The 120,445-nt window shown below is 44.9% G+C and overlaps 6 protein-coding genes across 17 annotated transcripts; 2 read left to right on the forward strand and 4 right to left on the reverse strand.

Moving 5' to 3' along the window:
- Positions 1 to 597: 597 nt before the first annotated feature.
- CDC26 (cell division cycle 26) lies at positions 598 to 9,164 on the reverse strand. The gene is given in 4 exon segments (NM_001133910.1): positions 598 to 1,030; positions 6,030 to 6,151; positions 6,934 to 7,043; positions 8,978 to 9,164. Coding segments are annotated over 2 exon segments (258 nt in total). The 5' UTR covers positions 6,111 to 6,151; positions 6,934 to 7,043; positions 8,978 to 9,164; the 3' UTR covers positions 598 to 853.
- A 67-nt stretch (positions 9,165 to 9,231) lies between these two features.
- On the forward strand, positions 9,232 to 26,380 carry PRPF4 (pre-mRNA splicing tri-snRNP complex factor PRPF4). 3 transcript variants are annotated; one of them, XM_024251783.3, is made up of 14 exons: positions 9,232 to 9,362; positions 10,135 to 10,315; positions 12,541 to 12,727; positions 16,188 to 16,275; positions 16,676 to 16,755; positions 16,933 to 17,026; positions 17,837 to 17,931; positions 19,749 to 19,807; positions 20,220 to 20,343; positions 21,688 to 21,777; positions 23,972 to 24,094; positions 24,206 to 24,313; positions 24,403 to 24,521; positions 24,990 to 26,375. In XM_024251783.3, the coding sequence occupies exons 1-14, from the start codon at positions 9,336 to 9,338 to the stop codon at positions 25,181 to 25,183; spliced, it is 1,569 nt and encodes a 522-aa protein (XP_024107551.1). In that variant the 5' UTR covers positions 9,232 to 9,335; the 3' UTR covers positions 25,184 to 26,375.
- A 4,276-nt stretch (positions 26,381 to 30,656) lies between these two features.
- Positions 30,657 to 37,006, reverse strand: RNF183 (ring finger protein 183). Of its 3 annotated transcripts, XM_024252514.3 has the most exons (3): positions 36,591 to 37,006; positions 33,127 to 33,330; positions 30,657 to 31,756 (listed from the first exon to the last, which is right to left on the reverse strand). In XM_024252514.3, exon 3 carries the CDS (start codon positions 31,717 to 31,719, stop codon positions 31,141 to 31,143), a length of 579 nt encoding a protein of 192 aa, XP_024108282.3. In that variant the 5' UTR covers positions 31,720 to 31,756; positions 33,127 to 33,330; positions 36,591 to 37,006; the 3' UTR covers positions 30,657 to 31,140. The 3 variants fall into 3 exon arrangements, with proteins under 3 accessions (XP_024108282.3, XP_024108283.3, XP_003777476.4); XM_024252515.3 differs by lacking the exon at positions 30,657 to 31,756 and having other exon boundaries at positions 32,025 to 33,327; XM_003777428.4 differs by lacking the exon at positions 30,657 to 31,756 and having other exon boundaries at positions 32,025 to 33,330.
- A 15,433-nt stretch (positions 37,007 to 52,439) lies between these two features.
- WDR31 (WD repeat domain 31) lies at positions 52,440 to 75,750 on the reverse strand. 6 transcript variants are annotated; one of them, XM_024252890.3, is made up of 11 exons: positions 75,553 to 75,750; positions 71,654 to 71,806; positions 67,582 to 67,725; positions 66,678 to 66,810; positions 64,572 to 64,646; positions 58,731 to 58,875; positions 58,532 to 58,632; positions 57,233 to 57,300; positions 56,079 to 56,220; positions 54,206 to 54,368; positions 52,440 to 52,647 (listed from the first exon to the last, which is right to left on the reverse strand). In XM_024252890.3, exons 3-11 carry the CDS (start codon positions 67,695 to 67,697, stop codon positions 52,487 to 52,489), a joined length of 1,104 nt encoding a protein of 367 aa, XP_024108658.1. In that variant the 5' UTR covers positions 67,698 to 67,725; positions 71,654 to 71,806; positions 75,553 to 75,750; the 3' UTR covers positions 52,440 to 52,486. The 6 variants fall into 6 exon arrangements, with proteins under 6 accessions (XP_024108658.1, XP_024108659.1, XP_054376452.1 ...); XM_024252891.3 differs by having other exon boundaries at positions 66,678 to 66,807; positions 75,553 to 75,704; XM_054520477.2 differs by lacking the exon at positions 64,572 to 64,646 and having other exon boundaries at positions 66,678 to 66,807; positions 75,553 to 75,703.
- A 9,155-nt stretch (positions 75,751 to 84,905) lies between these two features.
- BSPRY (B-box and SPRY domain containing) lies at positions 84,906 to 106,628 on the forward strand. Its single transcript, XM_002820119.5, has 6 exons — positions 84,906 to 85,139; positions 89,644 to 89,742; positions 95,898 to 96,128; positions 97,756 to 97,781; positions 103,611 to 103,735; positions 104,971 to 106,628. Exons 1-6 carry the CDS (start codon positions 84,945 to 84,947, stop codon positions 105,495 to 105,497), a joined length of 1,203 nt encoding a protein of 400 aa, XP_002820165.3. The 5' UTR covers positions 84,906 to 84,944; the 3' UTR covers positions 105,498 to 106,628.
- A 2,162-nt stretch (positions 106,629 to 108,790) lies between these two features.
- Positions 108,791 to 112,404, reverse strand: HDHD3 (haloacid dehalogenase like hydrolase domain containing 3). Of its 3 annotated transcripts, none has more exons than XM_002820121.6 (3): positions 112,084 to 112,404; positions 110,825 to 110,939; positions 108,791 to 109,898 (listed from the first exon to the last, which is right to left on the reverse strand). In XM_002820121.6, the coding sequence occupies exon 3, from the start codon at positions 109,721 to 109,723 to the stop codon at positions 108,968 to 108,970; it is 756 nt and encodes a 251-aa protein (XP_002820167.3). In that variant the 5' UTR covers positions 109,724 to 109,898; positions 110,825 to 110,939; positions 112,084 to 112,404; the 3' UTR covers positions 108,791 to 108,967. The 3 variants fall into 3 exon arrangements, with proteins under 3 accessions (XP_002820167.3, XP_024108654.3, XP_024108653.3); XM_024252886.3 differs by having other exon boundaries at positions 110,825 to 110,898; positions 112,084 to 112,378; XM_024252885.3 differs by having other exon boundaries at positions 110,825 to 112,378.
- Between the last annotated feature and the right edge of the window lie 8,041 nt (positions 112,405 to 120,445).

Consider the following 120,445-nt stretch of genomic DNA (forward strand, 5'->3'; position numbering starts at 1 on the left):
AGGCACAGTAATCCCAGCACTTTGAGAGGACTGTTTAATGCCAGGAGCTCCAGCCCAGCTTGGGCAACACAGATCCCTGTCTCTACATAAAACAATAAAAATTTAAAAAAAAAATTTTTTTTTAATGCCCAAAACAATAGGGCATGATTCAAAATTGTCCTCTGAGCTGCCTCTCTGGTTCTTTCTGGGAAAAACGCTTAGGCAAGTTGAGAAAGGAAGGAAAGTTGGAATAATGGCAAAACTGTTAGAAGCATTCCTCTTATTTCCCTCCATTGCCTGTCCTCCCAACATTATACCCAAACTAGTTACAAAGCCATTCTGTAAAGAGATCTGGTACCTACAATTTCTTCAGATTTACACAATATCACTAGAATTTAATTTCTACAAGGGCAGGGATCTTTGTTGAGTGGCACACGGTAGACACTCAATAAATACTTGTTGAATAGATGGGTTAAGTGAAAGTGGCAGGGATCAACTAGTGTCCTGTGCTTAGGGTCTTTTAATAAAGATGGAAAGAATGACGTTAATCTTGTAGCAATTATCTTTTAAAGTCTGGGGATTAACAGTACTGTTATACTTCATTAAGGATGCCTCACGTTTTTCCAAAAATATATTTATTTTTAAAAACAAAAAATCAGATCAGTTTTATAGAGTCAAATTTTCCAAAGACAAACCAGAGTTTGGATTCCAGCTTAGAGTGCAAGTGAAGCATCAGTAATCTCATGCAGAAGGATTTGTCTCTGCAGGAGGTACATTCTGCTTGACTGCAAGCACTCAATTCTCTAAATCTGGTTTGTACTTCTGCCATCATTTTATTCCATTCCAGCGCTCTGGCATGCAAGGTAATCCATCTCTAAAATTCAAGACTTCCAAATTGAGATGAACGATTATTGGGCTTGGGTTGGGGTTTATAACCAATCCGATCATTGATCATTTGTTCCCGGCTCTTGGGATCACTGCTGAGCCCAATGGCTCCTTCTCCATCACTGCCTCCTACAACTTCCACATCTTCCTTCTGTTTCTTACGGGTCTGAAAGTATAAAAGTTTTAGGATTAAGGCAACATTCTTTCAATTAGCAAATGTTTATTTAGAACACCTACCATGTACTAGGCATGGGCTAAAGGATAGAGTTAGGGTGTAAAGAACAATAAACTGAAATCCTAGGTTTGGAATACTTAGGGGCACAATGAGGATATGGTGTTAAAAGTTGTAACCCCTGATCACTTGAGGTCAGGAGTGTGAGACTAGCCTGGCAAACATGGTGAAACCCTATCTCTACTAAAAATACAAAAATTTGGTGGGGGCACGGTGGCTTACATCTGTAATCCCAGCCCTTTGGGAGGCCGAGGCGAGCGGATCACGAGGTCAGGAGATCGAGACCATCCTAGCCAACATGGTGAAACTCCATCTCTACTAAAAATACGAAAATTAGCTGGGCATGGTGGCGCATGCCTGTAATCCCAGCTACTCAGGAGGCTGAGGCAGGAGAATCGCTTGAACCAGGAAGTCGGAGGTTGCAGAGAGCCAAGATGGCGCCACTGCACTCCAGCCTGGCGACAGAGCGAGACTCTGTCTCAAAAAAAAAAAAAACAAAAGATGTAACCCCTACCCTCCAGGATGTCACAGTCTAATAGGGAAACAGGCAAACAGACGATTATAGGGTGATTAGGGCTATGACCTATGACAGAGAGAAGTCTACACTGCCAAAGAGACAAGAGGTAAGAAGTTGGGGTGTGGTGGTACAACAGGAAGCTACAACTGGAAAGATGTAAGAGCAGACAAGGGGGAGCAAAGGGCATTTCAACAAATTTATTATTCTAGAGAATAGACAGAAAAATAAATTAGTAAAGAAATAACCACCAAAAATCTATAGCCTGACTGATCCCATGAGATTAAAAGTAACTCAAGAAGGTTTTATGCTATCTTATCAAAAAGTCTGGGTTTTGTGGCTTCATTTTGTTTTCAGATAAAAGGTTTGGCTCTTAAGTCACATGTGACTGCAGAATCCACAAAGTATGTCTTAGTTTGATCATTTTCAAAAAGAGACACTTATCCCATAACTGCCACTACCTGACTGTAAGGATAACAGATGATAACTTTCTCTGAGAGTGAAATGATGTTTTATCCAAAGTTACTTAATAATAATAGAAGAATGGCTCAGCTACTCAAATCACTGGAATTACCACCATTCTTCACCACTTGCTACTGAACTGTGGGCATTTAAATGCCAAGCATCAGGCTGACCGCAGTGGCTCATGCCTGTAAATCCCAGTGCTTTGGGAGGCCAAGGCAGGAGGATTGCTTGAGCCCAGGAGTGTGACACTAGCCTGGGCAACACAGTGTCACTCCATCTGTCTCTACAAATTTTTTTTTTTTCTTTAGACTGAGTCTCTGTCTGTCGCCAGGCTGGAGTGCAGTGGCGCCATCTCGGCTCACTGCAACCTCCGCCTCCTGGGTTCAAGCAATTCTCCTGCCTCAGCCTCCCAAGTAGTTGGGAATACAGGCACATGCCAGCACACCCGGCTAATTTTTGTACTTTTAGTAGAGACAGGGTTTCAGCATGTTAGCTAGGATGGTCTCAATCTCTTGACCTCGTGATCCGCCTGCCTTGGCCTCCCAAGGTGCTGGGATTTACAGGCATGAGCCACCGCACCCAGCCCACAAAAAAATTTAAAAATTAGCCAGGCATGGTGGCGCATGCCTGTATTCCCAGTTATTCAGGGGACCTGATGTGGTAGGATCACCTGAGCCTAGCAGGTCAAGGCTGCAGTGAGCTGTGATCATGCCACTGTACTCCAGCCAGGGTGACAGAGCAAGACCCTCTCTCAAAAATAAAAATAAAAAAATAAAATAAATGCCAACACTCACAAAGTATTACAGGGAATAAAATAAGGTATTGCCTTTTATGTGGCAAATGACCTTCCTGATTACTAGTAAGTGATGTTAGAAAGTTCTACCTAAATACCTTTATGAAAACAAGTTCGAAAAGGCAAACGACTCTATCATTCTGAGAATATCCAAGTGGAATGAAATCACTTAAAAGGCTTCCCACTTTGAGCAACTGCTGTTTCAGAAGCTAGAGTCACAGTAGTATAATCAAACTCATGTTGGTAATAAATGAAACAGGCCAGTTTTCTACTGGTTTCACTTTAGTTTAGGGCATGACTGTCCCTGCTTCCTAAGTTACTCTAAAACAAGGCAAAACCCACTAGATAACTGCCTTTAGTGGAAAGACTAACTCAATTGTGAGCTGGCTGTAGAGTCAAAGTTCAGCATGCTAGCATTTTATGAGATTCATTACAACTGAAGTTTAAGCCATACTTTAAAGCTCATCCTTAATAATATATGAGTTTTTAGAAAGCAAAAATTACGATACTTAGAGAACACTAAAGTCTCTTGGGATGAAGCAGGGGGAAAGAAATCTAAGTTATTAGTCTTCATATGAAGCATATACAATACATAATAAAGCTGTTGGTGAATACATGCAAAATGTACTGTCCTCTGCCATACAGTACAAGTACCTGCTAGGACAGCAAATGAAAATAGACTTGCATTGAGCCCTCCTTTGGACCTGGTATTGCAGGGATCAGATGCAGAGAGAAATATACTAATCCCTGACTTCAAGGAGCTCATGGCCCAGTGAGGGAAAACAAAAGCAAACAGACAATTACAACAGAGAGTGACAGTGCCTATGAGAGAGGTTAGCACAGGAGGATAAGGTTGAGCCTAACCCAGCTGGGGGCTGGAAGGAGTAAGAGTTAGCCTGGCAAAGAAAAAGAAAGGGCTTTTCTGGCAAAGGGAACACTGTGTATAGGCATTGAGATTAAAGATAACCCAGCAGTGAAAGTGGAGAGATAAGCAAGGACCAGCTCACAAAGGACCTCATATGCCATGCTAGGGAATTTGGAATTTATTCTGTAGACCACTGAAGAATTTAAGTCTTATTAATGGACATCTAATACTGTGTAGCAAGGCCACACTTAAAAATACATATGGGGCCCCTACTATGAACTAGATGGTAGGAACTCAATGGTGAAGCAAACAGACATGATTTCTGCAATCAACATTCCTAATGTAAATGATTTTAAAATAAATTGTAAATTACAATAAATGCTATGAAAAAAATATGGTGCTTTGTGAGAGCCTACAGAGATGGAGGCAGCATGGATAGGAATGACACATGTAACTTGGATATGGTCAAAAGTGGCCTCTTAAGTTGAAGAGTTGACATTTAAACGAAGACTGGAAGAAAGGGAGCACTCCAGGCAGGGGGAAATAATATGTGGAAAGTCTATGGAAGTGATAAACAGTTTGGCATGTTCAAGGAAATGAAAGGGAGCCAGTGTGGCTAGGGTATAGAGGGCAAGGCAAAGAATGGCACAAAATCAATCTGGAGAGACACTAGAACATACAAAATCTTGTAGGCCATGGTGAAGAATTCAGATTTTGTTATAAGTGCAGGAAACTACTGAGGAGTTTTAAACAGGAATGACAGGATTTGAAAATTTTTGAAGATCATTCTTGATACTGGATGCAGAATGCACTGAAAGAGACAAAAATGGAAGTAGAAGACCAGTTAGGATGCTACTACAATTATACAGGGAAAGATGGTTACTTAGCGCAGGACTGTAACAGTGGAGATGAAAAGGTATGGGTGGATTCTAGACATATTCTGAAGGTAGAACCAAAGGGTTTACAGACAGATCAAATATAAAGCATAAGAGAAAGGGAGGACTCAGGAATGACTGCTAGGTTTCTGGCCTGAGGAACTGAATTGATACTGAAATGGGAAACACTGGGGAAGAATGGAAGGGATGACTGGTTCAAGGGAGAAATCAAGAGTTTTTCTCTTTTCTTTTTTTAACATGTTAAGTGTAGTAGGCTGAAAAATGGCCCCCAAAGCTAGCAGGTCCTAATCCTGGAACCTATAAATGCCTTATATGGGAAAAGGGCCTTTGCAGGTGTGACTAAATTAAGGATCTTGAGATGGGGGGATTATCCTGGGTTAGTCAGGTAGGCCCTAAACACAATCACACATATCATTATAAGAAGGAGGCAGAGGAAGTTTTCACAGACAGAAAAGAAGACAATATGACTCTGAAGGCAGAGACTGGGGTGATACAGTCATGAGTCAAGGAATGCTAGGAGCCACCAGAAGCTAGAAGAGCCAAGGAATGGATTCTTCCCTAGATCCTCCATAGGGAATGTGGCCCTCCTGACACCTTGATTTCAGCCCAGCAATACTAATTTTTGGCCTATAAAACTGTGAAAGAATAAATTTCTGTTGTCTTAAGCCACGAAGTTTGTGGTACTTTGTTACAGCAGCCACAGGAGGCATACATGAAGTTTGAGATGCCTGTAAAGCATCCAAACAGAGATTTCAAATAAGCTGTTGGTTTTAAGAGTCTGAAGTTCAGAAGTTAAAGTTATTGTGTATGTATGTGTGTGTATATACATATTTATGTATGACAGAGAGTCTCACTGTTGCCCAGTGTGGAGTACAGTGGAGCCATCATAGCACACTGTAACCTCAAACTCCTGGGCTCAAGCAATCCTCCTGCCTCCGCCTCCTGAGTAGCTCAGGCATGCGCCACCCTGCCCAACATAGAGACAAGGTCTCACTATGTTGCCCAGGCTGGTCTCAAACTCCTGGCCAGAAAATGCTGGCATTACAGATGTAAGCCACTGTGCCCACACAAGAATTATTATCTTAAATATCCCTTAAGCTTTGAAAGTTGTATTCATGGCTGGGCGCAGTGGCTCACACGTGTAATCTCAGCACTTTGGGAGGCTGAGGTGGATGGATCACTTGAGGTCAGGAGTTGAGACTAGCCTGGCCCCAACGTGGCAAAACCCCGTCTCTACTAAAAATAAAAAAATGAGCCGGGCGTGCTGGCATGAACCTGTGGTCCCAGCTATGCGGGAGGCTGAGGCAAAGGTTGCAGTGAGCCAAGATCATGCCACTGTACTCCAGCCTGTGTGACAGAGCGAGACTCCATCTCAAAAAAACACAAAGTTGTATTCATACCTCCAGGTCCTTTCGAATGTTCTCAAACTCTTCAATGTCATCAAGCTTTAGCTCTAGGCGTGTTGGTTTTCGTCTCAGCATACTGAAGTCAACACTAAGGGCCAAACCCAGTGAACTATTAGCTGTTAAAAATGAAAGAGAGGAGGAAAATCTGAAGGTGATAAAGTCTCAGATACAAAACATAAAATCAATTTGCAAGTATGTACACTAAAGTGAATGGAAATATTAAAAATGTATTTGAATTCACACATAGACTTCTAAAGTCTTTTTTTTTTTTTTTTAAGAAATAGGATCTTGCTCTTTGCCCAGGCTGGAGTGCAGTGGCATGACCTTAGCTCACTACAGCCTCAACTTCCTGGGCTCAAGCAATCTTACTGCCTCAGCCTCCAGAGTAGCTGGGACTACAGGCATACACCGCCATACCTGGCTAATTTTTGTGTTTTTTGTAGAAATGGGATCTCTCTCTGATGCCCAGGCTGGTCTCAAACTCTTGGGCTCAAGTGTTCCTCCCTCCTCATTTTCCCAAAGTGCTGGCATTATAGGCAAGAGCTACTGTACCCAGCCAACTTCTAAAGTCTTTAAGTATGTGATTATTACATTTTTGTTACATTATGGAGATCTACAGCTCTGTAAAATCAAAAACTCTTTCTGTAAGAATTTAAAATAGCAAACTGCCTATAAGAGAAATTCTAGGCAACCATCACTTTAATCTCATGTTCCAGTCACATTCAAAGAAATACTCTAGCTAAAAGAATAAACTATCACATCTTATCTTAGTATAGTTAGAGGAGAAAGTGGACAAACCAGTGAATTTAATCTACTCTACATGAGAATTGTCAGAGATTTGTGATCACTCCTGAATGCTAAAATCAGTTTGCTAAATCTCAGGAAAACTCCAACTCACCAATTCACAGGATTATCCTCAGCGTCCAAACAGATCTTAAATGTGTACGTCATTCATTAAACAAACACTTCTTGTGTTCCAGCTACAGAGTTAAAAGGTACAGTCATAATCTGTGGGGAAAACAAAGAGAAAACTGTGATATTGTGTAACGAGAACCCTGATGAGGATACTGGCACTGGCATCACACAGGCACCTAATCCAGTCTGGGCTGAGTGTGGGGTGGACAAGGATGTCAGGCAAGCCTTCCTGGAGAAAATGATGTCTTAGTTGACTTCTGAAGGGCAGGCAGAGAGAAGAGTGCACAAGGTGGCTCAAGTACAGCTTTGGTAACATAGCAAGACCCTGTGTCTACAAAAAAGTAAAAAAAATAGCTGGGCTGGTAGTGTGTACCTGTAGTCCTAGCTACTCAGGAGGCTGAGGTGGAAGGATCACTTTGAGCCCAGGAGTTTGAGGTTGCCACAGTGAGCCATGACCTCACCATGAGACCCCAACTCAAAAAAAAAAAAAAAAGAGGCTCAAGAGAGCATTCCACAGCCTGAAATCCCAAGGTAATACTATGTTAACAAAAACCATTTTGCTTTGTTTTGTTTTTGAGAAAACACAACCCCCCCAATTGAGTTTAATATCTGTTGATGGCATCATTTGTATATTCTCCACAGCATCCCCTAGAGTGTATCTATAAAAACAGTCAGTAAATGTTTGTTGAATAAAAGGTGAGATCATTCTTGAGCACCGTGCTGTTTTTCCATTCCCATTCTTTACATTCTTATTTTAACACAAAAACCCTGTGAAGCTGACAAAATGATTCCTATTTCACACATAAAGAAGTCATCGAAGCAAGCTGTTCAGTTTGGTTAATAATTTTAGCCTCCTATAAAAATTATAAAGGTCAACATGATAAGCATTAAGTGAAAATGATGGAAGTGAAAACTCCTTGAAAGTATGTACAGATACAAATTATTACACGTATCTAGGATGAAACTAAGGACTGTGAAGTATACAAAGGAAGAAATAGTTCCTTCTCCCATGAAGCTTAGGATACTACAGGTGATATTATCAACACAAAACACTGGCACATTACATTTCAAATTGCTTTGTACTAAATCAGGCATTATCTTCTACCAGATTCCAATGCAGACAAATGGTAGAGAAAGCCAAAGTTCCAAAGAGGGAAAGAGAGGGATAGGGATACCTAAAAGAGGGAAAAAAAATCTATACATTTTACCTTTTCTGCAAACTGCAAAAAACTGGCCACTAGGGAGCAGTATAGAGTAACAGTTAAAAGTGTTGGCTGTAGAGGTTAAAGGGCACAGGTTTTAATCCCACTACACCACTGATCTTGAACAATTCGTTTCATTTCTCACTAGACCTTAGTTCCCTCATCTGTATCCTACTCTGCTGTTGTAGGACGTGAATAACGTAATGCAGAGTAAGCTCTTGGAATGTTATTTGGCATTTAATACCTGTTCAATAAATAACATCTATTATTGCTGTAAATGTTCTAGGGGGTTGGATGAGGATCTGGCCAGCTAGGGATACGTCAATATTTTGAGGATCTCCCACCGCCCACGTGGGGATAAAAACCTTATCCTGTTCGTCTCTAATGCCCCAGCATCCAGCAGAGCAGAGAGACGTACAGAGTTACCTGACACCTTCCTATCCATCATCTTACTCTCAATCTGATACAAAGACCGGGCTGAAGACAAATCAACAAAATCAGGCCGAAGCTCCTCCGCCGGGTCTTTATTTGACTTTGGCACTAGCGGGCTCTTCTAGGTTAATCTCTCGCCGCAGCCCAAATCCACCGCCGAGCCACTAAGCTCAGAGGGGGACCCTGGGAAGACTTCCGGACCATGGAGAACAGTCCTCGTCCCCTAGCTCCAGGCCTGTACCTCGGATCCCAGGCAAGGGTTTCTATGGTAACATGGTCCTCGGCTCCAAGAAGACGTAAACACCCCCGTAGGCCCGGGGGGCACAGCGGACCCCGGAAGCCCTTGACTCGCTCCAGAGTTCAGCCCCGAGCCGCGCGAGTCGACTCACCTACCTCTTTTCAAGCCGGCCTAGCCCCTTCCCGGAACCTCGGCTCCCCCCACGAAACTACTGCTAAGCCAACTGGACTACACTTCCCAGACTGCTTGGAGCCTCTCTCCGCAGAACCTCGTGTTCCGCGAGCTTTTCTTGGAGGTTCTAGGAGGGATGCTCCTCAATGCCACGACGCCATTTCCTACTACGACTTCCATCATGCTCCGCGCCGCTCCGGGGGCGGTGACCCCTCTTGGCCCACGTCCTGTCTGTGACGCAGTTCCTGTCAGTGACGCACTTCCCCTCTGCTGGGCGCGCAGTGGACGGTCTGAAAGGGAGTGCTCGGATTTCGCTGGGGCCTCGCGGCTCCAGAGCCCAGCATGGCTTCCTCGCGAGCCTCCTCCACGGTACGGAGCCCGGGAACTCAGCTCACTCTGGCAGGGAGCGCTAAGGGGGAAGGGGATCTCTGCGGGAAGGGGCCGTTAAGGAGCGGGAGAAGGTGGTGGAGGGCTGAGGAGGAAGGCTGCGGGACTCAGTGGTGTCCTACACAGCGGACCACCGTTTTCCTGATCCCTAAGCGCTTTCGTGGACTGTAGCTTATTTGCATCTCTCCCACTACAGCCCCAAAGGGCAAGCATCTCTTTCGACTCATCCAGTAACGGTGCTCCGAAATAGGGAAGTGTCTTGGCCCAAGGTTTATGCCTTTGGCAGATCTCAGAATTTTAATGAGACCTACTAACTCCTATTACCTCACGTCTAGGAACGTTTGAAATGTATACACTTGTGATGTTGTAACTTGTTATCCTTAGCACCGCGTTGGTTATTTCATCTATCCTTAGTATTTCCCCAGTGATGAGCAGTAATCCTGGAAGCATAAAACACGAGATTGAACACTTCCAACGGAATGAAGTAAACATTCCAGAGCAAACCTTTCATAGGAAAATACCCGAGAGAACCTCACTAGTTTTATTAATCCCGTCAACCAAAGTGAGGGACTGAAACACCCTCCCCCAACCCTCACCTCCTCAAATCAATGAAGAACGTCTTAATTAGTGTCCAGTTTGTCCTTTCGATTACGGAGGAAATAGGACTGTGAAACTCAGGGTGAGCTTCATTCTCTGGTGAAGTCCGGTAAATTGCCAAGATTAAACCGTAGTTTAATCCAGATCTTTGATTTAGCAGGCAACCAAAACTAAAGCACCCGATGACTTAGTTGCTCCGGTCGTGAAGAAACCACATATCTATTATGGAAGTTTGGAAGAGAAGGAGAGGGAGCGTCTGGCCAAAGGAGAGTCTGGGATTTTGGGGAAAGAAGGACTTAAAGCAGGAATCGAAGCTGGAAATATTAATATAACCTCTGGTAAGATGCAAATTGTGAGCCCGTCTTTATTTACCTCTTTGTGTAATGAATACCTTTCTAAACTTAAATATCACCAGTTTTATAATGTCAAAAAATTTCCTTTTTTTTTTTTTTTTTAGACAGTCTCGCTCTGTCGCCAGGCTGGAGTGCAGTGGCGCGATCTTGGCTCACTGCAACCTCTGCCTCCCGGGTTCAAGCAGTTCTGCTTCAGCCTCCCGAGTAGCTGGGATTACAGGCGCACACCACCACGCCCGGCTAATTTTTGTATATTTAGTAGATACGGGGTTTCACCATGTTGGTCTGGCTGGTCTCAAAACTCCCGACCTTGTGATCCGCCCACCTCGTCCTCCTAAAGTGCTGGGATTACAGGCGTGAGCCACTGCGCCCGGCAGAATTTGAGTTCTTAAACTTGCAGCTATAAGGCTGTATTTTGCCTACCCCCTTATAATCATGCAGAGAGCCTTTTTCTTACAATCTGTTATATAGTTTTTCTTCTGTGAGTGAGCAGTCTTATCAAAAATTCAGTGTACATTTGGATTCAGATTGATTCCATTTGTCTTCTGGAGATCTAACATAGTTCTGGCATTGGTTTGCAGCTAGAGTGGTTCATGATATTCTCCCTTTTGAAGTTTTGCAATTATTTTTTACCCAAAGTGAAATCTTTTTTTTTTTTTTTTTTTTTTTTGTGACAGAGTCTCACTCTCTTGCCCAGGCTGGAATGCAGTGGCATAACCTTGGCTTACTGCAACTTCTGCCTTTTGTGTTCAAGTGATTCTCCTGCCTCAGCCTCCCGATTAGCTGAGATTACAGGTGCCCGCCACCACACCCAGCTAATTTTTGTATTTTTAGTAGAGACTGGGTTTCACCATGTTGCCCAGGCTGGTCTCCAACTCCTGACCTCAAATGATCCACCCACCTCGGCCTCACAAAGTGCTGGGATTACAGGCATGAGCCATTGCACCTGACTGAGCTATCTTTTTTTATTATAAAAGTAATAGTGACCAAGCCTGATGGCTCACACCTGTAATCCCAGCAGTTTGGGAGGCTGAGAAGCAGGAGTCTGGCTTGAGTCCAGGAATCCAAGACCAGCCTGGGCAAATAGTGACACCCCATCTCTACAAAAAGTAGAAAATTAGCCGGGCATGGTGACACGTGCCTGTATTCCCAGCTAATTGGGGTTCTGAGGTGGGAGTTCAAGGCTGCAGTGAGTCATGACTGTGCCGCTGCACTCCAGCCTGAACAACAGAGCAAGACCCTGTCTCAAAAAAAAAAAGTTATTTTTCTTTTAAAAGATCAAACAATGTATAAATGTGTGAAGTAGAAAATTCTGTATTTTTTAAATTAATTGATTGTATATCTTTCTGAGAATTTTAATACAGCTATAAAAATATGTAATTTTTTCCATAAATGAAAACATGATACGTAAATTGTTGTATAACCCCCATTTTTCATTTATATACCATTGAGGATATCTTTCCATATCAGTAATGAGAGGTCTACTATATTTTTTAAATAAAATTATGCATATTTGTCCTAAGAAATTCAGACAATACCAAAGGGCATAAAATGAAGACTGCTCTGCAGTAGGGACATCTGTCAGGTTTCTCATTGATTCTCCCACACATTTTCTAAACACATGCACTGTAGCCTAGTGACTTTTTAAACTTTTTATACTGTTTTTAAACATAATGTCACCACTGTACCTCATTTTTTATCACTTGTATTTTGGTGTGGGTTTCAAAACTATTACTAGATTATCCAGAAATCCTTATAGTTGTGGAACTCTCATTTTCATGGTAATTATTTACAGTTTACTTGTTAATGGTTTGTTAAGTATCTCTATACTGGGTCTCCTTTAGAGAATAAATAGCTCTGGCCATTGTTACAATAATGTTTCTGTTACATCTTCTGGATAGACAGCCTAGTTAACTCATTTGCAAAAGATGTTCTGTATTCTTACTTGCTGGTCTCAGCCAAAGTGTGTGTTTATATAGGCGTAAAGTTAATAAATGAAACAAGAGGTGGCTTGAACCATTTTCTTGCCTTTTGAAGCTGTGTCATTTAGGTTTATGTGTTTGGCATAATTTAATATACTGAAAAACAGTAAACTATAAAATGTGTAATAGACAGTTACTTTTCCCTCAGGGCATACACAGACTGCAATTACTAGAAATTATTTCTATTTGAAGAAGATCTGCTGATGTTGCCTGTTTTCTTTTTAATAGGAGAAGTGTTTGAAATTGAAGAGCATATCAGTGAGCGACAGGCAGAAGTATTGGCTGAGTTTGAGAGAAGGAAGCGAGCCCGGCAGATCAATGTTTCCACAGATGACTCAGAGGTCAAAGCTTGCCTTAGAGCCTTGGGGGAACCCATCACACTTTTTGGAGAGGGTCCTGCTGAAAGAAGAGAAAGGTTGCCTTTCTAAATATTTACTTTTTTTCTTTATTATAATCACAGGGTTCTACTCCAAATTTTGGTTGATCATTTAGTTGAACTTTAATAGAACATCTCAAATCATGTTAACAATATCTTACTGTGTTTATGTGAGTTAGCCCATAATCTGTCTTAGGCCAATTTTTACTCCACTATTAATTTTTCTTTTTTGTGTGTTTTTGTTTTTGTTTTGTTTTGTGTTTTGAGACGGAGTCTTGCTCTGTCACCCAGGCTTGAGTGCAATGTCGTGATCTCAGCTCACTGCAGCCTCCGCCTCCCGAGTTCAAGCGATTTTCCTGCCTCAGCCTCCCAAGTGGCTGGGATTACAGGCACCTGCCACCACAATTTTTTTTTTTTTTTTTGTATTTTTAGTTATTTTTCATATTTTTGTATTTTTAGTAGAGACAGGGTTTCACCATGTTGGCCAGGTTAGTCTTGAAGTTCTAACCTCAAATGATTTACCCACCTTGGCCTCCCAAAGTGCTAGGATTACAAGCGTGAGCCTTCATGCCTGGCCCGTTTTTCTTTATAGACTGGGAAGAAGGTGCTAATGTGCTCCCTTGCCTCCCCTCCCCAGTGCGAGTTTTGAATTGGATAAACATTTGTTGTTGGGCTTTGAAAATAGAGACATCAAATGCATTCCATATCAATGACATAAAAAAATGATAAATGTTTTTTGGATTTTATTGAAGAGGGGTACCATCCTCGGATAATGCCCTCTTGTTATTTGCAGGTTGCGAAGTCTTTTAGTTGTGGTCTAGTCACACACAATTATGAGGAGCCCCTCTGGTCTCTCTGTCCACTGTCTCATCTCCCCTTCATCATCCAGCTAGTTGGAAAGGTCTTTTCTATTACTCCCTTGAGGTCCTTACCCTTATTTACTCTTCAGCCTGCTGCAAACTGACCAACCCCTACCACATTAAAATTGCTCTTTATTAAGATCACCAATCCACCTTTACTAAGAATAGCCCTAGTATACTGCCAGCCACTCCCTCCTTGAAATACTCCCTCCTTGAACTACTCCCTTTCCTTCATTCTCCTAAGACCAAATCCTCTTGGTTTTCCTCTTCTCTCACTAGCTAATTCTTCTCACTTACCTTCTAAACCTCTTTTTCTCTGCCTGCCCTTTACAGGCTGCCTTTTCCTCTACTTGCCCTTGGTGATCAGCTCTACTCCCACGGCATCATTCACTGTGTGTTCTGATGATTCCCAAATCTTTCATTGCAGCTCAGGTATCCCACAGGTACTTCAAACTTGAGACATCTGAATTGAAATATTTCCCCACCTCTCTCCTGTACTCATACAATTCTTAGTTGAAAATCTGCCTAGCCTCCTTTATAATCCATTAGCAAAATCTAGTCTGTTCTACTTGCGAGATACAACTCCAGCTATCTTCTTTGCTCTATCTTTACTGCTTTCAAATCTGCACTGTTGTGATAGCCCCAAACATGTTGTGTTAATTGCTTGCTTAAAATCCTAGATTGTCTTCTCATACTTGGAGTAAAAAACTCTTACTGTGGTCTGTAAGGCCTTCAGCCTTACCCATATCACCCTTCCTCAATTTACTAGAATAGCCACATTGTTCCTTATGGAATATGCTAGTTCTTTTTATGTCTTTCCACATAATTGGTCTATTTTTATTCTTCTGTCTTGGCTTGTAGAGGCTTTCTTTCTTCATTTTTTTTTCTTTGAGACGGAGTCTCGCTCTGTCACCCAGGCTGGAGTGCAATGGTGCAATCTCGGCTTACTGCAACCTCCACTTCCCAGGTACAAGCCATTCTCCTGCCTCAGCCTCCCAAGTAGCTGGGACTACAGGCACGTGCCACCATGCCTGGCTTATTTTTGTGTTTTTAGTAGAGATGGGGTTTCAACACGTTGGCCAGGCTGGTCTCAAACTCCTCAAGTGGTCAGCCTGCCTGGGCCTCCCAAAGTGCTGGGATTACAGACGTGAGCCACCGCGCCCGGTCTTTCTTCTTCATTTTTTATTTACCTGGATCCCTGTCAGACTTCTTATTCTTTTGTTTCAGCATAGATGCCACCTATTCAAAGAAGCCTTTCGTAACACCTAACCCCTCCGTTCTCTGTCATAGTATGTACTTTTATTAGCCTTTTCAAAGGGTATACTTTTTTATTATTGTTTAGTTTGTTTTTTCCACCAGCAAAGTCTATCTTATTCATTATTATGTTCCTTAAAGGAATCCTTTGAGTCACTACTGCTACTATCTGAATTTCAGTCCACCGTTGTGACTCAGAGCATCACTACAACAGTACTGTCTGATTTCCCTCCCTTTTAATCCATTCTTTGTACTGTTTCAGGGATCTTTCTTACCTGTAAATTCTCCTGAGCGCGGCATTAGCAATTCTTTGTGACCTGGCTCCTCCTTGCATTTGCAGCCCTATTCTTCACCAGTCCTCTTCTATGTTCCACGCTCCAGCCATATTGAATTATTTGTGACTGCAAGCTCAACATGTTTTTCTTACCTCCAGGCCTTATTTGTTTAACCCTCTGCCTGACATTTTCTCATTCTTGACCCCCTTGACCTGATTAATTGAGGACTCAATTTACATATTACCTTTTTTTTAATGAAGCCTTCCCTGATCCTCTAAGCTTAGTTAGATGCCCGTTACAAAGTCCCCTCTAGCACTCTGTGCTTACTGCTATAGTGATAGGTAATATAATGAATTATAGTTTGCCAGTACTCTCTGTTGTTTCCCCAGGACTAAGCTACTTGAAATCAAGAACTGATTCTTAGTCATCACTGTATAGTTAGCACCTGAGTCAGTATCCAGTACATTGTGGCACTGAGTGAAAGTTGGCAGTCTTCACAGACCAAGTGGTAGCAGCGTAGGGGCTCATTGACTCTAAACTGTATAGAGTAATTGCTTATAGTTGAATTTTGGGAATTTCCAAATAGAGAAGACTGAGTGGGAGAAACCACACTGGGAGTTTAGCCATCCCTTTTTGACTCTTAAAGAAGGTTCCTGGAGGGCCGGGCATAGTGGCTCATGCCCGTAATCCCAGCATTTTGGGAGGCTGAGGCAGGAGGATCACTTGAGCCCATAAGTTCAAGACTTGCCTGGGCAACATAGCAAGCCCTTCTCTCTACAGAAAAATTTAAAAATTAGCCAGTTGTAGCAGCGTACCTGTAGTCCCAGCCACTCGGGAGGCTGGGGTGGGAGGATCGCTTGAGCCCAGGAGGTTGAGGCTGCAGTGACCCATGATCATGCCACTGCACTCCATCTTGGGCAACAAGACCTCATCTCTTAAAAAGAAAAAAAAAAGGTTGCTAGGTGATTTGAACAGTGAGAGAATAGTAAAGGCTTGCTCCCATCTTAGGGGAGCTTTAATAACAGTGTTTAAAACTGTGTTAAAGTGTACTTTAAAAACAGTCTTATCTCAACCAGGTTTAAATTCTGATCTTTTTTTTTTTTTTAACAGGTTAAGAAATATCCTCTCAGTCGTCGGTACTGATGCCTTGAAAAAGACCAAAAAGGATGATGAGAAGTCTAAGAAGTCCAAAGAAGAGGTAGAACATGTTTTTAACTTCACAGTATAAACATGAAGGAAATGAGGGGATAGGTCTCTCGTTTTCTGCTTTCAATGTTTTGCTTTGCTAAGATGTTGGAGGGAAATGTCTTTGAAGGCTCTACCATTCAAGAATAGTTGCTGGCAGTAGTTTTGGTTCCTTTGTAAGTATGAATGGAGCTAAGTGAGTTTTCCAGTCAGGAAAGAATCATAGCATTCCTGGCATAACCATCTAATTACATATCATAGAAAAAAAATACAGTAGAAAGTCCTGTGCCTGATTTCATCCTATTACCGAACGAATTCACCTTCCTTCTGGGCAGTTAAAATGGAGAAATGACAGTTATAAGAGGAGTAGAATGCTTCAGACTTGACCTTTCTGCTCTTAATTTGTCTTTCAGTATCAGCAAACCTGGTATCATGAAGGACCAAATAGCTTGAAGGTGGCAAGACTATGGATTGCTAATTATTCATTGCCCAGGTAAAGAGAGCCTCCAGTAGAAAAAAGAAGCATATTTTTTGTGTGTGTTTCCTCTCAGGAACTGAGTGCTTGATAATGACTGTGGTTGTTAAATGAAATTGAGGGGTAGAGTAGAGATACATGTGGGTCCTTGTTTACAACCCTGTTGCTCCTGATGATGGTGTTTCTGTGTCACAGGGCAATGAAACGCTTGGAAGAGGCCCGACTCCATAAGGAGATTCCTGAGACAACAAGGACCTCCCAGATGCAAGAGCTGCACAAGTCTCTCCGGGTAAGATGCTCCCAGCGATTGTCCCACATCTTAAAGGTTCTTCATGTTTATTTGATTTTTCTACTTTGGCCCACCTCTGGGAAGGTAGAGGCAACTAGAGTGATTCCTCCCTGCTTGAGTTGAGCTGCTGTTACATGGAAGGACCATCAGTTAACGTGGCAGGAGCTTACTGTGCTTTGTACTCAGCAGAGGCCTATGGTTCTATTCTTTATTTCTCCCCGTTAATATGTCAAAGTTTCTCTGGGGTTTTCTGTTTATATTTAGCTGACTCAGAAGTTGTGATACTAAGACTGTAGAAAACAGTTGAGCACAGTGGCTCAGTCCCGTAATCCCAGCATTTTGGGAGGCAGAGGCAGGCGGATCACTTGAGCCTCAGGAGTTTGAGACCAGCCTGGTCAACGTGGCGAAACCCTGTCTCTACTAAAAATACAAAAATTTGCCAGGTGTGGTGGCATGCGCCTGTAATCCCAGGTACTTGGGAGGCTGAGAAGGGAGGATTGCTTGAACCCGGGAGGCAGAGTTTGCAGTGAGCCAAGATCACGCCACTACACTCCACCCTGGGCAACACAGCAAGACTCTGTCTCAAAAAAAAAAAAAAAAAAGACTATAGAAAACAGCATGCTGGAGTTTCATATAACTTCATTTATCAATGTATGTGTCTTCTAACAGCAGCAACAAAACCATAGAAGAATCTTGGGATGGGTTAAAACTGAAAAGCTGCTTTATTGTTCTTTTTATGGTGGAAAAGCAAAGGAACTCTTAGATTAACCTATTAATGATCACCGTGTGTGTGTTTTTTTTCTTTTTAAGTCTTTGAATAATTTTTGCAGTCAGATTGGGGATGATCGGCCTATCTCCTACTGTCACTTTAGTCCCAATTCCAAGATGCTGGCCACAGCTTGTTGGTAAGTTCCATTTTACAATGACATTTTTTCCTAAATGGGGAACAGGCACAGGAAAAAAATTAGCATTTGTGTTAGACGTCTATTTCTACGTCCTCTTTCTCTGCTTCTCATGATCACACTAAACTACAGATGTCAGTCAGTGCTCTACCTGTTGTATAATACAATGTAGCCTTGCTTTAGCCGTTCTCACTTTTCACCAGTGACCCCAGAGATCCATTACACAAAGCACTCTGTCACATTCTTGACACTAGTGTTTTGGAACAGGTCCTATAGTGAGTTTATAGACCAACTAGTATCCATAACTCAGTCTGGCTTTTCTTTTCCAGTTATGTGACCTTGCTAAGATACTTAATTTCTGTAAGCTTCAGTGTCCTTATCTGTAAAGTGGGATGAGGTAGTGTTTGTAAAGCATTTTGCCTTGACAGTGCCCGGTATGTAGTAAGGACTCATTAAACGTTAATTATTGGTTTATCTTTGTTTTATTTTCTTATTCATATGTGGATATGCAGAAAACTCAGGATGTGGTAACTTTGTTGTTTTGTTTGAGTTTGGTTGTGTTTTTCTGTGTGACGTGGCTATCTAATGAGAAAGGAAACTTAGATTGAATACACAGGAGCTGCTTGACTAGGCCAACCTTGAGATGGGTTCAGGAGAAAGCCAAGGGTCTGCACAAATGAGTCCACCTCTCCAAGCCTCATTACCTTCATTATAAAGTTTGATCATTCCTGCCGTACCTGCTTCACAGGTCTGTTAGATCATCCGAGATAATAGATATAAAAGTAATTTGTTGAAAAATTTCCAAAATAAGAAGTCTCTAAAAAGTTTAAGGCCAGCCAGGCACATGGTGGCTCACACTTGTAATCGCAGCACTTTGGAAGGCCACAGCAGGAGGATCACTTGAGGCCAGGAGTTTGAGACCAGCCTGGGCAGCATAGTGAGACCCTGTCTCTACAAAATCTTTTTTTTTTTTTTTTTTTTTTTTTGAGACTGAGTGTCACACTTTCGCCCAGGCTGGAGTGTAGTGGCGCGATCTCGGCTCACTGCAAGCTCTGCCTCCTGGGTTCACGCCATTCTCCTGCCTCAGCCTCCCAAGTAGCTGGGACTACAGGCGCCCGCCACCACGCCCAGCTAATTTTTTGTATTTTTAGTAGAGACAGGGTTTCACCGTGTTAGCCAGGATGGGCTCGATCTCCTGACCTTGTGATCTGCCCACCTTGGCCTCCCAAAGTGCTGGGATTACAGGCGTGAGCCACAGCACCCGGCCCAAAAAATTTTTTAAAATTTACTTAATTTTTTAAAACGTTAGCCAGGTGTGGTGGCATGCGCCTGTTAGTCCCAGCTACTCAGGAGGCTGGGTGATAGAATTGCTTGAGCCTGGGAGGTTGAGGCTGCAGTGAACTGTGATCACCCTACTGCACTCCAGCCTAGGTGACAGAGTGACACTCTTTCTCAAAAAAAAATTTAAATACTTTGTAATCAGCAAAATACTATTCATATTTAAGGATGGTATCACTATTAATATTAGTATTGTTGGATAGTTTAATTTGCCCCACCTTCCCTCACAAGTGGATCCAAAAGTTAAGGAGAATGGCTACTGGTGTAGTGTTAATTATAGTCCAATAAAAGCCTCTGGTTGCGTGCGGGCTGGAGGTAGCTTTTTCTTCTATAACCCTTCCAACTAAAAGGCTTTTATTTTTCTGTCAGCCATTGTAAAGTTTATTGGGGGTGAGAAGAGATTGTCCTTTAGTAATATTACCAAGGTACCTTTTCCTTCCCAGACCAACCCTGGCTGAGATGCTTTCCTTTGTATTTGATAGGAGTGGGCTTTGTAAGCTCTGGTCTGTTCCTGATTGCAACCTTCTTCACACTCTTCGAGGTAAGTTAGAGTCTTATCCAAATCTCAGTCTTTTTCCCAGTGTGAACTCAGTTAAGCCTTAAACTCTACTTGACACTCAGACCCCATACACAGCATTAATCCTTGATTTGATTTGACTTAGTTTTCTCTGGCTGCAAGACTGGACTATCACAACTTCCTACACATCCACTTTTCTCTCATGTCCAGTCACACTCTGGCATTTTATAATCTCTAAACCAAAAACCACAATGGGTTTTTTTGTGTTTTGCTTTTTTAAAAATGTAATTCAAATATTAGCTTAAATTAAAATAGTTCATGTTTTAATAGTTGAATAGTCACTTGAATACTCTATATGTCCACATGTTCCCTAGTATATAACATGGGTTATAAAGAGGCAGGAACCTTTTAACTTGCATCTCTTACACTCCTTTAGGGCATAACACAAATGTAGGAGCAATTGTATTCCATCCCAAATCTACTGTCTCCTTGGACCAAAAAGATGTCAACCTGGCCTCTTGTGCGGCTGATGGCTCTGTGAAGCTTTGGAGTCTCGACAGGTGAATATCACTGTTCTGTGGCCCACACTGCCATCACTAAAGTAGATGTTTGATTGGTTGGTCCCCAGGACCTCAGTAAAAATCTGGCATTTAGGCCATGCGCAGTGGCTCACACCTTAAGGCTGAGGCAGGAGAATTGCTTAAACCCAGGAGGTGGAGGTTGTGGTGAGCTGAGATTGCACCACTGCACTCCCACTTGGGTGACAGAGCAAGACTCCGTCTTGAAAGAAAAAAAAAAAAATCTGGCATTTAACCCCCAAGATGGTTTAAGAGTCAAGGTAACTTAGTGTGAAAATGAAGTAAGTGGAAGATTTCATTCTTAGGCCTGTTCTTACTAAAGGAGTTATGTCCGTTTTTTCTTATCTGTTAACTTTGGATCTTGATTTTTGCCTATAGCCTAGTGACCACTATTTCCTAGCTCCATTTGTTCCAGAAAGATCCAGCCTACCTCCTACATGATAGATTAACAATGAACTTAAGATAATATTCTTGGCAGTTCATTGGTTCTTAGCAGACAGCCACAGAGGAGAGGAAAGTGAGGTTCTGTCTAGCAGTATTACCATGGAGACGTCTCCTCCCAATAGCATAAATACATTACCTAGAATGTATTTTCCAACTACAACAGTTTTTAGAAATGTGTTTATATGATTGTTTTCCAAAAAAAAACTTTGGAAGCATCCTGTTGGCCAAAAGGCATCTGAAATTAATTGTTTAGTTTTCTTTCTTTGGGAAAACACACGAAGGTTTTTACCTGAGAATTTTTATGAGAGCTAATTAGTGTCTTCACTCCTCACCAGACAGGGTCTCACTTATGAGCACAGCAAGTTTTAATTGGCTTTGGTAATACTTAGCAATATTTATTCCCCTCGGGCTTTGGCTTGTTCTGTGTATGCACATTGACAAAGTTCCCTTTTTAATTGTGCTCCTTAGAGTCCATGTTTATTTCCTTTTGCTGATGTTCAGATCTTTTGGTGGTTGCTGGGTAGCAGAATTTAATGGCCACCAAAAGGAGACTAAGCCTCATCTCTATTTAGGAGTTCCTTTTTCATTTGGATCTTGGAACAGGCCTAAATTTGAAAAAGGTTTATCTGTAATCCACTTGTACCAAAACTGTGTGATTTCTGTGTCCTTATATGTCTTCCAAAGCATGTTTTCTTTCTAGAATCCAGGTACCTCCTTTGGTGCAGAATGACTATTTTGCTTATTGGGCCAAAGTATTTTACAAGTGTAGTTACAATTTAGCCTCTCGTGTTGTACAGAATGAGTATATCTGCACAAAAGGTAAGCAGTTTTGTGAACATTTATATGTCTATAAAATTGTTTATATGTTTGGTTCCTTTCCAGTGATGAACCAGTGGCAGATATTGAAGGCCATACAGTGCGTGTGGCCCGGGTAATGTGGCATCCATCAGGACGTTTCCTGGGCACCACCTGGTGAGCCATCCTGTTATTGTTTTATCCATGTAGGCCTGTGGCATCTTCTTAACCCTTTATGGCTATCTGCCAGGTAAATTTTTAGAGCAGAGATCTTCAGGTAGGATTTTCTTGGGCTGCAGGGAATTGGAATCAGAGGAGAATGTTTAATATAGTGAGGGCTAAGTATATTTGCCTTTTTTTTTTTTTTGAGGTGGAGTCTCACTCTGTCACCCAGGCTGGAGTGCAGTGGCGCGATCTCGGCTCACTGCAGCCTCCGTCTCCCGGGTTCAAGTAATTCTCCTGCCTTGACCTCCTGAGTAGCTGGGACTACGGGCGCGTGCCACCATGCCCAGCTAATTTTTTTATTTTTAGTAGAGACAGGGTTTCACCATTTGGCCAGGCTGGTCTTAAACTCCTGACCTCAAGTGATCTTCCCGCCTCAGCCTCCCAAAGTGCTGGGATTATAGATATCAGGTAATGCGCCCAGCCATATTTGCCTTTAAATTACAATTAATCTGAAATTTCAGAGTTACAAATTACCAGAAAACAAGGATTTTCACTCTTGTCCAATGCTACAGGTATATAAGTTTCCCTTCCTGGTTCTGTAAGTTCAGGGAGGCTAGAATCTGTTAGAGAACTTTTCCATTAAGTTATAATTTACATACAATGGAATGGATTTATTTTAGGTGTACAGTGCTGTCAGTCTTTACAAATGCATACCATTCCTGTGACCCACAGCCCTGTCAATATAGAGAACAGTCCATCACCCCAGAAAGGCCCCTCATGCCCTTTTCCAGCCAACTCCCCCTTCTAAAGCAACTACTGATCTGACTTCTGTCACCATAAATTAATTATGTCTATTCATACTGTGAATTCATTTGTGGCAGGCTTCTTTCACTCAGCATAACATTGTTAAGAGTCATTCATGTTGTTGCATGTATCAGTAATTTCTTTTTATTGCTGGGGGTTATTCATTTTTATGACTGTGCCATAGTTTATCCATTCTCCTGTTGATGGACACTTGGGCTGTTTCCAGGTCTGGTCCAGTCAGAATGAAGCTGCTATAAATATTCTTGTACCAGGCTTTTTGTGGACATGAGTACAATTGCTGGGTCACAGGGTAGAGGTATTAGATGTATATTTAACTTTTTTAAACTCCTCACCAGTTTTCCAAAATGGTTACACCATTTTACATTCCTGGAGTTCTGGTTACTTCACATCCCTGTTAACATTTGGTGTTGTCAGTCTTACAATTTTGCCCAGTCTAGCAGGTGTGTAGTGATCTCCCATGATTTTCATCCTTATTACCCTGATTGCTATTGCTCTTGAGTGCTCTGTCATATGCTTTGCCTGGTTTTTTTAATTGAGTTTGTCTCTTTTGTCTTTATTTCCATGTGCATAGTCAGTTATACCACCTTGTATTGAAGAGACTTTCCTTTCTCTGTTGGAATTGTTTCAGTACCCTTGTTGAAAAACATCTGATCATATATGTGTGGTTATTTCTGTACTTCCTATTCTCTTCCATTGATCTATTTGTGTATGAGTGATTTTTGTATCCCCAGCGTCCAATTTAGGGCCTAGTAAATGTATAAATGCTTGATGAATGAAAGAATATAACAGTGGAGGAAGAAAGAAGGCAACAGTCTTTGCTGGGCCATTCTTGGGGAATCCTGTTATTAAAATAGCCACTAGGTTGGGCATGGTGGCTCACACCTATAATCCCAGCACTTTGGGAGGCCAAGGTGGGTGGGTCACCTGAGCTCAGGAGTTCGAGACCAGCCTGGCCAACATAGTGAAACCCCATCTCTACAAAAAATACAAAAATTAGCCAGGCATGGTGGTGCACAGTTGTAGTCCCAGCTACTCAGAAGGCTGAGGCAGGAGAATGGCTTGAACCCGGGAGGTGGAGGTTGCAGTGAGCCAAGATTGCGCCACTGTGCTCCAGCCTGGGCAACAGAGTGAGACTCTGTCTCAAAAAAAAAAAAAAGCCCTAGAGGTTTACAGCAATTCCATGGTTTTCAGCTAGCACCTAAGGCAGATAAGCTTAGTTGTTGAGTCATTGTTTATGTCAGAAAGGAGCTTCCTGTTAATATGGTTATATGAATAGTTTCAGAAGCATTAATAACTTAAGTTATAATGACTTATAATACCTTATGTGTTGTAGAAACTGAATAAATACCAGCTGGGTGATGTTAGTGTGATTTGGTTTTAGCTATGACCGTTCATGGCGCTTATGGGATTTGGAGGCTCAAGAGGAGATCCTGCATCAGGAAGGCCACAGCATGGGTGTGTATGACATTGCCTTCCATCAAGATGGCTCTTTGGCTGGCACTGGGTAAGACTTCTCCCATGTAGCCAGGGGCAGTTCAGTACTCTCACCTCTTATGTATACCTGCTTCAACAGAGAACTGGATTCAAAGTGTTCATTTATAACTTATTTTATCAGGGGACTGGATGCATTTGGTCGAGTTTGGGACCTACGCACAGGACGTTGTATCATGTTCTTAGAAGGCCACCTGAAAGAAATCTATGGAATAAATTTCTCCCCCAATGGGTAAAATAAACACACTGAATGAGGGGCGAAAAAGGTTCTGGGTCAGCAAGTACTCTATTTCTAACTTCAGTACTGCATCCAATCCACAGCTATCACATTGCAACCGGCAGTGGTGACAACACCTGCAAAGTGTGGGACCTTCGACAGCGGCGTTGCGTCTACACCATCCCTGCTCATCAGAACTTAGTGACTGGCGTCAAGTTTGAGCGTAAGCTTTCCTCCTATTTTAGGTCTAAATGACACAGACAAACAGTATTGTGTTCCCGTGGAATGCAGGCCAGGCTTTAGCTTAACTGAGAAGTAAAACAGGAGAGAATTTGACCTACTGGTAAAGGAGCAAATTATAATTTCCTTCCCCCTGCCATACCCTTAGATCTGTGGGAAAGCATGCTTCTCGTTGCAGGAAGTAAAGCAGACTTTCATGAGTGCTTTGCTTCATTCTTTCCTCCATGGATGCTCTGAGCACTGAATCCTTAATATTATTCTGAATAGATTCTCGGTCAGGGAATGAGCCAAAAGACCTTACTGTTATTTGTTCCCTTAAGTCTGTAGAAACAAGTTTTTTTAAAAATAGTATGTTTTTTAAAAATAGTATGTTTTTGCAGACTTTTGTGCTTTTGTCTTCTCTTTTGAATACTTGAATTCCTCAAGCAGTTCCCCTTCTCTTCTCCTGTAGCTATCCATGGGAACTTCTTGCTTACTGGTGCCTATGATAACACAGCCAAGATCTGGACGCACCCAGGCTGGTCCCCGCTGAAGACTCTGGCTGGCCACGAAGGCAAAGTGATGGGCCTAGATATTTCTTCCGATGGGCAGCTCATAGCCACTTGCTCATATGACAGGACCTTCAAGCTGTGGATGGCTGAATAGATGACAATGGAAAAAGGACTTGAACCTCAAGCTCTCTCTTAGGAGCTGTTTTCCTCAAAAGAGAAGAATTGAAGTGTTTAGTTCTATCATGTTTTCTGCCAATTACCATGCATAGACCCTCAGTAGAATTGGATTTCCATGTCAGCCCCCACTCCAGGAAGGTAGCCCAATCCCTAGGTGATGGGGAACCCCTCTCATGGTTGAAAATTTATTACCTTTTTACGCCCTGCCACAAACTGTGTAGACATTGTTTTTATTAATCTTTTGTTTGGCTGGGCGTGGTGGCTCACGCCTGTAATCCTAGCACTTTGGGAGGCCGAGGTGCGTAGATCGCTTGAGCTCAGGAGTTCAAGACTAGCCTGGGCAACATGGCAAATGCTGTCTCTACAAAAAATACTAAAATTAGCCGGTCGTGGTGGCTTGTGCCTGTGATTCCGGCTACTTGGGAGGCTGAGGTGGGAGGGATTGCTTAAGCCTGGGAGGCGGAGGTTGCAGTGAGCCGAGATTGCGCCATTGCGCTCTAGCCTGTGTGACAGAGCAAGACCCTGTCTCAAAAAAAAAAATTTGTTCGAATGCCTTATAGCCTTCCTCACAGCACCCACAATTGTGACTGACTCTGCATTTTTAATTCTTGAAACTTGGCTTTCCATAACATGGTACATGCTTCAGGACTACATGTGACCCAGAGAGCAAGGTGGCTGAACTATAGTCTGGAAGTCCTCAGGTAAAGAGGCACATCTCACCACTCATTGGTTAAACCATGCATCATAGCGAGCACTTTTCCTTTCCCTGGAGAATGGGATGTGAAGCAGTAGACCGCAGCCACGCCGATGGTTATACAGTGAAGAAGACTTCACCTCTTCCTATTGAGTTTGCTTGGAATGCTGACAGCATCAGGCAACTCTGAACTGAACATTTGCTTTGTCAGAAAGTATCTTTTATTTTACTTTGAAGTTTGGCAACCTTCATGTTACCCCAAAGCAAAACCATTGTGTCAGGAGTCAAACAAATGTTTAGAAAGCAAACATGATGTCTCTATTGTACAACCTCCTTTCTGTTGGCTATTTAAAGGATGTACTTCGTGTATTAAAGGGTACTTTATGTTGAAGTAACTGGAAAAAAACCCTAATGGGTATTCCTAAACCTTTTCTTTATTCCACATTTGCTACAGTAAAATCCTGTTACAAAACTACCCTATAAAGAATTATTTTCTATAGTTAAGCATTTTCTGAATCCTAGCCATTGGTCCATAGAGGTCTCCTTTTTTTGGTTTGGGATATAATGGATGATCTCAAATATGGATCACTCTGATTTATGTCTCCTTAGCACCTTGTTAACAATTTTTTTAAAAATAGAAGGCTGTTTGCATTTTGGGCCAGACTGCCAGTAAGCCAGGCCTGGACTCAATTACAGTTCTTACTTGTCTGTCATGCACCTCTTTTCAGCTCAACTATACAACCTCTGAACTCTCAAATTACACAGTAAATTCAAAAAATATATACGAATTTGGAAGAAGAAAAGGTTGTCTACAGAGGAGAGTTATTAAAGAAAGGCTTCTTGGCCCGGCACGGTGGCTCAGACGTGTAATCGCTTGAACCTGGGAGGCGGAGGTTGCAGTGAGCCAAGATCACGCCGTTGTACTACAGCCTGGGCAACAGAGCAAGACTCCATCTCAAAAAAAAAAAAAAATTTGCTGTTGCAGAGAGGTTGACAATGGCTTTGGTCAGCTCTATTCTGTGGACTCTGAATGTGTGATATATAGCCAAACAACTGGTTTGTTGTGTTTCATTTTGAGACAGGGTCTCGCTTTGTCACCCAGACTGGAGTGCAGTAGTGCAAACACAGCTCACCACAGCCTTGACTTCCTGTGCTCAAATGATTCTCCTGCCTCATCCCCTCATCCTCCTGTGTAACTGGGATCACAGGAGGATGCCACCATGCCTGGCTAATTTTTTTGATTTTTTTGTAGAGACACGATTTCGCTTTGTTGCCCAAGCTGGTCTCAAACTTCTGGGCTCGTGATCCTTCTGCCTTGGCCTCCCAAAATGCTGGGATTACAGGCGTGAGCCACTGCGCCTGACCTAAACATACTGTTTTTAATCTGATTTCAATTATAACCAAATAGTTGCATTTCCTATGTAGTTGTTCAGCTTCCGAATTCTCAGGACTACCCTCTGTTGCTCACTTCACTATTCAAGTATTAATGAATTCTATTTCATAGATTGCGATGAAGAGAAAATTTTTTCTTCTTTGTAGTACGTGTAAAATAATGAACACTGGTGAATTAGCATGCAATTGGATATAATGTGCTAACAAAGATTTTTTGTTTCTCAGGTTTAAATTTTACTATTAGTTCCCTTCGACTTGTTTTTATTTGTTTTTTGGTTGTTCCAAGAGGTAGCAGTTGGGTGAAAACATTTCATCTAAGCCTTTGACAGAACAAATACCTTGTGGGCTATTTCTTCACAGGAATTAAAACATCATTGTAAGAAAGTGGTTAAGAAGCACAAAGCCAGGCGTGGCATTTGTGGAAATGGCAAGATAAACATAGCCACCGTTTCACAGAACACTTAGTCCCTACCTAGATGGTGTACCAGGCACATTCAGATACCTTGTTTAATCCCCACAATCTTTTGAGTTTATTATTCCCTTTTTACGGACAAAACAGGCTCCAAGAAGCACTTGCTGAAGTTTACCCAGCTAGCAAGTGATGGAGCCTGAATTTGAACTGTCATCTGACCATTGGTGACCTTATGAAGGTTTCACAGGTTCCCCACACTGGCCAGACAAAAGGACCGGTACAGCCAGCGTGGCCTGTTTCCTGTACGAAGTCTGAGCTTTTTAAGGACTCTGCACTTTGTATAATGCCCCCCACCTTTTTTTTTTTTTTTTTTTAAGAGATGGGATCTCGGCTGGGCACAGTGGCTCACGCCTGTAATCCCAGCACTTTGGTCAGGAGTTTGAGACCAGCCTGGCCAACATGGTGAAAACCCGTCTCTACTAAAAATACCAAAAATTAGGTGTAGTGGCAGGCACGTGTAATCCCAGCTACTCAGGTGGCTGAGACAGGAGAAGCGCTTGAACCCGGGAGGCGGAGGTTGCACTTAGCCGGGCTTGTGCCATTGCACTCCAGCCTGGGCGATAAGAGCGAAACTCCATCTCAAAAAAAAAAGATGAGATGAACTCCTAGGTTCAAACGATCGTCCTGCTTCAGCCTTCTGAGTAGCTGAGATACAGGCATGGGCCACTGTGCCCAGCTTGTATACTGCCCTTTTGACAAGTCACTTCCATCTCTGAGCACATGCGCATGTTAAAGTAACTCCCCCACATCCTGAACGGATGAGGAGCCTATTGTTATCAACAAGATAGCTATTTGCATTTGTGGTTAGATGATCTTTCATCCTGTGGAACTGTGGCAACATAAGCATTGCAGCAGGTGTTAGTATCCCAGACCTCTGAGCCCTAAATGTCAGCAGCACAATTCACCCCCTCCACTGACTACAAAAGATGCTCCCATCCATTTCCAGATACATTCGAAGAGGATGGGACTGCCCCAAGGCTAGAGCTACCGAATATGAAAACAGGAGACACCATAATGTTGAGGCAGCCCTCCATCTCCATCAGCGGGTTCAAGGATTCAACCAACCATAGGTCGAAAATACACTACTGACCATATACAGACTTTTTTTTTCTTGTTATTATCCCCTACACAATACAGTATAGCAACTTCACATAGCATTTATATTGTATTAGGTATTGTAAGTAATCAACAGATGAATTAAAGTATACAGGAGGATGTGTGTAGGTTATATGCAAACACTACATCATTTTGAATCAGGGACTTGAGCATCCTTGGATTCAGGTGTCTTCAGGAGGTCCTGACCATTTCCCCCTGAATATCAAGGGATGACTGTATATCCTCATCTATCAGAAAAACCCTCAAACTTACATCTTGTCTTATTTGGGTGGTGTATCAACCACTCCAAGGATCTAAGTTCTTTTTTGACTGAAAAGACTACCACCTACTAGCTGGGTGGCCTTGAACAAGGTGGAACCTCAGTTCCATCTGTAAACTGGGGATTAAGCTTGCTGAGGTTAGTAGGCCCTAGTGCAGAGGCCAGTGTTCCTTCCTGGGCTTTCCTCAGTTCCTCCTGTCCTGAGCTGCCCTCACCTGTCTGCTTAGCTCAGAGGACATGGTGAGATTATTGCCTAACTTACCTGCCACAAGTTTAAGGAGCAACGCTGCGTAAAGAAATGAAGTCAATGGGGAATGGTGGAGTCCCAGCTTTAGTGTAATTATCTTTGATGGCACAAATGGAGAGATAGTTGGCTAGTCCCCTACAGGAATATGTAGGCAGTTTTGCAACTTTGTAATGGAGACTTTTTCTTCATATTGGAGCTTAAACCGTTTGGTTTTTCTAAATGTGAAAGATACGTATTGGATATTTTGGAGTATTTTGTACATTAAAACACCTGGGGGGAATCTAACATTTGGAGCAAATCAACCAACTCAAATTCTGGCCTCTGAACGCTATTCTACATATCAAAAAAAAACCCCAAAACCTCAAAATGTTATCCTTACATATTTGTGATGGTATCTTTTGTGTGTGATGGTATCCTTTTTTTTTTTTTTTTTTCCTGAGACAGAGTTTCACTCTGCTGCCCAGGCTGGAGTGCAGTGGCACAGTCTTGGCTCACTGCAACCTCTGTTCCCTGGGTTCAAGCAATTCTTCTGCCTCAGCCTCCTCAGTAGCTGGGATTACAGGCACGCGTCACCACACCCAGCTAATCTTTGCTGGGGGTTACAGGCGTGAGCCACCGCACCCAGGCTGTGATGGTATCTTAACCACTTTAAAATTGTTTCAGAGCCTTGAGCCACCAGGCAAGGTTAAAACTGGGGAAACAGAAATCAGGGTTTTAGACACTGCAAGGTTGCAACTTATCAAGCAACAGCCTGAGCCCCCAAATTCTGTCTGATTGGTTCCTGGATTCTATCATGTAAAGTGAAAGCTAGGGTTCCCCCGCTGCCTCGTATGGCCTGGGATGGGAGCTAAACCGTTGCCTGTGCCCAGCGTTTCCATCTTCTTGAAGCCGGAATTATGGAGCTTGAGGGAGGGGAATCAGAACTCTACCCCGTGTCCATTCTAATCAGGGCCTCTGTATCTGCCGGGAGGAAGAAAGACCTATTCCTCCAAATCCCAGACTTCCCCTAGTCCACTGATCCAACATCGTTCACCTTTAGATTTCACCTAACACTCCATGAAGTACACGCTGGCAAGAGGTGGTCTCATAAAAGCAGCAGCCGAATGAGCACACCCCTTCCTGCTAGTAAGGGCCGTCTGCCACCCCTGGATAATCCTACTCTTCCCTTCCCTCAGTTCTGGCACTCAGCACCAGCCCAGTAAATGATCGTGGAATGAATAAGTGAATGAATTAATGAATGCAGAACACTTTTACTGCAACCGGTGGCAAGACATCCAAAGAGAAACAAACACACATTTACCCACAAAATTGAAGCTCACCTCCCAATTTTTTTTTTTTTTTTTTTTTTTTTTAGCAACCCATAGTAAAAGAGCAACTCAAAAAATATGCACTGATTTTGAAGCAGCTCCAGTGAGAAATGCAACTTGCTATTTGGGCTAGTCAGGTTCCTGGATACCATTGTGCAGCCCTTTGGCACAACTTGCTGTGGAGCTCTGTGGTCAGAACTGCTTCTCTGCCCTTCCATGACACCACAGGCACACCCGGAGGTCGCTCCACATCTCCCAGTCCTTCAAGCTTTTCGTTTTTTTGTTTTTTTTTTTTTAATTGTTCCCAGAAGCAAACACATGTCCTAAACAATCCCTGGATTGTAAAATAAACAACACTACAAAGGAAGACAATACCAAATGAGGCTCCGTAGTCACCATATCCAGCAGCAACCGAAAAAGGTTTGGTTTCTTGTCTGGGAACAGCACTCACCCCACACCCCAAAGGAACTGCTTGGTCCAAAAGATGGAGAATATGAGCAACAGAGTGACACTGAGGATGACGGCCATCAGGTAGGCAAAGATGCGGAACTGAGGGTTGCGGAAACACTCCCTCAGAGAGTAGTGGCTGGGGATGCGGATGGGCGTAGGCACGGTGGCAGAGGCCGTGTCTAGGGGCGGCCCAGTCTGGCCCCCAGGCTGGGGGCCAAGGTCCAGTGTGTAGACTCGAGGCTGGCGCAGGAAGTAGCGGCTCTTGGGCTGGTCCTTGAGGCACAGCTGACGGCCTTCCAGGGTGACATGGTGGGGCTCCAGGCGGAGCAGGGTGAGCATGGCAGTGTCCGTGGGCAAGTCAGTCACAGGCTGCCCTGAGGCCAGCACGGTGGGCTGGCGACAGAGCGGGCACAGCAGGCAGCGCCGGGCTGGAGTCACCAGGCTGAGGTGCGCCAGGCATTCCACACAGAAGGAGTGGCAGCAATCCAGCATTTTGGGGGTATGGAACGTGTTGTTGAAGGGGTTCCAGCAGACGGGGCACTCGGCCTCAAGCTCCCAGCCCTGCTGCTCAGCCATCCTCAGCCACACAAGGGGAGGCCTCGCAGGAGAAGTCCTGGCAGAAGGGGGAAAGGAGCAAAGGAACAGTCATGAAGCCCCATCCCTGTGCTTGGCCTGGGGCAAAGTGTTCTGTGGATGTTGAAAGGTGTAATTACCACGTTTTACTTAGGTTCAAAAGCGTTTTGTTCTTTTTTTTTTTTTTTGGATTTCTTTATTATTATTATTATTATTATTATTATACTTTAAGTTCACCAGTTCCTAAGCCATCGAGTTGAGTCAAATGCTCCTGCAGCCTCCCCTCTGTCAAGGTGAAGGCCTGGGCCACCCCTACCAAGAGCCGCCAAGTGAGCCGGCATTGGAGCAGACGGCGCCCAGGGCTTTGGAGCTGGACGCAAATGCTCCCTATGGTCAGTGTCTGTGCCCTTGGCTGCCCTGAATCCGGGGAGCTGGGGGTAAGCCGCAGTCTGCGGGTTTTGCTACAGGACAAATGTTTCCTTCCCTGCTACCTCAAATCTCTGACTAGCGCAGAGATGGGTTTTGTGAATTCCCTGGTCTGTCCCTCCTATGGGGACAAATGCCAGCCCTCTTTCCCTCCTCCCCTTGAGCAAGAGGGCCAACCCTCCACATCCTACTCACCCAGTCCTTGGCCTGGCAAGGGGGCCCCTGGAAAGGCCTTTCTCCTTACCTGGAAGCCTTGCAGAAGCTCCCCTGCCCCAGTCCCCAGATCAGCCCTTCCAGAGCCTCTTCCCCATCCTCTGCCTACTCTAGCTCCTCCTCCCTCCCTTTGTCCTGGGAAACCTTCAGGGCACGCACCTGGGCTTCTGTGGGCTCCAGGGTGGTCAGGCAGACTACTCTGGAGGGCCTAAGGCTCCAGTCGCTCCCTCCCCTGAATCGGCGAAGCTTTGGGAGACTGCCTTCTTGCCACCAACCCAGGGGCCTGTCTCCATGGCAGCATGCACGCAGCACCTGGGGCTGCCAGGTGGCCCAGTCTGCAGCCTCTTGAGCACACCTGCTTGGAGCCGAGGCCAGAGAGCTTCCTAGGGGGTGGGGTGGGGAGGAAGGTGGGGGACCTGAGTTCCCCCCAGGGCATGGCAACTAATTGAACCTGGAAGCCAAGCACCTGTGAGACTGTGGGCAGTCCCTTCAAGATCTGGAGTCCCTGGTCTGGAAAGGTAGGGTGGCAATTTCCTCTTTCTAGATGTGAAGAGGGTAACTGAGTCTTCTGGGCTTCCTCTCTCTGGGGCCCTCATTTCTCTTCGAAAGTAGCTGGAACCTCCTCCTTGCGCAAAGTGGCTGCCTGCTCAGCACTTCAGTTGCTGTGAAAGTCACCTACTTTGAAGCTTAAAAGCTCCAACTATCAGATTCAGTCCAGTCACCCGCTGATCTTTTAATGTGCCTAAGTAACTGCAAGGAGCGTGTACAAACCTCGCTGCCTTCTGCTTTGTTCTTAGCACACAGCCAGTCAGCCTTCCGAGATCTTAGAGCTGGCCATCCCACCAACCTTAGGGAGTTAAAGTGGGGAGCTGGAGGGAGGCGCACTCCAGCCCGGCTTCTCCGTTTCAACCAGAAATACTTGGCTTTTCTCTGTTTCTCATATGGGTCATTTGAATAATTTGAAGAGTTGATCTGCTGGGGAAAAGAAAAAGTTTAAAAACCAATTCTCCCTCTGAACTACTCACTTTGCAGATGAGAGACAAGAAGTGACTCACCCAAAGTTACCCAGCTAGTTAATGGTGACATGGGACCCATGTCTTCAGACTCATGGTTTTCGTAAAGACAGAAGGCTGCATCCATGCCGTCCACCTACTCAGTGCGTGTTACTAGCTAGATAATAAGTGTTTGCATGTGATCAGGAATCCTTCACGGCCAGAAGACTCATGTTAGAAATCCAGGAACTGTGCAAGAGGGGATCTGGGGGAAGAGAGTCTCCCTAGAGCCCTTGATATGACATCATCTACCCCGACTGAGCCGATGTCTAAAGCAAAACCTGCTTATACTCTCTGACCTGTCGCTTCCTGGTTTTCTTCTAGACCTCTGGCACTGCTCCAGACAGGGAAGGAGGAAATGAAGATATGCGGAGGGAGATGGAGCCCTAAGTGAAACCAGGGTAGTTTAGCAGGGCTCTGCACCAGTGCTTTATTCTGCAGTCCATTCATCCAGTCAGTCATTATTGAGTGCTTACTCTAGCCCAGGTGCTGTGCAAGGTATCATGGTGAATAAAATAGACATTATCTTTGACCTCATGATATTTAGAGTGTAGTGAGGCAAAGAGACATTTAATGAGTAATGGGCAATAAATAAATACACAGTTTTAATGGTTGTTAATAAAGGGCAAAAAGGAAAATGGGCTTCGGGTGCTTGGTGGCTGCTCCCGATGAGACCACCGGAGAAGGTTTCTGCAAAGAGGTGACAGAAGAGCTGAGACCAAAGTATATAAGAATCCAGCCACGCACAGTGGAGGAAGAGCGTTGCAGGCCCAGGGAACAGCATGTGTGGCCCCGAGGTGAGAAAAGGTCTTCCAATTTGAGAAAGTGAAAGGAGCCCAGGGTGATCAAGGTGTGGTGGCTGGAGTAGGCAAGGTGGGGAGGGATAGGACGCGTGACCTGTGAGCTCAGGAGCTCATCTGGATTTTATTCCAGGGGTGAGCGGTAGGGTAAGGTACCTGATCCTATTTTCATTTTTAAAACACCATTCTAGCTGCAGAGCAGAGGACAGGCTGAGAGGGACAAGATCGGGAAGGGAACACCCATTCGGGCTGCAGCAGTGTGGCTCAGGCGTGCGATGGTGGTGCAGGTTAGGCAGTGGCAGAGAAGATAAAAGGGGATGAGATAAGTGATATCTTTGGGGACAGAATCAAAGCCACTTCCCAAGAAGCAGTGGAGTTCTAGGGATCCAGTTGTAGTTTCTGTCAAGGTTCATGATGCCAGATCCATGGCTATTTAGGGCTGTGATTCCAGTTGAATTGCTTGACCTCTCTGTGCCTCTATTTCTCCTTGTGAAAAGGAAGCCAAAACTAGTAAAGCTTTTAGTTAGAGCCCAGCACCCAGTAAAGACCACAAAGTGACGCACCACCTAACAATGGGAATATGTTCTGAGAAACGCATCGTTGTGTGAACAGCACAGAGAGTATAGATGGTAGAGCCTGCTACAGGCCTAGGCTATGCGGTCTAGCCTGTTGCTCCTAGGCTACAAACCCATACAGCTTATTATGTTCTGAATACTGTAGGCAATTGTAACACAATGATAATTATGTGTGTATTTCAACATAAACTTAGAAAAGGCAAGGTAAATATATGGTATTATAATCTTGTGTGGCCACCATCACATATGTAATCCACTGTTGACCAAAACATTGTTATGGATATATGAGGCCGTTGAAATTATTAATGCAAATGGATTTGAGAGAAAGGAAGGGTCAAGGTTGACTTCAAAGCCATGACAAAGTCCTCTGCATCAAGCTTTGAGAAGCCCCTAAATCCCAGAGTGTGTTAGAAGCAGACCTTTAATATTTATCAGAAGCCTTAAACTGTATGTAACCTTGACTCATCATTTCCCCCACTGGGAATCGATTCCACGGAAACCATCAAGGACTTCTGCAAAGATGTGAGTACAGAGATGCCCATGCAGGCGCTGGTTTAACAGTGACGTATGGAGAACTACGTCATCATCCAGTAATAGAACATTGATTAAGTAGATTCTGCTCCATCCATAGGAAGAGATATTATGCAGCCTTTAATATGATGTGGTAAAACTATTAATATGGATATATGCCTAGGATATAATGTCATTAAGCAAAAAAGAACCAGCAACAAAACCATATTACCATATAATCCAATTTTCAAAAGTGTGTGCGCAATGGAAAAAATGTCTGGAAAGATAAACAACCAGATATTAGCAGTGGTTATCTCTGGGGGAAAGATTATAAGTTTTTTTTTTTTAATTCTCTTACCTGAAAATTCTAACTTTACTCCAGTAAGTTTGTATTACTACACATCAAGGTCTCCTGTTTCCCCCCAAATCAGACCTACATTCTCTGAAGTTCTATGGCCAGAGCTGTAAAAGGCTGTCCAAGAGGAGGAAGGATCATTATTGCCTGGATCTTTATCTGTGCTGCTCTCCCAGGGATCCACTGCTGTTTCAAGATCAGCTGGGGAGAGACTCTGGCCATGTATCACCTCCACCCCAAGCCAGGACATCTCAGCTACAGTAAATCCTAAACACCGCCCCAAAGTCATCTCCTTGGTCTATGAACAAGTCATCGCCAAATATCAATTGTCTCCAGCATCAGTCCATCGTTTTCAACCAAGAACTGGCATTTCCACAGCACTTCACAGTTTACAGAGGGCCCTGGCCCTTGCTAAGATCTAAGTGTGGTGATCCATCTAGATAGGTTACTTGCCTTTTAGGATTTTTTGTTGTTGTTTGCAGAAAGCCATTTGATACTCTAAAACCACCCTGTGAGAGAGGCTGAATGGGGAGTAGAAAGGTGCCGGCTTTGGAACCAGATTTGGAAGCATTTGTCATGGACAAATGGCTTAACCTCTCTGAACTTCATTTTCCTCTGTAAAAAAGGCTAATCATCCCACTCCTACAGGGTTGCTCTGGGGAAGGAATAGTCTATAAGGTGCCCAGTAGAATACAGAAGGCGCTCAATACAGAGTTAGCATGATTATTTTTAGACCCATTTTCTAGATGGGGAAGCCAAGGCTCAGAAGGGTGAGGCGACTTGCCTAAGTCTTCCCAGCTAAAGAGTGGCTGAGTTTGAAAGATGAACCCAGTAGCCTGCCCTCCCAGGCCAGAGTTCACCTGCCGCGCGCTGCACGGCTGCTGCCTCTCTGGACTCTGGGGCCCAGTGACCCGTCCCTCCGCGACCCTCTCTGTCTCCTTACCTGCTCCCTCGGAGCCGCCTCCTCCGCCTCCCTTCCGTGCAGCCTTGCACGCATGTGCTTTGTTTTCTGACTTCCCAGGCCCGATTTCCAGGCAGCGTGGGTGGGTCTTATTTGCATAGGTCTTAGCAGCGCTTGGCCAGCTCTTGCTGTTCCAGGTTTTCTTCTTCCTTCTGGTGACTTTAGACTTCCTGTACACTCGGGAAGCTTTGGTTGTTTTGTCTTTCTCCTGTGAGTCACTCTGGGTTTTTCTCTCAGGGGGTCAAGTGCACTCATCCTTGCAGTCCTCTGTTCTGGGTCCGGTTGATCTCCTACCATCCCCTCGGATTCCACTGTCCTCTGCGCGCTGACCCGCCTCGACTCCTGGCTTCTGCCGAGATGGATCCTTCCCTATGCTGAGCCCCTGCAACCAAAATACAAACAGCTCTTGCAAAATACTAACAAAAGCGGCCACTAATACAGCAGAAAAATAGTCGGGAGACGGTTGAGCATCTGCCTGAAGAGCCAGGGTTCTCAAGCAAGGCACACTTCTAGGTCAGAGTTCAGTCCTCACTGAGAATCCAAACTCCGTTTAACTAGCGATGGAGACTTGAGCAAATTAGTTAACTTCTGCCAGCCTCAGTTTCCTCACCTGAAAATGGCCATAATAACCTACCTACTTGATCTATAGATTAAACGAGGTAATACGTGTCGAGATCGCATAATAGCACAGTGCCTGGCACACAGTAACTCGGTAAATGTTAACCAGAACTATTATTGTTATACGACCGGTCTGTTCACGTGGCCCATCTTTTGTTCCCGCTCAAATTCTTTTTGTACCTATGGTCCTCTTTTCTTTCTTTTTTTATTCAGATGTAGTCTTGCTCTGTCGCCCAGGCTAGAGTGCAGTGGGGCGATATTGGCTCACTGTAACCCCCACCTCTCTGGTTCCAGCAATTCTCCTGCCTCAGCCTCCCGAGTAGCTGGGACTACGGGTGCGCGCTACCATGCCCGGCTAATTTTTACATTCTTAGTAGAGACAGGATTTCGCCTTTTTGGGCAGGCTGGTCTCAAACTCCTGACCTCAGGTGATCCACCCGCCTTGACCTCCCAAAGTGCTGAGATTACAGGCATGAGCCACCGTGCCTGGCCCCTTATTTCTTTACTGACATTTTCAGCCATACTTGAGAAATAAACAAGTAAATAAATGTATCTGCTTGGTGATGTAATCAAATGCCCTAGTCCCCTCATTTTGTGTTTTTTTACATTAATTTTTATGTATTGATTTATTTTGAGACAGTCTCACTCCATCATCCAGGCTGGGGTGCAGTGGCACGATCACAGCTCACTGCAGCCTCAACCTCCTGGGGTCAAGCAGTCTTCCCACCTCCGCCTCCTGAGTACCTAGGACTACAGGTGCATGCCGCCGTGGCTGGCTAATTTTTGTATTTCTTGTAGAGATGGGGTTTCTCCATGTTGCTTAGGCTGGTCTCAAACTCCTGGGCTCCAGCAATCCACCTGCCAAAAGTGCTAGGATTACACTTGAGCCACCGCGCCCACATTTGATTTTTAAATAGATAATATATTTACATGGTTGAGCATGTGAATGGTTTGATTTCACAGTGAAAACTTTCTCTTCGCAGCCACCTAGTTTGTTGTGTATCACCTAGTTTGTTGTGTATCTTTCCAAAGATGTTTTATGCATAGACAAACAGCATGTCCATGGCAAAACATCTATGTATTCCTTTACCTCCTTTTTACACAAATGTGCATATTATATACACTGTTCTGCATTTTTCTTTTTTCATTTGATGATGTATTTGAGATATCATTCTGTATTAGTACATAAAGACCTTCTTCGGTTTTTGGCCCAGCGCGGTGACTCACACCTGTAATCCCAGCACTTTGGGAGGCCAAGGCGGGTAGATCACTTGAGGTCAGGAGTTCAAGACCAGCCTGGCCAACATGGTGAAACCCCGTCTCTACTAAAAATGTAAAGATTAGCTGGCATCATGGTGCACACCTGTAGTCCCAGCTACTCAGGAGGCTGAGGCAGGAGAATCGCTTGAACCTGGGAGGCGGAGGTTGCAGTGAGCTGAGATCGTACCACTGCACTCCAGCCTGGGCGACAGAGCAAGACTCTGTCTCAAAAAAAAAAAAAGAAGACCTTCTTCGGTTTTTTAATGGTTGTATCAGATTTCATTGAATGGCTGTACCATAAATCACTTCACCAATCCCCTATTGATCTAATCCCCTCATTATAAATATATAAATATTTAATGAAAGAATAATGCAAAAATGCTGATTTTAAGTTAGCGTAGAATTGTGTGAAAATAAAACTGTGGACTTTGGGAAGTTTTAGATCTCTAAAGAAAATATCTAAGTAATTCTCCTCTTTCTGAGCTGGAGACAAGAGGTATACGATCGCTGATGGCCTCAAAGTTCCTCTCAGCTCTGGAATTCCCTGCTTTTCGGTGTCACTACTGGTTAACTGAGGTTACTGGGGATTCGAGACACTGATTTAGTCCAAAGAATCTGATTTGTATTTGAGAGTTTGGTAGTCATGCTTTCTGGCTTGGCAACATAAGAAAACATAAAGAAGTTCATCTACTTTGACCTAATCATGTAATTCCCCAGAAGTATCAAAAAGATATATTTTGGTTGAGTGAGGATATTCATTTGCAGTTTTATTTTAATCACAAATGATTGAAAACACTCCAAAACCCCATCAATTAAGTGAAAAACTACATAATCATTTAAAATGATGATATAGAAAGATTTTCATTGACTTGTAAAAATGGTCACAGTATACTGTAAATGGAGGGGGAAAGCAGCTTAAAAATGGTGCATGTTGGCCGGGTGCAGCGGCTTATGCCTGTAATCCCAGCACTTTGGGAGGCCGAGGCAGGCGGATCACAAGGTCAGGAATTTGAGACCAGCCTGGCCAATGTGTTGAAACCCCATCTCTACTAAAAAATACAAAAAAAAAATTAGCTGGGCATGGTGGCAGGTGCCTGTAATCCCAGCTACTTGGGAGGCTAAGGAGGCAGGAGAATCGCTTGAACCTGGGAGGCAGAGGTTGCGGTGAGCCGAGATTGCACCACTGCATTCCAGCCCGGGCAACAGAGAGAGACTCCGTCTCAAAAAACAAACAAACAAACAAACCAAAAACAAAACAAAACAACAAAAAAAATGGTGCATGTTGGCTGGGCACATGCCTATAATCTCAGCACTTTGGGAGGCGAGGTTGGAGGATTGCTTGAGCCCAGGAGTTCAAGACTAGCGACCCCATTGCTACAAAAAATAAAAAAATTAAAAATTAGCTGGGCGTGGTGGCACATGCCTATTGTCTCAGATACTCAGGAGGCTGAAGTGGGAGGACCACTTGAGCCCAGAAAGTCAAGGCTGCATTGAGCCCAGATTGCACCACTGCACTCTAGCCTGGGCAACAGAGCAAAGACCCTGTGAAAGATAGAAAAGAAAAAAAGAAAGAAAAGAAAAGAAGAAAAGAGAGGGAGAAGGAAGGAAGGAAAGAAGGAAGGAAGGAAGGGAGGGAGGAAGAAAGGAAGGGAGGGAAGGAGGAAGGAAGGAAGGGAGGGAGGCAGGGGAAGGAAAAGAAAAGGAAAGAAAGAGAGAATGTAGCATAAGCCAGATTTTGTAAAGCATAATTTATGTATAAAGACTGCAAGGCCATGAGGCAAAATGTCACAATTTTATCCCTGGGTGATGGCCGCTCATGTTTTCACTCTTTTTGCTTATATTTTCTAAGTTCTCAAACATGTATTACTTTTGTAGTAAGAAAGTTCACTTAGAAAGTAAGTTAAGTCTGAGTTTTCTGCAACCAGGGTATCCAGAACTTAAAAAGATAAGCAGGTAGGGCAGGTAAGAAGTCAGTCATGACATTGTAAGCATTGAAATAAAAATAAAATAAGTCATAGCCAGGCGTGGCCTGTAATCCCAGCACTTTGGGAGGCCGAGGCAGGCAGATCACTTGAGGTCAGGAGTTCGAGACCAGCCTGGCCAACATGGTGAAACCCCATCTCTACTAAAAATACAGAAATTAGCCAGGCATGGTGGTGGGTGCCTGTAATCCCAACTACTCTGTAGGCTGAGGCAGGATAATCACTTGAACCCAGGAGGCGGAGGTTGCAGTGGGCTGAGATCACGCCATTGCACTCCAGCCTGGGCGACAAGAGCGAAACTCTGTCTCAAAAAAATAAAATAAAATTTAAAAAGTCATGGCTGTGCAGAAGCTCTTTAGTTTAATTAGATCCCATTTGTCAATTTTGGCTTTTGTTGCCATTGCTTTTGGTGTTTTAGACATGAAGTCCTTGCCCATGCCTATGTCCTGAATGGTAATGCCTAGGTTTTCTTCTAGGGTTTTTATGGTTTTAGGTCTAATGTTTAAGTCTTTAATCCATCTTGAATTGATTTTTGTATAAGGTGTAAGGAAGGGATCCAGTTTCAACTTTCTACATATGGCTAGCCAGTTTTCCCAGCACCATTTATTAAATAGGGAATCCTTTCCCCATTGCTTGTTTTTCTCAGGTTTGTCAAAGATCAGATAGTTGTAGATATGCAGCGTTATTTCTGAGGGCTCTGTTCTGTTCCATTGATCTATATCTCTGTTTTGGTACCAGTACCATGCTGTTTTGGTTACTGTAGCCTTGTAGTATAGTTTGAAGTCAGGTAGCGTGATGCCTCCAGCTTTGTTCTTTTGGCTTAGGATTGACTTGGCGATGCGGGCTCTTTTTTGGTTCCATATGAACTTTAAAGTAGTTTTTTCCAATTCTGTGAAGAAAGTCATTGGTAGCTTGATGGGGATGGCATTGAATCTGTAAATTACCTTGGGCAGTATGGCCATTTTCACGATATTGATTCTTCCTACCCATGAGCATGGAATGTTCTTCCATTTCTTTGTATCCTCTTTTATTTCCTTGAGCAGTGGTTTGTAGTTCTCTTTGAAGAGGTCCTTCACGTCCCTTGTAAGTTGGATTCCTAGGTATTTTATTCTCTTTGAAGCAATTGTGAATGGGAGTTCACTCATGATTTGGCTCTCTGTTTGTCTGTTGTTAGTGTATAAGAATGCTTGTGATTTTTGTACATTGATTTTGTATCCTGAGACTTTGCTGAAGTTGCTTATCAGCTTAAGGAGATTTTGGGCTGAGACGATGGGGTTTTCTAGATATACAATCATGTCATCTGCAAACAGGGACAATTTGACTTCCTCTTTTTCTAATTGAATGCCCATTATTTCCTTCTCCTGCTTAATTGCCCTGGCCAGAACTTCCAACACTATATTGAATAGGAGTGGTGAGAGAGGGCATCCCTGTCTTGTGCCAGTTTTGAAAGGGAATGCTTCCAGTTTTTGCCCATTCAGTATGATATTGGCTGTGGGTCTGTCATAGATAGCTCTTATTATTTTGAGATACGTCTCATCAATACCTAATTTATTGAGAGTTTTTAGCATGAAGGGTTGTTGAATTTTGTCAAAGGCCTTTTCTGCATCTAAAGAGCTTCTGCACAGCAAAAGAAACTACCATCAGAGTGAACAGGCAACCTACAAAATGGGAGAAAATTTTCGCAACCTACTCATCTGACAAAGGGCTAATATCCAGAATCTACAATGAACTCAAACAAATTTACAAGAAAAAAACAAACAACCCCATCAAAAAGTGGGCGAAGGACATGAACAGACACTTCTCAAAAGAAGACATTTATGCAGCCAAAAAACACATGAAAAAATGCTCACCATCACTGGCCATCAGAGAAATGCAAATCAAAACCACAGTGAGATACCATCTCACACCAGTTAGAATGGCAATCATTAAAAAGTCAGGAAACAACAGGTGCTGGAGAGGATGTGGAGAAATAGGAACACTTTTACACTGTTGGTGGGACTGTAAACTAGTTCAACCATTGTGGAAGTCAGTGTGGTGATTCCTCAGGGATCTAGAACTAGAAATACCGTTTGACCCAGCCATCCCATTACTAGGTATATACCCAAAGGACTATAAATCATGCTGCTATAAAGACACATGCACACGTATGTTTATTGCGGCATTATTCACAATAGCAAAGACTTGGAACCAACCCAAATGTCCAACAGTGATAGACTGGATTAAGAAAATGTAGCACATATACACCATGGAATACTATGCAGCCATAAAAAATGATGAGTTCATGTTCTTTGTAGGGACATGGATGAAATTGGAAATCATCATTCTCAGTAAACTATCGCAAGAACAAAAAACCAAACACCGCATATTCTCACTCATAGGTGGGAATTGAAAAATGAGAACACATGGACACAGGAAGGGGAACATCACACTCTGGGGACTGTTGTGGGGTGGGGGGAGGGGGGAGGGATAGCACTGGGAGATACACCTAATGCTAGATGACGAGTTAGTGGATGCAGCGCACCAGCATGGCACATGTATACATATGTAACTAACCTGCAAATTGCGCACATGTACCCTAAAACCTAAAGTACAATTAAAAAAAAAAAAAAAAGTCATGGCCTTTTTCCAGGTCACTAATTGTCTAGTGAGTCAATGCATTATCATAATGTCTGTGGGTGGTCAGGCTAAGGAGTGTTTTGCCAACAGTGAAAAATTTTTCCAGGGAGATACCCGGGAGAGATAGTGAGGTATCTCAGGAACTTGAGAGTTAAACTAATTTATAAAGTTCATGCTTGTGGGGGCAAGATCAGCCATCTGGAAAAGCACCTCACCTAAGCAGTAACTTAGACCCGGGTGAGTGAAGAGTCATGAGACTTGGTGGAGCCCAGCCAAGGTCTGGAGCAGAGGCGTAGGGTGGTTTTAACTCATTTGGGAAGGAAGAGGTGGCAGAGGGCAGAAGGTTGGAGAAAAGGTGATGAGTGCAGCAGGTTTAGAATCCGGCATGGTCAGTGTTTAGCAGGCCCCAGTCAAGGGCAGAGGGCAACTCTCCCTAGGGGGCCACCATGACATCATCACTCAGAGCCTTTCCTGAGGCTTGTCTAGCATTTAGGACAGTTCCAGCAGCATACGCATCACTTAGAGATTGTTAGAAACGCAAAATCTGGCCGGGCATGGTGGCTAACGCCTGTAATCCTGGCTCTTTGGGAAGCCGAGGCAGGCAGATCCCTTGGGGTCAGGAGTTCCAGACCAGCCTGGGCAACATGGCGAAACCCCGTCTGCACTAAAAATACAAAAATTAGCTGGGTGTGGTAATGGACACCTGTAATCCCAGCTACTCGGGAGGCTGAAGCAGGAGACTAGCTTGAACCTGGGAGGTGGAGATTGCAGTGAGCCAAAATTGTGCCATTGCACTCCAGCCTGGGCAACAGAGCAAGACTACGTCTCAAGAAAAAAAAAAAAGAAAGAAAGAAGAAATGCAAAATCTCAGACCCACTCCAGACCTACGGAGGCAGAATTTGGATTTTTACAAGATCCCTGGGAGATTCAGAGACACATTACAAATGAAGAGTACTGATTTAGGAGACATACCTCCAATATATACTCCTTGATGCCTTCTGATTATATTCAGCTTCAGATTCATAAAGGCTCCCAAGGACCTGACACCCTAGGCAGAGCAACGTGAATCCCAGCCTGGGGATGGGCACCCCCGGCCTCTGCTGTGTGCAGCATCTGAATTTGCTTTCCAAGTCACAACCCCTTATTCAAAACCTTTGGTTCCAAGTGTATTTCAGAATTCAGAATTTTTCATATTTTAGGAAGGTAAGATGATGCATTTGCCAACTCTCCCAATTCTCCCAGTGGGATCTGGGGCAGTACCCTATATTCAAACACTAATATCCTGCAGCTTATTATGAATATTGACACCAAAAAGAATAAACATCACAAGATCAGGGAAGTTTTGGCACCAAATTTAATGAAAAACCTTAGTTTTCAGGCTGGGCGCGGTGGCTCACACCTGTAATCCCAGCACTTTGGGAGGCTGAGGCAGGTGGATAACAGGGTCGGGAGTGCGAGACCAGCCTGGCCAACATGATGAAACCCTGTCTCTACTAAAAATACAAAAATTAGCCAGGCGTGGTGGCACGTGCCTGTAATCCCAGCTACTCAGGGGGCTGAGGCAGGAGAGTTGCTTGAATCTGGGAGGTGGAGGTTGCAGTGAGCCGAGATTGTGCTACTGCACTCCAGCCTAGGCAACAGGGTGAGTCTCTGTTGCAAAAAAAAAAAAGACAGCAAATAAACTCACCTAAAACTTTAGACACAGAGATAATTGCCCACACATTTGGATTAAAGCTTTTCTCTCTCTTTATATTTTAAATATATATTTTATATATTTTAAAATAATAGATATAATTATTTTATATAATTTCATATAAAATGTCACACTGTATGTAGTTTTCTAGCCTCTGTTTTTCACTTTTCATCTTTTTATATAATCAAAGAGTCTTCTACAGCCTTTTCTTCAAAATCAAGGTAGTTTTATTGTATTTTGGTTGTAAAAGTGATAATAGGAAAAAACAAACATATATTTGCTTATATGTGCATAAAGTCTCTAAAAGGATACACTAGTTGCTGGTCATACCGTTTACCTCTGGAGGGAGCCAGATGGAAGGCAGACAGGGACGAGAGAAGGAATTTTAATTGTATAATCTTTTAGACTCTTGATTATTACTTTGTGAATGTATTCTCTATTTCAAAAATAAAATTAAAAAAAAACTGATACATCCTCACTGCAAAAGAAATCAAGCAATATAGAAAGGAACAAAGAAGAAAAAATTCATCTTTAAACTCAATACCCAGATACAACACTTAATATTTTTGCCATATTTCTTCCAAGTCTTTATCTATGAATGTACAGACATGTGTATGGAGATATTTTTACCAAAACAGGATGATGCTGTACGATGGTTTTTGTTACCTGTGTTTTTCATGTAGGGTGAATCACAGACAGCTTCCATGCGGCCTCATTTTAAACATCTGCATTGTTATTGCATGCAGTTAGCCAGTTACCAAAAAATTAATCCAGGTGAACTGAGTCCAGCATGTGAACACGCAGTGCCAGGTAACACCAACCCCCTGATCCAAAGCTGAGATTTTCTTTTCTTTTCTTTTCTTTCTTTCTTTCTTTTTTTTTTTTTTTTTGAGACAGAGTCTTGCTCTGTGGCCCAGGCTGGAGTGCAGTGGTGCAATCTCGGCTCACTGCAACCTCAGCCTGCCAGGTTCAAGCAATTCTCCTGCCTCAGCCTCCTGAGTAGCTGGGATTACAGGCATGCACCACCATGCCTGGCTAATTTTTGTATTTTTAGTAGAGACGGGGCCTCACCATGTTGGCCAGGCTGGTCTCAAATTCCTGACCTCAAGTGATCCTCCCACCTTGGCCTCCCAAAGTGCTGGGATTACAGGCGTGAGCCACTGTGCCCGGCCCAAAGCTGGGATTTTCAGTTTGCTGTCTGTAGGATCTCAAATAGGCAGGATGTTATGTTCCAGAACCTGGAGAGATAACATCTGGAAATGGGCTAGATGTTCCTTCTGTCCATGGTGTTTAAACCCATGTCGCTTATTCCATAGGTGCAAACACCTCTACCTGCCCCCTTCCCCTCAGCCTTTATGCCCACTACCACCAGGATGACGCCAGAGAGGGCCTTGGTGGCCAGAGCCAGTCTGCATGTCAAAGACCCAAGCTCCCATCTGGACTCTGCCACACACTGAGTGACCCTGGGCAAGTCACTTTTTCTTCTCTGTAGAACAGAGGTAATAATCTCCATGCTGCCTTTCTCAGAGTGTTGTTTTGTTAGAAGAATCAGATGAGGTTATGACTGTGAAAGTAGTATGTAAAATACAGGGCACTGTACACATAGAAGGTTTTATTGTTACAGTCTGGCCTCTTCCCTGGAGCTGTCAGGGAGAAGGTAGATGCCAAAACCAGCTGGCCCAGCTTCCTTCTGTGATTGGCTCATGGAGCAAACATTCCCCTTGTGCACTTTTCAACATCTACACACTCATCTTTAAAATGGAGGGTTGTAAAGGTCAAGGGCACAAAGCGTTGACAAGGGCGTGGAACAACTGACACTCTACTAATGCTTCTGCACAGCTGGTGGGAAGTAAATTGGTACAACCTCTTTGGAAAATTGACAGTATATACTAAAACTGATCATGTGAATTCCCCTATGTACGGCCCAGCAAGTCCTCTGCTATTTATGTAATAAACACAGGTATTGTGGATGTTCACCAGAAGACATGTTATTAAGATGTTCATAGCAGAACTATTTGTAAGAGTCCCAAACTAGAAACTACCCCCAAATGTCCATCAGTAATTAAATGGATAAATTACAATATTTTCATGCAATGGAATAGGATACAGCAATGAGTGAATGGTATTCAACTACATGCAGCAATATGGAACAGTCTTACAAATGTGTTGAGCAAGAGAAGCCTGACCAAAAATAAGAGTGCATACTTGTTTCACTAATCTATACTTGTTTCGCTGCATAACAAGTATAGATCCCAAAACTTAATGTCTTAAAACAACAGATAGATTACTTCTCATGAGAAGATGGGATAGCTGTGCAATTTCTCTTCTGATTTCATCTTAGTTGAGTCATAAGGCTGCACTCAGCTGCAGATTTGGCTGGGTGGGAAGGTCTGAGGTACCCTCACGTGACCTCATTCTGGCGATGCTCAGTTCTTTCCCAGGTGGCCTAGACCACCTTCCTTACACGGCAGTCTGGGGTCAGCATTTCAAGAGAGTGAAAGTAGAAGCTGCAAAGTTTTAAAACTAAGGGTTGTAACTGTCAAGAGTTGTAAGGGCCCAGCCTCAGGAGCTGCATCATGTCCGTTCCTCTGCATTCTATTGGTCACCCCATAAGTCAAAAGGCCAGCCCAGATTCAAGGGTGTGAAAATAGACCCTACCTCTCCATGAGTAGAAGTCACATTGCAAAGGGTCACGCATACAGGAACAGAAGAAATCTGCGGTCCATCTACCACAATACACTGTGATTCCATTTATAGAAAGTAGAAAAGCAGGTAAAATCCACTGAAGCTGTTATAAATTCTTTGACGAATGGGCCTGGAGAGGAGTATGAGAGACCATCTGGGTTCCTGATGTGTTCTGCTTCTTCATCTAGGTACTGATGACCAGAATGTCCAGTTTATGAAATTCAGCAAGCTATTAAGACATCTGAAACTTTTTACGTGATTACTATACTTGAATTGAAAGTCTAAAAGTTATATAGTGGTTTTAAAAGAATGCAGTTCATTTCCCTTTCCAGTTACAGTTCCATCCATCAGGCTGGTGGAGCTGCTCATCTCCTCAATGTTCCTCAGGACCCCCGCTTCCTTCTTTCTTGCCATGCCATCATCTTGTCCTCATCGAAAGTTGAAGCTGTTGCCGGCAGTCTGCATTCCAGCTAGTGGAGAGGATGCAGAGGGGTAGCCCTGGACAAGCACATTCCTTGCAAGCTAATAAGGTGGAAGTTACACACATTACTTCCACTCACGATCCACTGGCAAGCACTGATTCTCACGGCCTGCCTAGCTGGGAACGTAGTCTTAGCTGGGCAGCCTTTGCCAAGGATATGTGCCAATTTCAGGGAAACAACTAGCAGTCTACTGCATTTTTTTTTTTAACGGAGTCTTGCTCTGTCGCCCAGGCTGGAGTGCAGTGGTGCGATCTTGGCTCACTGCAGCCTCTGTCTCCTAGGTTCAAGGGATTCTCCTGCCTCAGCTTCCCCAGTAGCTGGGGACCACAGGCACGCACCACCACATCCGGCTAATTTTTGTATTTTTAGCAGAGATGGAATTTCACCATGTTGGTCTGGCTGGTCTCAAATTCCTGGCCTCAAGTGATCTGCCCTCTTCGGCCTCCCAAAGTGCTGGAATTACAGGCATGAGCCACCGCACCTGCCACAGTCTACTACATTACTACTAATAAAGCTGCTCTTTAATAATTATGTTTTCAGAAGGCCATTTGGAAATACTTTTTATCTCACTGTTGGATTATAAAAACACCAAGTGACCCAAGTTCTACACTTTTCTGTGCCAAAATGAAGAACATTAATAATAAGCATCCATTTCCCCTTAAGTATATATATTTAAATCATAAATATGTAAGTAAATGTATACATTTATTTAAATTTTAAATATGCAATTGGCCAGGTTCCAAGGGCTTATCCACCTTCCTGGAAAAAAAGTCAATTGTCTTTGGAAAATTCTTTGATATGATTTTAGAGGGCAGCCTCTAAAATGAAGTGTTCAATGAGTGTTTAAGGAATGAATGAATTTTAGTAACCTGTATCTTAGGTGCTGAGAGTATCTGATTAGGGCGTATCAGACTAAAAAAAGTCCTCTACGAACACTAGAATTTACTAATCTATTTTCTACTTAAAATGCATAGATAATTTGACATCAAGCACACGTACAGTTTATGGAAACAATTTTATTGGTAACAGAACCCTACTACCTCATCAGAGCCCCACTATTTTCTCACGTGTACTTTCCTTCTCCTGGCAGCCTGTCCCCCTTCCCTGGGACCCCCTCCCAACTCATTCCCGTGAACTTTCTGACTTGCTGCCTCTCTCCCTTCTGGGAAAAAGTGTCAGCTGCTGCACTAATAATCCAGCACATGATAGGGCTGTCCCTGAGACAGCTGTCTACTGCCCCTAGGCACTTGGGCAGGGGATCTCCTTGGAGCCAGAAAGTTAATAACTGGTCTTGAAGATACAAACCATGTCATGGTCTATGACTTTGTGATACGATGCAAAGGAAAGTGTTTGGGCTTTGAGTCAGGCACACCGACCCAGATTCATACCTTAGCTCTTCTTAATATGTGTGTAATTTTGGGCAAAGTGCTGCCTGTTTCTAGCCCTCAGCTTCCTCATCTGTGAAATGGAAATTACAATACAGGGAACATTGAGAATAACAAATGAGAATAAATGTATTTAGCCCTCTGTAGATGCTCAGTGACCGAGCTTCCTCTCCCACTATCTCTTTGTCTTTCCAGAGCTGAAAGACCCATAACAAGGAATCAAAGGAGAGTGAAACGATGACTAAAGGGTTAGAGGGTAAGATCTAAGAATGGATGAAGGAGGCCGGGCACGGTGGCTCACGCCTGTAATCCCAGCACTTTGGGAGGCTGAGGCGGGCGGATCACGAGATGAGGAGATTGAGACCATCCTGGCTAACACGGTGAAACCCCGTCCCTACTGAAAATACAAAAAAATTAGCCGGGCGTGATGGCGGGCGCCTGTAGTCCCAGCTACTCGGGAGGCTGAGGCAGGAGAATGGCGTGAACCCGGGAGGCGGAGCTTGCAGTGAGCCGAGATTGCGTCACTGCACTCCAGCCTGGGAGACAGAGCGAGACTCCGTCTCAAAAAAAAAAAAAAGGATGAAGGAATGGTAAACGTTTATTTTATTTTATTTTATTTTATTTTATTTTATTTTATTATTTTATTTTATTTTGAGACAGAGTCTCTCTCTGTTGCCTAGGCTGGAGTGCAATGGCACAATCTCAGCTCACTGCAACCTCTGCCTCCCGGGTTGAAGCGATTCTCCTGCCTTAGCCTCCTGAGTAGCTGGGACTACAGGCACGCACCACCACACCCAGCTAATTTTTGTATTTTTAGTAGAGACGGAGTTTCACCATGTTGGCCAGGATGGTCTCGATCTCTTGACCTTGTGATCTGCCCGCCTAGGCCTCACAAAGTGCTGGGATTACAGGAATGAGCCAACGCGTCCGGCAGAATGGTAAATGTTTAATACAGAAAAGGTTAACATATAGTCTGGACAGAGAGGACAATAAATAATTATGGCTACCATTTGTCACCACCTTTCCTGGCATTTATTTATTTATTTATTTATTGAGATGGAGTTTCGCTCTTGTTGCCCAGGCTGGAGTGCAATGGCACGATCTCGGCTCACTGCAACCTCCGCCTCCTGGGTTCAAGCAATTCTCCCGCCTCAGGCTCCCAGGTAACTGGGATTACAGGCATGCACCACCATGCCTTGCTAATTTTTGTATTTTTAGTAGAGACAGGGTTTCTCCACGTTGGTCAGGCTGGTCTCGAACTCCTGACCTCAGGTGATCCTCCTGCCTCGGCCTCCCAAAGTGCTGGGATTACAGGTTTAAGCCACTGCGCCTGGCCTTTCCTGGCATTTAAAATAGCTATGTCCAGTCTTCAGAACAGCCCTGTGGCGAGGTATGATCATGAAACTCATGTTATAAAGTGAAGAGGAAACAAATTTTATAACTTGCCCAAGATCATCCAGCTAAATGGAGAAGTAGAGATTCAAAGTCAGGTCTGACTCTTTGTAATAACTTAAGAACAGACTCTCAGCTGGATGCGGTAGCTCATACCTGTAATCTCAACACTTAAGGAGGCTGAGGCAGATGGATCACTTGAGCCGAGGAGTTTCAGACCATGCAAACACACAAAAAATTAGCCAGGTATGGTGGTGCGTGCCTGCAGTCCCAGCTACTCAGGAGGCTAAGGAGGGAGGATTGATTGAGCCCTGGTGATTGAGGCTGCAGTTAGCCATGATCACACCAAGAGAGGGAACAAGGAAGGTGGCTGTCAGCCATGGTATCAGAGACAAGCAGAGGCCAGAGAAGACAAATGAAAAATCTTTCTTTGGCTGGGACTTGTCAGAAAGGGAATCTCCAGTGTTGGTGATGGCATCACCAACAGCCTCACGTGCCTTATGTGTGGGCGTCTCTGAAGGCAAAAAGAACTCCATTTTCCCTGGAGGAAAATGGACCTGTGAGCACGAGGCTGAGGTCTGACTCCTGGGGGCCACACAGGCAGGCCTGAGCACCTTGCCCTTCCTCACTGAAGGGGGCTTAATGTCTGGGGCACAGTTGACTCCATCCCTCTCTTTTTTCCCGTTTTTTTTTTTTTTTCATGACAAGGTCTCATTCTGTCACACAGACTGGAGTGCAGTGGCACAATCTCAGCTCACTGCAAACTCTGCCTCCCAGGTTCAAGTGATTCTCCCACCTCAGCCTCCCAAGTAGCTGGGACTATAGGCATGCATGTACAGGCTGGTCTTGAACTCCTGACCTAAAGTGATCCGCCTGCCTCGTTTTTCCTGTATGTTCTAATGTTATTTCAGGGATCCCCTTTGCCTCACTCTGGCCATTCCAAAACATATATATGTTTCATTTATATAAATCCAAATAAAAATATTAAAATTGCAAGTGAGATATTTTTGGCCTTAATCTTTGAATTATCAATGTTTTCTTATCTGTAGAGCAGGTGTGCTAACTCCTATAATTCTGGGCAATGCCCATGTGGTTCTTGGCTGCTTCAAGCCATCTCAGGTCTGATTTTCACACAAGCTCATCAGCATTGGGCTAGAAGGGTACCGCCCTCCCACTCTGCTGCCACTTCGAATAGAAGTCCAAGCTTTCGCTTTCTTGCCCTGACTTTGATTCTTCACACTGCTGAGGAGCAGTGATTGAAGCTTAATTTCATTGTCTACAGTCTGTCTCTTCTATGGGGCTGCACTATTCTTTCCCATCTCAATTATTTCTGATGTAACCAAAACACTCTCTCTCCCCACTGCCTTTTTTCTTTTGTAAAGACTTGGAAAGGGTCAGTTCCAGAGGCTCGAGCCCTGTGTTCTGACTTTCACAGACAGAGGTCTGCCACTCTTACATTTACAGGTCATCATTCTGAGCAATAAACTTTTTTTGAAGAGTAGTCCTAAAAGCTCACTAAAAAGTTGCATTTGTATTTAACTTAAATAGAGAACCTTATGTGTAGTCCATGTTTCTGGACTCTATATCTGATTTTGAATCACTGGACTTAAATTATTGGACTTACAACACTGATACATCTTGTAAATGAACCTAAGCAAAGAATACCAGCCCTACATCCCACTCCCCGCAAGATAACTGGGAAAGACACAAAGCCACACTGAGGAGGAGCCATGGTTTGATATTGTCCAGTGAGTGTCTCTTGGCCTCAGAATGCTGCCACTTCCTGCAGTTCCAGCCCTTGGCTGTGGTCCATTCTGAGTAAGTGAATTCCTCTGTTAAAACTTGCACACAATAAGGAGATGGCGTCACCAACAGCCAGAGAAGTCAAGGGTCCTGATCCATCCAGAGACAAGGTGAAAAGGCAGGCTGCGGGGGAAAGGGGGACCAGCAGATTAGGCCAAGAGTGTAGCATCATGAAATGTGATGTCTTCATGAGAAATGCGAGGAAATAAAGCATTTGCTGTACATATCTAACCCATATGAGAGAGACCCCACTTCTTCAGAGGAAAGCATACCAGGGAGGTCAGAACTTGGGCCAACTCCATGACTTCAATGGTAGAGAATGGCACACGGGCCAAACAGGATGCATACCATCACCAAGAAGTATAGGGGTCTCACCGGCTAAAGACATGTTACAAAGGTGCCCTCAGTCATCTGCCCAGAGAATAAAGCAGGGCCCAGGCAGGGAAAAACACACGAGGATACTGATCTTTAGCTGCTGGCTTCCTGGGGTCTTGATGCCTTGGAGATGAAGGATAATGGGAGAGCCTGAAAGGCAGTCTTTGGGGGTTTCAGCTGACCCATCTCCCTCCATCTGCATCTTAGAGGCCACTCTTCTAAAAACTACAGGCGCATACCTGGTGGGCAGGGAATCTGTGCCACTTGGTCAGGTCAACACTTTCAGACCTCATTCTTCCTGGTCAGGTTTATGATCATTAAGTCTAAAACATCTCCTCTTTTTCCTCAAGCAACAGTTACACCTGGGTGGCTGGAGAAGCCACTCCAGGTAACAGTACAACAGGCTGTCCTTACTATGGAAGTTTGGCTTGTGGCCACAGCTATTTGCAGAGTGCCCACAAGACATGGTCCTGCCTCTATTCTCTGAGGGAACTACCCTGTCTCCCTTGAGAGGAGCTGAGTTCTAGAAGACTGTTGTAGGAGAGATTTGGTTTAAAGTTCTTTAAGTCAATGCTATTTCTGTCTGTGACAGAACCCTGTGTCCAGGACAGAATAGATGGAGGCAGTGGGGTGCTGGTAAACCAGCTTTCTGGAAGAAAAAACACCACCACCACCAATTCATAGCACTTGTCAATTTTCATCGTGTAAATACCTCCACCATGATCAGATTTCAGGCTACCAGAGGTTTAAAAACCAGTTCACAAAAAATCCTGAATATTTAACAATCGGCCAGAAGGGGCTGGCTCCAGCGGATCCAGGACTCTGGGGAGCTGGGTTGCATAAGACATCTTTTTTCTCTGATGCTTTGAAATGTTATGAGCTTACTGTGTTCTTAAACTTCAGCTACAGAATCAAAACAGGGCAGAGACTTTCTGAAACTATCCTTACTCCCCCTTACCCTCACCAAGAGCTGAGGCTTTCATTTTAGTCCTTTAAAGAAGACTTCAAAAGTCGCAATTCTTGTTCTCTTTTCCAGATATTTTGAGTGTCACAAGTTAGAATCTAATGAAGAACTTCAGGTAGAAAGAATGTAAAAGCCAAATCTATGTGAGTTCTCAGGAATGAGTCTATACAACATGGTACCAGGGGATACATGGGGATAGCATCTTGACATCACCTCTTAACCATGGGACTGGACAGTGGCAGAAGATGGGTGGCTTTGTAATGCTGAGCAATGGAAAGAAGGAGTTTTAAAGAAGGTTTTAGGACTTCATGTATCTTTTGAGGAGAACAGCAGGCTGCTTACCTCCAGTATCTTGGTTCCAAATCTTCACCTTGCAATCATGTGATGAGGTAGCAATTAAAGGCATCAAGGCCAATGCTCTTGGTAGAAAGACGCAGGATGCGACAGTCTGGAAATGCCCCTTATACTCACATATTCTGTTTCGAGTCTGTCTTAGGTCCCACAACTGCAAAGTAATGACATGGACCAGCTCATACTCACTTGTCTAGCTTTATCCATGAATATCCATCTCCCCCTACTCCCGTGATGCACCTATTCCCTCCACTTACCTGCTCACGTAGCTAGCCCTTATCTTCATCCATCCACAGACCCAACAACCCATCCATCCACAGACCCAATGACCCATCCATCCAGTGATTATTTCAAGCCTCAATTATGTCTCAAACAACCCTGGTTAAGAATGTGTCATATGAGTTTTTGCCTTTTTAATGGTTAGGGAAGTAAAAGCTCCCAGTCCTACAGCATGATGGTGTTCCATCATGGGGAACCCATGGGGAGCCCCAAAAAACAGTATGGGGTTGTTTGCTTTCGTGGCAACTCAAAAGCTGCCTTATTTCAACCTCTTGGCATCTGTGGGTCCTGTGGGGACCCCGTGGTTAGAAGTACCCCATAGGTATAAGTACATCTAGGTGCAGACATTCTGATTTAATGCCTAGATGCTGAACCTTGATGTGTGAAGACTAGTGTCTACAAGAGGGAAGTGCCAGTCAGTGCTGCCAGTCCTACTCTCATTGATACAGATCAGATCACAGCTGGAGAATAATGTTCAGGGAGGAGAGCAAATTGAATTATGTCCAAAAAGATAATGAAGTTATTGAACAGCATGTTACCCAGGGAATAGCTGTAGGAGCTGGAAATGTTTCACTTAGAAAACAGATGCTATATTCAAAGGCTGCAACACCCCAATCTACCATTTACTAGGGATGTGGTCTTGTGCAAGAGATGTCAACTTGCCATGTCTCTATTTCCTTGTCTGTGAAATGGAAATTATAGTAGTACCTAACTCATGGGGTTGTTTTTAAGGATTAAATGAGATATTACATGTAATGTGCTCATCCCAGTGCCCAGCACACAAGAAATGTTCAATAAAATAGGAGGCATAATTGTTCTGTTTGAATACTAGAGAACCCTTTTAATGGATATTCTACAATTATGAATCTAAGGTGCTTTGGAGGAGCCTAGGCAATCTATTCCAAAATTAACTGCAAGGAAGGTATATGAGTAAGGGATGGAGTAGGCCCTGGACCAACACTAGAGCTCCAAATTTCCTAAAAAGCTTGAGCTTCTTTTACTGTGGCCATGCCTATAATGGGAATAAATCTGGTTCTTCAAACAGTCCCTCCCCTCTCTAAGCTCTCCTGGGAGTAGAGACATCAGCAGGCTGGTTCTGTGTTTAGCTCCTCCCCATCTTGACTCTCATCCCATTCTTCTTTCCTACTACCAATTCAGAGAGCCCTAAGTTGATGAATGTGTCTTTTCTTTATTTTTTTGAGATGGGGTCTCCCTTGTTGCCCAGGCTGGCCTCGAACTCCTAGGCTCAGTTGATCCTCCCACCTCAGCCTCTGAATAGCTTGGACTACAGGCACATGCCACCATGCCCAGCTAACTTTTTATTTTTTTATAGAGACAGGGTCTTGCTCTGTTGCCCAAGCTAGTCTCAAACTCCTGGGCTCAAGTAATCCTCCCGCCTCGGCCTCCCCTATGAATGTTTCTTAAATGAAGCAACTGGAATGCAAAGGATCACTCACAGTATGCTTTTGAAAGAGGCCTGAGCCATTAGCAAAGCCTGCCTGTGTAGCGCAGCTACAGGCATGAGGCCAGAGTAAGTGATCTGTTCATCAGCAACCAGATACCTGGACCTCACACAGTCTCCTACCGTGGCTTCACAGCCTTCTCCTCCAAAGCCATTGCTGCAGGAGACACACTTGTGTCCATCCACACTGACTTCACAGTAGGTCTGAATGTGCTGCTTTGCAGGAAACATATGAGCTAACTGCAGCCCCCGACTGTCCCATAATCTGAAAGAGATTAGGGCAGGAAATTAGCTTGTAGTAAATGTGGCTGAAATACACCCGTATTGTCCCACTACCATAAAAGTCTTGGCTCTTTGCTGCGTAGGCCAGTCAGATTGGAATGGCATGATTTACCAAAAAACAGCAGCATGAACCAGATCAATCTCTGAGACTCTAAAGCTGGCAGGAAGTAACCAAATTGAATGACATCTGAGTTCTTTCTATTTTGAGATCAGTTAATAGAAATTGAGACCAAGCATCTTAATTGTACAAGTTAACTTGTTAATTTGGTCCTTTGAGACACTGCTTTCTGTGGACAAAAGGATATTTCTGTGCCTGTGACTTAAATTTTTAAAAAGATACTTATTATGATATGGGAGATCAGTCATCATTCAGAATTAGTTACAAAAGATTTACATACAGATCATGGCCAGCCTTGGCTATGGGGTCCACTGGGGAGTGTTTTGTTTTGCTTCTTATTTCATTTTTACCTCTTTACCCCATTCCTACCATTTTCTAAGGAGAATCTCTTCTGAGATCCAAAGTTTCTAGTTATTCTCTCTGGTCTAAGAACTACTGGCTTTACTGACTCCCCTGATGCTGATTCCGACCCTGCTTCCCCAGGGAGGGCTTCAGCTGAAGGCTGGGTGACTGAGAACACCAGCAGCCATGCAGGGGTAGCAAGGAGAGCCAGGCAGCCGGACAGGGTGGGACAAGCAAGTGACTGATTCTGAGGTTAATCTGAACACGTTCACACAGCAGGAGCTGGCTGAATCAGATGCTTTGAAACTATCCAAAACAGGGGTTTTTACTTGGCCTGATCTCATGGCACACAACCTCTACCTTAATGATCCATGGGGCCAGAGCAGAGAGGCCCCAGCAGCAGTGAAGGGCAGAGGAACAGAAGGCTCTGGGAAGGGCAGAGCAATGTGGAGAATCAGAGCGGGAATGGAGCCATGGACGCATGGGAGCCACAGACCTCACAAGAAACACTTTCACAGCTGCTCAGTAAGCCCACCTGAGGGTTTTATCTTCAGAGGTCTGTAGTATGTATGGTTCTCTGGGGACCCAGCACAGGTGAGTGACCTAGAAAAAGAAAATGTTCACAACTTCTCCACACCAAGTCATTCCTCTGCTGTAATTCCTGTCAAATGTGCTAACTAGCATCACTGTGCCTCTTCTCAAGGATTCTGAACTAGCAAATTCATTTACAGGCATCTTAGGTTTTGCAGATACCTATCAGCCATGCTCTACCTGCATCTCCTGGGTTATCAGCAGCAAGGTAACAGCTGGGCCAGTTGTGAGCACCAAAATACATGCAGGCACCCTTAGAGTGCCTGAAACCCCAGCTGTGTGGCAGATAGAACAGCCCCTGTTGTAAGGTGGGTTCACTGAAACTCTAGCCCCAACACCTCATGGGGATCAGGAAGAGCATTCATGTTTCTCTTTATCCCTGCAGGCCCCTGCTGGACAGGCATAAAACAGTTTCCAAAATAACCTGAAATAACAGGATTTTCTTTTCTTCCAGTAACCTCCACCAATATAGAGGGCATGGGGCAAGCACATCTGACCACTGGCAGTCATCTTCAAAATTAGAAAAGATGACTGGGACTGAAATTTGACAACCACTAAAAGAACATCTACTATGGGTCAGGCACAATGACAGGTATTTCACATCTAGTATCTGAATTCATCCTCTGAAGAACCCTAGCAGGTGATAAAATTCTCCCCATTTTATAAATGAAGACACAGACACTCTAAGAGCTTAAGTAACTTCCTTGAGATAACATAACTGGTAAGTAATAGATCCATGATTTTAACCTGAATATGACTGACTCCAAAGGCTCTGCAGTTTATACCAGTCTGCTACTAGAAAACAACTGGTCCTTCAAAAGCAATGCAAATTCTACATCAAGCAAAAGGTAATGCTTATTTCTCCACATGATGTTACACATATGAACATACAATAAGCATAAGCTGTGAGGTCCTGGAAGACAGGAACTATGTTCTTGGTCACTAACCCTGTTCCTAGCACAGTGTCTGGCCCACAGAAGAAATGGAATAATGAAAGAAATAATGAAGACACCATTTTAAATTCCAATATAAGTGAGTAAAATCATTGTCTGGAGCAGAAGACTCAAGGGACCATCTAATCTAATAACCCCGAGAGGCCAGGGTCTCACAGCAGGTTAGGGGACAGCAATTGGGACCCAGGCTCTAATTTCTGCTCATGGGCCTCCTGATTTCTCTCCCGAGCCTCTCCTTCACCCCATGCTCCTTTCTGCTGCCCTGTTCTGTACCAAGTTTGAGTTCATACCACGTTCCTGGAGACAGATGCTCTTTCCACACTCTGTCCTGTCACCACATCCCACAGAAGCAGGGTGTTGTCCCGAGAGCCAGTGCACAGCTGTGATGAGTCTTTGGAAACAATGGTGAGAAGACAGCCTGTGAGTGGGGACCTGAACAGGGCTTTTCAGAAGTACAAAGGCATTGGGAAGAGGTCCGCTTTGTTTTACCTGGACTCACAGCCAATCCGGTGACCACCATGGCATGGCCACACAATTGCTGCCTTGGTTGTGAGGAACCGTGCAAGTCCCACATCATGACCATCCTGTCACGAGAGGAGCTGAAGAACTGGCTGGATTTGGGAATGCAGGCTACCTGCTCAGGGAAAAAACAACAACACTGAGATAGCTCTGGTGTGCTAGTTGGACTAGACTTTAAATTGGGGGAAAGATGAGTCTGCGTAACTCCCTCCCCTCACACACTTTTTTTTTTTTTTTTTTTTTTTTTGAGATGGAGTCTCACTTTGTCACCCAGGCTGGAGTGCAGTGGCGTGATCTTGGCTCACTGCAACCTCCACCTCCCGGGTTCAAGCGATTCTCCTGCTTCAGCCTCCCGGGTGGCTGGGATTACAGGCGCCAGCCACCATGCCCAGCTAATTTTTGTATTTTTAGTAGAGACAGGGTTTCACCACGTTGGCCAGGCTGGTCTCCAACTCGTGACCTCAGGTGAGCCACCTACCTCGGCCTCCCAAAGTACTGGGATTACAGGCGTGAGCCACCGTGCCCGGCCCCCACACACACTTCTCAGAAGAGTAATACCTAAGCTTGAAATCTATGAATGCACAGCATGGGCCAGTCTGAATTTCCACCTTTTTCAATGTTGTGCTACCTTTTCCTTTATGTAGCAGATTTCCTCCTGTCCTTCAGGGTAAGGTTAAAAATCTCACCTCCTCAGATCATGTCACCTTGGTGAGGATGTTCCCCCTCTTGGGCTTCCTATAGAACTTCCTCCTGTGGGATTCCTTTTGCACTTGATCATCACCACACCCCAAAAATGGATGCTGTACTGTTATGACAGGTGATTCTGTTATACTTACGAAGAATTTGAAGTGAATCTCTGTTCCATTTTATGCTTTTTACCTTGAATACAACTTTGCTTGATATTATTATCATCCCAACTCCTGCTCTGCTTGTTTACATTTGCCTGATATATCTTTGCTGACCTGTTCTTCCTGTTCTGATCTCTTCCATCGTGTTTCTTTTTTTTGTAATTGTGGTAAATATACATAAAACTTACCATTTTAACCATTTTTAAGTGTACAACTCAGTGGCAACAAGTACATTCATTGTTGTGTAACCATCACCACTATCATCTCTAGAACTTTTTCATCATCTCAAACTGAAACTCTGCAACCTTTAAACAATTACTCTCCATTTTCCTCTCCCCGCAGCCGCTGGCACCCACCATTATTCTACTTTCTGTCTCTATGGACTTGACTATTCTAGGTACCTCATATAAGTGGAATCATACCATATTTGTCCTTTTGTGTCCGGCTCTTACTTAGCATAATGTTGTCAGGGTTCAGCCATGTTGTAACATGTATCAGAATTTCATTCCTTTTTTTTTTTATTTGAGACAGGGTCTTGCTCTGTCACCCAGACTGCAGTGCAGTGACCTGGTCTCGGTTCACTGCAACCTTCCCTTCCCGGGCTCAAGCAATCCACTTGCCTCAGCCTCCTGAATAGCTGGGACTGTAAGTGTGTGCCACCATACCTGACTAATTTTTGTATTTTCTGTAGAGACAGGGTTTTGCCATGTTGCTCAGGCTGGCCTCAAACTCCCGGGCTCAAGTGATCTACCTGCCTGGGCCTCCCACAATGCTGGGTTTACAAGCATGAGCCACTGTGCCTAGCCTATTTCATTCCTTTTTAAGGCTGAAAAATAGCCCACTGTATGTATATTACCACATTTTGTTTATCTATGAATCTGTCAAAGGACATTTAGGTTGTTTCCAGCTTTTGGCTATTATAAACAATGCTGCTATATACATGTGTATGTGTGTGTGTGTGTGTGTGTACAAATATCTGTTCTATATTTACTGTTTTACTTTCAATCTTAAAGCTGTTTTGCATTAGATATGTCTTATTTTTTATTTATTTATTGAGACACAGTCTCACTCTGTCGCCCAGGCTGGAGTGCAATGGTGTGATCTCTGCTCACTGCAATCTCTGCCTCCCAGGTTCAAGTGATTCTCCTGTCTCAGCCTCCTGCGTAGCTGGGATTATAGGTGTGTGCCACCATGCCTGGCTAATTCTTTTTTTTTTTTTTAATTTTTAGTAGACATGGAGCTTTGCCATGTTGGCCAGGCTGGTCTTGAACTCCTGACCTCAAGTGATCCACCCTCCTTGGCCTCCTAAAGTGCTGGGATTACAGGCGTGAGCCATCGTGCCCAGCCTAGATATGTCTCTTTTAAACAATATATAGGTGGCTTTAGTTTTTAACTCAGTAAGAGTACTGCCTTTCAATAAGTGAATTTATCCCAATTACATTTACTGCTATCATATATATGTTTGATCTTGTTTCTTCCATCTTTTCTGTTGGTTTTTGAAAAACACTTTGTCATATTTTCATTGTCTTCTTTTTCTATAAAATTGTATATTTGTTTTTAGAGTTATTTTTCCCTTTCTTTATATTTTTAATTTAAATAATATGGAACTTAAGTTCTTCTCATGATACCTCTGTATATGTATTAATATCCTTAAACTCATATTCTCAATGTATTAATTTCAGAAAGAAAACAGAATCTCCTGTAAGGAAAAAATTTTTTTTCTTTAATTAGCACAATTATATTACTTCTGGCTTGTTCCCACTTTTGTAGGTACTCTCTTGGATTTTTATCTAGTCTATTATCATATTATTAATATTTTGTATTTTATACATATAAATTTTTAAAAGAGTTAAAACAATTACATTTCTTCTCATAGCCCTGGTTTTGACAATTCTTTAGACATAATTCTGTGTTTAATTGGATTGAAGGCTCATACAGTGAATTCAGTTTGGAACTTCTTTAATATTCATTGGCTTTATTATTCATCATTCATTCACTTTTTTTTTTTTTTTTTTTTTTGAGAGGGAGTTTCCCTCTTATTGCCCAGGCTGGAGTGCAATGGTGTAATCTTGGCTCACCACAACCTCTGCCTCCTGGGTTCAAGTGATTCTCCTGCCTCAGCCTCTCGAGTAGCTGGGATTACAGGCATGCGCCACCACACCTGGCTAATTTTGTATTTTTAGTAGAGACGGGGTTTCTCCATGTTGGTCAGGCTGGTCTTGAACTCCCGACCTCAGGTGATCCGCCCGCCTTGGCCTCCCAAAATGCTGGGATTACAGGCATGAGCCACCGCACCCGGCCCATTCACATTCTTTAATAATATACCTTCAACTATATTATTGAGGAATGCTTTGCATATGGCAAGATTTTACAAATTTAAGAATGTCTTTCCATTGCCTTTACATATGAACAACACTCTCCGCACATACAGATTCTTTTTCTTTCTTCCTTTCCTTTCTCTTTCTTTCTTTCTTCCTTTCTTCTTTTTCTTTTTCTCTTTCTCTCTTCTCTCTCTCTCTCTCTTTCTCTCTCTCTCTCTTCCCTCCCTCCCTCTTTCTTTCTTTCTGACTGGGTCTCGCTATGTCACCCAGGCTGGGGTGCAATGGCACAACTATAGCTCACTGCAGCCTCCATCTCCCTGGCTTAAACGATCCTCTTGCCTTAGCCTCCCAAGTAGCTTAGACTAGAGGCATGCACCACTATGACCACCGAATGGATTTGTATTTTTATTTGTAGTAGAGACAGGTCTTGCTATGTTGCCCAGGCTGGTCTTGGAACTCCTGAACTCAAGCAATCCTCCTACCTCAGCTTCCCAAAGTGTTGAAATTTTAGGAATGAGCTACCCTGCCTGGCCAATTTTTACTTTTTAATAATATTTTTCCTCAAATCTTTTCTCTCCCAGATATTTCTTCTATTGTCTTACTTTTTTTTGAGACAAAGATCTTGCTCTGTCACCAAGGCTGGAGTGCAGTGAAATCATCACAGCTCACTATGGCTTCAACCTCATGGACTCAAGTGATCCTCCCACATCAGCTTCCTGAGTAGCTGGGACTATAGGCGCGCACAACTACATCCAACTAATTTTTTAATTTTTTTGTGGAGATGGGGTCTCATTATGTTGCCCAGGCTGGTCTCAAATTCTTGGGCTCAAGCAATCCTCCTGCCTTGCCTTGCCAAAGTGCCAGCATTACAGGCATGAACCACTGCACCTGGCTTGTCTTATTTTTTCAATTTCTTGTTTCATAGAGTACATGTTCTCTTAATTTATAGAGAGTAAAAAGCATTAATCAAATTTTATCTTTGCTTCTTCAGTAGTTCTTCCTTGAAAGTGTATTTTCATCTAACATTAGCTTGTTATATGTGTATTTAAAAAAAATCTAGGCATATAGGCCTCACTTTGGATCCTTTCTGCTTATTAATCTTTTCATCTTTGAATGAGGGTAAGTCCAATTTTTGGCAGTAAATCCAGTAAGGCTTGATACATGCTCAAGTGTTACATGCACACACACATGCATGTGCACACACACACAAGTGCCACACATACACACACTCACACACAGTCAATTCTCTCTCACTTTCTTTCCTTTTAGTCCAAGGTCCACTATAACTTGACTTGTCATGCTGAATATTGATGGTTGATTATGTCTTGATTTGTCATCCTGAATATTGATGGCTGATTATGTCTTGTCTAAATAGCTGAGACTACAGGTGTGCAACTCCATGCCTGGCTAATTTTTTTTATTTTTGGTCAAGATGGGGTCTTGCTATGTCCCAGGCTGGTTTTAAACTCCCAGCCTTGGGCGAATCACTTGAGGCCAGGAGTTGGAGACCAGCCTGGCCAACATAGCAAAACCCCATCTCTACTAAAAATATAAAAATTAGCCGGGTGTGGTGGCACAAGTCTGTAATCCCAGTTACTTGGGCGGCCAAGACAGAAGAATAGCTTGAACCCGCGAGATGGAGGTTGCAGTGAGCTTTGATCAAACGACGGGGAGAGTGAGACTCTATCTCAAAAAACAAAACAAAAAATTCCTGGCCTCAAATGATCCTCCTGCCTCAGCCTCCCAAAGCACTGGGATTACAGGTATGAGCCACCATGCCTGGCCAGTCCTTCGGCATTTTAGGGTGACCAGAAGCAGGAGAAGCAAGCTGGCAGCAGCCTCAATTTTGTTACATTGTCTTGTTTTACTGGTAAACAATCTATATCTTCAGTCCTCATCTTTCTAAATAAAGGGCTGTTGGTAGGACCATTCAGAACCAGCCAGCTCTTTTAGTGAAATCTGCACTCTGCCAAATATCTGGGGATAAGTGCATTAGAGCATGGTGTTCTCTATCAGTCTAGTTCAGAACACAACGTATCTGGCAAGCAAATATCATATTCTGTGCTATGGGATTGTGGCTGATGCCTAGTTTTGTTATAAATGAAGTGTGTATCTTAATTTTTGGTTCATTTAGATGGATTTCAGAGCAGGGAATTATATAAATTGGCATTCTCTATCATTTTTGCTGGAAGCTCAGTCTGGTCTGTAATGCTATCTAACAAATTAATTTTTATTTCATTGTTATTGAATGTTCATTAAATGTCCCCAACTAGACTAGAAGGTTGCTGAGCACAGGGATTTTGTCATTTTCCTAGCTATGGTAAGCACAGGGTAAGCCTAAGCCTTCAGTACTGTACCTGTTGAGTCAGGATAGGTCAGGGAGAGTTGTTATCAGCTGTGTTCTGTTTACTACCTGTGCTATTAAGGGCTTAATGACAAAAGAAAAATTGTGTTCGATATGCCTGTAACAACAACTAAGTGAATGGTTTGCTCTGTTTCTCCTGAAGTAGGACTTCACAGCATCAAACATACCTTTGCATTTTTCCTTAAGACCAAAGATTCAATCACTCTTAATATCTAGAACTATTAGCTATCCTTTATTCAGTTCCAGATTGCCTTCATAATAATCATTTGAAAATTACCTTGGTGATCTCATGTTCATGTCCTTTGAACCTTTTCACTACATTTCCAGTTTTCCAATTATAGGCCACAACTGTCTGAAGAGAGTGAAGATTGTAGTTTCATTACTCAATTCTTGTTAAAGTGACACTAGCCTCTACTGCATTCTCACCTTACTTTCTCCCTCCTCACTCACTCCCTCTCTGTTCAGGAACTTGCTCAAAGCATTAGGGGTTCCCTGTTGTGGCCGTCCCTCCTCATGTGCCCCTCCTTTATGAGTTTCTTTTCTTTCCTCCTGGTTGTTCTCTGTCTCTCCCTCCGACATTGGACCACTGCTCTAAACTTACTGATGGGTTTGGGCTAACATTTCCCAAGGAGAACTGATTCCACTGGAGGTTCTGGCTGTAGATGGTGAAGGAGAATTCCACATAGGGTTAGATTTGTTTTCCCTACTGTACTGTATTTTTTTGCTGTGGTGTTTTTTTTTTTTTTTTAATTTACCATTTCAAGCTGGGCGCGATGGCTCATGCCTGTAATCCCAGCACTTTGGGAGGCCGAGGTGGGCAGATCACCTGAGGTCGGGAGTTCGAGACCAGACTGACCAACATGGAGAAATCCCATCTCTACTAAAAATACAAAATAAGCCAGGTGTGGTGGCACGTGCCTGTAATCCCAGTTACTAAGGAGGCTGAGGCAGGACAATTGCTTGAACCTGGGAGGTGGAGACTGCAGTGAGCCACCCTGCCTGGCCTAGATTTTAAGACAAAATACTGCCAATTAAACTATGATACTTCGATGCATCCTGATTTCAGAAGTGTTAAAATGTGAAAAGTGAAAACAGGGCCAGGCACAGTGGCTCATGCCTGTAATCCCAGCACTTTGGGAGGCCGAGGGGGGGGGCGGATCACCTGAGGTCAGGAGTTCGAGACCAGCCTGACCAACATGGAGAAACCCCATCTCTACTAAAAAAAGAAATACAAAATTAGCCGAGTGTAGTGGCACATGCCTGTAATCCCAGCTACTTGGGAAGCTGAGGCTGGAGAATCGCTTGAACCCAGGAGGCGGAGGTTGCGGTGGGCCGAGATGGCGCCATTGCACTCCGGCCTGGGCAACATGAGCAAAACTCTGTCTCAAATAATAATAATATAATAAAAATAAAATAAAATGTGAAAACATGCATCTTAGAACCAGTGGAATACAGTATGCAAATGGAATTTGAAGATTCTAAAAGGCTATGGAAAATGAGAGACATTATTATTTTTTGAGACAGAGTCTCGCTCTGTCACCCAGGCTGGAGGACAGTGGCCCGATCTCGGCTTACTGCAACCTCCACCTCCCAGGTTCAAGCAATTCTTGAGCCTCAGCCTCCCAAGTAGCTGGGATTACAGGCAAGCGCCACCATGCCCAGCTAATTTTTGTATTTTTAGTAGAGACAGGGTTTCGCCATGTTGTCCAGACTGGTCTTTAGCGCCTGTCCTCAAGTGATCTGCCTGCCCTGGCCTCCCAAAGTGCTGGGATTACAGGTGTGAGCCACCACACCTGGCCCATTATTAGTATTATTCACTACAAAAAGAATTAGCAGTTGTGCTACCAGTGTCCCAGCTGTGAGGGCTATGATAGATCCAAATATGAAGGAGAGAAATGTGAGAATGGGAGGAAGGAGGACAAAAACACAGGGAGGAATCATGATGCATACCAGTGTAGACAGCATAAAAGAAGAGATTAGACAGTTCCTTTTGCTGACAATTAACTCCTGTGTCTCCCTGTAGGTGTAACATGGGATTGGTGGGAAGTATAATCTTTGCCATTTATAGAGAGCATGTGGGTGGTCAGGCATAGTGTTAAGGATCTCACCTACGTTCTTTGATTTAATCTTTAATAACCACCTGTGAGGTGGCATTATTATTCCCACTTAACAGATAAGACTGAAGCTCAAAAAAATTTAAAGACTTTTCCAAACGAATGGGAAGTGGCCAAGCAGGGATTTAAATCCAGTCTTTCTAACTCTAAAGCTCATATTTTTACACTCATCAACCCTGCTCCAGAAATGCAAATCCTAGACTTCCTTTCAAAATATCTTTCTTTCCCTGCAATAAAGTTCATTTCCCGGGAAACACTGCAAACCCCACCTTATCTTTCCCTCCAGAGACACAAAGGTCTGAGTTCAAAGCAGCCACGACAGAGACGGTATCCATGTGAGCTGGGCTATACTCTTGAAAAGCTTTAGTTTGAATTCTCTCTTCTATAATTTCATCAGGCCTGCTAAAAAGAGTATAGAAAATGAGAGACCCAGTGGCATGGGAGTGGATGGGGGTGGGGTGGGGTGGGGTAGGGAGAAGAATGTGGGTTAAGAAGGCAATTCAGTCCAGACTAAGGAGAAATATTTAAAAAGGAGGAGAGAAGGGAGACCCATTTACATTGTCAGCAATGGTATTATTTACTCTGAAAATGTGCAGAATGACTGAAGGATTGGAATCTGATAAAGGGGGATCCTGAAGCCAAGAAGCCAGGAGTCTTTCTTTGCTCACACTAGCAATTAATCCTAAAGATTTAGGGCCCCTCTGTGTATGGGTGCAGACACTAGCTAATAAACTGACTGTTTCTTTCTTTTGAGACAGAGTCTCACTCTGTTGCCCAGGCTGGAGTGCAGTGCTGCAAATGGCTCACTGCAGCCTTGACTTCCTGGGCTCAAGCAATCCTCCCACCTCAGCCTCCCAAGTAGCTGGGACTACAGGTTCATGCCATTATGCCCAGCTAATTTTTGTATTTTTTGTAGAGATGGGGTTTCGCCATGTTGCCAAGGCTGGTCTCAAACTACTGAGCTCAAGCAATCTGTCCACCTTGGGCTCCCAAAGCGCTGGGATTACAGGTGTGAGACAGCACACCCAGCCCTGACTGTTTCTTATCCAAAAGAAAACACACTAAACTATTCAGGGAAGGCCATCAACATTCGCGCTGGGCCTTCTCTTTCTTTAGTGGAGAGTTTTAATGGGGTATGATAAAACCTGGGCTCCCAGGGGAGGATTGCAGTACCTGTATTTATAAGTGCTGTGTTTGAGTTTGCTTTGCAGTTTCCCCATCACGACACGAAACCTACACGAAACCTTCTGTGGAGGAGCTTGTTTCAGTTGGCACCTGAGTAGCAGCATCCCCTGTGACTGCTGGAAGTTGTGTTCCCTGTTTAATGAAAAGAAGAATACATATTGTTAATTTTGTTAGGCACAATAGTATGATGTTGAAAATAAATCCTTTTTTAGACTAATTAATTGTATGCTTTTGCTTTTCCTCCTCACCCTGCTTCACCCTTACGGCCCTGAGGTTGCAGATACACAAAAACAAAACTGATTTTAAAAAAGACTAAGAAGTCCTGTAATAAGTAAAACACAGAATTGCCATATGGTCCAGCCATTCTAATCCTGGGTTTAAGGCCAAAAACACAGAAACAGATGTTCAAACAAAAATTTGTGCACAAATGTTCACAGCAGCACTGTTCACAGCGGCCAAAAAGTGAAAACAACTCAAATATTCGTCAACACATGAGTGGAGAAACATCATGTGGTCAATCCACACAATGAAATATTACTCGGCCATTAAAAGGAATGAAGTACTCATACATACTACATGGGTGAATCTTGAGAACATCATGCTAAGCAAAAGAAGCCAGACATGAAAGGCTACATAGTTCATATTCTACATATGTGAAATATCCATAGTTGGCAAATCTATAGAGACAAAAAGCAGATTAGTAGTTGCCAAGAGCTGGAATAAGGAAGAGACTGGGGAGTGACTACTTACTAGATACAGATAGAATGTAATACAGAATATCTTAATAGGCTAGATATAGTTTGGATATGTGTCCCCTCCAAATCTCATGTTGAAATTTGATCCCCAGTGTTGGAGGTAGGGCTTAGTTGGAGGTGTTTCGGTCATGTGGCCAGATCCCTCATGAATACTTGGTGACATCTCCCTGGTAATTAGTGAGTTCTCACTCTATTAGTTCCCACAAGAACGAATTGTTTTTAAAAAGCCTGGCACCTCCCTCCTCACCTGGTTCCTTCCTCTCTTGCCAAGGGATGCCTGCTCTCCTTTGCCTACTGCCACGGTGGAAGCTTCCTGGGCCCTCACCAGAAAGAGAAGCCTGCGTCACGCTTTTTATACAGCCTGCAGAACCGTGAGCCAAATAAACTGCTTTTCTTTATAAACTACTTAGTCTCAGTTATTTTTTTATAGCAACACAAACAAACTAAGAGACAGAGTTTCCTTTTGGAGTGATGAAAATGTTCTAGAACTAGATAGTGATGATGGTTGCACAACAATGTCTCTGTATACTAAATGTTACTAATCATAAATTTTATGTTATGTGCACTCTGCCACAATAAAATAAATACTAAGAAGATATAATCAAAAATAAAAAAATAATTTACACTACTGAAGCTTCTTGAAAAAGAAAAGCCTCAGTTATTCTAAAAGGTTATAACCTTCCTTGGTTGTTGGATTTTTTTTAAATAATTTCACTATGGCACCTCTCAGTGTGCCAGAATCATGAAATAGATGTTCTGAGATGCTAGAAATAATGGCACTAAATGAGACAATGTAGGTAATGACCTAGACTAGCAGTTCTTAAAGTGTGATCCATGGAACATGGGGGATTCCTGAGAGCCTTTCAGGGAGTTTGGGAGGACTTCCCTTTTCCACCCACATCTCTCAGTGAGGCCCTTCCCTCCCTCCCTCCCTCCCTTCCTTCCGCTCCTTTTCTCTCCTCCTTCTTCCTTCTTCCTTCTCCTCCTTCTCCTTCCTTCTCCTTGTCCTTCTTCTTTCTTCCATTTTCCTTCTCCTTCCCCTTTCTTTTTTTTTTTTGAGACAGGGTCTTACTCTATCACCCAGGCTGGAGTGCAGTGGTGTGATCTCACTGTACCCTCAACCTCCCAGGCTTAGGTGATCCTCCCACCTCAGCCTCCCAGGGAGCTGGGACTACAGGCTTGCACCATCATGCTCAGCTAATTTTTTTGTGTTTTTTGTAGAGACGGGGTTTCACCAACTCCTGGGCTCAAGCAATCCACGTGCCTTGGCCTCCCAAAGTGGGGCCTTCTTTTCTTTTAATATCTCAACATAAACAATAGATTATAATAGACTGAATGCAGAAGCAGATATCAGAGTCCAATTGTCTCCTTTTTAAGGCAAACATTAGAAATTTGCAAAAACATAAAGCGATACCATTTCTTCTAACCAAATATTTTGGTTTTGGAAAGTATATTTATTTTTCATAAAATGATGTTTTATGTTAATATGCAATAGGTTTATTGCTATTTCAAAATTAATAAGTAAATGTCTTTAAAATTTCTGTTTTTTAAAATTAATTAATTAATTTACTTATGTATTTTATTTATTTTTTTGAGACGGAGTTTCACTCTTGTCACCCAGGCTGGAGTGCAATGGCGTGATCTCAGCCCACTGCAACCTCTGCCTCCTGGGTTCAAGCGATTCTCCTGTCTCAGCCTCCCGAGTAGCTGGGCATGCGCCACTACATCATGCTTTTTTTTTTTGTATTTTTAGTAGAGACAGGGTTTCACCATTTTTTGGCAAGGCTAGTCTCAAACTCCTGACCTCAGGTGATCCACCCACCTCAGCTTCCCAAAGTGCTGGGATTACAGGCGTAAGCCACCGCCCCTGGCCTCATTTATTTATTTTTAAATTTAACAAACCCTGCATGTGGCATTCAATCTCAGTTTTAATGTCAAATGATGGTAGCAGAGCAGGATTCGAATCCAATCTATAACCTACATAAGCAAAACCTCTTTGGGGGTTCTTAATTTTTAAGAGTGAAAAGAAGTTCTGAGACCAAAAAGTTTGAGAGCCAGTGACTTAGAATTTAAACAATGTTAATATTGGATTATATATTAGAATTAAAGAATAATGAAACATTTTCCAGATTTACTTGTATCATCCCCCTCAACTAACAAGGCTAGAACTGAAAAGAAAGAGAATGAATTATGCATTCAAAGGTGCTCCTCTACTCATTCAGGAAACACCTCCTAAGCACCTTATTTGTGTAGGTCCTATACCAGTTGCTGCTGAAACTGAAAAAAAGAGAAACCTGAAGATGTGACCAGCATGAACATTTGCTGGGACCAAAGGAACCTAACGAAAGACCAGTCTCAACTACTCCAGGTCATGTGTCCCCTGCAACTGGCTGTGATATCAGATAGCTGAGGGAAGTATGGGGGGCAGTGGGAGCACCCAGTCCCCATTTCTTCTGAGGTTCTGCCTAAAAGTTCTAGTAAATGAGTTTCTTATGGGTATGACCAACCTAATTCTAGGAAGAACTGTCTACAGGAAGAACTGTTTACAGAAGAGAACAGCAGCTAAAACGCACCAACTTAATATTCTCATTCATAACATTAGCATTAAAAAAATAGAGCTTTCCAGAAGAATTTCAGCCTACATTTTGAGAAGCTGCTAGATAGAACTGACCTCCCGACGAGAATAGGTAACCAATACAGAAAAGCACAACGCAATGGAAACAATGTGAGTGGCATCAAGAGGCCGAGGATCTACCCCAGCCCTGCCTCATCCCATTACATGTCCTTGAGTAGCTCCATTCCTCACTCTGGCCTCAGCCTCCCCAGCTAGAAAATTAGGACACTATACGAAATGATTTTTAGTAGACTATGTGTATAATGAGAGAAGGTCTCTCATTATTCATCTTTGTACCCCGAGTGGCTTACACAGTACTGTACAACAAAAATACTTGTGAAGTGGCGAATCTAAGGTCCCTTCCACTTCAGATATTCCAGGATTTTCTATAAGAGGCCACAAGATGTAACGAGAGGCAAAATTCAAGATAGTTTTCAAAAAGTTTGGGATGTGGTATTGTTTATAGATAGAGGGTGCAGGGCTTCTTATCTTTCAGCCTAACCTATTTTTCAACATTGTCATCAAATTAATGACAGATGCCATCCATAGATCTAGGTCACTGGAAATTGCAGGTGCTATAAATGGATTAGCTCTGCTCAAAACTGATTGGTATAGTCAGAGAGCCATACTTCCCAAGTAAAGCATATTCATGGGACATTCTAAGGAAAAGGTAACTTTTAGAATTACTTACCCCCAAACCAATAGGATCTTCTTGGTGAGCTGCCCTATTCAATAATTTGTAATGTGTATCCTTTGGAAAATAGTTCAGGCAGCCACTTCTTAATCTCTGTAATTAGTGGGAAGCCACTGAAGTTAATCTCTTCTCTGTCTAAGCATGTTTGCACTGAAAAGAGATTTACAAGGTAAATAAAGACCTTGTTTATTAAAGAGATGGTTAGGTGTAGTTTTCCCTCACAAAGAAATAAATATTTTACAAAATTCCAAGATTATCTCTCTCACTTTTCCACAATTCAGGAAAGTATACTATAGTGTTAATTATATATCTATTTTTAAATATGCAAAATATATTTAAATACATTGTTAAACATTTTGATTTTGCTCATAACATAGTACTTCTATTCATCAAAAATCTTGAGTTGACTGCTTATTTCAGAGTTTACTGCTTTTGTGAAAAAGGCAATTTCTCCTGTTTTAAAGAATTCTCCTAGAATTTGAGATGAAAGAGCTTTTCAAAATCACTGTATATAAACCATTTATTTATTTCAAGATCTGCAGAGTAAGGGTAGAAATATTATTTGCTCAAAATTATAACTGACCATTTATTTAAAGATCTGCAGAATAAGGATAGAAATATTATTTGCTCAAAGTTATAACTAAGTAAATCTCTTGACTTCTAGTCCAGAATTTCCATTATAAATGTCTACAAAGAATGAACAGTTTTATTGCATTTTAATAACTCAATTTTAAGAATTCAATTAAATTCTAAATATTGATTGACAGTGCAGCTTATTCTGAGAATTAAGGGCAGCACAGAATAGTCAGAACAACATTTGATTAAATGCATTAGTGTCCGCATTAGATAGGACTAGTTGTGAATTATAGCTCAACTGTGGCCTTGGGTTAAGTTGCTGAACCTCTCTAAGTCTCACTTTCCTATGTGTAAAATAGGATAACAACTCTATCATTGATTTCTGCGAAGATTAAAAATAGCACTTAAAATGTACCAGGAACTGCTCTATGTTTTATATTTATTAACTCATTTTATCTATTCCACAAGCCTCTGAGATACTGTTACTACAGGTTGAGCATCTAATCCAAAAATCCAAAATCCAAAATGCTCCAAAATCTAAAACTTTTTGAGCACTGACATGACATTCGAAAGAAATATTCATTGGAGCATTTTGGATTTTTTTTTTCTTTTTTTTAGACAGAATCTTACTATATTGCCCAGACTGGAGTGCAGTGGCACAACCTGGGCTCACTGCAACCTCCACCTCCCAGGTTCAAGCAATTCTCCTGCCTCAGCCTCCTGAGCAGCTGCGATTACAGGTGTGTGCCACCATGCCCGGCTAAGTTTTGTATTTTTAGTAGAGATGGGGTTTCACCATGTTGGCCAGGCTGGTCTCGAACTCCTAACTTCAAGTGATTCACCCACCTAGGCTTCCCAAAGTGTTGAGATTACAGGCATGAGCCACCGTGCCTGGCCACACTGGAGCATTTTGGATTTCAGGTTTTCCATTAGGGATGTTCAACCCTTAAGTATATAATGCAAATATTCTAAAATCTGAAATTTGAAACACTTCTGGTCCTAAACATTTCAGATAAGGGATACTCAACCTGTATGGCCATTTTGTAGATGTGAAAAGTGAGGCACAGAGATATCAAATAGCTTGCTCAAGTTTATACTGCAAATAAGTGGCAGAGCTGAAACTTGAATTCAGGCAGTCCAACTCCAGAGGCCCTGTTCTTGACCAGCATATTATACTGTATCTCTACAAAAGCTGGTGCATATAAAACTTTTGGTTCAATCTGGCAAGTTGTTAACAATAAATTATGGTTACTAGCATGATTGCAAGATTAACAGTGATCATACTGGAAGCAGCATTTTCACCCTTATTAATACTGTTCATAATGCACAAATATACACAGAGAACACATACAAATGGATATATGAATCTAGAGGATATTAAAGCTGAAGGAAATTATGGGCTCTGATCAGAGTGACTGGACCCAATAAAGCTAAGAATTCATTATATTACATTGCAAGGCAATTAAAAAGTCTCAAGAATAAAGTATATAAATTTGGGTTATGTCTACGTTGTTGTAATTTATCATGAGTAGACTAAGAAATAAAAGTACTACTAAGTTATCTTCCACTATTTTTATTAGGAACATGTAATATACTTGAGAGGAGGTATAATTTCTGGTTCATTTTTGTATCTATGATTTGACCTTAGCCTAGGAGAATGAACGCAAGGCAAATAAATACCTGTTGAATGAATGAATGGAATACTAAGATGAAGAGTCTGCTTGGTGGTACCTATTTTTTTTTTTTTTCTGAGATGGAGTTTCTCTCTTTTTGCCCAGGCTGGAGTGCAATGGCGCGATCTCAGCTCACCACAACCTCCACCTCCCAGGTTCAAGTGATTCTCCAGCCTCAGCTTCCTGAGTAGCTGGGATTACAGGCGCCTGCCACCATGCCCAGCTAATTTTGTTTTTAGTAGTGACGGGGTTTCTCCATATTAGTCAGGCTGGTCTCGAACTCCCGACCTCAGGTGATCCGCCCGCCTTGGCCTCCCAAAATGCTGGGATTACAGGCGTGAGCCACCGTGCTCGGTCCAGTGGTACACTTTTTAAGGACCCAACAACATAAGCTCCCTTTTAACCTGCCCAACAACATATCCTTTAGAGAGCAGTCACCCTGTTTCATCCCAGACTCCAGACCCAGAAAGGCTGGAGAGGACATGAGAAAATCTATAGATTCAATTATGGCTCTGGATGTCCCCATTGGTTCCAGTTGGAACCAAGCCTCAGTCTGAATCCCAGCACTTCTTTCTATTTCAATATGCTTTCCAAAGGCCTTGGGATATCCAGTAGTCACTCTAAACCACCCTAAACAGAAAGCAGAGAATTCTAACTCTCCAGTGCAATATTCCTTGATATACACCAGCACCTGTCCAACTGTTCTATTCCATGAAGAAACTGGGACTCAGAGGGCTGTAACTTGCTGAAGGTTACAGGGGCAGAGCTCGGTGGACTGGACCTTATTTCCCTGGTCCCCTGTTAATGCAAATGCTGATATCTTATCTCCCTCCGTCTCCCCAAATCTCCCTCTGCACACTTCTGTCTTACACTCTGAGAGACCAAAGCATCTTTAGTCGCCAAAACAATGCTCAAAGAAAGAAAAGTATGAGCAGAAACACCTGGAAGCTGGTCTGGTTCAACCCTCTAATGGTACAGATAGGGGAAACTGAGGCCCAGGGAATAAGAGGGTCTTGCCTAGAGTCACACAAGGAGCCAGTTCTAGGCCACCACTCTCAAGGTTGCCTCAAATTTTGGGGACGACTTGTGTGCAGTTTTTCCTTTCTTCAGATCGCAAATGCTCCTCTCCCTGCCCATTATATGAACAACTAAAGCTTATTTTGTTTTTGTTTTTAAGAGACAGAGTCTCGAGTCTCGCTCTGTCACCCAGGCTGGAGTGCAGTGGCGCGATCTCGGCTCACTGCAACCTCCGCCGCCCGGGTTCTAGCAGTTCTCCTGCTTCAGCTTCCCAAGTAGCTGGGACTACAGGCGCACGCCACCACTCCCGGCTAATTTTTTGTATTTTAGTAGAGACAGGGTTTCACCGTATCGCCCAGGCTGGTCTCGAACTCCTGACCTCGGGCAATCCACCCGCCTCGGCCTCCCACAGTGCTAGGATTCCAGGTGTGAGCCACCTCGCGCGGCCTAAAGCTTATTTTTTATGTGTATGTGGAAAGCGGAGAGAGGAGTCCCCGAAGATGGGAACCTAGCGCCACCCAGCCCAAGGTTGGCCCTCATAACCGCTCTCCGCTTCGACCAAAGGGCGAGGGTTGCCTGCACCTAGTCTGCCGCTACGCCCCTTTCTCCCACCTCAGGCTCAGTACCCACCGGTAGGCTGCGGGGCTGGAGCTGGGGCCGGTGGGAACGCGGAGCCTGGGGCTGTGAGCAGACTCCGAGCCCTCCCGCGCCTCCGCCCCTAGCAGCAGGCGCACGTTGCTAGGGCGGAAGTGCGGGAGAAAAGCCTCCGGGCACCCTCGCAGGCCGCCGAACTGCAGTTCCGCTCGTCTAAAGCTGGGACGCAACTGAGTGCCCGGCGCTACTCTCTTCGTGTAACAATGCACCGATGAGGTCCAGAGAAGAAGACGCTTGTGCCCGGGACCCCGCTGCCAGAAGAATCTAGACAATCCAAGGAAAACGGGTACCTTTGTAATAGCTATGGAGAAAGCACTTAATAAAGGTCATCTTTTAAATTATTAGTCGCTCAGATATACATGTTGCCGTATTTCTTTGGAGTTTCCCTGATTTCGACTAGAAATTCCTCCTTTGGACACTCCCCCAGCTCCCCACTCCTCTATTCTTTTATTTTTTTCATTGAACCATTACAGCCTAGTACCATAGCAAGAAGAGACCCCTCAGTACCTTCCTGAGATCCAAATGGGAAGACAGTTGTGGAAACTAACAGTTTTTACAGCTGCGGTCGCATTGCTTCCAGACTAGAGTCTATTCATCTCCGTATTCCTGGTGCACAGTATGGGGCTTGGTATATAGTAGGGGCTTGTTGAATGTTTGTTGAATGAATGAATGAATGGCTGGGATCCTAGCCAACATTTATTTATTTATTTATTTTTAAGACGGAGTCTTGCTCTGTCGTCCAGGCTGAAGTGCAGTCGTGCGATCTCGGCTCACTGCAACCTCTGCCTCCCAGGTTCAAGCGATTCTCCTGCCTCAGCCTCCCAAGTAGCTGGGACTACAAGTGTGCGCCTCCATGCCCGGCTAATTCTTGTATTTTCAGTAGAGATGGGGTTTCATCATGTTGGCCAGGCTGGTCTCGAACTCCTGACCTCAGGTGCTCCACCCGCCACGGCCTCCCAAAGTGCTGGGATTACAGGCATGAGCCTCCACGCCCGGCCCTAACATTTATTTTGAACCATAGTAGGTTTCTCTGCAGTGTTGATCTGGCAAAACAGCCTTCAATGAAGATTTGTGGAGTTTCTGAAAACTGGGTGCCTTTGAGGGGGTGGGAATAGTGAGAGAAGTTTGCCTCCACATACTGCCTATTGGGTCTGTTTTCCAATCCAGGGAAGGGATCCCCTCCATGGCATCCCTGATGAGGTATCTGTAGCCCTAGTTGATGCTCGCTCTGTAATGATGGACTCATTACTTTCTAAGTTAGTGACCTATTGTTGGGAGATTTCTATCTGGCAGGAGAAAGTATCTACCCGTATGCCACTTGAAACTCTGATCTTCGTTCAGAGCCGATGGCTCTCCTTACAGACTTAATCTCTTTTCCCCACAACAGCCTGGCAAGCCACAACCAGGATAGACTTAACTGCTTTGTCCTGGGACACTGGGCTAGGCTCAGTGCAGCTACAGAGTTGGGTTACTAGATCTCTGCACCCAATATGTTCCTGCTCTGGGGATGTTTTTCCCTCTGAGAGAGAGGCTTTAGGCTTAAGGCAGGAAAGACTCCCAAACTGGTACCTGTAGCCAGGCCTCTCCCTGAGCCGGACCTGTATATCCACCTGCCACCCGCCCATCTGCAACTGGCAGTTTAAAAGACACCTCATTCTTGACATGACTCATACTGGAAACATCATCTTCCCCTCAAACCTGTTCCCCCTCTTTTCCCTCTAAGTGCTGGGCACTACCATTCACCAGTCACCCAAGCCAAGGATCTAGGAGTCATTTGTAACTTTACCCTCGCTTCCTCGTTCAAGAACAATCCCCGAGACTTCTCAGTTCTGCCTGCCAAACATTATAAAAATAAAAATCTGTTCACTTCTCTCTACCTACCACCTGGATTCAGGCCAACATCAGGGTGTGATAAATTAAAAATGACCACAACTTCTTTGTAGCTCTTCCCATCAAGGCTGGCTTTGTAACTTGTTTTGACCAATAGAATGCAGCAGGGGTGACATTGTGGGACTTCTGAGTTTAAGCTTCAAAAGGCCATGCAGTTTCTGCTCCCATCCTCTTGGAACATTGCCAGCATGGGAAGAGGACCAGGCTAGTCTGTTTGAGAGACATGGCCCATTCAGTAGCTAGCACCAAATGCCAGCCATCTGAGTGACTGTTGCCCAGGCTGGAGTGCAGTGGTGCGATCTCGGCTCACTGCAACCTCCGCCTCCTTGGTTCAAGTGATTCTCCTGCCTCAGCCTCCTAAGTAGCTGGGATTACAGGTGTGCACCCCTACGCCCGGCTGATTCTTGTATTTTTAGTAGAGACGAAGTTTCACCATGTTGGTCAGGCTGGTCTCGAACTCCTGACCTCATGATCCACCCGCCTCAGCCTCCCAAAGTGCTGGGATTACAGGTGTGAGCCACTGCGCCCGCCTCAGTGTTATAATCTTATGGGACCACCAGGTACATGCAGTCCATCATTGATCAAAATGTTATTATGCAGCATACGACTTTATCCTCAGCTTAGAGGCCATCTCCCTCTCTGCCCCCCAAGTCTTCCCTAACCATTTCTCCCCTTCTCCAGACTGGGTTAACTATTCTTCTTCTGTGTTTCAAAAGCCCCCACACTTTCCACCACATAGTATAACTTTTCATTTACTTCTCTCTGTCACTCAACTGCAAGCAACAGAGGCAGTGACTGAGTCTCATTTACACTTGTATTGTTGGTGTCTAACCCAGGGTCTGGCACAGCACTGCAAAAGAACTTTCTACAATTATGGAAATGTTCTATACCTGCATTGTCTAATACGTTAGCCACTAGCCCTACTAGCTATGGAGCACTTGAAATGTAGCTAGTGCAAGTGAAGAACTGAATTTTAAATGTTATTTATTTTAATTAATTTAAATTTAAATAGCCACATGGGGCTAGTGGCTATGGTATTGAACAGTGTAGGGCTAGCACATAGTAGATGGCCATGGAATATTTTTGAACAAAGATTAAAAGGGAAAGACAGTCATGACAGACAGTTAGGACATGATAGAATGCTATGGGTATAAGCAACATAATTTCATGTCGACCTCTCCTGGCTCCTCACTTCACATCCCCTCAACTTTACACTACCAGTGCTTTGTCTTAGTCCATTTTGTGCTGCTATAACAGAATACTACAGACTGGGTAATTTATTATGAACAGAAATGTATTTGGCTCATGGTTCTGGAGACTGGGAAGTCCAAGATCAAGAGGCTGCATCTGGTGAGGGCCTTCTTGCTGCATTATGACATGGTGGAAGACATCACATGGTGAGACTGCAGGAGTAGTGAGGGAAGGGGACAAACCTATCCTTCTATCAGGAACCCACTCCCACAATAACATCATTAATCCGTGCATGAGATCAGAGCCCTCATGATCTAATCACCTCTTAAAGATCCCACTTCTCAACACTGTTACAAGTAGAATTCAGTTTCCAGCACATGAACTTTGGGGGACATGTTCAAACCACAGCAGCCTGTGGCTCTGCCTTATTTCAATATAATCCTAGTTTTTGGATCTTTATGGCCTGAGTTGATTGTTCTCTCCTGGACTTGCCCAGATTGGTAACATCTGTCCTGTGAAGTGGGCTGGTCTGAAGAGCCCTCTGGAGAAGAGAGCTGTTCTCATCTAGTTTAGTCTGGCCTGAGCAGAGAGGACTCTGTCATTGGGAGACTTGGACTTCATCATAGAGGACCCATGTGATCTGAATTTTTCTGCATGGCAGGCTGCCAAATCCCTCTTAAAAGTGACGGTTAAAGCTGGCTGTACTGTGAAAACACCCCAGGAGGAAAAGAAGCCACAGTGTTGGTAGTCTTATTGCTATTCCTGGAAACCATGCAAACCCCAGTCAGATGACTTCCAGCCCTGGCACCAGAGATACTGGATCAGTGTCTGAGAAGGAAGGAGGAATGGACACAGTCCCAGGCAGAAGGGGGCTGGGCTGGGCCAGGCCAGGGCCCCACCAGGCAGGCAGAAAAGGCTGGCCCTGACACCGAGGAGCAGGCCTGAGGGAAAGTAAAGGCTAGGGAAGAACAGTCCTTTCCAAAAGACTTTCCAAAATGTTCATTAAAATAAAAAAGTTTAGGCCTGGTGGCTCACACCTGTAATCTCAACAATTTGGGAGGTTAAGGTGGGAGGATCACTTGAGGCCAGGAATTTGAGACCGGTCTGGGCAACATAGCAAGACTCAGGTCTCTACAGAAGTTTTTTTGGTTTTACTTTTATTTTTTATTTTTTCTGAGATGGAGTCTCGCTCTATCGCCCAGGCTGGAGTGCAGTAGTGCAATCTCGGCTCACTGCAAGCTCCGCCTCCTGGGTTGACGCCATTCTCCTGCCTCAGCCTCCTGAGCAGCTGGGACTACAGGCACCTGCCACCACACCCAGCTAATTTCTTTCTTTTTTTGTATTTTTAGTAGAGACGGAGTTTCACTGTGTTAGCCGGGGTGGTCTCGATCTCCTGACCTTGCAATCCACCCGCCTCAACCTCCCAAAGTGCTGGGATTACAGGTGTGAGCCACCACACCTGGCCCAGAAGTTATTTTTTTTTTAAGTTTTTTAAAAAAGATCCAAACTAAATGCTGTAAATGAGCAAGTGAAAGGGCAGGTTAGAGAGCGGGTTGTACACATAATCCCAATTTTGTAAAATAAATGTGTTCCAGCTTGTATCATATAGTGGGAGCTAATGAATGCTTTAACCTATGTGTGAGGACCTGTAAGTATATTTGTAGCAGTTTTTCACACATTGTAAATCGTGTGAGGTTCTTTGAAGATTGGGGAGCAGAGTTCATGGTACAGAAAGACATCTTGCATTTACTAGTCCTCTGTCTGGAAATCTCCTCCCCAGATGTTTTCACGCCTTGTTTTTTCCAGTGCCACTTACCTGAGAGGACTTCTACGCCATCCTTTCTACACCAGCACCTCTATCATGCTCTTTTTCTTGTAATACTTGAATCTTTTTCATAGCCCTTATCATTACTGACATTATATTACATATCCATTTGTTGCATTTTATTTGTTCATGAAAGTAGACTTTGTTCTTCTTGACTGTTGTATCCCCAGTGTCTAAGGCCTGGCACACAGGCAGGGGCTCAATAAATCTGTTGAATGACTAAAATGTAACAATGGTGTCCATTCTTCTCTTCCCAGCTCAGAGTGCCTGAAGTTCAAGTACAGCCCTGCCCATGCCCATGAAGCCTCCAGAGGTTCCCTAAGAGCTCTAAGCAGATTTCAAATTTTTTTGACCTCATAAGGAAGTACATTCATTCTCCACGGTGCATATATACGTACATATAGGCCAAAGACAAAATTACAACAAATGTAGTTAAGTGATCTTATTGGCTTTTATTAGCACTTCTAGAATCAGGCAACACCTAATTCTATAAAACAGAATGTTCCAATGAGCTGAACAGAGGACATGGGCTTTATAGGTAGAAGATAGCTGGAAAAAAAAAAAAAAAAAAACAGAAATAAGGAAAAAAAAGAGGATTGCTCATTTCAAAGTTAGTTTCCTTTTAGGGTTAAAACAGAGAGGGCTTCCTTATCATGCCAGCTAATTCTGTACTGTTTGGGGATTTTAATATGCTCTCTCTTTCTCTTTTTCTCTCCCAATTTCTTGGAAGTTCAGATAAACTACTCAGTTTTGGTTTGGTGAAGTGGCAATTTAGCATGAGTAACTCCATTTTGTTTTGGTTTGGTATGGTGGGGCCTAGTGTGGAAGCCCAGTCCAAAACAATGACCTTCCATTCATTTTGTTTAACTATATATATGTAATTGAAACAACAAAAACCTTACTAAGAGCATGTTTTCTGTTTTGTTCTTTATTCTTTTCTTTTTTTTTTTTTTGGAGACAGAGCCTCACTCTGTCACCCACCACCCAGGCTGGAGTGCAGTGGTATAATCTTGGCTCACTGCAACCTCTGCCTTCCGGGTTCAAATGATTCTTCTGCCTCAGCCTCCCAAGTAGCTGGGACTACAGGCACGTGCCATCACGCCTGGCTAGTTTTTGTATTTTTAGTAGAGACGGAGTTTCGCCATGTTGGCCAAGCTGGTCTCAAAGTCCTGACCTCAGGTGATCCACCCTCCTCAGCCTCCCAAAATGCTGAGATTACAGGTGTGAGCCATTGTGCCCAGGCTTTTCTTTCTTTTTGTAAAAGATGCTGATCTCCACCCCTTGAATTTATTGATATGCCAACTAATAAAGGGTTGCCACTGCCTTAGGGCAGTGTTTCTAGAAACAGTCAAGGGGCTCCTTTGCATCCTAGTCAAGGAGTGACTGCCACAAATGCAGCTTCTTGGTTTTATCCCAGACTTAATGGATGAAAATCTTACCGGAAAGTCTGCGTGTTTTACAACTCCTCCTCTTTCCCCTCCTGACCATCCCCTGTCCTCCAACGATTCCAAAGCCTGATAAAGCTTAAGAGCTATAACCGGGGAGTATATGAGTATCCCAGATGTGTCCTGCAGGGCTTGATGAACAGATAGGGAAAGGGCGATTCTCCAGTTCCAGTCCAACTTGGCTCATAAGTGGTGAAACAGAGGAACCCGACTTGATAAAAGTAAATCTACTCCTACCTTAGCCCTTTGCATTTGCTGATGCCACTACCTGAAAGTAACTCTGGTGATTTAGGGGCTGTTTTCCAGATCCTGGACCTGGTAGGGCCAATGACTGCTCTAGGGCCACACCCAGTGAAGGCCCCCCTCCCCCGCCCCAACTTTCCCTAAGGATTTTAACCCTTGTTCCTCCCCTGCCCTCCACAATCTCTTTTCTTTCTTTTCTTTTTTTTTTTTTTTGAAACAGAGTCTTGCTCTGTTGTCCAGGCTGGAGTGCAGTGGTGCGATCTCAGCTCACTGCAACCTCCACCTCCTGGGTTCAAGCGATTCTCATGCCTCAGCCTCCCCAGTAGCTAGGATTACAGGTGTGCACCACCACGCCCGGCTAATTTTTGTGCTTTTAGTAGAGACGGGGTTTCACCATGTTGGCCAGACTGGTCTCGAACTCCTCAAGTGATCCGCCTGCCTCAGCCTTCCAAAGTGCTGGGATTATAGGCATGAGCCACTGCTCCTGGCCACACAACTTCTTTTCTTTTTAGCCTTCACACAAAAAGCACCTCCTGTTTTCTTTGTTTTCACCATACGGTTTAATAATTCCCCATCCCCAGTCCTTAGAAGGAACAAATTCTAACCACAATCTCTAATTACTGTGGCCTATTTCCCTCCCCACCCCCAGAGGAGTGTAGATGCTGTTATGAGGACATCACCCTCCCACTGGGATGCACTGGAAACTTCTTTCGATGCCAGGAAAGCAGCACCCCTGTCACTAAAGAACGTCACACAATTTACATTCTGAAACTTGCTACAACTATATTTACAGATCCTCACACATATAATAAAAACTTTTATTATTCCCTACTGTATATCAGACACCCAAAGTAAACACTTTGTAGACAAGATCTCATTTTATCCTTGAAGTAGCCCTCTAAGGTAGATAGTATTATTATCGCCTCTGTTGTAGAGATAAGAAAACAGACACAGAAGCTGTGAGTAACCTGACCAAGATCCCATAGCTGTAAGCTGCATAGCTGGGATGAAACCAATGACTATATTTCACTCAGTGTTCTCTCTAGTCATATGGTGTAATATTGTCTATCTGGGGTGACAATGTGTCCCCACTGGATGATGACACCACTGTGTACCGCTCTGGGTAGCTCTGGGGCTGTTAGCTGCCCTTACCCCTCAGTTGCTAAAGCACTAGTGGCTGAGAAGGAAAGGGTTCTATCTCCTTTGTGTAGCCATTGCTTAGAGAAGCTTCAGAGTAGAGGTGCTAGAGCCCCTGTGAGCTATGGGATGTAATGTTTCTCTTTCAGTTTAGCTCCCGCCTGTGTTCAGTTCTGATGCACTCAGAGTACTCCCTGACACCTGAAGGCCTGGGCCCTTCCCCTTTTGAGAGAGTGCCCAGCTTTCTGCCAAGACTCCTAAGAAAGAATTTGGGGTTGGTGGCCGGGCGCGGTGGCTCACACCTGTAATCCTAGCACTTTGGGAGGCTGAAGGGGGAGGATGGCTTGAGCCCAGGAGTTTGAGATCAGCCTGGGCAACATGGCAAAACCCTGTCTCTACGAAAAATACAAAACTTAGCTGGGCACAGTGGCACGTGCCTGTAGTCCCAGCTACTCAGGAGGCTGAGGTGGGAGGATCACTTGAGCTGGGGAGGTCGAGGCTGCAGTGAGCTATGATTACACCACTGCACTCTAGCCAGGGTGACACAGTGAGACCCCCATCTCAAAAAAATAAAAAATAATAAATAAAAAAAAAAAGAAGAAGAATTTAGAGTTGGAGAGCAGCGTTCTCCTTGTATGCCCAGACAGACTAGACTGGATCCCCAGCAGAGGGCTCAATCTGGGCTCAGACTAATATATAAGATCCTGGGGGTGGGGAAAGCCCTAAACAGCTCAGGTACATGTTAGCAGTTTTTCTTTCTGGGGTGGGGGTGGGTGGATTTTTCTTCCACATGCTTATTTGCATATTTTGTTTTCTTCAAAATAAAAAGGCATTACTTTTTTTCAATGCTAGTTTAAAAAGAAAACTCAAATATTCAAATTCAAAAAGTTTGGATGTAAATACTTTGGGAAAATCAGCCTAATACAGATGTTTCTCACTGGGCCTCAATGTTCAATTTAAAAAATTATTAATTATAGTAACCTTAAGTCACACTGCCTAGGTTCCAATCTCATGGCTACCAATTAGTAACTGTGACCCTTGGCAAGCCACTTAACTTCCATAAAAATGGGATCCTAATAGTACTTTCCTCGCACTATTAGTAGACACTTGGCGATTGCAGCTGCTATGTTCCAGATATTGTTTTACGTATTTAGCGTATTTACTCCTCAGCCGTCTGGGAGGCAGGTACTCTCACCCCATTTTACAGCTGGAGTTCCCACCCAGTGAGCCGCCAAACGGGATTTGAGCCAGGCAGTTTGTCAGCAGAGCCTTGCTTGAAGCTAGGCATCTAAAGCTGCCTCTCAAAAAATGCAGTGGTCGGGATTACATAACAGAACGCTTGCAAAGCTCTCAGCGAAAGCCTGGCACTTAATAAGTGCTCAATAAAGTTTTCTACGGTCACAGTAATATTTGGAGTTTTATGTTTGTTGTAGAACAAATACGCATACAATCGCGATTTCATTCAACAAGGAATTTAAAGAGACCTGCTGCCCCCGGCGGGATGGGAGCGCGGGTTGGGTGGGAGGAGGCGCAGCGGCGGGGCGCGCTGGCGCACCGGGAGGGCCGGGGGCGGGGTCAGCCAGGCCCCGCCCGCCGCCACCTGCGACAGGTGGAGCGCACGGGGCGGGCGCACGGCCATGTCCGCCGAGGGCGCGGAGCCGGGGCCGGGGTCCGGGCCCGGGCCAGGACCACTCTGCCCCGAACACGGCCAGGCTCTGAGCTGGTTCTGCGGCTCCGAGCGACGGCCCGTGTGCGCCGCCTGCGCGGGGCTGGGCGGTCGCTGCCGGGGGCACCGCATCCGCCGGGCGGAGGAGCGCGCCGAGGAGCTGCGGGTGAGCTGGTGTGGGCGCCGGAAGGCGAGGGCTCCGGAGACCCCGGGCGCGCCTGGCGGGACCCGGCAGGGACTGGGGAGCTTGGGGCTGGGCGGACTCGACAGCCGGCCCCGGAGCCCAGGCTCCTCGGTGGCTTTGGCTGTAGGACTAGGCGATTAAGGGTGTCGCCTTTGAAGTCAGGCTGGCCTGAGTTCGAATCTACTCCCTGTGAGTCACGTAACTCTCTGAGCCTCAGTGTCTTCATCTGTAGTTTGGGGACAACAACAATAATAATAGCGCGTATTTATTAGAGTTGTGAGATATAAATAAGACAGTGGGTAAAATGCTTAGCGATAAGGGGACCCAGGCTCCCCAGGCCCCTTCCATTGCTCTGTTGAGGAAGCTGGGGCTGGCATGAAAGGCTCACTTGCTCCAGTTCTCAGCGCAGGGTGTGCCCCAGCTCCCGTCCCTGTGGAAACTGACAGTGATAAAATCCAGCGCGACATTATCCCTTAACCGCTGGACTCAAAGCCCCCTCCTCCTTTCGCCTCTTCCCCCTTCTCCTAACCCCTTCTGGCTTCTGGTGCGGTGATCTCTTTTTCGCTTTCAGGATTGGCCTTGACTGTACTTCAAGCTGGTTTAAGGGCTTCAGCTGGATAAACGGTGGGGGTAGGGAGAATATCAGGAGATTCCCCTTCACCCAGGCTTTCTCGCCACCTCCACTTCCAGCTCGGCTCCAGGATGGCCACCTCCTTGTCATCACCATTCTCCTGAGCTGCTGAGATTGGGAGAGTCGAAGTCACCTTGGGCTTCTCTGTGGCCCCTGGGGATTTCCTTGCAATTTGATTAAACAGCTTGTTTCTCCCAACCCGACTCTGCAGTTCACCCCTGCTGTGAAGCCTGAGGGCTCTGGCTGGGGACTTCACCTACTCAGAGTGACCTGTAATAAACACATCTTATATAGGGTGCTGAGCTCGGGAGGGGTTCAGTTTTTCAGCAACACCCAAAAGCTCCTGGTTCGTCCTACCTGTTACCTCTGTCAACAATAATGATGACAAAAATAAACCTGGATAACGCGGTGTAACCAACTTGCATAACGGACAAAAACTTTGCAAACTCCAAAGTACTTAAATGTCTGTCATCTCATTCTGTTTTGACCACACCTTTGAAGGGGTCCTACCTACATTTTACAGATGAGGCACCAGAGGTCCAGAACAAGGCAGTAACTCCTCCAAGCTTCCTAATGTTCAGGGGTGGGACCCAAGGAGTCATTGACTAGGCAAGAGGAAACTGCTGCTTTGCTTCGGCGGTTGGAGGGAGGAAGTGATGCTAATGGGAGTGAGAATGTCATGGAAACCTTAAAAGTAGCTATCAGGACTGGATTTGAGTGGTGGAAAGAGTGAAGCCTCGGGCAGGTGGCAGGCCTGGGGCTAGTTTCGGTACTACCCCAGGGAGCCTTCTTTGAACCCTTCTGAGGCCCTATGCATATTTATCTACTTTGCCTGAAGGGAGGTGGGTCTTACCCTCTCTTCCTCCAAATTAGAGTAGATTTCTGTCTTTTGCACATTCCTTCCTCTATCCATCCAGTCAGCAAATAAATCTCACCCTAGGGCAAGATTGTTACCAAAACCAGCACCAGTTCTACTGCTCTTCTACCTCTGGATTCCTGCCCTGTGGTTTTTCAGAAGCCTTCTCAGTGCTCTTAGTCCATGGTGCATGGTGATCACAGCTTCCTCCTAGTCAACTCAATTCTGTAACTTTGTATTTGGACCTGTGAAATGTAAGACTAATTTCTACTTCTGGGTGGAAAGATTTACAAGGGCTTCCTGGAAGAGGTAGCTAAGTTGCCTTTTGGCAGATGGAACTGAGGCAGAACTCTTAGGGGAAACAGTGGAGGGACTGCTGCTTGGACAGGCCCTAGGTATCACCTGGAGAAACGGAGAGCAAAAGCAGGGCCCTGGCCCATACCTTCTTGGGGAAGTCACTTCTCTTTGGGCCTCAGCTTTTCCGTTTCTTTCTCTTTCCTTTTTTTTTAAATTTATTTATTTATTTATATTTATTTATTTATTTATTTATTTATTTATTTATTTTTGAGACAGTCTCACTCTGTCGCCCAGGATGGAGTGTGGAGTGCAGTGGTGCTATTTCAGCTCACTGCAACCTCTGCTTCCTAGATTCAAGAGATTCTCCCACCTCAGCCTCCCGAGTAGCTGGGACTACAGGCGCATGCCACTACGCCTGGCTAATTTTTGTATTTTTTGGTAGAGATGGGGTTTCACTATGTTGGCCAAGCTGGTCTTGAACTCCTGATCTCAGGTGATCCGCCCACCTCAGCCTCCCAAAGTGTTGGGATTACAGGTGTGAGCCACCATGCCCGGCCAGCTTTGCCATTTCTAAAACTCCCCTGAGATCATGGATGATGCTCATAGCTTTGAGAGCCATGAACTGCTGAACCTCTTGTGGTCAAGGCAGTGGGTGTTCATTCATTCAACAAATATTTATTCAGGGCCTTCTATGTTCAGAAACTCTCTTTGAGGTACTAGGACATAGAGAAGTCAGACTTATGGTGCTTCTGTTTCAGTGGTGGGGGAGACAGATACCCAAAAATGTAGACAAACACATAATATATAGTCAGAGAATTATAAGTGCAAGGGAGAAAAATAAAGCAAAGTAAGAGATTGGGTGAGGAGGGAGATGGTCAGGGAAGACCTCTCTGAAGAGATGACATCTGAATGCAGTTGGGGAGTGAGACACACACACACACACACACACACACACGCACAGTGAGAGAGACTGGTGGAAACAGAACTACAGGTGCAAAGGCACTGAGGTCAGGACAAGTTTGGTACATTTAAGGAACAGAAAGAAGGCCAGTGTGGAGAGAGGTAGAAAGTGATGTTGGGGAAATAAGCTGAGTCACATCAGGTAGGGCTAGGTTGGCTAAGCTAAGAAGCCTGATGTCACAGTGAGTGTACTGAAAGCCATTGGAGGGTTTTGAGTAGGGGCATGACCTGGTCTGATTTCCTTACAAAAGGTGGCTCTGGCTAGCTGGGCGGTTGGGGGTGCAGGGTGCCCAGTTAAGAGGTTCTAACAGTGGTTCCTGTGAGAGATCATGGCAACCTGGATAGAATAACTGGAGTAGAGGTGACCAGAGGAGAGAGAGAGACTTTGGAGATGGGGTTGATAGGACTCACTAATGGAATTGATGTGGGGTTGGAGACAAACTCCTGGGTTTTTGGTCTGGGTAACAGGTGAATGATTGATGGTGCTGCTTAATGAATGGGGATAACTTGGGGGAGAGCAGTTCTGGACAGAACAGAAGGTATGGACAGTCAGGCAGCTGGGTATGACGGAGGACCAAGAGTGTGTGCGCCAGAAAGTGATTATAACGGGCTGAGCATGGTGGCTCACGCCTGTAACATCCCAGCACTTTTCGGGGCTGAGGCAGGAGGACTGCTTGAGCCCAGGGGTTGGAGACCAATCTAGGCAACATGGCAAAAGTCCATCTCTACAAAAAAATGCAAAAATTAGCCAGGTGTGGTGGCACGTGCCTGTCGTTCTAGCTACTCAGGAAGGACATGGGAGGATCACTTGAGCCCGGAATGTCAAGGCTGCAGTGAGTCTTGATCATGCCACTGCACTCAGCCTGGGCGACAAGCAAGACTCTGTCTCAAAATAAATACATAAATAAATTTAAAAAGAAACAAACGGCTGGGTGCGATGGCTCACACCTGTAATCCCAGCACTTTGAGAGGTCAAGGCGGGCAGATCACCTGAGGTCCGGAGTTCGAAACCAGCCTGGCCAACATGGTGAAACCCTGTCTCTACTAAAAATACAAAAATTAGCTGGGCGTGGTGACACACACCTGTAATCCCAGCTTCTTGGGACGCTGAAGCAGGAGAATCGCTTGAACCTGGGAGGTGGAAGTTGCAGCGAGCCGAGGTCACGCCACTGCACTCCAGCCTGGGCAACCGAGTGAGACTCTGCTTCAAAAAATAAATAAATAAAAAAAAATAAAAATAAACACAAGACAAAATGGACTTTAAAGCAAACATACTACTAAAGATAAAGTCACTTAGAGAGTGTGCAGTTCACCAGCAACATATAATGATTCTAATCTTAAATGTTTCTAAATAATATAGCCTGAGAATATTGATAAAGCAAAAATTTGTTTTAAAGTTATTATAATGATAGGCTGGGGTTCTGGGATAAAGACGGAAGTGAGGTCACAGAAGGGGATGATGGACAGTGAAAGGTGGTCCCACTATGTTGGTGGCCTCAACTGAGCTGTTGCTGGAATAGGTATCCTAGAATTAGGGAGTGAGAAGGATAGGGCATAGTGGGGAGAGAGTGGATCCTTGAAATGGAGATTTAGGAGGTGGTGCAGTTTTTGATAACGATGAGATCTGGGCTATGACCATGGAAGTGGGTGGCTGATGTGTGGTAACAGGAGAAAATCACTGGGATGGAGTGAATGGCTCAGGTACATGGACCAAGATGCCACAAGCGTTGTTTGTGTTGCAGAACAAGATTGTGGACCAGTGTGAGAGGCTGCAGTTACAGAGTGCTGCCATCACCAAGTATGTGGCGGACGTCCTGCCGGGGAAGAATCAAAGAGCAGTGGTAATTCCTCTTCTTTCCTCTCTACTCGGCCCCCTCCCAGGATAAGGCCTTAGACTTAGGGACTTGGGCAAGTCTAGGGTCCCTTACCAACCTCACAGACTCATTTTGCTACTAGCAAAGCTTCCCATCCCTCAGAGACTCAATTTTACCACCTGGGCAGGGTGGGCTTGTTCCTGTACCATACTTGGTGCAAAGACTCTGCTAGCAAATGACTTTCTTGGGTGTCTTGGCATAGGGGATCAAGAAGGGTTGTATTCTTCTACCATCTGGTCATTTTCTGCCCAGCTCCAGAATTATAAAATAACCTAGGACTTTTACATTGAATATTCTCTGTGACAATCTTATGAAATAGATAGCAGTAACATCCCCATTTACAAATAGAAAAATGGGTCCTTATAGAGGTTAAAGAGGTTAACTGACCTGCCCAAGGCCCCCATAGCCTCCTGGCAGTCAGTTCTATGACCTGGATCTTCTGTCTTCTAGGCTAGTGCTCCTTCTGCTACATCCCACTGCTGATTGTTTTTTTTTTTTTTTTTTTTTTCTGTTTGAGATGGGGCCTCACTCTGTTGCCCAGGCTGGAGTGCAGTGGCGCGATCTTGGCCCACAGTAACCTCTGGCTCCCTGGTTCAAGCGATTCTCCTGCCTCGGCCTCCCAAAGTGCTGGGATTACAGGTGCCTGCCACCATGACTGGCTAATTTTGTAAATTTTTAGTAGAGATGGGGTTTTACCATATTGACCAGCCTGGTCTCGAACTCCTGGGCTCAAGCCATCCTCCCTTCTTGGCCTTCCAAAGTGCTAGGATTACAGGTGTGAGCCGCCATGCCTGGCCTCCACCGCAGATTTTTTATTCAGTGGACTCATTACCACTGCTGTGTCATCACTTTCAAGTATGCCTATCAGGGGCAGAGCCTATGAATTTCTTTCTGCATATCTCCTCCCTCCTTTCCCTATAGTACACGGAGCAGACTTGGTACCACATTAGTCAGAGTTCTTTTCATTGCATGGAACAGAACCCAGTTGAACAAGTATAAGCAAAATGGGGCGTTTCCTGACAGGACACTAGGGGTCCTCTTAGGACCTAAAAGGGGCTAGACCAGGAACCAGAAAGCTGCTAGGAGTCCAGGCAGCTACTTGGTGCCCATCTATGCTTCACTTTGCATGATGCTCTCCGTCTCCCTCCCCTGCCGTCTTCCCCTCTTCTTCTTTATCCTTTTTATTTTCTTGTCTTACTGCAGTGGTTATGACCTTAGTACTGTGTTAAATAGAAGCTAGTGTGGCAAATCCTGGCTTTTGTTGTTTTTTTTTTTGAGACGGAGTTTCACTCTTGTTGCTCGGACTGGAGTACAATGGCACAGTCTTTGCTCACTGAAACCTCCGTCTCCTGGGTTCGAGCGATTCTCCTGCTTCAGCCTCCCATGTAGCTGGGATTACAAGCACCCACCACCACACCCAGCTAAGTTTTTATATTTTTAGTAGAGATGGAGTTTCACCATGTTGGCCAGGCGGGTCTTGAACTCCTGACCTCAGGTGATTTGCCCGCCTCGGCCTCCCAAAGTGCTGGGATTACAGGCGTGAGCCACTGTGCCTGGCCTGACAAATCCTGACTTTAAGAAGAAAGCTACCGATATTTCACCAGTTATTTATTTAACAAATCTTTATTGAGCACCTACCATGTGCCAGATACTGTTGTTCAATGGGTTAGGCATTCCCCAGTGAACAAAACAGAAATTCCTATTTTCATGAAGCCTACATTCTTGTCACAGAAGAGGGACAGTAACAAACAAAATATATGTTATGTCCGAAGGTGATATGTGCTATGGGGAAATATAAAACAGAAAGGGGAATAGGACGGGTTGCAATTACATGTGCTGTGACCAGGAATGACTTCATTAAGAAGGCTGAGGCCGGGCACAGTGGCTCACGCCTGTAATCCCAGCACTTTAGGAGGCCGAGGCGGGCGGATCACGAGGTCAGGAGTTCGAGACCATCCTGGCTAACGCGGTGAAACCCCATCTCTACTAAAAATACAAAAAATTAGTAGGGCATGGTGGCGGGCGCCTGTATTCTCAGCTACTCAGGAGGCTGAGGCAGAAGAATCACTTGAACCCGGGAGGCGGAGGTTGCAGTGAGCTGAGACTGCACACCGCACTGCAGCCTGGGCAACAGTGTGAGACTCTGTCTCAAAAAAAAAAAAAGGAAAGAAACACTTTGGCTGCGATGTTTAGAAGTGATTATAGGCAGTAAAGGTTAAAACAGGGAGACCAGTTAGGAAGCCATTGTAATAATCCAGGTGGGAAACAAGTGTGGTCTGGACCCAAGCAATGGTGGCAAAGCTAGTGAGAAGTGGCTGGATTCTGCATGTATTTTGAAGAGGCAACAGGATTTGCTGATGGACTAGATGTAGGCTATGAAAGAAAGAGGGGAGGTGTCAGGATAACGCTTAAGTTTTTTTATTTGAGCAACTGGCAGGATGGAGCAGCCATGAACTGGGGTGGGGAAGGACTGCATGTAGAGTGATGGTTGGCGGAGGCAGGGAGGGGAGTGGGGGAGAGCAGGCATGCTAAGTTGTTGTGGGCATGTTACGTTTGAGATACCTATTTGACATCCAAGTGTAGGTGCTGAGTGGGTAGCTGCATATATGAGTTGGGAGAGGGCTGGGTTGGAGATATAAATTTGGGATTTATCAGTGTATAAATAGTATTGAAAGCCGTGGGAGAAGATGACATCACTAATTGAAAGAGTGTAGACACGAAAGAGCAGCGGTCCAAAGACTGAGCCCTAGGGCACTTCGCCTCCTATTGAGAAGACAGAAGGAACCAGTGAAGGGGACCAAGAAATCAGCTAATGAAACGGAAGTAAACTAAGAGAGCAGAGTGTCCCAGCATGGGTTCCAAGGAGGTGGGAGAGATCACTGCTCTCAAATGGTGTATATTTATTTAACTATCTTATCACAGGCATAGATTCACGTGATTACTACCACAATTAAAATACAGAACAGTTCCATCACTAGGACTCCTTGTGCTACCCTTTTATAGCCACATGTACCCTTTCCTATCCCCTTGTATTATTAATACAAAATTTCTGAATTTGGATTGCTAATCTCAGTAAAGCATTCTTTATTTTTGTTTTAGGATTTTTGCTTATATGCTCAGGAGTGAGATTAGTCTATGAATTTCATTTCTTGTACAGTCCTCATCAGATTTGGTATCAAGGTTATGTGAGCCTTATTCAATGGATTGGGAAACAGAACTCTTTTTTCTTAAGGGTTTACTTAAGATAAAGTTGTTCTTAGTTTTGATGAAAGTTGTCACAGGTTTGACTATTAGTCTTTAGAACCAGCTTCTAGTATTTTTGATCTGCTCTTTTGTATCTTTGTCTTAATTTCATTATTATTTCTTTCTTTTTTTTTAAGACAAAGTCTCACTCCGTTTCCCAGACTGAAATGCAGTGGCGCAATCATAGCTCACTGCAGCCTTGAACTCCTGGGCTCAAGTGATCCTGCTGCCTTGGCCTCCCAAAGTGCTTGGATTACCAGCATGACCCGGTACTGTGCCTGGCCTGTAGAGTTCTATATATATATCTCTTAAGCTTATTCATTGGGCTGAGCATGGTGGCTCATGCCTGTAATCCCAGCGCTTTGGGAGGCCAAGGCAGGAGGATCACTTGAACCCAGGAGTTCGAGACTGTTTTGGGCAACATAGCAAGATCCTATCTCTACAAAAAATTAAAAAATTAGCCAGACATGATGGCATGGGCCTATAGTCCCAGCTACTTGGGAGGGTGAGATGAGAGGATCACTTAAGCCTGGGAGTTTGAGGCTGCAGTGAGCTATGATTGCACCACTGCATTCTAGCCTGGGTGACAGGGCGAGACCCTGTCCCAAAAAAACAAAAAATAAAAACCTTTTTTTTTTCTTTTTTTGGGACAGAGTCTCGCCCTGTCACCCAGGCTGGAGTGCAGTGGTGCAATCTCAGCTCACTGCAGCCTCCACCTCCCAGGTGCAAGCAATTCTCCTGCGTCAGCCTCCTGAGTAACTGGGATTACAGGCTCCCACCACCAGGCCCAGCTAATTTTTGTATTTTGGTAGAGGCAGGGTTTCACCATATTGGCCAGGCTGGTCTCAAACTTCTGACCTCGGGTGATCCACCTGCCTCGGCCTCCCAAAGTGCTGGGATTACAGGTATGAGCCACTGTGTCCAGCCACAACTACACTTTTAAAAGGATGCTTGGGCTATTTTTCCAGCATTTCTCTACTTTATTCTGAGAGGGTTTTTGGTTTGTCTACTCTCTGTCATGTGTTTGGAAAGGGAAGTTTTTTCTTTTCTTTGCTCTCCTTTTCTGGGAATGGCTCAACAAACTTGTTGAGATTGACTAGAGTCTTTTAGGCAGGAATCAGAATCTGATTCATCTTGGATGAGGATCTGTTTCGATCCAGGATCACACAGTACAACCATGGTTTCAGGGGCTCACCCTGTGGGTAAGGCATTAAGGTGAGATAAACAGGAGAATAATAGTGGGCTGGATGCAGTTGCTTATGACTGTAATCCCAGCACTTTGGAAGGCTGAGGCAGGAGGATCGCTTGAGTCCAGGAGTTCAAAGCTGCAATGAGCTATGATTGTGCCACTGCATTTCAGCCTGGGCATCAGAGCAAGACTCTGTCTCTTAAAGAAAAGAAAAGAAAAAAAAAAGATGAAGAAGAGCAATAGTGAATGAATGTTATTGAACACATAAGGTAGCAGGCTTTGTTCTACTTACTTTATATTAACACATTTAACCCTCACCATAGCCTTATGAGGTAGGTACTATTATTATTCTCATTTTACAGATTAGAAAATAGAGGCATAGGGAAGATAAGGAATATGTTCCAAGTTCCACAGCTAATGAGCGGAGCAGTTAAGATTTACATCTAGACACTATCTCTAAAGCCTAATTTCCTGACCACTATGTTATGTTGCCTCAAGAGCACACTATAAACTTGGAGTCTTACCTTCTGGGTTCACTTGCCATTCACTTAGCCACTCTCTCCTCCCTGTAAGGCAAACTGTGGGTCTCGGTGTTTTCTGTAAAATAGGAATGACTGCCCTGTGCACTGTACAAAGCAGGTCTTCAGGGACAGGGCATAGGGAAAGCTGCTGGCTATCCCTGACTTTCTGACATGATGGAGGTAGTTCTAGTCCCACTTGTCTGGCAAGAGTACAAGTGCGGCTGCTTTACGCAACAGGTGCCTTTGGGGAGGATTGGTTGCCAGGTGGCATCTGGTGTAGGGGAATGGGATTGGCCTGAGAGTCAAGAGAATTGGGTTCCAGTCTCAGCTTTGCTACTGAATTGCAATGTGAGCACTACTAAGAGATCTTTTACTAAGTCAGAAAAAATTTCCTGAGTGGGCACAGTGGCTCATGCCTATAATCCCAGCACTTTGTGGGGCTGAGTTGGGCATATTCATTGAGCCTAGGAGTTTGAGACCAGCTTGGGCAACATGGTGAAACTCCATCTCTATTTAAAAAAAAAAAAAATTAAAGAAAAAATTTCCTATTCAGTCAATATTTGAGTACCTACTGCATGCCAGGCATGCAGTAAGAATTACTGTGCTAAGAATTACAAGAAGACACCTGTTAACTTAATTGTCTGAGAATTGATTTCAGGCCTCTTCTGTGGCAGATAGAAATTCTACCACATAACCAGTTGAGATGGACAGCGTTAGGAAGTCATCAGTTTTTTCCCTCAAACATGGTGAAATATCAACTGTACGACTGCTGGTATGGATCCTGCTGATGGGGATACTTTTTATGCCCTCTGCTCTGCAATTCTGTGATTCTCTGACCTTGATCCTTTGACCTTGTATTCCCAACTGTGATTAAGCAGAGTATTCTAGTTGGGCTCTAAGTCCTGCCCAGGTCTTCCATTATGTGATCATGGCCCCCTGAGATATGGCCTACATGTCTGTATCTCAAATTTATTTACCCTAAACCATATTTGGGAAGTCTTAGGGCAGAGATGTCAAAGTAAAAGGCTTACATGCTATTATTTCCATTACTAAGCCCGTGGCAGACATTGCTAATCAATCTCAACACTCCTTTCCACTGAGCCTAAACCCTCTTAATCCTGACGGGGCTTTGCACAGACCACTCGACTCCTCATTTTATCCCTCATCAGAGCATGGCCAGTGCAGCGAGGGAACTGGTTATCCAGCGGTTGAGTCTGGTGAGGAGTCTTTGCGAGAGCGAGGAGCAGCGGTTACTGGAACAGGTGCATGGCGAAGAGGAGCGGGCCCACCAGAGCATCCTGACACAGCGGGTGCACTGGGCCGAGGCGCTGCAGAAGCTTGACACCATCCGCACCGGCCTGGTGGGCATGCTTACCCACCTGGATGACCTCCAGCTGATTGTAAGTCAGGCAAGGGTGAGGGCATGACCAGTTGGCCAGGATCCCTAAAAGTCTGAAAATATCGAGAATGTTTGTTGGTATAAGGAGGGTGGAAATGAGAATTTGGAGCAGGAATGAGTGACAAAGATTCTTTGCTTGGCCAAACTTTAGTCAGGCTTCTGAGCCTTCTCCCAGGCCCATCTGTGCACTTCATTATAAAATCCAGTTTTTGCAAAAGCACCCTGCTAAGTCAATGTAGCCAGAAACCCTCATCCTTGATATCTGATCATCCTTGATATCTGATCAGGTTCCTCATCCACCACCATCCCCTAGGTGATGTCTGATCACTGTGTTCTGTCTGCAGCAAGAATCCTGTTAGGTAGGTTTAGCCATAATTCCCCTTACCCCCAATGTTTCCTCTTAGTAATTTTCTATCCACTAACCCCCGACACTGCTCCTTAGCTGTAAATTCCTACCTGTCCACGCTGTATTCAGAGTTGAACCCAGTCTGTCTCCCATTGCAAGACCCCATTGCAATGAGGTCTTGAATAAAGTCTGCCTTACTGTGCTCTAACAGGTATCATTGAATAATTTCTTCTCTGACATGAGGCAAGGGAATAAAACTATGTTTCTTTGGCACTGATAATAGTTTTCTTTTGATAGTGAGTCAATGTGTACTGAGTGCCTATTATATGTGAAGCACTGTGCTATGGGGCAGAGTAACGAGATGCAGCTGTCAGCTGCTCCCTGCCTTACAAAGGAGACAAATACACTAACTGACAATTAGGATATGGAAGGATATGTGCTATGATAGAGGAACTCACCCATGCTAGGGACGGACAATCCAGGCTAGGGGAAAGAGGGGTCAGGGAAGGTTCCCGGATGAAGCGACTTAGAAGCTGATGCCTGAAAGATAAGAAGACTAGCTGTGTCAAAGGAAGTGAGGAGGTGGAAAGAGTTCAGGAGCATGTATAGAGAACACTGTGCTCCGGGGAGCTGACAAGGTCTTCGATATGAAAACACAGAGCTCATCCTTAATCCTACCACCCAGAAATCACCATGATTCATATTTGGTACATAGCCTTTCAAAGTATTTTATATAGTTAGGCAGCTGCCTGCAGTTTTGAGGGGAGAAGGTGGCATCTGAGTCACAAGCAGAGGAAGGAGAATGTGGAACACCTGAGCTGTCCCACTGCCTCTGCAAGTAGGGCAGTTTCTATGACTGCTCGAAACTGTGCATTCATTTAGTCACAGCATCCATGGACAGAGCATGCTCTTTCACAGACACTGGAACAGTCACAATAGAAGACTCAGAAAGAGTAGCAGCCATCCAGGAACTGACAGTCTTCATGGGGGATGCTGTCAGGTGAACAGGCGATGGTCCTGAGTGGAGTTGAGGGGAATCCAGGATGCCCTGGGACATGGGGTAGAGTGATTCATTCTGAGCATGTGTTATGGGTGTGTGTGTGTAGAATAGTCTAGAAAGCTTTATGTAGAATAGCCTAGAAAGCTTTATGCTGGTCTTAAAGAGTAGAAGTTTTTATTCTAGAGTCCACATGGAGCCCTTTCTGGTAGTTAAATCTGTCCTAGCATTGACTCCCTGCTGGGTATCTGGTGCCAAGCTTGACTTTGTTTTCTTTTCTCACAGCAGAAGGAGCAAGAGATTTTTGAGAGGTGAGTATAGACCCCGTGATTTGACTGGGTAGTCTTGGAGACCCTTAGGCCTCTTCATACTCCACTGCCTTCAGCCCTGCTGCTCTTGGGAGAATGCACAGGGTGTGCAGCTGAGTGGCTTTTCTGGAGCCCAGCTCTGTGGACAGGGAATGTCTCTGCCCTTGGCTTACAGAACTGCTTTAAAACACATGGAAAGGCAGTGGAATACTTAGTAATCCAAGGCTTGCCGCTGCTTTCTTAAACTTCCTCTGTAAAAAGGTAGTCACCATGTTGGAGGGTTTTACCACCTCCATCTGCAGATGAAAATGTTGAGACTCTAAAAGGGGATGGGATCTCCCTAAGCCTGGAACCAGGGGTTGGACCCATCTAACACCTGCCCCGGTACTGTCGCCTCTGCCTCACTCCTCCTTTCCCTGATGGAGGAATCTTTGAAACTTAAGTCTGCATTACCACTCAAATTTTGCATTTTAGCTCTTCAGTAATAAAAGAATTTCACCAGGTCCTGCCTGAGTTCTAGAAGAGCTGAGGACCTGAGGAAGTGGCCAAGAGGACATAATTTGCCAGGCAGAGTAATTCACAAACCTTCTGTGTGACATTTCAGAGCTATACTTAGGGAACACAGCCCATTCTTCTTATTTATTTACTTATTTTTCTATATTTCAATGGCTATAAATTATTTATTTTTATATTTAAGTTTCAATAGCAATACATGTGCATGAGAGAAAAAAAATCCACCAATATAAAGCCATTTAAAATGAAAAATGAATCTTGCTGGGCATGGTGTCTTACACCTGTAATTCCAGCACTTTGGGAGGCCAAGGCAGGAGGGTAGCTTGAAGCTAGGAGTTTGAGACCAGCCTGGGCAATACAATAAGACCTGATATCTACAAAAAAATAAAAAATTAGCCATGCTTCGTGCTGAGAGCCTATAGTCCCAGCTTCTCAGAAGGCTGAGACAGGAGGATCAGTTGAACCTGGGTGGTTGAGGCTACAGTGAGCTGTGCTCACACCACTGCACTCAGCCTGGGAAACAGAGTAAGACCCTGTCTCAAAGAAAAAGGAAAAAGAAAAATGAGTCTGCATTACCCTTTCCCAATCCCATTCCCTGACAGCGATGGGTTTGAATAGATGTGCGTTTGTGGACTTATATATCGTCATAGGAGGGTATGTGGCGGTTTTTTGGTTGTTGTCTTAAAAATGTTTTTTAGGCCCGTGGCTCATGCCTATAATCCTAGCACTTTGGGAGGCCGAGGAAAGTGGATCACTTGAGGTCAGGAGTTCAAAACCAGCCTGGGCCAAGATGGTGAAATCCTGTCTCTACTAAAAATACAAAAATTAGTCAGGTGTGGTGGCGTGCGCCTGTAGTCCCAGCTACTCAGGAGGCTGAGGCAGGAGAATCACTTGAACCCAGGAGGTGGAGGTTGCAGTGAGCTGAGATGCACCACTGCACTCCAGCCTGGGCAACAGAGTGAGACTCCACCTCAAAAAAAAAAAAAAAAAGCTGGGCATGATGACTCACGCCTGTAATCCCATCACTTAGGGAGGCCTAGGCAGGCAGATCGCTTGAGGTCAGGAGTTCACAACCAGCCTGGCCAATATGGCGAAACCTATTAAAAATACAAAAATTAGCTAGGTGCGGGGGCATACCCCTGTAATCTCAGTTACTGGGGAAGCTGAGGCAAGAGGATCACTTGAGCCCAGGAGGTGGAGGTTATAGTGAGCTGAGAGCCTGCCACTGCACTCCAGACTGGGTGACGGGAGTGAAACCCTGTCTCAAAAAAAACAAAAAAATTAAAACACAGATAGGATCATTTTATACCTGTTGTTGTGAAACTTGTTAGGCTATCTGGGACCTCTTTCCACGTCAGTACATTTACATTCACATCACTTTTTTGAAAGTTTGTGAAGTATTGCAGTGTAGACGGATCATATTTATTTTACTGTCTCCTAATGCATGCTTGGCTTGTTCCCACTTCTCCCCTTGTACAATCTTTTCACACTTCTACCCAACTTCTCTATCTCCTTTATCTTCGTCATCTTCCTTTAATACAGTGTGTCCTTAATATCAAGCTGATCTGATTTTTTAAATTGATCTTTAATTTTTTATTCAAATGATTCATTTATTCAAATGATTTCAAACTTAGAAAAAAGTTGCAAAGGTAGTACAATGAGCTTCACCTAGAAAATATCAATTGTTGACATTTTGCCACATTCATTGTCGCTCATTCTCTCTGTCTTCCTATTTATCTATCTAGTATATATGTTAGAAACTTATTTTTTTATGGTCTATTTGAGGGTAAATTCCAGAAAACATGAACTTTTCTTTCAAGATACTTCAGTATGTTTCTCCTAGAAACAAAGACATTCCCTTACATAACCAGTGTAAATTAAGGAAATTTAACATTGATATAATACTACAATCTAATACACAGTCCATATCCAACTGTTGCCAATTGTGCAAAAGTTCTTAATAGTGTTTTATTTTGTTTTCCTAATTCAGCTGTCTTTTTAAGTCTAGAATTACTCCTTGGCTTTTTTTTTTTTTTTAACATTTTTAAAGAGTCAAGGCCAGTTTTATAGGATCTCCCTCAGTTGGGTTTATCTGATGTTATCTTATGATTAGATTCAAGTTATACATTTTTAGCAGGAATACCTCATAAGTGATCTGTCTTCAGTTCATCATATCTGGGGGCACATGATGTCCCTTTGTCCGTTATCAAGGATGTCAATTTTGAGCACTTGGATGTCTGCCAGGTTTCCTCATTATAAAGTTACACTTTTCCTTTTATAATTAATAAGCAGTCTGTGAGAAGACACTTTCTGCATATATATCCTGTGTCCCTTCAGACTTTCTCCCAATAGTTTTAGCATCCATTGGTCACTCCTGCCTGAATTATTCCTTTTATTTGCTTGTTTGTTCCCTTATTCAATATTAATACAGACTCATGGATTCTTATTTTATTCAATGCATTATAATCTGTCACTGTTATTACTAATTTTGACATTCAGACTGTCCCAGATTTGGCCAGTAGAAGCCCCTTCAAGCTGGACCCTGTGTCCTTTTGAAAAGTTCCCATCATTCTTTGAGCACTTTCTTGCTCTCTGGCACAAGAAGCACAAGAAGAAAACCCCAGCTCAACTTGTGCTTTTCCTGCCCCTGAATCAGCCGCTTCTTCAGGGAACCTGGTTGTTTTTAGTGGAGAATGATATTTAGAAACCAAGATCTGAGCATTAAGGGTACTCAGTGACCTTGCTTCCAAGCCTCACTCAGCTCACTCAGTGTATAGCAGATGGAACTAGGAAGAGAGGGAGAGAGAGAGTGAGAGTGTGTGTGTAGCTGTTTGATGCATGAGTTTGTGTCACAGCTTCTTTTTTTTTTTTTTTTTTTGAGACGGAGTCTCGCTCTGTCACTCAGGCTGGAGTGGAGTGGCACAATCTTGCCTCACTGCAACTTCCACCTCCTGGGTCCAAGCAATTCTCCTGCCTCAGCCTGCCAAGTAGCTGGGATTACAAGCATGTGTCACCACACCCAGCTAATTTTTGTAATTTTAGTGGAGACAAGGTTTCACCATATTAGCCAGGCTGGTCTTGAACTCCTGACCTCAAGTGATCCTTCCGCATCAGTCTCCCAAAGTGCTGGGATTACAGGCATAAGCCACCATGCCCAGCCCGTATCACAACTTCTAATTCCAATGTAACACCTCAAGGTTTTTCCTTTGCCATCTCCCTTTCTACATTTGTACCTTTTGTTATTTTACAGCGAGGACTCCAGCCCCCAACAACATCAATATTTGGTCAATCCTACAATACATACAAAGTTGTCTGAGCATTGCTAAGCCCATGCTACTATTGACAGGCCTATCCATAGAGTTCCAGATTTGTCTGTAGTTCTTTATGCCCCCAGGCTGAGGGAATATCCCAAAGTACTGTGTTCAAAAGTTGTGAAGCCCCATCTAGCCGGAAACTCACTTATCTGAGAAGTGCCTTGTTGGCTCTGGTGTTTCCACGCTTGTGGCTGGGCTCAACTCTGACCGGACACTGCAGCAGATCCTGCTGCACCATCTGGGCATTCTGATCCTGGCCAGGGCCTGCTGTGTTCAGGCCCTTTTTCATTTCCACCCCTTTGGGGCCATGAGTTTTGCCTTCGTTACTGTAGGGCAGGTAGCCCAGGTGGTTCGCTATAGACTTTACTATGTTCAGCCTCACATTTGCCCTGGGATGACAGCTTAGCACCGCTGACATCAGCTCCTCTTTCTTCCCCACCTGTTGGCGGGAGCTCCTGCATTCTGAGAAGATGGCAATAGACCCTCTGTTGTCCTGACCACAAAGAGCCTTTGTTACTAGAGCTTGCTCCCAGCATTTCTAAGATTCTGTTCATCTTATGCCTCCCAAGACAGAACAGTCAGTGACAGTCTTGCAAAGAGCCATCAGGGCACATGCCCCACCCCTGTGCCCACTCCATTTATGGACAAAGCCATGAGATATGGGGAGAGAGCGTGTGTACTCGGAACCACTGCCTGATCTCAACGCCATCTTCAGGATTGGAGGCAGTAGGAAAGGTCTTTCTCAGCACCTGGGTCAAAAGGCTGCAAAGCTCCATGGTAAACCCCTACTTTGCCCTATATTCCTTTGAGATTTCACTTCAGGTCAAGGAAAAAATTATGTTGAATGCTGCCTGGGCTTCATCCCAGTTTTGTTCTATTTTTGCATGGAGGCAGGACTTGCATCCAGCTCCCCTTTTTAGCTCTGAATCTGTTCTGGCCTCTTAAATCAGATAACCACTACCTCCCAGGTTAGAGCAAAGTTGAGGTGTGATTCTGTAGAGAAAATAGCAAGCCCAGGGCCTCGCTGCTGATACGTGGCAGTTTTCAACTCCTAGGCATCATATTGTCCCAAATTACCTCTCCAGCAAAACCCAGGCCCCCATTGTGAGCTGAGGAGAGAATTATTGAGAGCACACAGTGCCATGATTCATTTGTGGCTGGGGTGATAACTGATGGCCCTTTCCTCTGTGGACCCCTCAGGTGTTTGCATTTTTAAAGTAGAGGAGTGGTTGTACTTCTGACAAAACCCAGGGAAACATGACTGCCTCAACAGGTCTGAGAGGGAGGTGAGATATTTTCCAGGCAAGGGCAAGATGTTAGAGTAGAAAGCCTATCGTGCAGGGGTTCCAGAGGCCCAGGAGGTCTTAGCCCCAGCTCTGTCATTAACGTACTGAGGGACTCTGGCAAGTTGCTTCCTCTGCAGAGCACACCACCTTCAATTTCTAATACTGGCACCAAGAACACATCTTCCTGTAAACTGTCCATCAGCTTTGCTAAAATTAAGGTTTCCGGGGGGCACAGGGGAAATGGCCACCTTCCCTTTTGGCCCAAGCCCCTGTGTGGGGCCTGGATGCCACTTTTTTTTTTTTTTTTTTGAGACAGGGTCTCACTCTGTCACCCAGGCTGGAGTGCAGTGGCATGATCTCTGCTCACTGCAGCCTCGAACTCCTGGGCTCAAGCAATCCTCCCACCTCAGCCTCCGAAGTAGCTGGGACTACAGGTGCATGCCACCACACCCAGCTAATTTTTAAATTTTTTGTAGAGATGGAGTCTTATTATGTTGCCCCTGCTGGTCTCAAACTCCTGGGCTCAAGTGATCCTCTTCCACCTCAGGCCTCCCAAAGTGCTAGGGTCACAGGGGTGAGCCACTGCACCTGGCCCTAGCTGCCAATCTTGGTGTCACCTGATAGGAGATTTTACTTCTGTTCTTCTCTTCACCCCATATTGATCCAGATATATTTCCAGAACCATCCTGAATCTCTGTCTCTGTTTTTCCCCATATAAGGACTGAAGAAGCAGAGGGCATTTTGGATCCCCAGGAGTCGGAAATGTTAAACTTTAATGAGAAGTGCACTCGGAGCCCACTACTGACCCAACTCTGGGCAACGGCGGTTCTTGGGTCTCTCTCAGGTTAGGAGCAGTAGAGCCCAGGACCATTAGGACAACTGGGCTTCTGTCTGTCTGTCTGGGGTTCACTCCTGGTTCACACTGGGGACCCGTGCTTCTGAGATGGTAGCTTAAACAAGTCATGCTGGATGCAGGCTGGTCAGTAGGGTCAAGGTTCCAGACAGGCCTGGGGCAGCTGGGCCAAGTCCTTCCCATTTCCAGACTAACATGTTCTGTGGTTGGGTCAAAGATAAATCTCATTCCTATAAGTCATGTCTTCCTCATATCCTGACCTACTAGGGCAGCCCAGTATTATTTATTGGAAACCTGGGGTTTCTCTTTAAGAAGATATAATTGATGGCCAACTGAAGAACATCTGGACCAAGAATCAAAGTGCCTGATTTGCCTCACTTATTCACTTTACACACACTGACTCAGGCCAACTGTGGGCCCCACCCTGTGCCGCATTCTGGGGCCACAGAGGTAAACTGACATGGTCTTCTGCCTCCAGGAATTCCCATTTAGCACGGAGGTTCTCCAGAGCAGGCCTCCTCCAAGTTAGATGGAAGCTTCCATTCTCCCAATGGTAGTCTTTGCACAATTCGTGGAACAGTTAGGTTAACAGACTGATTTTTTTTTTTTTTTTTCAGTTTTAATCCTCCCTCCCTCATATTATCCTTACAATTTTGGTACAAGCTGTAGCTTCTCTACTCTAGATTCTGGTATCAAATGATGCCTGACTTTCCAGCAGTTTAGATATTTGCTAGAAATTGCTTATCTCATGCTTCCTAGCTCCCAGAGGCTGTGTTTCTAGGACAAGTCCAATCTGGAGGCCACAGATATGACCAAGTAGAAAGAGTATAATCAGTGCTAGGTATAGGAACAAAATGCTTTGTCTTCATTTTGCCCCTCCCACCAACTCTGTGTAAACTTGGGCAACTCCCTTTTCCTCTCTGGGCCTTATTTCTATCAGAGTTTATAGTAGAGGGTCTTGACTGATAGTAACTATTGTTATACAGGCTACAGTTTATAGAGCACTTACATGTTGGGCACTTTACATGTATGATTCTGTTTAATTCTCGTGATCACCCAGTGAGAAGTCCTATTTTGACCCCCATTTTGCAGACGAGGCTCAGAGAGAGTAAATGGCTTATATGAGGTCACCATGCTAGTGAGTGGTGAGGAACCTTTTGCTACCTGGCAGGACCAGGTTAGGGCAGGGGTGGGCCCTCGGCAACTCTGAGAATTCTTTCTGGCAGGCACAGAGGACATACGGATCGATGAGAGGACAGTCAGCCCCTTCCTGCAATTGTCAGATGATCGAAAGACCCTGACCTTCAGCACCAAGAAGTCAAAGGCCTGTGCAGATGGCCCGGAGCGCTTCGACCACTGGCCCAATGCCCTGGCTGCCACCTCCTTCCAGAATGGGCTCCATGCCTGGATGGTGAATGTCCAGAAGAGTTGTGCCTATAAGGTGGGCGTGGCCTCAGGCCACCTGCCCCGCAAGGGTTCTGGCAGTGACTGCCGTCTGGGCCACAATGCCTTCTCTTGGGTCTTCTCTCGCTATGATCAGGAGTTTCGTTTCTCACACAATGGGCAGCACGAGCCCCTGGGGCTGCTGCGGGGCCCAGCCCAGCTGGGTGTAGTGCTGGACTTGCAGGCTCGGGAGCTGCTCTTCTATGAGCCAGCCTCTGGCACAGTGCTCTATACCCATCATGGGTCCTTCCCGGGGCCCCTCTTCCCAGTCTTTGCTGTGGCCGATCAGACCATTTCTATTGTCCGCTGACCTCTGGCCACAGGATGCCAGGTCCACCGCCCACCACCCTTTCAGGCCATGTTTCTATTCGGTGTCCTTTTCCCAAATGATGTGTGTGGTGTTTCTAAGAGAAACAGGGCCCATAACCAGTGGGCAGCTTTAGGAGGGATGGGGATCTGTTTCAGATCTAGGCGCAACCTGTAAATCACAGGTGTCCAAACTTTTGGCTTCCCTGGGCCACATTTGAAGAAGAATTTTCTTGGGCCACATAAAATACACTAACGATAGCTGATGAGCTAAAAAAAAAAAAAAAAAAAAAAAAGTCTGTGTATAATTTTTGTGATATCTGCCACCACAGATAAGCAAAAAAGTCCTTGCATTCAAAGGGTTGGAGATTGCTGCTTTGAGTGCTGGGTACCTGTGAGGAACTGACTACTCCCTGGGCCTTAGTCTCCCAAATCCACCATGCATCTGCCCCTCTGAGGGTGTCTTCACTTTGTCTCTGGCATCTAGCATGGTGCCTGGTGCATAGTGAGCATGCAATAAACATTTAGCAGGTGAGTGGATGGATAGATGGATAGGTGAATGTAGGTGGACAGGTGACTGGGTGGATGTTGTGGTCTCTGGAGAAGCACTGCCATTCAGCCTCCTGCTCCAGATTTTCACATACAGAAGTGCTCTCTTCACAGGCAGAGAAGCCTGTGGCTAAAGTTTCCGCATCCCATTAATTCAGTGCTTCTTTTTCATGACATGGCACATAGAGAAAATATTTTTTCTAGCACACAAGAGCAACCTGAAAGGCTGCTCCTGGCCAGAGGACTCTGTCCTGGGGGACCGTGTCCTCCCCCATGTCCTGCCTAGGCCCTCAGAGGACCAGGGGACCATGTCTCCAGGTAACCCGACTGTAGCCCCTGCCGGCTGAGCTCCAGCCTGTGCCCACCGGTAATAGCAGGGACAGCCTTTTCCCTTAGAGCAGCTGATAAGTTTCCCTACCTGATAAGTTTATGCCCCCTCTGACATAAACTGCACACCTGGGGTGATGGCTTAAAGCCAGAAAGAGCTGAGGGAGTAAGAGGGCCAACCTTAGGGCACGTGGGCATTATTAAAGGTCTTAAAAGCATTAAAGATTTATTCCATGTTCTTTGTTGATAATTGGGTGTATACTGTACGCTGGCCTGTCTTCATACCCTTATTGCATTCGCGGAAATAAGTGGGTCGCAGCTCAGTGTAGCAGAAAGAGCCTGGAGACATTACCAAGACCCAAGGCAAGTCCCTTTATGTTTGTCTCCATGAGGAGTTCACCCTAGAACAGTGGTCTTCACACTTTTGTCCAGGAACTCTCTTCTAAAGTAATCTTACCTACAACTTTAGGCTCCTGCGTCCAAAGAAGATGAAAGGCAGAGCCCTCCCCACTTTCTTTGGGAGCCGCAGAGGAGTTTGAAAACCACTGTTGATTAATTAATTTTTTTTTTTGGAGACAGAGTCTCAAAGGGAGGCTGAGGCAGGTGGATCACCTGAGGTCAGGAGTTCGAGACCAGCCTGGCCAACATGGTGAAACCCCATCTCTACTAAAAGTACAAAAAATTAGCTGGGCATAATGGTGCACACCTGTGATCTAAGCTACTTGGGAGCTGAGGCAGAAGAATTGATTGAACCTGGGAAGCGGAGGTTGCAGTGAGCCGAGATTGCAACACTGCACTCTAGCCTGGGCAACAGAGCGAGACTCCATCTCAAAAAAAAAAAAAGGGGGGAAATTACTGTTGCCTGGCCTTGGTGCCAGTCCCAAGGAAAACAGACCAAAAGGGGTTTCGTCAAGTCCCAAAGAGATCTTCCCTGCCTTTGCCTGGGCACAGCCCCTGCTCAAAAATCTGGGTCAAAGCCAAGGCTCTTCTTGGCACCTGAAGGCCCCCATGCCATGTTTCTCCCAATCCACCAACCCAGCTCCTCACAGCAGCCTTCATTCCACAGTTCATGGGCCTGCTGCAGCAATTCCTCCTCATCCCCCTGCTCATCTAAAGCCACCCCCAATGCCACTACTCAACTCAGCATCCGCTCTAGAGCCCTCCCTAGCTGCTGGCACCAGAACACACTGCCAGGAGTGTGCCTATGTTTTTAATGTGTGGTATCCCCTGGCACTGGGCAAGGAACAGAGATGTCCAGCAAATACCAAGTAGAAAGGTGTGGGAAGGTGGGGAGGCAGGAGGAGAACTTTTTGTTGTTTTGTTTTTAGAGACAGGGTTTTGCTCTGTTGCCCAGGCTGGAGTGCAGTGGCACGTAGCTTACTGTAACAGAACTTGTGGGTTCAAGCGATCCTCCTGCCTCAGCCTTCCGAGTGGCTGGGATTAAATGTGCGTGCCAGCACACTGGACTAGTTTTTACATTTTTTGAAGAGATAGGGTTTCACCATGTTGCCCAGGCTAGTCTCGAACTCCTGGGCTCAAGTGATCCTCCTGCCTCAGCCTCCTAAAGTGAAAAAAGGAATTGAAAAACCCAGCCTACTTCAACCTCCCCCCAAACCTATTCCCTACACTGCAGTCCTTGTTCCCCATACTTTCCTACCTCCACACTGGTCTCTGCGACTGGTGTGCCCTTTGAGATTGATATTCTTTAGGACACCTCCCCTATTCTCCCAGAATCTCCACTGTACCACGTTTCACATGACAAGCATCCCCATCTACTTACAACCTAGTGGTCAAGCCAATGGGCTTTGGATTCAGATGTGCCTAAACTGGAATCCTGGAGTCTTTGCATGCTAGCTGTGACCTCAGGCAGGCTGCTTAACCTCTAAATTTCAGTTTCCTCATTAGTAAAGTTGTGGAGGGGGTCAAACTACCTAGGCCCAACGAGGTAGCTTTGAGGGTTATATGTGCATGTAAGTAACTTAGCACATTACCTAACATGGGGCAGGCATGTGTCAACAGGATTTCTTCTCATGACTGTCATGGGGTTCCTTGTTTAAATTCTCCCCTTCATACTATGTGGTGCTAATGGACATTGTCCCTACAGAACGGCTTAGCATCCTGCTTTTCAAACTAAGCGCTGACCCCAGGCTTCCAGAGGGAGGGTGTTTCAGAAGCTGAAAGAGAGACCTTAGCACCTCTGCTTCAACTCCAGCAGTTTTTCAGGGTCTGTTTTTAGTTTTGCATAATGGGGTTTCAGATCTCCCATGACAAAAGGCCCCTGCTGCTAAAACCAAGTTTGAAAGTGCCTGGTTTTGAAGCTGGTGGGGCCCTCTGTGAATCTAGTTGGAAGTGAAGGCGACTCTAGTGGAAAAGGGACACAGGTGTGAATGAGAATGAGGGAAGGCAGAGGCCAGGAGCTGGTTAGTGGGGGAAGGCTGAGAGCTCAGCACTCACTGCTTTATTATCACAATAGGTGACAAAGGCCGCAGGGAGAAGGGAAAAAGTCCAGAGCTGTGGAGAAAGAAGGGGCTCCCTGTCTCCAGGGTTTGTTTAAGGTTTTCTCCATGGCCTAGGGCCCAGCCACTTCCCTCACTGGCCTCAAAGCCCTGGAGTTGAGCCCTCTAGGCAGTCAAGGGCAGGCAGGAGATGGGCCAGAGAGGGGAGAATGTGTTCTTTAGGTACAGAATCCCTGACCATGGGGTCCAGTCCCTGTGGGCCAGCCACCAGGAAGCTGTGCATGCCCACAGACCGAGGCCCCTGGTAATCGCAGAGGTAATTATCCCCAACATGGGCTGCCACTACCGGTTCCATATGAGCAAGCCGCAAGGCCTCCTGGAAAATGCGGGGGTCCGGCTTGGGCCAGCCAGCAGCCTCAGAGGTCAGCACGAAGTCAAAGTGTTCACGCAGGCCAAGGCCCTCCAGGATGCCCTCTAGCCGTTGGTCAAAGTTGGAGATCACTGCCAACCTCAGACCCCGTGTGCGGCACTCCCTCAGGGTGTCCTCAGCCCCATCCAACACCTGCCAGGTGCACGGGCGGCTGAAGTCTTTATAAAGCTGTTCAGTGATGGGGGCTACAGCCTGAGCATCCTGGACACCCGCCAGGTGGAAGGTCTGCAGGACCACGTCCAGCCACCACTGGCGGGAGGTGAGGCCGTGGCTCAGGCCGTAGTTGGGGAAGCTGTGGCTCTGAGCCCTGTACGCCTGCCTGAAGCCTTGTTCCAGGGCTGAGGGCTCCACCTCCAGCCCATGGGCCCGGGCCTTGGTGGCATATTCCTCCCCTAAGGGGTGGCGGAGCCTGAGCAACGTGTCCTTCACATCCCATGTCAGCAGTCGTATCTGCAGCCGGTGTGCCATGGAGGAGGCCAAGTCCACCCCAGTTCTGCCTCAGGTCCCACGGTGGGTCCCAGGGGAAGCTGAGCTGGATAAGACCACCTCTGCACAACCTAACAATCACCTCTTCCCAGGCCTTGTGGGTCAGATTTGCTGGCTAACATGAAACACTTGGGAAATGTCTTCACAGCACAAGATCCTAGAATGAAAAATAGCAGGTAAGGCGGAAGCTCAGGCCCTGACATCAGACAGACTGGGTTCAAATTCTGGTGCTGCCAATGGTGTGACCCTAGGAAAGTCACTCTGAATCCACAACAAATTTCTGAGCACCTTTTTGAGCTAGCTGCTAGCATATGGGACAGATTTCCAGCCCTTAGGGCATTTACAGGCACTGAAGAACAGGGATACGGATATTAGGCAAAGAACTATACAAACACTTACATAAAATGAAGTCAATAGATACCATAAGGATATAAATCCAGGGACCGCATCTAGTCTGTGTAGTTAGTGAATGTCATAAGCAAGTGAAGTTTCTTTTTATTTATTTTTAAGTTTTTAATTTTTTTTTGAGACAGGGTCTCTCTCTGTCTCCCAGGCTGGAGTGCATGGCTCATTGCAGCCTCGATCTCCCAGGCTCAGTCAATCCTCCTGCTTCAGCCTCCCTAGTAGCTGGGGCTACAGGCACGTGCCACCATGCCTGGCTAATTTTTGAACTTTTTGTAGAGATGGGGGGTGATGGGGGGGTGGGTCTCACTATGTTGCCCAGGCTGCTCTCCAACCCCTGGACTCAAGTGATCCCCCAGCCTTGGCCACCCAAAGTACTGGGATTACAGGCGTGAGCCATCACTCCCGGCCCTGCAAGTCAAGTTTCAATGGAGATCAGAAGAATGAATGTGCAAGAAGCAGAGGTAGGTGAGTGCTCCCGTCAGTGGAAATAGGAAGTGCAAAGGCCCTGAGGCAGGGCAAGTAGACAGAGGCCAGCTGTCTGGCACACAGGACACAATTATTATGATTGCTATTATCATTATTAGGGATGTCAAAGACAGAAGGGGCCTTGCAGAGCATCTGAACAATATCCTGGCTGCTGGGCAGAGTAGACTGAGCCAGAAAGGGGCAGGTACTTACCTAAGGTCACAGTGAGTCAGTGGCACAGCCAGGACCAGAACCCAAACTTCCAGACTCTCTGGCCAGTTCTTCCACTGTACCATGAGATATATTTGGATTTTAAAAACTGGTGAACCTGTACAGCACAGGAGAAAAGACAGGACACAGCAGGCTGTCTGTCTCTAGCCCTGTCTGAACCCCAACTTTTCCATCTTTACTGGAGGTGTTAACACTGGCCTAGGAGAGCCGATGAGAGAACTGACTCAAGGCACAAGAAACAAATGACTCAGCCTGCTATCCAGAGGCTGGTGCAGCTTCTTTCCCCAGACAGAGCTGATCCCAGACAAGGCCGTCCCCTTCAAACCTGAGGGGCCAGAGTTGAAAGTACAGCCAAGTTGATACTTAGGGAAGGGCGTTGCTGGTAAATCTGGGGGAGCCTTGGAGGAAGTTTGTCCAGGAAATGAATTAAGGAGACTCATCCAAAGATCCTCTCATTTTGCAGGTGGGTAGACAGAGACCCAGTGAGGGGCAGTAATTTACCCCCAAATCACACAGGGAGTCACATTGGCACAGCTAAGACTAGAGCAGAGGGCTCTGGCTCCTGAACCACGGCTTTTTCTTTTTTTTGAGGCGGAGTTTTGCTCTTGTTGCCCAGGCTGAAGTGCAATGGCACGATCTTGGCTCACTGCAACCTCCGCCTCCCAGGTTCAAGCGATTCTCCTGCCTCAGCCTCCCAAGTAGCTGGGATTACAGGCATGCGCCACCATGCCCAGCTACTTTTTTTTTTGTATTTTTAGTAGAGACAGGGTTTCTCCATGTTGGTCAGGCTGGTCTCGAACTCCCGACCTCAGCCTCCCAAAGTGCTAGGATTACAGGCGTGAGCCACTATACCCGGCCGGCTTTTTCTTTTCTTTTTTTTTTTTTGAGACAGAATCTCACTCTGTCACCCAGGTAGTACAGTGGTGCGATCTCGGCTCACTGCAACTTCCGCCTCCCGGATTCAAGCGATTCTCCTTCCTCAGCCTCCAGAGTAGCTGGGACTACAGGTGCGCACCACCACACCTGGCTAATTTTTGTATTTTTCGTAGAGACGAGGTTTCACTATGTTGGCCAGGCTGGTCTCGAACTCCCGAACTCGTGATCCTCCCTCCCCCGACCCCCGCCACCCCCCGGCCTCCCAAAGTGCTGGGATTACGGTAAAGGCGTGAGCCACCGCGCCCGGCAGGGCCTTTTCGATTTCTAAAAGCGCGGGTTTAGGGCTCTGCGCTGCAGGCACGAACCTTTTCTCTCCACCTCCAGGGCTCGGGAAAGGCGAAGTCCAGGAGCCCGGACCTCACGCAGAATCTCTATAGCTGCAGTCCGCAGAGTGAGCTGGGGCGGCGGTCCTAAGGGCTTTGGCCGCGGCCGACCCCTTGGGTCCCCTTCTCAGCTGTAGCGCGTCCACCGCTCCGGGCCGGTTCCTGGGCCCAGGACCCACCTGACTCACACGCCGGTTGAAAACGCAGCCGCAAGGCCGTGGGCTCGGGCGGAGGTGCGCAACCGCCGGGCGGCGGGGCGGGGATCCTGCGGGCTGCCTCTCCCTCCCATCCCGACCGGCCTCTGTCCCCGCCCCGTCCCCGCTCTTATCCCCCCTCACCTTCGCCCTCTCCCACCCCCTCCCCCGTCGCCCTCGCCCTCCCCTCTCCCTCCTTCGTGTCACTGTGCACCTCTCTGCGCCCCTGTCACCCGCCTTCACTGCGCGATTCCGTTACCCTGCACCATCTACGCCCCTTATTCCCTCCCCGCACCCTCTCGGTTCCCCAGCCCGCACCCTTCCGCTCCCCAGCCCCCGTTACCAGCACCTTCTCCGCCCTGTCTGCGCACCCCCTGCCCGCCACACCGCCGCTCCTCACCGCGCTCTCTCCGCTCCCCATCCCCCACCCCGGCTCCTGGCCTCCTTTGGATCGGGATACCCCCGAGAAGTACCCAGGTTGACTGGGAGAAGGGGAGTTGGGACCCAGCCTGGCTTGCTTAGTGTTGTGTGAACCTGGGCAAGGCCCTGCTCCTCTCTGGTCTCAGGGTCCCCAGTTGGTATTGGAGGGAATTGCTTTCAGTTGGAAACTCGTTAAATCCAGGATAACTTGGTGAGGGTAGAGTCTTCTGCAGTAAACTGCTTTTTTATTCTTTCTTTTTCTTTTTCTTTCTTTTTTTTTTTTTTGAGACGGAGTCTCGCTCTGTCGCCCAGGCTGGAGTGCAGTGGCGCGATCTCAGCCCACTGCAACCCCCGCCTCCCAGTTTCGTGCGATTCTTCTGCCTCAGACTCCCCAGTAGCTGGGATTACAGTCGTGTGCCACCACACCCAGCTAATTTTTGTATTTTTTGTAGAGACGGGGCTTCAGAACCATGTTGGCCAGAGTGGTCTCAAACTCCTGACCTCAACTGATTCATCCAACTCGGCCTCCCAAAGTGTTGGGATTACAGGCGTGAGCCACTGCGCCCGGCCTATTCTTTTCTTTTTTTTTTTGAGACAGAGTTTCAGTCTTGTTGCACAGGCTGGAGTGTAATGGCGCGATCTCGGCTCACTGCAACCTCCGCCTCCTGGGTTCAAGCAATTCTCCTGCCTCAGCCTCCCAAGTAGCTGGGATTACAGGTGTGTGCCACCACACCCAACTAATTTTTGTATTTTTAGTAGAGACAGTGTTTCACCGTGTTGGCCAGGCTAGTCTTGAACTCCTGACCTCAGGTGATCCGCCCACCTCAGCCTCCCAAAGTGCTGGGATTACAAGCATGAGCCACCGCACCTGGCCTCTTTTTGTTTTTAAGAACCCTGTGGTACCATCCTGGCTAACACGGTGAAACCCGGTCTCTACTAAAAATACAAAAAATTAGCCGGGCATGGTGGCAGGTGCCTGTAGTCCCAGGTACTCGGAAGGCTGAGGCAGGAGAATGGCATGAACCCAGGAGGCAGAGCTTACAGTGAACCAAGATTGTGCCACTGCACAATCTTCGCCTGGGCAAAGAGCGAGACTCCATCCAAAAAAAAAAGAACCCTGTGGTAAGAGCCTGGAATCCTAACCACTAGACCACCAGGGAACTTTTTTATTCTTTTGAAGAATAGAAAAATACTTTTATTTTTGTTTGCAAAAGTAATGCATGTTGACCGGGCACGGTGGCTCACGCCTGTAATCCCAGCACTTTGGGAGGCCGAGGTGGGTGGATCACCTGAGGTCAGGAGTTCAAGACTAGCCTGTCCAACATAGTGAAACCCCGTCTCTACTAAAATTACAAAATTAGACATGGTGGTGCATGCCTGTAATCCCAGCTACTTGGGAGGCTGAGGCAGGAGAATCGCTTGAACCCGGGAGATGGAGGTTGCAGTGAGCCAAGATCAGACTACTGTATTCCAGCCTGGGTAACAAGAGCAAAACTCCATCTCAAAAAAAAAAAAAAAAAAAAAAAAGTAATGCATGTAATGCATGTTAGTCTCAAAAAACTTTAAAAAATACAAACATGAGATTTGGCTAGGCAGAGGGGGAGGATCTGAGTGATGGTTAAGGGATGCCCTGATGCAAAGGCCTCCAGGCAAGAAAGTTTTTCTTCGAACCAAAGAGACACTGAGGAACTACAGGAATGTTGCTAGCCAGGGGATTTGGGCCAAAGAGGCTGGGGAGGTATCAGAGGGGAAGCTTTGAGATACTTCTGTGCCTGTGCTCTGTTCCTCTTTAGTCTCATCACCTTGCACTATGACCTCAGGCAAGACAGGTCATAAGACAGCCCCCACCACTCAGGCCCCTTTGAGAGGGTCTTGCCCCATACCCTGGAGGAAGGAACACTGCACAGAGAGGCCAAGAAGAATCTACACAGATGGGTCTTGGTGGGTTTCTCTATTCAGTCTATTAGCATTTTGTGCAATCCTGTTTCTACACGTGAAGGGGTGGCCTGCCCCTCCACACCTGTAGGTATTTCTCATCAGGTGGGACGAGAGACCGAGAAAAGAAGTAAGACACCGAGACAAAGTATAGAGAAAGAACAGTGGGCCCAGGAGACCGGCACTCAGCATGCGGAGGACCTGCACCGGCACTGGTCTCTGAGTTCCCTCAGTATTTATTGATTACTATTTTCACTATCTCAGCAAGAGGAATGCGGTAGGAGAGCAGGGTGATAGTGAGGAGAAGGTCAGCAAGAAAACATGTGAGCAAAGGAATCTGAGTCACAAATAAGTTCAAGGGAAGGTACTATGCCTGGATGTGCACGCAGGCCAGATTTATGCTTCTCTCCACCCAAACATCTCAGTGGAGAAAAGAATAACGAAGCAGCATTGCTGCCAACATGTCTCGCCTCCCTCCACAGTGCAGTTTTTCTCCTATCTCAGAACTGAATAAATGTACAATCGGGTTTTATACCGAGACATTCAGTTTCAGGGGCAGGCAGGAGACAGAGGCCTTCCTCTTATCTCAACTTCAAGAGGCCTTCCTCTTTTACTAATCCTCTTCGGCACAGACCCTTCATGGGTGTCGGGCTGGGGGACGGTCAGGTCTTTCCCATTCCATGAGGCCATATCTCAGGCTATCACATGGGGAGAAACCTTGGAAAATATCCGGCTTTCCAGGGCAGAGGTCCCTGCGGCTTTCCGCAGTGCATAGTGCCCCTGGTTTATCGAGAATGGAGAATGGCGATGACTTTTACCAAGCATAGTGCCTGTAAACATTTTGTTAACAAGGCACATCCTGCACAGCCCTAGATCCCTTAAACCTTGATTCCATACAACACATGTTTTTGTGAGCTCAAGGTTGGGGCAAAGTTACAGATTAACAGCATCTCAGGGCAAAGCAATTGTTCAGGGTACAGGTCAAAATGGAGTTTCTTATGTCTTCCTTTTCTACATAGACACAATAACAGTCTGATCTCTCTTTTCCCTACATACACGGCCATGTACACTTTGTTGAACCTAAGCATAAAAATGGACAGTTTCCTTTGTATCTGTGGCTCTTCATTCTGAAGGCTCCCGTGTCACAAAAAACTGTGATCAAATAAATGTATATGCTTTTTCTCCTATTAAAAAAAATACAAACATATTCAGGGCTGGGCATAGTGGCTCATGCCTGAAATCCTAGCACTTTGGAAGGCTAAGGTGGAAGGATCCCTTGAGCTCAGGGGTATGAGGCCAGCCTAGGAAACAAAGTGAGGCCCCATCTTGTTAAAAAATAATAACAAGCCGGGTGTGGTGGCTCACGTCTGTAATTCCAGCACTTTGGGAGGCGGAGACCGGTGGATCACTTGAGGTCAGGAGTTTGAGATCAGCCTGACCAACATGGTGAAACCCTGTCTTTACTAAAAATACAAAAATTAGCAGGGCATGGTGGCAGGCGCCTGTAATCCCAGCTACTCAGGAGGCTGAGGCATGAGAATTGCTTGAACCTGGGAGGCAGAGGTTGTAGTGAGCTGACATCACAGCACTGCACTCCAGCCTGGGTGATAGAGCAAGACTTGTCTCAAAAAATAATAATAATAATGCAAAATACAAACGTGTACAAAGTAAAAAGCCAGCCACCCCCCCCTACACACCCAACCTCATTCATTGACCACCTAACATCTGTGGGCTCTGTGTCCCCTGTCCTTGTCTGAGGATTCAGTGGGAAGCAAGGTGGTTCCTGCCTGCATGGGACACGGGAGGGGCAGACAACCATTGAGTAGATAAATAAACAAGGTGATTTCAGAGAGAGAAGTGGAAGTGGTAAAAACAATCATTTTATGAACAGTGACAGGGTATCTCTTTGGACGAGGTTGTCAAGGGAGGAACAAAGATCTGAATGGTGAGAAGGAGGTTGTCAGGTTAAGATCAAGGAAAGTACTCCAGGTGAGGAACTGGCAAGGAGAAGGGTGTGGGGCCTCAGCCTGCTTACTGAACAAGGGCAGTAGCCTTGGGGCAGGGAGAGAAAGGCTTCCCCACCCCATCTCACTCCCCAGGGATTGCTGAGGTGACAGTTTTGGTTATGCTATGACACAGTTTTCTAGCAGCACACAAACATGTATCTAATTTTCTTTCTTTCCTCTTTCTCTCTTTCTCTTTCTTTCTCTTCCTCCCTCCCTCCTTTCTTTCTTTTTCTTTGTCTCTCTCTCCCTCCCTCTTCTCTTTCTTTCTTTTTCTTTCTTTCTCTCTTTTTTCTTCCTTCCTCCCTCCTTTTTCTTTCTCTTTCTCTCCCTCCCTCCTCTCTCTCTTTCTTTCTCTCTCTCTCCTTCCTTCCTTCCTCCCTCCCCCCTTTCCTTCCCTTCCTTTCCTTCTTTCTTTCCTTTCTTCCCTTCCTCCCTTCCTTCCTCCCTCTCTCCCTCCCTCTGTCCCTCTCTCTCCCTCCCTCTCTCTCTCCCTCCCTCTCTCTCTCTGTCTCTTTCTTTCTTCCATTTTTGAGACGTAGTTTCACTCTTGTTGCCCAGGCTGGAGTGCAATGGTGCCATCTCAGCTCACTGCAACCTCCACCTCCCGGGTTCCAGTGATTCTCCTGCCTCGGCCTCCCGAGTAGCTGGGATTACAGGTGCCTGCCACCACGCCCAGATAATTTGTGTATTTTAGTAGAGACAGGATTTCATCATGTTGGCCAGGCTGGTCTTGAACTCCTGACCTCAGGTGATCCGCCTGCCTCGCCCTCTCAAAGTGCTGGGATTACAGGCATGAGCAACCATGCCTGGCCCATTTCTTTTTTTTTTTTTTTTTTTTTTGTGAGACAGAGTCTCACTCTGTCATCCAGGCTGGAGTGCAGTGATGCAATCTGGGGTCACTGCAACCTCTGCCTTCCAGGTTCAAACGATTCTCTTGCCTCAGCCTCCTGAGTAGCTGGGATTACAGGCGTGCGCCACTGTGCCCGGGTAATTTTTTGTATTTTTAGTAGAGATGAGGTTTCGCCATGTAGCCAGGCTGGTCTAGAACTCCTGACCTCAAGTGATCCACCCACCTTGGCCTCCCAAAGTGCCGGGATTATAGGCATGAGCCACTGTGCCTGGCCTAATTTTCTTCCTTTCAACTCTTAAAAACAAAAAAACAAAACTTTCTCTGTGTTCCAAGTTGGTCTGTTCACTGGGTTCAGGCCTGGCAAGAAACACGAAGTGCAGAGTCACAGACTTTGGCCCTGCAAGAGAGAGCCCGACTCACTTGGGGACTCACTTGCAAAACTGGTTTTGTGTTATAAGCATTAAGCAGAAGTGGGGGTGGGAAGGGCGACTGGGAGACCAGAGGTTCAACTGCATTTCACAGAATCCAAGAATGTCTGATACTGTCTACTTTTCAGGGTCACCGAAAACCTAACCCCTTAGGTTCTGGTCCCAGCTCTGCCATCTATCTGTCTGTGAGCTCTCCATTCAATTATTTTTCTCTCTGAGCCTCAGTCTCCCAATATGCAAAATGTGAATTTTCACAAAGTGAACATACCCATGCAACCAGCACCCAGACCAAGAAAAAGAACAATTTCCAGAACCCTCCACAGCCTGTCCACTTCCAGTCACTTACCACCCAGAAAGGTAACTATCTTGATGTCAAATTGCATAGTTTTACTTGTTTTTGAACTGTATATAAACAGAATAATATAGCATGCACTCTTTTATGCCTTGCTTCTTTTGCTCAAAATTGTATTTGATACATCTATGTTGCTATGTGTAGTTGTAGTTAATCCATTCTCACACCTTTAATATTCTATTATATAAATAGACCACATTTTACTGTTGATGAACATTTGGGTTATCTCCAATTTTGTTTATTACACTTCTTTTTTCTTTTTTTTGAAGACAGAGTCTCGCTCTGTCGCCTAGGTTGGAGTGCAGTGGCGCCATCTTGGCTCACTGCAACCTCCCACCTCCCAGGTTCAAGCAATTCTCCTGCCTCAGCCTCTCAAGTAGCTGGGATTACAGGTGCCTGCCACCACGCCTGGATAATTTGTGTATTTTAGTAGAGATGGGATTTCATCATGTTGGCTGGGCTGGTCTTGAACTCCTGAGCTCAGGTGATCCGCCCACCTCAGCCTCCCAAAGTGCTGGGATTACAGGCATGAGCCACCATGCCCGGCCTTATTACATATATTATAAAATGCTGCTACGAATGCTGTTGAACATGTCTCTTATGAACATAGGTAATGTTGGGTAAATACTGTTGGGTAAATATCTAGGTGTGGAATCACAGGGTCATAAGGTATGCATATGTTCAGCTTTGGTAAATAGGGCCAGACATTTCTTTTCTTTTTTTTTTTTTTTTTTTTTTTTTTTTTTGAGATAGGATCTCCCTCTGTAGCCCAGGCCGGAGTGCAGGCCAAACATGGCTCACTGCACCCTCCACCTCCTGGACTCAGGCAATCCTCCTGCCTCAGCCTCCCAAGTAGCAGGGACCACAGACGTGTGTCACCACGCCCCACTAATTTTATTTTTATTTTTATTTTTTAGTATAGACGTGGTCTCACTATGTTGCCCAGGCTGGAGCTAGACATTTTGTTTTCCTTCCTTTTTTTTTTTTTTTTGTTCTTGTGGAGCCAGGCATTTTGAAAGGGTGTACCAGTAATATCTGAGAGTTCCAGTTGTTCTACATTCTCAACACCTGACATTGTCCCATTGTCCTTTTAGTATTAGGCATTTTCTTTTTCGAGTCTCCCTCTGTTGCCCAGGCTGGAATGCAGTGGCATGATCTCAGCTAACTGCAACCTCCGCCTCCTGGGTTCAAGCAATTCTCCTGCCTCAACCTCCTGAGTAGCTGGGATTACAAGCACGCACCACCACACCTGGCTATTTTTGTGTGTGTGTGTTTTTAGTAGAGACGGGGTTTCACCATGTTGGCCAGGCTGGTCTCCAACTCCTGACCTTGTGATCCGCCCACCTCGGCCTCCCAAAATGCTGGGATTACAGGCATGAGCCACCGCACCCAGCCAGTATTAGGCATTTTTGTGGATGTATTGTGGTATCTCATTGCGGTTTTAACTTGAATTTTCTCCACTAATGAAGATAACACCTTTTCATATATGTATTGGTTAAATTTTCATTTTTTATTTACATAGCCACACATGAATATATCCTTGTTACATATAATACATGAATAGAAATAATACATATAAAGCTAAAGTCCCTCTAAAACGAATCCCTTCACTAGTTTTATTTTTAATTGAAAAACATTTTTTTTGTAGCAATGGGGTCGTGCTTTGTTGCCCAGGCTGGTCTCGAACTCCTGGTCTCAAGCAATCCTGCCACCTCGGCCTCCTAAAGTGCTGGGGTTACAGGTGTGAGCCACCATGCCCATCCCCTTCCCGAGTTTTGAGCACTGGGCTTGGAGTTAAGAGACCTGAATTCCAGCCTTGGTCTGCCACTGACTGGATTGCTGTCTGATTTTGGACAGGTCACCTCTCTGGGTCTGTCTCCCCATCTATAAAATCAGAGTGTTTAACTAGATAGTCTCTAATTATCTTTTTTTCTTTAATATTCTGACCACTGTTTCTGTGATCCCAAGAACCTCCATTAGGTAAAAATGGCCATTTGCCCTACTATCCATCCTCTCCATCTTCCTTAGTAACTGAACTCCCGAGTTTTAGTTGAGCATATGGCTGGCCCACTAAACTATTTCCAGCCTCCCTTACAACTGAGCATGACCATGTGACTAATTTGAGACAAGGGTGTGTAGACAGAAATAATGTGTGCAAC

Source organism: Pongo abelii, chromosome 13 (assembly GCF_028885655.2).
Source record: "Pongo abelii isolate AG06213 chromosome 13, NHGRI_mPonAbe1-v2.0_pri, whole genome shotgun sequence".
Lineage (NCBI taxonomy): Eukaryota > Metazoa > Chordata > Mammalia > Primates > Hominidae > Pongo > Pongo abelii.

Excerpts from the sequence above, each read along its gene's own strand:
- PRPF4 (XM_024251783.3), top strand. The coding sequence starts at position 9,336 with ATGGCTTCCTCGCGAGCCTCCTCCACG. Across the intron at positions 10,316-12,540 it reads AAATATTAATATAACCTCTG|GAGAAGTGTTTGAAATTGAA; the intron begins GTAAGATGCAAA and ends TCTTTTTAATAG. Across the intron at positions 12,728-16,187 it reads CCTGCTGAAAGAAGAGAAAG|GTTAAGAAATATCCTCTCAG; the intron begins GTTGCCTTTCTA and ends TTTTTTTAACAG.
- RNF183 (XM_003777428.4), bottom strand. The coding sequence starts at position 36,905 with ATGGTAGGAGATCAACCGGACCCAGAACAGAGGACTGCAAGGATGAGT. Across the intron at positions 33,331-36,590 it reads AGGCGGCTCCGAGGGAGCAG|CAGATCAACTCTTCAAATTA; the intron begins GTAAGGAGACAG and ends TCTTTTCCCCAG.
- WDR31 (XM_024252890.3), bottom strand. The coding sequence starts at position 67,697 with ATGCTGCTACTCAGGTGCCAACTGAAACAAGCTCCTCCACAGAAGGTT. Across the intron at positions 66,811-67,581 it reads CACAGCACTTATAAATACAG|CAGGCCTGATGAAATTATAG; the intron begins GTACTGCAATCC and ends TACTCTTTTTAG. Across the intron at positions 64,647-66,677 it reads TCTCTGGAGGGAAAGATAAG|ACAGTTGTGGCCTATAATTG; the intron begins GTGGGGTTTGCA and ends CACTCTCTTCAG.
- BSPRY (XM_002820119.5), top strand. The coding sequence starts at position 84,945 with ATGTCCGCCGAGGGCGCGGAGCCGGGGCCGGGGTCCGGGCCCGGGCCA. Across the intron at positions 96,129-97,755 it reads TGGATGACCTCCAGCTGATT|CAGAAGGAGCAAGAGATTTT; the intron begins GTAAGTCAGGCA and ends CTTTTCTCACAG. Across the intron at positions 103,736-104,970 it reads GGTTCTTGGGTCTCTCTCAG|GCACAGAGGACATACGGATC; the intron begins GTTAGGAGCAGT and ends TCTTTCTGGCAG.
- HDHD3 (XM_002820121.6), bottom strand. The coding sequence starts at position 109,723 with ATGGCACACCGGCTGCAGATACGACTGCTGACATGGGATGTGAAGGAC.